The sequence below is a fragment of the Salvelinus alpinus genome, chromosome 13, assembly GCF_045679555.1.
Source record: "Salvelinus alpinus chromosome 13, SLU_Salpinus.1, whole genome shotgun sequence".
In the NCBI taxonomy this organism is placed as follows: domain Eukaryota; kingdom Metazoa; phylum Chordata; class Actinopteri; order Salmoniformes; family Salmonidae; genus Salvelinus; species Salvelinus alpinus.
The window spans coordinates 24,171,495-24,291,816 of record NC_092098.1 but is presented as its reverse complement, the minus strand read 5'-3'; the positions used below and the strand labels follow the sequence as shown (position 1 = coordinate 24,291,816).

Genomic DNA, 120,322 nt, shown 5'->3' with positions numbered 1-120,322 from the left:
TTCCAATAAAGAATGAATAACTAAACAGTCAGGGCATTTTTTTAGGTTGAGAGGCCAGATGCTTTATTCAAAAGCATTCTTTGCCATTCAGCTGTATGGATGTTTTTCATCATCTGTTGCAAAGGTTACCTCTCCAATCATATATTTTTTATTCAGAGGATGACCTAAAGTTCCACATCAGTGCAGACCACAAATTCACTTCCTGATTCACAGCCAAAAAAATATGTAACCTCTGTCCAAGTGGCTAAATTTGTAAGTCGCTCTGGATAAGAGCGTCTGCTAAATGACTTAAATGTAAATGTAAATAGCTTGAAAAACATCTATGTGACCCATGGCAGTGACCATCTGTCCAAGGAATAACATTGCCACCTTTTCTCTTGGTCACATTAGTTAGCGGTTTTCCATCTGTAACAGTTATTTTATCTATAACAGCTCTGAACATTCCTGAATAATGTTGCAACTAGTGCAACCATGTTGAAAAAAATATGTTTTCAACCAGATTGCCGTTTCAATAGTTCCACAATGGAAGCTAAAGCCAAGCTTTTGATACTGTTAACCATGAGATTCTCATCACAAAATTGTCCAAGTTTAACTTTTCCCCTGATGCCTTGAGATGGATGAAATCATACCTTGAAGGCAGAACTCAGTGTGTCAGAGTGAGCAATGAGCTGTCGCCCACTCTTAGCTATGATGTGGGCGTGCCCCAAGGGTCAATACTGGGGCCCCTCCTGTTCAGCCTGTACATTAATGATCTGCCTTCTGTCTGTACTGGGTCTGAAGTTCAAATGTATGCAGATGATACAGTGATATATGTGCATGCAAAGAGCAAACAACAAGCTGCACAAGAACTCACTACTGTAATGGTCCAGGTTACAAAGTGGCTCAGTGACTCGTGTTTGCATCTCAATGTGAAAAAAACTGTTTGCATGTTCTTCACAAAGAGGGCAACAGATGCTACTGAGCCAGATGTCTATGTGTCAGGGGAGAAGCTCCAGGTGGTATCTGATTTTAAGTACCTTGGCATCATACTTGATTCCAACCTCTCTTTTAAAAAGCACGTGAAAAAGGTAATTCAAATAACCAAATTCAACCTAGCTAATTTCCGATATATTCGAAATTGTTTGACTACAGAGGTAGCAAAACTGTACTTCAAATCTATGATACTCCCCCACTTAACATACTGCTTGACTAGTTGGGCCCAAGCTTGCTGTACAACAGTAAGACCTATTCAGTCTGTCTACAAACAGGCTCTCAAAGTGCTTGATAGGAAGCCCAATAGCCATCATCACTGTCACATCCTCAGAAAGCATGAGCTCCTGAGTTGGGAAAATCTTGTGCAATACACTGATGCATGTCTTGTATTCAAGATCCTAAATGGCTTGGCTCCCCCTCCACTCAGTATTTTTGTTAAACAGAAAACCCAAACATATGGCAGCAGATCCACAAGGTCTGCCATGAGAGGTGACTGTGTAGTTCCCCTAAGGAAAAGCACCTTTAGTAAATCCGCTTTTTCTGTGAGAGCTTCCCATGTCTGGAATACACTGCCATCAGACACACATAACTGCACCACATATCAAACTTTCACAAAATGCTTGAAGACATGGCTTAAGGTCAATCAGATTTGTGAACATGGTCCCTAGCTGTGTGTTGCCGCTTTCCATGTCTGTTGTCTAACTTGTGAGGTGTGGAAACACTTTGTTGCTTTTATGAATTTTGTCTTGCTGCTTTTTGTTCTATGTTGCTCTGTCTGTATGCTACGTCTTGCTTGTCCTATGTTGCTATGTCTGTATGCTATGTCTTGTTCTATGTTGCTATTGTCCATATTGTAATTTGTTTTTAATAACCTGCCCAGGGACTGCGGTTGAAAATTAGCCGGCTGGCTAAAACCGGCACTTTTACTGAAACGTTGATTAATGTGCACTGTCCCTGTAAAAATAAAATAAACTTAAACTAAACTTAAGTACAGAGGCACTACTCATTTAAACACATACCAACTTCTCCTGAAAACTTTCACATGATTCAAGGGTGTTAGTTTCTTATTAACGCAATCCAAACAGTATACACACTCAATACCAAGGCAGCTACCGCAATATCACTCTTTATTACAGAAAGAATTCAAGCACAAAAACTGTAGAAAAACACAAAATGGCTGCCTTTTATGTAAAGCAACAATAATGCAACCCATACAAATATGCATTATTGCAGAAATAGAATAATACTAAAGATATCTATTTTCATAAACAAACTAATTATAGATAAAAAATGTAAGGTTATACAAACACCGCCATATACACAAAATTATATTCAATTTCTTTGAACTCAATTTCTTTTTTTAAGATCTTCCACAAAAATTCAGAGCACAAATATAAATACATTGTTTTAACCTAACCACAGAAGTTAAACATCAAAAAGTTACATCTTTCAAATCTGAATATCAATATCTGTGGTTATTGCGGTCTTCTCAATCAGTGTACAAATGATAAAAACATTTATCATCAATAATTAAATCCTCTTTTCCAGATGTACTGTAATTAGCAAGCCATCACAATCACAGCAACCCAAAAACATTGGACTGTTATAAAGGAACTATTTTCCAAATCCCACTTTTTCCCCTAGGGCAAGTCTTGCTTTCACGTTCTTACATTTTTTTAAACCTTTATTGGCTCTTGGCTGTAAATCATTTAAAATATCCAAGTAAAAAAAGTAGTTAATCTGCAACGATTTATTGTGCTTCGTTTTAACAGAACATTTGTCAATTGTCTCAGGATGCATATGCTAAGACCATGCTATCAATTCACACGATTACTTGTGTAATTATCATACAAACTATTTCAGACTTCATCATACTGGTATTGAGCCGTCACAGAGCAGTGATACAATACCCATGTCTTTGGTCATTCAAATTCGTTCTTCTGTATGTATTACTATACAAGTTATTTTGTATTTTTGTACCAAATTAATCATTAAAAAACCTACAACAAAATCTACCATACACCATGCCCAGAAGGTAAACAAAACTTATTTCCAATAAAGTACATATTTTCCTTATTCTTTACACAATAATCCATTCATGATGATCTGTAATTTATTGTGTGATACCTAAAATTAAAATAGAAATAAAGATAATTTATTTTCTCAGAATCTACAAAAAGTGTCAGTTAAAATACTGCACGTTTTTCCAGTTCTTATCCCCTTGCTAATCTATCTCCTCTTTGGTTTTGTTTACTTGTATAATCTACACGAAATATCACTAAGGCAATGACCAAATCTGAATAAAGAAGAATTAATATGAATAGTCAATATGAAAACCATAATTTTATGGTACAAAACAGATTATAGCTGAAATGTTAATGGGATGCAGAGGATCTAAAATAAAGATTAATATAACAATAATTAATCAATGTAATTTGACAAATATGCGCAATGTTAATAGTGAACAGAATTGCAAAGTGCATATCAATAAACATGATGCCCGATGCCACTAATATCATATTCATATTCGTCACGCATCAATCAACACAAATTCACAATTTAAGCAAAAGCACTTAACTGATCTTGAATTGTACAGTACAGCAATTCCTAAATCAAAAGACTTTTAATAGGTAAGGACGAGTCAAAGGGGGTTATCTGAAATATATTTACGCAGTATTAACAATGTCAAAAGCTAAGTAACATTTGTAAGGAGCTGATGACAAGGCAAATAGCAATTAATTGCACACATTCACTTTCACACCTTTACACCAACACACATGGCCACTGGAAAATATAACATGAAGGAAAGCCAACTACCAACAGCAATAGATACATTCAAAATCTTTCTTGTGTAGACAGAGTTGTATTTGATATTTTACGATGCTGTGAGCATAAAGTATCATCTCAGAGGCTCAAAACAGAGCACAGGTGTCGAAGTGAGACACATTCAAATGTGGCTATGGCTCTGCTCATGGCTCCAAAGACTAAAGGCAGTCTTGAATGTCCTGTGGCAGAGCTTACACATGTACTGCCTCTTAAACGTGAGGGCAGAGAGAGTGGGAGCATGGTAAAAAAAGGTTTCTGATTCCTGAGGGGTGAGAGGATTATCCACACTATCCGTCTTGGGTAGGGGGCTACTGTATGATCTGTCCATCTCCGGCCTCTTGGTCCTGGGCATTGACGACGAGCTTACAGGCTTCTCCTCATCCTTAGCTACCACAGATTTAGCTACCACTGGCTCTGCCTCCATTGGTTTAGGTGGAGAAACTTGTGGGGCAGGACGTCCAGTTGCTTGTGTGACCGCCGGTGGTGGTGAGGGGGAGGGAGACGAAGGGTGCCTATCATCGACCTCTCTCACTCCAGGTTCATCGGAGGTGGACATGTGGGACTGGAAGTGGCTCCAAAGACGAAAGTTGGTCCTGAAGGCCTTATTGCAGATGTGACAGATGAAGGGTTTGATGTGGCACAGCAGCTCCTGGTGGCGCTCCAGGTCTTTGTGGCCACCGAAGAGCTTGCCACATTTTTCACATGGCCAAACACCTGGCTCCTCGGGCTCAATGGAGGCCCCAGACGTCATGTCCTCCCTCTCGCTCACAGCCTCCTCAATGGGCTCCTCCTTCACTGTCAGCTCGCCATGATGGTCGTTCTTATGCTGGCTAACACTCAAGTCCTCGGGCACGAATGATAAAGAATCCTCTGAGTCGAACATAGGCGGACCTGAAGAGTCACTGTAGATGATGTCCTCTCTGGAGCTCCCCGCTCCCACAGACTCCTGGGTATGGAGCGGCCTTCCGAGGTGGTCAGATACTTCTCCATTGATCTCCTCCTGATGGCTCAGCTGTTCCTTAACAGTCATAATGTTGTGGTTATGAACCTCCACCTGGTGTCTCCATATGCTAAAGGAGGACTTGAAGGTCCGCATGCACTCCAGGCAGGTCAGTTTCTTGTACTTGCAGTGTGCTTCGTGCTCTTTTTTAACCGCTGGGCTGGAGAATCGGAGGCCACAGTACGGGCACACGGTTGCGTGTCGACAACCCCTCTCGTGGTCTCCCTGCTCAAAGTGAGAGGACAGCTTCTCATTGCAGAGTCTGCAGGAGTAAACCTCTGTTTCTGTGTTCTCTCTCTGACCGGGCTGGTCCTGGTCCTTTTGGCAGAGACTGCTCTCTCTCTCAGTCTCTTGGTTGGCTCTCTCTGCAGGGTGTGTCTTCAAATGCTGCTTGAACTGAGACAGAAACAAAAACGTTTTCCCACAGTAAGGGCATATCAAATTTGACCTGGACCTCAGGCCACCTTTTTTGGCAAACACCTGAGACTGCGAACCCTGCTTATTCCTTCTCAGCTTCATGAGCAAGGCTTTCTTTATTTCTCTCTCTCGCACAATATCAATCAGCTTCCTCTGAAACTTTTCATCCAGCTGGAACGAGCTGGAGGATGAAGCAGGGTTTTGTACCACTCCGTGCTGGGTTTGGCAGTGGGTCCAGACTTTGAAGTTGGTGTGGAAGCGTTTGTGGCAGATGTCACAAGCATATGGCTTATCTGGGTTGTGATACATGTTAACATGGCGGTGCAGTCCAGCTTTGGATCTGAACACTTTTAAACAGTTCCAGCATTTAAACATCTTGCTCTGCCTGGGCTCATCAGTCCAGTCTCCATCATTGTCGTCCATGTTGGAGTTGTGAGGTACAGATTCTGACATGTTATTTTCATCTTCACGTGGTAAATCATGTTTGTTCACACCTTTGGACTTTTTGAATGGGTACCTTCTGTTGTCTCTTCTCACCTTTCTCTTTCCAGGGAGATTATAAAATGGCTTAGTAGGTCCTTGGTCAAAATTAATTTCAATGTCTTTTAGGTTTACTGGTAGAGAATCTCCTACTGTGATTCTAATGATCTCTGAGGGGTCAGACAGTGGGCTGCTAGGTTCTGTCTTCACATGGAACACCTCTCCCTGAGTTTCTTCTTCATCATCATACCTACTGGGGTGCCTTGACCTGAGAAGAAGTGGCGGAACCACTTTCACACTGTGTTTGTGCTCACTCTGAGTCCCTTCCTCTGTCTTTGCCACCATCTTAACAACAGACTGTTCTCGGCCTTGCAGCTTATTGAGCTCCAGCGTTGGGGAGAAGACCGGGACGGGACTGTCCATGGATAATGACCTGCGCAGCAGGCTTTTTATGAGTGGGCCACTCCTGTCAATGGTCTGGATAGGCTCCCCTGCCGAGCCCTGAAAATTTGATTTGGGTCTGTAGAGCCTCTGCTCCACCTCCTCTTCTTTAGTGCTGAGATCAGACTCAGTCTGTAACATGACTGTTGGAGATTCACTGAAGGAGACTGAGGAGGTGAGCTGGGGCCTTACTGATGACCCTGTACGTGATGATGTCTTCCCCTTTAAGATGGAGGCATATGAACTGATGGGCTTGCTATCAGAAGCCTCACTAGTTGCTTCAGATGATTTTCTGGGATTGGATGCAGTGTTCCTGGCTGGTTCGTTTGGATTCCTGTGTCCTGAGGGCTCTCCTTGATAATTTGAACTGTAGCGACTGGGGCCAGGAGAATCACCACCTCGGTTCTGGCGCATAATGACACTCCTCGGCTGGCTGTCGTTGTCATCTTCCTCTGAGAAGGACAACCTTTTTCTGGAGACGCAGTAGGACACATGCGGCCTTGTTGACATGATGTTGGTTAGAAAGGGGATTCCTAGACTGTATCCCATCTCCTGGATGACTGCCAGGCTGCCTCTGTCCACGAAGAGGGAGGATGAGTATATGTAATTCAGCACTACCTCAAAGGCCTCAGGCTCACAGAAGTCCAACTGTATCACTTTGTGGGTGTCAGACAGCCTCCGTGTGAACAGGGATTGGAAATACTCACTGCTGGCAGCAAGCACACTCCTGTGGGCTTGGTACCTCTGATCCCCGACAACCAAGACTGTGTCACAGAGCTGCCCCTTCAGGCGCTGCTCATTGAGCATCCCCAGGACCGAGAGGCCATGGGAGGGATTACTATAGTGCACCAGACTCTCCATTCTGACTGAAAGGCAAGAAAAAAAATGAGGATTTTAATTTCAAGACCCTTAGTTTGACTAACATTTTTCAGTAAAAAAAAATTAAGGAAGGAGTTACCTAAACATTTAGGAAATACATTAAATCAAACAAACTATGTGTCAAATAAATCTACCTAAAGAAATAAATAACAGCAGAAAAGTTGCAAAAAGTATAAGAATCTAATAACATTATGCCAAATTCTTATATGACATACAGGTGTGACAATGTTTCAGAAACTTCCCCAAGTTTCTGGCAAATTTGCTGAAAACTAAATGGTGTGCCACAAAATGTTGCCAGTAGTTTGCAAATGTTTGCACCTAATGGTGAATCTGTGGCAAATCTTTAGCAGCAATAATATTTATTGCCACAAGTGGCAAAGAGTTCGCCAGAGATTTTTTTCTGGCAGACAATTCTCTCAAGATTCAATTTGAATCTGTGGCATAACTTGTTGCAAAACATTCCAAGACCAGTAACCGTTGATTACATAATCAGCGGGATTAGAAACATCTGTTGAAAAATGGAAACCAAGCTATTTTAGCTAGCTACCAAAGTTGTCCTGTGAGTGTCTAACTTATTAATTAAACTTCCTAGTGAATAAACTTCAACATTTTATTTGGTAAATGACACCTAGTTAGCAATGTCATGTTTTATGGGATAGAGTGAAACACATTTTGTTGATACCAGTTTCAATCTCAGTGCCAATGACTGGCTAGTGCTTAGCTAGCTAACGTTAGCTATCCCATTTTTGCACAATTAATGTGATAGGTAGCGAAGCTAGCTAACTAATGATTTTCCTAAACATTTATATTTTTGGGTGAATACGTTGCTGTCTTAATACCAATATGCATGCCAATATGCTAGTGTCACAGTTCAGTATCATGTTAGCTAGCACAACTGCTAAGGTAGCAACAATATGAGTTGATTTGACAATAATGCAACATTTATTTTTTCAGATGGATACCCTTCCCCTACCAGTGGTGTTGGAAGAGGCAGAGAGGAGGATGCATCAACACCCTGGAAATATGTTTGCGGTGCAATCACTCATAACACTTTTTTTGAGTGATAAATTAGTATTGTCTTCAAGATTGATATGGTAAGCAAATGCATGTATTCTCAAATGTAGCCCATACATTCATTCTTTGTAACAATCAGATCTTTCATTGCTTAAAACTAGTAGAAGCTAACTCATCTTGATCATGATGTTCCTTCTCTTGATCTAGAAACAATCAGTTACAAGGCAAAAATACAGATTGAGGCCTTCAATCAAACTGAGGACAGAGAAATATTTGTGCACCAGACAGGCCAAGACTTCTTGCATGCATGGCTTTGAGATGTAAGTTAAACTTTACAAAATGCTGGGTTGTTTGGATGACCCAATTGCTGGGTTGCAGGCATTGGGTCAATAGTTTGGTTGTTTTCTGTAAAAACAGCAAGGTTGGGTAGTTGGTACTGGGTTATTAAGGTTGGGTTATGGCAGTGCTGATTTTAGCATGTAAATCTTGGTGGGGCAAACTCAACCAATTATTTTAGATGCATGTCAGCAAAGCCCCTGCCCAATGCAACACTACAAAATACATTATGGATATCTGACCCAGCCAGTGGGATAAGTTCACCATAATGTGAGCACGTGTCAAGACGTGGCAACTAACAAGTCCTCTAGTGCGACTTAGTGAGTGGAAAATGGCTAATGTTATTTAGACAAACTAAGGGTGTTTTGGCAGACTGAAAACTGTGAAAACGGTAAGTAACAAACGTTACAAATTATGAATTTGATGGTTAAATTTGATTCAGGTTAAATAGGTTGTCCTATCATAATTAGGTAGCTGGCTAACGTTAGCTTGAGCATTAGCGAACGACCATTAGCTAGCCATTTTCTGTGCTAATATTTCTGGCTTGTGGTAAGGTTTACTAGTTAGCTAACGTTAGCCTCGCGACCATGCTCGAGACGCTAGCTTACTGGAGTGTTGTCGCAGAATATAGCTAAATGTGCGTTCATTGAATCAGATTGCTCATTCATCACAAAACCCTCTGAAAATTCCAACAACCTTAATGATGAATGACTATGTTTGTTTGGTGTTTTCTGATTGTTTCAGTACATGCTTGGACGAAGGACTTCCACAAGGCCACCATCTCCAAAGTTCACTCAAAAAGGCAATAGTCCTGAACAGGGTATGATTTAGTTTTGTTTTAATTATTTACATTTTGTTAATGATTTTTTTTAACTTCCATTGGTTGAAATCTATTGCTCAGTTATCACTTGGCTCATGTAAATAATTCTGTAGTTGCCCCTTTAAACATCCTAAGGTCAACATCCCCATCCATAGTGTTCACATTTCTCTCATGTATGTGTTGTAGCTACATAAAAATATTAAATAAACAATTTATTTGAGAAATATCTAGTCTTTGCTCTTTTTACCATGCTGATGATTTCAAGATGTATTGGATTTATTTGTATCTGTTAAGACATTTAATACATGTTTAGTATATTTACTACATTTAATGTTTTAGTTTTTCCCTGGTCTAATTTGCATATTCATACTGAGTTTGCAGCAAATTTGCAGCAATCAGAAAGTTCATCACAAGTTTCCCAGAATTGATCACCAGAAGTTCACAAATTGCCGCAAATTTACCGCAACAGTCTGCCACAAAACCCATATGCATGTGAAAATATGAGTTTGCTGCAAATTTGCAACAAATTGTCCAAAGACTTGACAACTGTTTGCCAGAAGCCTGATTTTTTTCGGTAAGAGGTATTTTGCTATGCAGTCTGTGCCAACAATTTATTAGTGAAAATATGCCTAGTTAGTAAATACTTAATTTTCAATTTTAGAATACCAAAACACGTATTCTGTAAATCATGAAGAGTACTGCATTAGACTATCCAACCTTTTTTAGATCAGCAACTGGTAGGCGGTTACTGTATCTATCTGTGCTATGAGCGCAAATAACATAACGCATGCGCATTTATAGGTTCTATTTCGATTACATCATGTCTTTAATCAGAAGACATGGCGGGGGGCATATTTAGAAGGAACGCAGATAGCGTTCATTCCGTTGCACACAGAACTGTGGACACCGCTATCAATTGCATATGATTACACAAATATGTTTGGTACATTCCATACCAGAAAAGTTTAGAACGCTGCGCCCATAGAATGTTTCTGGGGAGAAGCCAGGGGAGCAAGCATTAGATAATAAGCGAGACGTGGCTAAAATTCCTGATGACACACAAATTCAGCCGAAACTGGTTTTAGAACTCTGGCAAGTATCCTCTCCGTAATGTACTAAATAGGTTAATTACATCTAAAACAATGACGCGGTATATGGGCTGTTTGTTACCGTTGTTGGTGGTGAAATCACGTAATCACTTTGTGTTAATGTTTCCGAAAGAGAAACGTAAAGAAACAGAATAAAACCACAGTGCTCGAGAAACGAGTGTGTGGTCACTGTGTGCGCACACACCCACTACTGTATTTTCTCCCTGGTTAGTTAAAGCGCAGACGCAGCATCTACAGGAGCAGACAGAGCAGTTACTCGTGGGGTTTAGAAAAGACGAAGAAACCACCTCAGAGTTACGTCAGGAAGAAAAAGCTTTTCTCCAAACAAGAGTCCAATGTAGAGCACTAGCGCAAGACAATCTCAACCAAAGTAGTTTCATGGCTTTCTAAACTTACCCCTATGTATTCGTTCTGTTTCCACGCAGCACACTAAAGACTTTATATCAGAATTATGTTGAGTGTGTGGTAGTCGTGATTCCATCCATCTTGAATTTGACGTCATCCCACTCCAGGGATGAGGTCATCGCATAGAACGCTCGTCACGTGCGCTGTGAGCTGATAGGCTGCTTTATACCATGTAGGCGGGAGTGTAGGATATGACAGGCAGATTTAACCATCTTAAAGTGACAGGCCATATTTTTGTTCTTTGACATGTGAACAGGCCCTTGGGAAGCAACACCAATTCACTTATTTTTTAAACTGTCATATTGCTATCAGGTCAACATCGCTGTCTCAGTTGCAAAATATCAATATTCTGTTCTTTAAAACCATAGATGGATACTGTTAAATTATGTGGAATTACATAATTAAATGCAGAATGTATTTTTCTCTTATTGTTGGTTGATGTTATTTTTATGTTGTATCTAAATGACGACAATCAAAGCACGGGGTAATATCTGCATTTGACATTGGTGGATGAATGCGTTTCTCTGTAACCAGATCCACTGTCCCACTGAAACTAATTAAAGACATGTGATTAAAAATGTCATTATGGCACCTCTGCTCTCCCTCATTACAGATACCCAGAGGACGCCTGTTGCTCTGTTTATCCGACCACATCCTGGAAAGTCTTCATGTAGTACCGTACCTCACAAGCGGATAATCCAAGGAAGGTGTGGCACTGCTATTGCCTAATTTTGACATGTATGTACAATCTGTGTGTATATGCGAAGACTTTAAGGTATGCAAATAAACTGGATAGAACAAGCTGCACCTGAGTGGGGGACACCATGATTGTGGTTCTGCAGTTAGGGCCAGTCCCATAATCTGTGGAACTAAGTGATATGATGACACCTGTTAATGGTTGTTGTGTCACTCAGGTTGAGCCACCCCTCTTCTCTGAGAGCACCCTCCCTCACCTCCCTCCAGCACAGCCTGTATGAAAAGCAGAGTTTCTGGGTGAAATTGGATCTGTTATATTCCTGTGAAATTTGAGGTGCACGGTTGTGGGTGGGAATTTCCCAATGCTAGTGTGCAGACTCCTGTAGAGATCCACGCATCCCAGAACACTTGCGTGATACAGGAATTTCTGGGAGAGTAAAATCCCAATTATGCATTAGTACATTTCAGGAAATTTCCGGACGGTGCACATCACGTAAATTCTCAAATGCCACAGGCGCGTGCCTCTCTACCTCATGTGTTGCAAGAGAAGCTCAGTGAAAAGAAGCAATATCTTTGTGTCTACTTATTTATCCTGTTTTCAGGTTTATAACAATTATAAGCATGGTTTTTATAGATAGCATGTTTATCTAAACTGATGCGTTTTTTTCTGGTTATTTTGATATATAATTTAAGTGTTTTGAGCAAGTGAAAAACTAGTGAGATTTTCTCATTCATATGAGTGTAGCCAAGCTAGCTAAATTTGTCTATAAATCAGTGAGAACAAGATGGTCTCAGATTATTTTTATTTCTGTTGGAACGTTTGTACATATGAACAACACTAATGATATGTACAGTTGAAGTCGGAAGTTCACATACACTTAGGTTGGAGTCATTAAAACTCGTTTTTCAACCACTCCACAAATTTCTTGTTAACAAACTATAGTTTTGTTAAGTCGGTTAGGACATCTACTTTGTGCATGACACAAGTCATTTTTCCAACATTTGTTTACAGACAGATTATTTAACTTATCACAATTCCAGTGGGTCAGAAGTTTACATATAATAAGTTGACTGCCTTTAAACAGCTTAGAACATATCAGAAAATTATGTCATGGCATTAGAAGCTTCTGATAGGCTAATTGACACCATTTGAGTCAATTGGAGGTGTACCTGTGAATGTATTTCAAGGCCTACCTTCAAACTCAGTGCCTCTTTGCTTGACATCATGGGAAAATCTAAAGAAAGCCGGCAAAAAATTGTAGACCTCCACAAGTCTAATTCATCCTTGGGAGCAATTTCCAAACGCCTGAAGGTACCACGTTAATCTGTACAAACAATAGTATGCAAGTATAAACACCATGGGACCACGCAGCCGTCATACCGCTCAGGAAGGAGACGCGTTCTGTTTCCTAGAGATTGACGTACTTTGGTGCGAAAAGTGCAAATCAATCCCAGAACAACAGTAAAAGACCCTGTGAAGATGCTGGAGGAAACAGGTACAAAAGTATCTATATCCACAAAATAGATGGCATCATGAGGAACGAAAATTATCTGGATATATTGAAGCAACATTTCAAGACATCAGTCAGGAAGTTAAAGCTTGGTCGCAAATGGGTCTTCCAAATGAACAATGACCCCAAGCATACTTCCAAATTCGTGGAAAAATGGCATAAGGACAACAAAGTCAAGGCATTGGAGTGGCCATCACAAAGCCCTGACCTCAATTCCGACTTCAACTGTATGTTAGATATGCATTTCATAAAAAGTAATCTTCTAATGGTTGCATGCTAACCGCTAATGTTAGCTACCTTAGCGCTAGGCTTGCTACATTTAATACACAGGCCTCTTCTATAATTTGTTTGTATTGTTTTACAAACTGTTGTTTCCCATAAAATGCATGGGTGTATACAGTTGAAGTCGGAAGTTTACATACACCTCGGCGAAATATATTTAAACTCAGTTTTTCACAATTCCTGACATTTAATCCTATCATAAATTCCCTGTCTTAGGTCAGTTAGGATCACCACTTTATTTTAAGAATGTTAAATGTCAGAATAATAGTTGAGAGAATTATTTATTTCAGCTTTTATTTCTTTCATCACATTCCCAGTGGGTCAGAAGTTTACATACACTCAATTAGTATTTGGTAGCATTGCCTTTAAATTGTTTAACTTGGGTCAAACGTTTCAGGTAGTCTTCCACAAGCTTCCCACAATAAGTTGGGTGAATTTTGGCCCATTCCTCCTGACAGAGCTGGTGTAACTGAGTCAGGTTTGTATGCCTCCTTGCTCGCACATGCTTTTTCAGTTCTGCCCACAAATTTTCTATAGGATTGAGGTCATGGCTTTGTGATGGCCACTCCATCACCTTAACTTCGTTGTCCTTAAGCCATTTTGCCACAACTTTGGAAGTATGCTTGGGGTCATTGTCCATTTGGAAGACCCGTTTGCGACCAAGCTTTAACTTCCTGACTGATGTCTTGAGATGTTGCTTCAATATATCCACATAATCTTCTCCCTCATGATGCTATCTATTTTGTAAAGTGCACCAGTCCCTCCTGCAGCAAAGCACCCCCACAACATGATGCTGCCACCCCCATGCTTCACGGTTGGGATGGTGTTCTTCGGCTTGCAAGCCTCCCTCTTTTTCCTCTAAACATAACAATGGTCATTATAAACTGTACATTATCTTCTCAAAGGCATAACATACTTTGCCTACATAAAAAAATAATCATAAAATAAAAATACATACATTTATATGACTAGATTGAGGGTCCTTCTGTTGAACAGCATGAGCACTCCAAAGTTCTTGGATATATTTACCATTAAAAGGGTCAGTAGAAATACAATGAGACCGGAGGACATTTCTCCAAGAAGTACGATCTTTGTCCCCATGTGCAGTTGCAAACCGTAGTCTGGCTTTTTTATGGCGGTTTTGGACCAGTGGCTTCTTCCTTGGTGAACGGCCTTTCAGGTTATTTCGATATAGGACTCGTTTTACTGTGGATATAGATACTTTTGTGCCTGTTTCCTCCAGCATCTTCACAAGGTCCTTTGCTGTTGTTCTGGGATTGATTTGCACTTTTCGCACCAAAGTATGTTCATCTCTAAGAGACAGAATGCGTCTCCTTCCCGAGCGGTGTGACAGCTGCGTGGTCCTATGGTGTTTATACTTGCGTACTATTGTTTATACTTACGTGCTATTGTAGCTAGGTAACTAGCTAGTTAACTAACGTGGTTTAACCCTGGTGTGTCATACATGCACACCTAGTAAGACATACATTTTTGCAAAGGCAATTAGCTAGAGAAGTAGATTATTCTAGAGATTGTTGAATTGAGTTGTAACATTTACACAAATGTAACACGTTTGCATTCTCTCTAACACAGATTTACCTCCCAGTACAATGTGTCTGTGCGATGTCAAAGAGCACGAACACGTCCCCAGATGTTAATGTTGTACTACATTTTCTTTGTTCATTCAAATACTGAAAAAGGTTGATACTTTCAATGGTATGCTTAATGCTCTTTTTTACAAACGATAGCAAGGCTCTACACCGTTGACCTGGCCACCAAAACAACATCAAATTAACCTTGTGCTTATATCCATTGCAGGTTCTTGTGCCACCTATTACGAGACTGTGAGGCAGACGTATCTCTCAGGTTTACCTGAGAACATAGGGGACACAATCTTGGAGAACCATACAAAGAAGTATTTTTGGAAAAGTAGTTTCTGTGTAACACTAGGTTTATTACTCCTGGTCCTTGGAATACAAAGTGCATATATGGCCCTATTACATGTTTCAAGTTATATATTTGAGTCTAGAAAAGTAGAATAAAAACAGACTTTGAATTCCAACCACCTGGTCTAGAGTGGCTGCTATAGCCCTCGTAGTTCTGTTAATCACTGATTTCTGTACTTTGTTGGAACAGTAATTGTTTCTGCGGTGTCAGAGGAAGACCCTAAAAATTGTCAAAGACTCCAGCCACCCTAGTCATAGACTGTTCTCTCTGCTACCGCACGGCAAGCGGTACCGGAGTGCCAGGTCTTGGTCCAAGAGGCATCTAAACAGCTTCTACCCCCAAGCCATAAGACTCCTGAACAGCTAATCAAATGGCTACCCAGACTATTTGCATTGCCCCCCTCCCCTCCTCCTCTTCTAAGCTGCTGCTACTCTCTGTTATTATCCATGCATAGTCACTTTAATAACTCTACCTACATGCACATATTACCTCAATTAACTCAACTAACCGGTGCCCCCGCACATTGACTCTGTACTGGTACCCCCTGTATATAACCGGTGCCCCCGCTATTGTTATTTACTGCTGCTCTTTAATTATTTGTTATTCTTATCTCTTACTTTTTTTTAGGTATTTTCTTAAAACTGCTTTGTTGGTTAAGGGTTAAGGGCTTGTAAGTAAGCATTTCACTGTAAGGTCTACAACTGTTGTATTCGGCACATGTGATAAATACATTTTGATTGGATTTGATCAGAACTGTATTGACTGTTTTACTGAAAATAACAGTAATCATGAGCTTGGTACACATTTTGGCAAACATTCTGTTTCCTACTCTAGTCCTCATGCCTGTAGCTCTGTGCATTGACAGTATCACATGCAAAACTTATATCTCGTTTGATAATAATGACCTTTGGGTCGGTGTTACTGGGTGATACATCGAGTGCATGTAGCCAAAGACATGTGGACCCCCTTTAAACCAAGTGGATGAAATTCAACTATTGTTATCACAATAGTCCAATAATACCAATAATCTCAGTACTTTCACAAGATAACAAAAACTGTTTGGGGGAACTACAATGAAGGTACAGTGGGGAGAACAAGTATTTGATACACTGCCGATTATGCAGGTTTTCCTACTTACAAAGCATGTAGAGGTTTGTAATTTTTATCATAGGTACACTTCAACTGTGAGAGACGGAATCTAAAACAAAAATCCAGAAAATCACATTGTATGATTTTTAAGTAATTAATTTGCATTTTATTGCATGACATAAGTATTTGATACATCAGAAAAGCAGAACTTAATATTTGGTACAGAAACCTTTGTTTGCAATTACAGAGATCATACGTTTCCTGTAGTTCTTGACCAGGTTTGCACACACTGCAGCAGGGATTTTGGCCCACTCCTCCATACAGAACTTCTCCAGATCCTTCAGGTTTCGGGGCTGTCGCTGGGCAATACGGACTTTCAGCTCCCTCCAAAGATTTTCTATTGGGTTCAGGTCTGGAGACTGGCTAGGCCACTCCAGGACCTTGAGATGCTTCTTACGGAGCCACTACTTAGTTGCCCTGGCTGTGTGTTTTGGGTCGTTGTCATGCTGGAAGACCCAGCCACGACCCATCTTCAATGCTCTTACTGAGGGAAGGAGGTTGTTGGCCAAGATCTCGCAATACATGGCCCCATCCATCCTCCCCTCAATACGGTGCAGTCGTCCTGTCCCCATTGCAGAAAGGCATCCCCAAAGAATGATGTTTCCACCTCCATGCTTCACGGTTGGGATGGTGTTCTTGGGGTTGTACTCATCCTTCTTCTTCCTCCAAACACGGCGAGTGGAGTTTAGACCAAAAAGCTCTATTTTTGTCTCATCAGACCACATGACCTTCTCCCATTCCTCCTCTGGATCATCCAGATGGTCATTGGCAAACTTCAGACGGGCCTGGACATGCGCTGGCTTGAGCAGGGGGACCTTGCGTGCGCTGCAGGATTTTAATCCATGATGGCGTAGTGTGTTACTAATGGTTTTCTTTGAGACTGTGGTCCCAGCTCTCTTCAGGTCATTGACCAGGTCCTGCCGTGTAGTTCTGGGCTGATCCCTCACATTCCTCATGATCATTGATGCCCCACGAGGTGAGATCTTGCATGGAGCCCCAGACCGAGGGTGATTGACCGTCATCTTGAACTTCTTCCATTTTCTAATAATTGCGCCAACAGTTGTTGCCTTCTTACCAAGCTGCTTGCCTATTGTCCTGTAGCCCATCCCAGCCTTGTGCAGGTCTACAATTTTATCCCTGATGTCCTTACACAGCTCTCTGGTCTTGGCCATGGAGAGGTTGGAGTATGTTTGATTGAGTGTGTGGACAGGTGTCTTTTATACAGGTAACGAGTTCAAACAGGTGCAGTTAATACAGGTAATGAGTGGAGAGCAGGAGGGCTTCTTAAAGAAAAACTAACAGGTCTGTGAGAGCCGGAATTCTTACTGGTTGGTAGGTGATCAAATACTTATGTCATGCAATAAAATGCTAATTAATTACTTAAAAATCATACAATGTGATTTTCTGGATTTTTGTTTTAGATTCCGTCTCTCACAGTTGAAGTGTACCTATGATAAAAATTACAGACCTCTACATGCTTTGTAAGTAGGAAAACCTGCAAAATCGGCAGTGTATCAAATACTTGTTCTCCCCACTGTAGGTGATATATGTCAAAGGTTGGAATTCCCCTTCACTAACTCTGAATCTGGGGTTAGTGGGGTAAAGTTAAGATTTTATATGAATTATATGAACATGAATGACTTGAGACTTATGCATTTGTTTACTGTGTTCTATTGGTTCTAGATGCATGGTCGAGAGTGCTTGCAGAGAATGAGAGAGACATTTGGAGTCAAGTTAATGTGGACTTGACGAACAATGAGGAGACCTGCAAAACAGAAAACCAGTGTGGTTCGTCAAGCCCCCCTACTTGCGGAGTGAGGTGCTCACTGCCCTTAATGGAAAACTACAGAGCTGCTTGGAGAGGGACCAGAGCTACTTGACGAGCCACAGCACATGGATCATGTCTGGGGAGTTTCCATTAAGGCAACCTACAGTGCATTCGGTAAGTATTCAGACCCCTTCGCCTTTTCCACATTTTGTGACGTAACAGCCTTATTCTAAAATCAAATTAAATGTTTTCCTCATCAGTCTACACACAATACCTAGCACATTTCTTACAAATAAAATAACTTATTTTTATAAGTATTCAGACCCTTTGCTATGAGACTTGAAATTGAGCTCAGGTGCATCCTGCTTCCATTGATCATCCTTGAGATGTTTCTACAACTTGATTGGAGTCCACCTGTGGTAAATTCAATTGATTGGACATGATTTGGAAAGGCACACATCTGTCTATATAAGGTCCCACAGTTGACAGTCCATGTGAGAGCAAAACCCAAGCCATGAGGTTAAAGGAATTGTCCGTAGAGCTCTGAGACATATTTATGTCGAGGCACAGATCTGGGGAAGGGTACCAACAACTTTCTGCAGCATTGAAGGTCCCCAAGAACACAGTGACCTCCAAGACTCTTCCTAGAGCTGGCCGCCTGGCAAAAGTGAGTAATCGGGGGAGAAGAGCCTTGGTCAGGGAGGGGACCAAGACCCGATGGTCACTCTGACAGAGCTCCAGAGTTCATCTGTGGAGATGGGAGAACCTTCCAGAAGGACAACCATCTCTGCAGCACTCCACCAATCAGGCCTTTATGGTAGAGTGGCCAGACGGAAGCTACTCCTCAGTAAAAGGCACATGACAACCCGTTTGGAGTTTCCCAAAAGGCACCTAAAGGACTCTCAGACCATGAGAAACAAGATTCTCTGGTCTGATGAAACCAAGACTGAACTCTTTGGCTTGAATGCCAAGCGTCACGTCTGGTGGAAACCCGGCACCATCCCTACGGTGAAGCATGATGGTGGCAGCATCATGCTGAGGGGATATTTTTCAGCGGCAGGGACTGGGAGATTAGTCAGGATCAAGGGAAAGATGAACGGAGCAAAGTACAGAGAGATCCTTGATGAAAACCTTTTCCAGAGCGCTCAGGACCTCAGACTGGGGCAATGGTTCACCTTCCAACAGGACAACCACCCTAAGCACACAGCCAAGACAACACAGGAGTGGCTTTGGACAAGTCTCTGAATGTCCTTTCGTGACCCAGCCAGAGCCCAGACTTGAATCCGATCTACCGTTTCTGGAGAGACCTGAAAATAGCTGTAAAGCGACTCTCCTCATCCAACCTGACAGAGCTTGAGAGGATCTGCAGAGAAGAATGGGAGAAACTCCCGAAATACTGGTGTACCAAGCTTGTAGTGTCATTCCCAAGAAGACTCAAGGCTTTAATCGCTGCCAAAGGTGCTTCAACAAAGTACTGAGTAAAGGGTCTGAATACTTATGGAAATGTGATATTTCAGTTTTAATGGGGTATTGTGTATAGATTGATTAGGAAATAAAACATTTTTTAAATACATTTTATTATAAGGCTGTAACGTAACAAAATGTGGAAAAATTTAAGGCGTCTGAATACTTCCGAATGCACTGTATATACCACGGACCAATCAACCCTCAACGCTATAGCACCCCCAATGGAGGCTTGCCCTGGGCCAAGCTGGATGACTCCTGTCAGTACTGTGCTTGATCCTTTTGAATACACTTTTGTTGATCTTTGAATTTTGAATAGGCTCGTTCGTATTCCTCCATATGAGGTATACCCTCACCCCTCTTTTTCCCATGTAAGCAAATAAGCACCACATTTGAAATTCAATAATTAATGAAAGTGTTTTCAAAATAAGAGCGCTGAATACTGGCAGGAGTCATCCAGCTTGGCCCAGGGCTAGCCTCCATGGGTTTTACTTTAGTTTCAGGCTCTGCTTAGCCTAAATACAGATGCTATTACCCACTTTCTCCTGCTCTACTGCAATTATTTGTTGTCCTTCAACAAGTGTATTGATGAGTTTTATTCAAGGAACTAAGACTTGTTTTAGTATAGAAATGTCGTGAGGTGCTGGAAAAACCTTGATAGTGATGCTTGAATATTTATTTTGGAAAAGGTTGATTTGTGATATTAATAATTTTACAAATAATTAAGTCATTTATTAATTAATTCATTCCTAATTCACTGTAAGTCATTCATTTAATAATTCATTGTGTTTTTACTATACAATTGACAGCACCTAAGGCAAGCTAACAATGACTAGCATTAGCATTCAGTGGGGCGAATAAATATGTGCAACCTTGAGCAAGTGCACGGCCATTTAATGACATTCATGGGAGAAACGTGGGCGGACGTGGAAGGAGATGTATTGCAACTGACGTCAAAGGCGTGCACTGGAATTTCAAGATGTGTCCTGGTATGTGGGTGGACATGTGTGGTAGTTTCTGGGGATTTTACTGAACTATTTCCGGACATATTGTATACATGTCCGTGCATGTCTGCGCACAAAAGTGGTCCGTTATTTGAGATTTACGGGACGTGTGCAGGGCCAAACACTGCTGGACAAGTGCACACAAACATTTCCAGAAACTATACCCTTTCGGACTTGTGCACTGGAGCGTACGGCCTGTAAATGTGCCTTTCATGCAGTGATATGCCCCAGTGCCTCAGAGTATCATAATTGATTCAGTCATATTCCTGAGGCTAGGTTTATTTGCTTAATATGTTTAATAGTTAATTTTCACACCGCATTAGAATTAGTTGTGATGAGTGAACCTTTAAAATTCCAGAGGTTATAGAGATCTTTTTATGGAAGGATGGAGCATGTATTTTGTTTTACAGTCTTTGAGGGAAAAGTGACACAATTTCTAAAGTAACTACTTTTCCTAGAGAGCTTAGTTATCAAATCAAATCAAATTAGCATTATAACCAGCAGAAGATATTAATATTTCATGAATAGCTGCTACTCTCTGTTTATCATATATGCATAGTCACTTTAACTATACATTCATGTACATACTACCACAATTGGGCCGACCAACCAGTGCTCCCGCACATTGGCTAACCGGGCTATCTGCATTGTGTCCCACCCACCACCCGCCAACCCCTCTTTTACGCTACTGCTACTCTCTGTTCATCATATATGCATAGTCACTTTAACCATATCTACATGTACATACTACCTCAATCAGCCTGACTAACCGGTGTCTGTATGTAGCCTCGCTACTTTTATAGCCTCGCTACTGTATATAGCCTGTCTTTTTACTGTTGTTTTATTTCTTTATCTACCTATTGTTCACCTAATACCTTTTTTACACTTTTGTTTAGAGCGTGTAAGTAAGCACTTCACTGTAAGGTCTACACCTGTTGTATTCGGCGCACGTGACAAATAAACTTTGATTTGATTTGAGTCTGTTGCCCTAGGCAAGACTAGTGAAACACTAGGTAGCACAGTATTTTAGTGACTGCATTTTTACATCACCTCTCCTGATTCACCAACCTGCCTGCCTGCCGGAGGCAGTGGGTAAGGAGATTAGTGAGAGGATGAGAGCAAACACTGCCATGGTTACTTGAGTGGAAACCAATTCACATGGGACAGTCACTGCTGCTCTCTTTTCATAGCCACCATCTCTTCCCCTCTAGCATCACAAACATGTTGTTTGTCATGGCAGGTCATAACATATACTATATATACAAAAGTATGTGGACAACCCTTCAAATTAGTGGATTCGCACAGCCATGCAATCTCCATAGACAAACATTAGCAGTAAAATGGCCTTACTGAAGAGCTCAGCATTGTCTGTCCTCGGTTACAACACTCCCTCCGAGTTCCAAACCTCATAAAATGGGTTTCCGTGGCCGAGCAGCCACACACAAGCCTAAGATCACAATGTGTAATGCCAAGTGTCGGCTGGAGTGGCGTAAAGCTCGCCACCACTGGACTCTGGAGCAGTGGAAACACGTTCTCTGGAGTAATGAATCACGCTTCACCATCTGGCAGTCCGACTGACGAATTTGGGGTTGGCAGATGCCAGGAGAACACTACCTGCCCGAACGCATAGTGCCAACTGTAAAGTTTGGTGGAGGAGGAATAATGGTCTGCGGCTGTTTTTCATGGTTCTGACTCGGCCCCTTAGTTCCAGTAAAGGGAAATCTTGATTATGTGCTTCCAACTTTGTGACAACAGTTTGGGGAAGGCCCTTTCCTGTTTCAGCATGACAATGCCTCTGTGCACAAAGCGAGGTCCATACAGAAATGGTTTGTCGAGATCAGTGTGGAAGAACTTGACTGGCCTGCAAAGAGCCCTGACCTCAACCCCATCGGACACCTTTGGGATGAATTGGAACGCCGACTTTGAGCCAGGCCTAATCGCCCAACATCAGTGCCCGACCTCACTAATGCTCTTGTGCGTGAATGGAAGCATGTCCCCCTAGTGGAAAGCCTTCCCAGAAGAGTGGAGGCTGTTATAGCAGCAAAGGGGGGACCAGCTCCATATTAATGCCCATGATTTTGGAATGAGATATTCGACGAGCAGGTGTCCACATACTTTTGTTCATGTAGTGTATGTGCAAAGCCTTATGTTTGTCCCAGCCACGCATAACTGGTTGGGATGATAAGCACACACTCAACAGTTAGGGATGAACAGTACTTTTAAATACAGGAAACATACAGGATCAAAGGAACAAACAAAGGGATCAATTGGATTCCAGAAATGTCACTTCAACCAAATGTGAATGGATACACTGTCTCCAAATAGCTGTATGCACTCTCCATCTAGATATTGCCATGCAGTATGTTACACTGGGGACTGTGGGAGCAAGGGTGGAGGATATCAGGGGGTGTGGACAACGAGGGAAAAGAAACTCAGAACCGTTACCAAAAGCTCAGCTCTGAAAATGGTAGTGCAGCATGGTCCTTGAATACGTGGCGTATTTCATTTATTCAAGATGAGTTGGATGTTCTCTCTCAGTCTGGCCGTGGCTCTTCTGGACCTCTGTAGGGGACACAGCACTTTGTTTAAAGGTAGGACAATAAGTTATGACACAATCCATAATATGATCATGTGTATGCTTCACTGTTTATTGCCATGTTCCATGATATCTTTGTTAATATGTTTTATTTGTACAGGTTGAGACAGGTGGCTTATATCTGCTAATCAGTTTTGATTCCGTTTCTAAAACCAGGTGCCACCATAAAATGTTGCATACTGTATGTGCGTTTATAGTGTGGGCACTCCTTGGCCCTATATGAATGCTGGCTGTTGTGGAAATTATAACCTTTTGTTATGTGTTTGTGTTCATATATCCTGTTATTTATGCAACATTGATCTGCAAATACTTATTTTCCAATATTATGTATTTGTAGCTGTTGTTTGGAATTCCCTTCCCAATTGTCTTACATTCTGCAATCATAAAGAACAACATTGTCTCCATTAGATACTATATAACATAAGTATTTCTTTATTTCAGGATATGACCTGTCTATGTCCAGCTACCACCTGTGTACTGGACATGAGAGCACGGTGGTGAGTAAAGTGTGGTCCTATAAGACCTCTTACAGGGACCGGAGGTCGTGTGGCGGATGGCTACCCTGGAAGACGTGTGTGGTCACTCTTTACAAAACAGCCTATTGGACTGAGTACATGAATGTTACCGAGGAGGTTATGAGGTGCTGTGACGGCTATGAACAAGTGGGCAGCTACTGTGCTTTACGTGAGTGTTCCAGCTTATATTTTAGGACTTGTTCATCATGAAAACAAAGTATATTTAGGAGCACACAGAAGTATCTATGTGTAAAGAACATATTTAACATTTTTCTAATTTTCACAATTTACATCAGCACCCTGCCCTACAACAATCAGGACCTGTTGTCACGGAGAACCCTTTTTATGAAGTATCTAATAAAGATCAATAGATGGGGCTGTCGACCAAGAATGCAGTTCGTAGTTTGCTATTTACAGTGCTCTTAGTAAACATTTGATATGACACCCTCTCTATTTCTGTTTCTCTCATTGATTAAGCTATGAACAGAAGTGGAGAGTTCACTGCCAAGCCAGGCTCCTGCCCCAAGGGTGTAGTGGACGCACCCAGGAATACAGGGTGTGAATGGGACTCAGACTGTCCAGGGTGGCAAAAGTGCTGCCAGAGAGAGGGCCTCTCTTTTTGCACCAACCCTCAACATACAGGTGAGTACAGATCCCAGATCAACGTTATTGTTGAAGTGATTCAAGATATATGTTTCAATTGTATAATAACTGCAATTGTGTAAACATCACGGCACATAAAATCATATTGCAAACCGTTCATTATCATATTGCAAATTCATTATTATTTCACTCAGGCAATAGAGGCTATTGCTTCAACGTCACTGTGACCGTGAAGACAGATTACCAGCAGCTGATATCCATGGACGGGGGAATCATGAACCACACAAGGCTTTTGCACTCTGTGGTAGGCTACTGTATCTCTCTCTATGTTCTTCTCATGATGGTCTATTATAGACCCTACATTTCTCACTGTGTGTTCCCAGTATAGGCCTTGACCATTCTGTATTGGCTTATAGGTGACCGGAGCCCTGGACTCCTCTGACGTCTCTGTATACTACATCAGCTCCTGGCCTATAGGGCCATTCAGAACCGCTTCATCTATGCTGATTGGTTCCCCTGAAACTCTGTCCTTGTCTAACACGACCACAAAACTGCACCTTCTTCTCAAACACATTGAAGAAGTCACCTCTGTGTCAGTTGAAGGTAAGAGGATACAGTACTGCACTGTGAGGTGTAAATACACAGGCTTTTGTAGTGTGTAACATCCAGGGCCATAAATATCTCTAGATAATGTAAGTGAGCACCATATACAGTATTTCTGGTAACATCTGTCTGTCGACTTTATTGGGTTTTCTGGTGGCTATGATTATGTAGTCTGTGTTGGAGTTATACTCGTGTTACTGAGAACACTGTGCTGACTCAGTAACACCACGGTGTCCCACTCTGCTTCCATTTCCCCTTCACACTCATCTGTGACATGTTTCCTCTGGAAATTAAAAAAATGTATCATTGACACACACTCAGAAAAACACACACCACACCAGTGCAAACACACAATCATACACTCACAAAAACACATACAGATGTGCACACAAGCACACATACTCACACACATGAACACACACATGAACACGCACACGCACAATCATGCACGCACGCACACACATTCATTCAAGGGAATATATTATATATCCTGTAGATATACACAGTGTCTACATAAACTCGGCAAAAAAAGAAACGTCCCTTTTTCAGGACCCTGTCTTTCAAAGATAATTCGTAAAAATCCAAAGAACTTCACAGATCTTAATTGTAAAGGGTTTAAACACTGTTTCCCATGCTTGTTCAATGAACCATAAACAATTAATGAACATGCACCTGTGGAACGGTCGTTAAGACACTAACAGCTTACAGACGGTAGGCAATTAAGGTCACAGTTATGAAAACTTAGAACACTAAAGAGGCCTTTCTACTGACTCTGAAAAACACCAAAAGAAAGATGCCCAATGAACATGCACCTGTGGAACGGTCGTTAAGACACTAACAGCTTACAGACGGTAGGCAATTAAGGTCACAGTTATGAAAACTTAGGACACTAAAGAGGCCTTTCTACTGACTCTGAAAAACACCAAAAGAAAGATGCCCAGGGTCCCTGCTCATCTGCGTGAATGTGCCTTAGGCATGCCGCAAGGAGACATCAGGACTGCAGATGTGGTCAGGGCAATAAATTACAGGGAGACAGGATGGACAGCTGATCGTCCTCACAGTGGCAGACCACGTGTAACAACACCTGCACAGGATCGGTACATCCGAACATCACACCGGCGGGACACGTCAGGATGGCAACAACAACTGCCCGAGTTACACCAGGAACGCACAATCCCTCCATCAGTGCTCAGACTGTCCGCAATATGCTGAGAGAGGCTGGACTGAGGGCTTGTAGGCCTGTTGTAAGGCAGGTCCTCACCAGACATCACCGGCAATAACGTTGCCTATGGGCACAAACCCACCATCGCTGGACCAGCCAGGACTGACAAAAAGTGCTCTTCACTGACGAGTCGCGGTTTTGTCTCACCAGGGGGGATGGTCGGATTCGCGTTTATCGTCGAAGGAATGAGCGTTACACCAATGCCTGTACTCTGGAGCGGGATCGATTGGTCTGGGGCGGTGTGTCACAGCATCATCGGAATGAGCTTGTTGTCATTGCAGGCAATCTCAACACTGTGCGTTACAGGGAAGATATCCTCCTCCCTCATATGTTACCCTTCCTGCAGGCTCATCCTGACATGACCCTCCAGCATGACAATGCCACCAGCCATACTGCTCGTTCTGTGCGTGATTTCCTGCAAGACAGGAATGTCAGTGTTCTGCCATGGCCTGCGAAGAGCCCGGATCTCAATCCCTTTGAGCACGTCTGGGACCTGTTGGATTGGAGGGTATGGGCTAGGGCCATTCCCCCCAAAAATGTCTGGGAACGTGTCTGGGAATATTTACACGTGTTAAGTTTGCTGAAAATAAACGCAGTTGACAGTGAGAGGACGTTTCTTTTTTTGCTGAGTTTATAACACACATTATGCTGCTGTCCTTTCAGATATAGATGAGTGTACCTATGCCGCTCTCAGCAGCTGCTCACGTCAGGCAGACTGTGCCAACACAGAGGGCTCCTACAGCTGCACCTGCCGTCCTGGATTCACTGATCTGAACCCCAACAACACAGGGGTAGACTGCCAAGGTAAGAACAGAGAGTGGTGTATACTAACTCTGGGTTATATTAAATTAATGTAAAAATTAAAATGTTTCACTCAAACTCTCAACCTATTTGTTCTCCTTTCAGCTGCTGACCTTGTGACCTCAGCCCTGCCCAGTAATGCCACTCTTATGTTTTGGTGGGCCAATGCAACAGAGTTGCCACCCAACAGCACCAGCTATCAGTCCTGGAACTCCAGCTTTATTGATAACCCAGCAGCCGTAGCTACAACCACAGACAGGGGCATGATGCTGAGCTCCACCCATATACCTGTTACCACACATGACCTAGCTATAGCCAGCTCCAACGGGTCTGAGACCAGTACAGCTCTCACATCCTGGAGTAGTCCCACCTCACTGCAGCATACCACTAACACCAACACTCCTACCCTGCCCCTCTCCACCTCTATGCCCCAAACCAGCATGGGACCTACTGTGGAGGACATGTACCTGAGTGTATCCTCACTATCACCATCCACATGCCGTATGTAAATCAATAACACTCTCTTTATACAGTGTATAACAGTGACATTTTTTTTCTCCAATATCAGTTTCCCCCAATGACTCCCCTGCTGTTTCTCGAAGCCCTTGAGGCTGTTTGGATAATATTTTCCAAAGTGCTCCACTTTAATCTAATTGTTTTAAGAAATTGAACACTTAACAAAATCACAACTAATTTCAAAGCAGCTCAGATGCTGTAATATTTCATAGAAGGTGAGATTGACTACTGATTCCCTTCTCCCCTCTCCCTCAGACCCAACCCCCACCACCAACTTGCAGGCCTCAAACGTTACTGGCTTCTCTTTCTGCCTGTCCTGGACTGGCCAATCCCAGAGCGGGCTCAGCTTCCTCGTGGTGTTGAAGGAGGGGTCAGAGGTCAAGGGACACTGGGAGACAAAGCTGTCAGTCTGGGAGGTGACAGGGCTGCAACCTGGGGTTCTCTACAACGTCACTGTCACTCCTTGTGCCTGTGGGAGCCATTGGGCTAGCCTGCTGCTGCTGGTTAAGACTGGTTAGTACCATGTGCAGGATGTTCGACAGATCAACTAACTGTAATGTGCGCACACTTTAATTGTTACAAGGGTTGTGTTCTCCTAACTGATGCTGTGCACTTTATTCATTACACACTGGCACAGCAAAACTCTTTCACATTATGCTGACTCCTATAGCAGATATTAAACTTTTCTAAAGTGGTGGAAAAACTACCCAAATGTCATACTTGAGTAAAAGTAAAGATACCTTAATAGAAAATGACTCAAGTAAAAGTGAAAGTCCCCCAGTAAAATACTAATTGAGTAAGAGTCTAAAGTTATTTGGTTTTAAATATACTTAAGTATCAAAAGTACATGTAATTGCTAAAACATACATAAGTATCAAAAGTAAAAGTATACATTTTTTCAAATTCCTTATATTAAGCAAACCAGATGGCACCATTGTCTTGTTTTTTTATTTACGGATAGCCAGCGGCACACTCCAACACTCAGACAGTCCGCCAGATCGTAGGCAGTAGGGATGATCAGGGATGCTCTCTTGATAGGTCTGTGAATTGGACCTTTTTCCTGTCCTGCTAAGCATTCAAAATGTAATGGGTACTTTTGGGTGTCAGGGAAACTATATCGAGTAAAAAGTACATAATTTTCTTTTGGAATGTAGTGAAGCAAAAATAAAAGTAGTAAAAAATATTAATTGTAAAGTACAGATACCCCAAAAAACTACTTAAGTAGTGCTTTAAAGTATTTTTACTTAAGTATTTTACACCATTGCTTTTCTAGTTACCGCAGTGCATTGACTGGATGAGTGTATCCCTTCCACAGCTGCACAGACACTTCGAGCAACAGTTCGCCTGACCAACGTGCAGTTCACTGATGCCTTGCTGTACCCCACTAGCCAGGAGTATCAGAATCTCAGTCGTAGTATTGAGGAAGAGGTACAAGGCTATCGCACAACGGATGCTTTGATAAATGTTTTTTTAATGTTGTCATTGTCCTCGCTAATAGTAGAAACATGGAATACATTAATGATGTAATAAAGACACCTACACATGTTTTGTAGTTCCTACATGTTGTTGTTGTAGTTCATACATGTTGTAATTGTGTAGTTTCTATCAAACAACACTGACACAAACACCCTGTCTCCGCTAACTGTCTCATAGATCCTCCAGTCTCTCCCTCCTGATATCCTGGCCCTGATGAACTCAGGAGATGTGAGGGTTCAGATCAGAGGCCTGACTCCTGGCAGTGTAGTAGTGAACTTCATCCTCATCTTCACACCCAGTCAGTCCCAGGACATCCTGAAGGTGTCCTCTGCTCTGATGCAGGCCCTACAGAACAGCTCCATATACACTGTTGACAGCAACAACACCCGTATAGATGGTAACACTGTCTTAACCTTTTACATTTGTAAGAATACTTTGATTTTGATAAAAGGAATGTGCACAAGATAATGTGCCAGGTGTAGGTAAAATATGAAAGAAGCTAACTCTCTGTGAGTATTAGATGGAGGGCACATTTTGTGATACCAATCTGCATCAACTGTTTTTCAATGCCAGTTCTGTTTTTGTCTCTAACAGATGATGATGAGTGCAGTACAGGGGACATGGACTGCTCCCCATGGGCCCAGTGCACTAACACCTGGGGCTCCTACAGCTGTCTCTGTCTGGATGGATTCACTGACTCCAACCCCTCCAGGCCAGGACGGGGCTGTTCAGGTAGACAATAGAGAATCCTTTCTTTCACTTTCTTTCACTTTAGTTTGATAGTCTTAATTCATTTGGAGATACTAGAGTACTTCAGGCTTCATTGCCTAATCAGTTCACTACAGTACAACCTGTAATTTTCATGTTTTTGCCCTGCAGCACCTTTGACCACAACCATACCTACAATGCCCATCACGACACCTGTCCAGACGACCACAGCTCCAGCTACGATCACAACCACAACCACAACCAACACTCTGGTTACAACCAACAATACAGTTTCAACCACTAAAACCTACAATACAACCTCAATCACATCCAACAATAAAACTACAACTACAATCAACACACCAGTTCCAACCAACAATGCCGTTAGAATCAACAACACTGTTTCAACCGCTACTCCAATCCTAATCACAACCATGACCCCAGTTCCAACCACAACCACCACTGATGTTCCTACAGCAATGACCACCACTGTGACCAGCGGTCTCATCACAATGAGTCTGCAGCCTAAGACTCCTACTTCTCCGGCTATTCTGGTTTCTTATACGAGGGGCATCTCTGTGGAGTGCAGGGCCAGCTATATCATTGTGACAGTTGCGAGGGACTTCCTGGAGGCGAGGCACATTGGGGACTCTTCCCTCTACCTGGGGAGACAGGAGTGTGGAGTGAACGAAGCGAACAGCAGCCATGTCCAGCTGACGGTGGCTTGGGACCAGTGTAACACACAGCTCTTATATGTGAGTCAGTACATTTGTGAGTCAGTGGGTAGAGGATGCTAACTATTGCCCCTTTGTGTCACAACGAGCATAGTCTCTGGTGTGTTTTGGGTAAATAAAAGGCTATTCTACAATGTACAGTACATAACAGACCTGGGTTTTACAGGTTTAAATGTCCTTATTTAGTCAAAACATGCAACAACAACAAAAATATGCAAAACAACATGCAGCCTGTGAACATGGTCTCTTGTAGGTGCAGATGTTTGATGACCAAACTAGATTGAACTGTCCTCATGGTCTGTTAGAAAGTAAAATAACTTTCCCATACCCCTGTTAACTTTTGTATTTCAGAATAGCACTCATTACACTGCTCAGACGACTCTGTTCAATTCCATGGATCTCCAGAGCCTGCCCGACAGCAAAACGAGAGTTCCTACAGTACGGCTGGAGGTCCCCATCATGTGTACCTTTGGGAGGACCATCCTCATCTCTGCGGGTTATGGCCCCACAGGGTACGCTGTGCCAGGCGCCATGGTGACTTTATCTACCGTCACTATGGTCACCACCATTTTACACCCACAAATCACTGCTCAGCTAGACTGAAACGGATTACACATAACTCTACTCAATAAAGGCTTGAAATGTCTCTCTGATTGACATACAGTATATAGTAATGCAGTATCTATGAACTATGACATATTCAGCATGCTGTTACAAAATATCTTATTCATGACATATTTTGTTGACAGGTATGACATGATCAAAGATGTCGTCATGGGCTCAGGGACTTTCCATGTGACGGTTCAGCTCCTGAATGGAATGTCCCCTCTCCCTCAGAACTACAGCCTGTCTCCCGAGGAGGACGTTGTGGTCGAGGTCAGCGTCAACTCCACAGTTGACCAGATCAAAGTGGTCATCAACAAGTGCTGGGCCACCCAGAGCAGCAACCCTTTGGAACCAACAATTTACTTGTTCCTGGAAAACAGGTCTGTTCTACAATTTATTTTTATGTTCCCCTATCATAGTTAGTTTAGATGCTAGGTTTCCATTAAGTGGCATGGAATAGAACAGAATAGAATGGAAATGTTCCTGAAGATTCAGATGTTTAGGTACTTTCTAAGCTTTCTGCCAGTAATCTATCTCTCTCTGTCTCTCTTTTCTCATCAGCTGTCCCCTCCCCAACACATACACCACAGTCTTGGAGAACGGCAACTCCAGCAAGTCTCGCCTGTCCCTTCGCGTCTTCTCCTACGTCAACCTCAATGTCATCTACCTGCACTGCCAGATTCATATCTGTATTGAGACTGGCTCAGCCACCTGCCAGCCTGTGAGTATCTGTCCATCTCTATTCATACTGTACTACTCAAGTATAGATGTCTAGATTTACTGTTCAACTGGGAATTGGGGAAGTCCTGGCGGGTTGAATATAAGGGTTATACCAAAATTAGGGTTAGAGTTAGGCTTACTGCTGTGAGTACAATGTATTACTATTCTAAGGTTAGGGGTTTGGATTAATACTTTATCCTACTCTTTTTTGAACCCGAATGGTGCTGGAGCTCAGCTCTGCATGACTCTCCCTTTAACCCAAGGTGCTGGAGCTCGGCTCTACCTGGCTCTCCCTTTAACCTTTATTTAACTAGGCAAATCAGTTAAGAACAAATTCTTATTTTCAATGATGGCCTGGGAACAGTGGGTTAACTGCCTTCTTCAGGGGCAGAATGACAGATTTTAACTTTGTCAGCTCTGGGGTTCGATCTTGCAACCTTTCGGTTGGGGATTCGAGCTCAGGGATTTGATCTTGCAACCTTTCGGTTACTAGTCCAACGCTCTAACCACTAGGCTACCTGCCACCCCTAATAGGTGCAGGAGTCCGGCTCCAGGTATTTCCAGTTTAATTTCAGCCACTGTGTTCAACCATTTTGGTATGACTACCCTAGAGGCTTTTGAAAACGTATCTACTAGGAGAAGAAGTTAAACTAGTTCAATGCTGTTCTCTTTCCATATATTTAATTTTTGTTAGGATTGTATTGAGCGGACAGAAAGATTCTCTAATCTAATCGGAACGGGAAAAGCAACCTGTGGACCATTCCTTCGATCACACAAAGGTAAATGCTCTTCTAAGTGTGACTGCATCAAAATAAGCTATACTGTGACAGCATGATGACTTGGCTACTGATAATATCCAAAATATCCAGAATGTCCTACTTATAGCCCATGACATACAGTATATGATGATGATCAGATGTACATATTGGGGAGTTAATGTATTCTGACATGTTTTCTGGCAGTGTCCGTCAAAGAGAGCTCTGTTACACTTCGTCTGGTGGACTACATCTTACTGGGAATAGGACTGTTCCTCTTCTTCGTCGGGAGTCTCTCGTCCTTGTTCTTCTGCTACAGAAAGCGAATTGGAACCTACAGCTTCAGCCTCAAACCCAAGCAAGAGAACTTTACCTATCATGTTTTTGATGCTTAGCACTGGAACGCTTTTAGGCTAGTTTTAGGGAACTTAAAGAGATATTAAAGTTGGGATTCAAGCTGCAATGTCTGTTGTGTAGTAGTCAGTGTAATGAAAGTGTCAATATAGATAGTTTAATTGAAATAAAGATATATTATTAGAAAAGTGTATCAAAGTCCACTCTTCAATTATTTCAACATTGATACATTTAAATACATACATACTGTATACAAGGCACCATTTGCCAGATTTGTAAGTCTAGTTAAGATCAGATTTGTATAGGAAATTGTATTTATAAAATATATATACTACAATCACTTTATTTTATTTTTAACAGATGCTTTTCTATAACTGAGAAAATCTACCGTTTTTAATTATGGAAATTGCATTTATTTTATCAGCATATCCTGAAGTCTTCTTTAGTCACTAGCTAACACGTCCTGGAATATCGACCTGATGAAATGTGAAATATGTTAATAAAAACCATAGAAATAAAAAGGAATGATTTGTATATTGAATCATTTGTAGCAGAGGAAGAGAGTATTTCCCCAGTCTATTTATGAGGTGAAATACAATAAGTACTTATGTTGAATTTGTGATCCAATCTTAGAAGTACTGTAATGATCCATACACTAGAGGACACTGTTGGCTCATTGCATAAAACCACTGTAAAACAAAACAACAACAAAAAACATGGCCCCTTTACATATAGGTAGGACACAGATGTGATTTCACAGTGTTATGACAACATTAATTACATATGGTTACATTCCTAAACCACCACTTCACAGTATCAAATCCCTTCAAGTTCAGTTCAAACCGCTGAGCCTTCTGCTAATGAGTGCTGATAATCCTGGTAGGTGAGTCGTTTGTGACACACGTCTTTCTCTCTCTGAGAGGCGAGTCCTGTGGAGGGATACATGGTAACCAAGAGGCTGGTTTCTTTGAGAGGCGTACCCTGGAGACCTGGGGGGTGGGTGGGGGGGTAACATCTGTGTTGAGGTGGGCTCATATAAACCCCACCCCCAATTAACCCATACAGCCGCCCGCCCTTACTGGCAACCCGTTTCCATGGAAACACCTCTGGCGCAGCCTCAGTGTGCACGGGGGTGTTTGTTACAGTTATACCCACATTGTAAGCTGAGTGAACTGTAGATTCAGTACCCACCAGAATAACATCCTCCTTCAATCAAAATCATTGAATGATTTTCAGTGCCAAAGGTTTGATTCCCAATGATCCACCTCTGCAATTCTGTTATATGCATTCTTCCCCTGATCTAATGACCTATTTAGAGATTCCTTTAGCAATTAATCTGGCTTTAAACACATTCGATTACCTTGTTAGGGATTTTTTAATGGTGGGCAGATGTGTTGGTTCATCCATAACATTCACAGAGTGAATAAGAAAACACCGAAAGCTGCACTGAATTTCCAATGAACCCCCATTGTTAAGTACCACTATGAGTGTCTGGGGAGTCCTTTCCAAAAATATGACAGGCGGGCCGTGGAAAAGGAATGTATTTTATTTTCAACATCCAATAAACAGCATTCTAGGTCACATCCATGGAATGGCTCCAATTTGATTCTTCTGTCCTCCTTCCCTTCATTGTAAATAATAATTTGTTCTTAACTGACTTACCTAGTTAAATTAAGGTAAAATGTAAAAAAATATATACCCCCCCTCCTTCTCCTCTCTTCCATCCTCAGTCCATTTATCTGAGTCTGTCCGTCTCTGTGGCAGATAGGACAGGCACAGACAGCATTTATCGCCCTAGCAGTCGGTCTGTCTGTGCCTGTGTTCAGTCATCTCCCTGGGCTTTCAGACCAGTCCCTTCTCAGTGCTCAGAACTCATACAGATCATTAATAATGAATTTTCTCTCTTCCTCTTACTTTTAGCCCATTGTCCATTTATGTACCATAATCAGCCAGGGCTTGCTCTATGCACCTCAACTACATAATTACCGCTGAAGGTGAGGACATTTACTACTTTAAGAGGTCGTATTACTGTATGGTCCTGTATGGCTCAGTTGGTCGAGCAGAGGCTTTCACTGCCAGGGTTGTGGGATTGATTCCCGGGGCCATCCATATTTAAAATGTATGCACACATGACTGTAAGTTGCTTTGGATAAAAGGGTATGCTAAAATGGCCTCAGAACAGCCTCAATTCGTTGGGACATGGACTCTACAAGCTGTCAAAAGTGTTCCACAGGGATGCTGGCCCATGTTGACTCCAATGCTTCCCACAGTTGTGTCAAGTTGACTGGATGTTCTTTGGGTGGTGGACCATTCTTGATACACACAGGAAACTGTTGGGCATGAAAAACGCAGCAGCGTTGGCGTTCTTGACACACTCAAACCGACACACTCAACCTACTATCATACCCTGTTCAAAGATACTTAAAAAAAAATTCTCGCCCATTCACCCTCTGATTGACACACACACAATCCATGTCTCAATTGTCTCAAGGCTTATAAGTCCTTCTTTAACCTTTCTCCTCCCCTTCATCACTGATTGAAGTGACATCAATAAGGGATCATAGCGTTCACCTGGATTCACCTCATCAGTCTGTCATGGAAAGAGCAAGTGTTCGTTATGTTTTGTACAGTCAGTGTATATACAGTGCCTTCAGAAAGTATTCACACCCTTTAACATTTTCCACATTTTGTTGTGTTACAGCCTGATTTTAACATGGATTAAATTTAGATTTTTTTTGTCACTGGCCTACACACAACAACCCATAATGTCAAAGTGGAATTATGCTTTTCAGAATTTCTACAAATTAATAAAAAATGAAAAGCTGAAATGTCTTGAGTCAAGAACTATTCAATCCCTTTGTTATGGCAAGCCTAAATAAGTTCAGGAGTAAATATTGGCTAAACAAGTCAAAATAATTTGCATGGAGTCACTGTGTGCAATAATAGTGTTTAACATGTTTTTTGAATGACTACCTCATCTCTGTACCCCACACATACAATTATCTGTAAGGTCCCTAAGTTGAGCAGTGAATTTCAAACACAGATTCAACCACAAAGACCAGGGAGAGTTTCCAATGCCTCACAAAGAAGAGCACCTACAGTGGGGCAAAAAAGTATTTAGTCAGCCACCAATTGTGCAAGTTCTCCCACTTAAAAAGATGAGAGAGGCCTGTAATTTTCATCATAGGTACACTTCAACTATGACAGACAAAATGAGAGAAAAAATCCAGAAAATCACATTGTAGGATTTTTAATGAATTTATTTGCAAATTATGGTGGAAAATAAGTATTTGGTCACCTACAAACAAGCAAGATTTCTGGCTCTCACAGACCTGTAACTTCTTCTTTAAGAGGCTCCTCTGTCCTCCACTCGTTACCTGTATTAATGGCACCTGTTTGAACTTGTTATCAGTATAAAAGACGCCTGTCCACAACCTAAACAGTCACACTCCAAACTCCACTATGGCCAAGACCAAAGAGCTGTCAAAGGACACCAGAAACAAAATTGTAGACCTGCACCAGGCTGGGAAGACTGAATCTGCAATAGGTAAGCAGCTTGGTTTGAAGAAATCAACTGTGGGAGCAATTATTAGGAAATGGAAGACATACAAGACCACTGATAATCTCCCTCGATCTGGAGCTCCACGCAAGATCTCACCCCGTGGGGTCAAAATGATCACAAGAACGGTGAGCAAAAATCCCAGAACCACACGGGGGGACCTAGTGAATGACCTGCAGAGAGCTGGGACCAAAGTAACAAAGCCTACCATCAGTAACACACTACGCCGCCAGGGACTCACATCCTGCAGTGCCAGACGTGTCCCCCTGCTTAAGCCAGTACATGTCCAGGCCCGTCTGAAGTTTGCTAGAGAGCATTTGGATGATCCAGAAGAAGATTGGGAGAATGTCATATGGTCAGATGAAACCAAAATATAACTTTTTGGTAAAAACTCAACTCGTCGTGTTTGGAGGACAAAGAATGCTGAGTTGCATCCAAAGAACACCATACCTACTGTGAAGCATGGGGGTGGAAACATCATGCTTTGGGGCTGTTTTTCTGCAAAGGGACCAGGACGACTGATCCGTATAAAGGAAAGAATGAATGGGGCCATGTATCGTGAGATTTTGAGTGAAAACCTCCTTCCATCAGCAAGGGCATTGAAGATGAAACGTGGCTGGGTCTTTCAGCATGACTATGATCCAAAACACACCGCCCGGGCAACAAAGGAGTGGCTTCGTAAGAAGCATTTCAAGGTCCTGGAGTGGCCTAGCCAGTCTCCAGATCTCAACCCCATAGAAAATCTTTGGAGGGAGTTGAAAGTCTGTGTTGCCCAGCAACAGCCCCAAAACATCACTGCTCTAGAGGAGATCTGCATGGAGGAATGGGCCAAAATACCAGCAACAGTGTGTGAAAACCTTGTGAAGACTTACAGAAAACGTTTGACCTCTGTCATTGCCAACAAAGGGTATATAACAAAGTATTAAGATAAACTTTTGTTATTGACCAAATACTTATTTTCCACCATAATTTGCAAATAAATTCATAAAAAATCCTACAATGTGATTTTCTGGATTTCTTTTTTTCATTTTGTCTGTCATAGTTGAAGTGTACCTATGATGAAAATTACAGGCCTCTCTCATCTTTTTAAGTGGGAGAACTTGCACAATTGGTGGCTGACCAAATACTTTTTTGCCCCACTGTATGTGTAGATGGGTAACAATAAAAAAGCTAACATTGAATATTATTTTCCGGATGGTGAAGTTATTAATTACACTTTGGATGGTGTATCAGTACATCCAGTCACTAGAAAGAGACAGGCGTCCTTCCTAACTCAGTTGCCGGAGAGGAAGGCATTCGCTCAGTTTTCACCATGAAGCCACTGTTAGAGTTTAATAGCTGTGATAGAAAACTGAGGATGGATCAACAAGATTGTAGGTACTCGACAATACTAACCTAATTGACAGAGTGAAAAGAAGGAAGCCTGTAGAGAATACAAATATTCCAAAACATGCATCCTGTTTGCAACAAGACACTAAAGTAATACTGCAAAGAATGTAGCAAAACAATTACGTTTTTGTTCTGAATACAAAGTGTTCCACTATTTATACAAACGTATGTGGACACCCCTTCAAATTAGTAGATTCGGCAATTTCAGCCACACCTGTTGCTGACAGCTGTAAAAAAAAAAATGGAGCACACGGCAATGCAATCTCCATAGACAAACATTGGCAGTAGAATGGCCTTACTGAAGAGCTGGCACCGTCATAGGATGCCACCTTTCCAACATGTCAGTTTGTCAAATGTATGCAACTGTAAGGGCGGTTATTTTGAAGTGGAAATGTCTAGGAGCAACAACGGGTCAGCCACGAAGTGGTAGGCCACACAAGCTCACAGAACGGGACCGCCGAATGCTGAAGCGCGTAGTGGGTAAAAATTGTCTGTCCCCGGTTGCAACACTCACTACCGATTTCTAAACTGCCTCTGGAAGCAACATCAGCACAAGAACTGTTCGTCGGGAGCTTCATGACATGAGAGTCCGTGGCCGAGCAACCACACACAAGCTTAAGACCACCATGCGCAATGCCAAGTGTCGGCTGGAGTGGTGTGAAGCTCGCCGCCACTGGAGCAGTGGAAACGCGTTCTCTGGATTGATGAATCACACTTCACCATCTGGCAGTCTGACGGACAAATCTGGATTTAGCAGATGGCAGGACAACACTATCAGCCACAATGCCTAGTGCCAACTGTAAAGTTGGGTGGAGGAGGAATAATGGTCTGGGGCTGTTTTTCATGGTTCAGGCTCAGCCCCTTAGTTCCAGTGAAGGGAAATATTAATGCTACCTCATGCAATGACATTCTAGACGATTCTGTGCTTCCAACTTTGTGGTAACAGTTTGGGGAAGGCCCTTTCCTGTTTCAGCATGAAAATGCCGCCGTGCACAAAGCGAGGTCCATACAGAAACGGTTTATCAAGATCGGTGTGGAAGAACTTGACTGGCCTACACAGATCCCTGACCTCAACCCCATTGAACTGCTTTGTGATGAATTGGAACACTAACTTCGAGCCGGGCCTAATCACCCAACATCAGTGCCCGACCTCACTAATGCTCTTGTGGCTGAATGGAAGCAAGTCCCCGCAGCAATGTTTCAGCATCTAGCGGAAAGCCTTTCCAGAAGAGTGGAGGCTGTTTTAGCAGCAAAGGGGGGACCGACTCCATATTAATGCCCATGATTTTGGAGTGAGACGTTCGACGAGAAGGTGTCCACATACTTTTGGTTATGTTGTGTATGTTGGAGCTAAGCACAGCCAAAGTCCTAGAGGAAAACCTGGTTCAGTCTACTTTCCAACAGACACTGGGAGATGAATTCACGTTTCAGCAGGACAATAACCTAAAACACAAGGTCAAATCTACACCTGTGGCTGAGTTACAGTTTTGACTTAACTCTACTTGAAAATATATGGCAAGACCTGAAAAGGATTGTCTAGCAAAAATCAATAAGCAATTTGACAGAGCTTGAAGAATTTTGAAAAGAATAATGGGCAAATGTTGCACAATCCCAGTGTGGAAAGCTCTTAGATACGTACCCAGAAAGACTCACAGCTGTAATCACTGGCAAAGGTGTTTCTACAAATTATTGACTCAGGGGTGTGAATAGTTATGTAAATGAGATATTTCTGTATTTAATTTTCAATACTTTTGCTAACATTTCTAAAAATATGTTTTCACTTTGTCATTAAGGGGTATTGTGTGTAGATGGGTGAGAAAATATATATTTTTATATCTCTCCTCTGTCCATGTCCCTGTCATAGACAACAGCTTTATATGGACGATTACTGAAATATCCTTTAATCGTTATAACCGACAATAACTTTGCAACAAGATTCTAGTTGGACTGTTTGTAGGCTATGATTTCCTATGAACTGTAATAGCTATATTTACTGGTAGTAGGAGGAGACTTGTGTGTGATGAGACACAGTCTATAGGAGAAGAATCATCCTCAGAGATACGAGTCCTCCAATCCTGATGAGCAACTCAAGTCCTTGTAGCATCATGTGAAGATGTGAAGGCTGCACATCAAAGTCTTGTGTGCATGCATGTGTGTTTACTCCTCTGGGTTGGCACATTGAGGAGGAGGCAGCAGAGCACATCTGTACAGTCAGATGTCTCGATGCCTACACTGATTATTCTTATTATTTAATACTAACTCTTTCCTCATCTTTTACTGCATAATCAAAGAAAGGAGAGAGGGGTACTTAATGAAGAGTATTATGAAGAGTGACAGAGAAACAGCTGCTCCAGCCAAGAACTAAAACCCCCTTCACACAAGAGCTTATAAGTATTATCACACAAATATTCACTAGACTAGAATGAAACTCATACAGTAAATGAAAAATTAATGTGTCCTAAAGCATTTCTGCTTCACAAAAGGGTGGCCTGAGAACCTTGATATTAATTTTGAAGTGTGTTTACACACTTCAGACACCAGTAAAAATGCAACACAGATTAGCAAATCCACAAGTTATATATATTTATTTGCATTTGAATTTATCAATATATAGTACAGTACCGTTTCATTTTTTCAATAAGCACTTCATGGTTTGGCATTTCTAATATCATTACCAATGATACACATTATTTTCAAACATGAGCATGTCACGGAAATTCTATTTATAGCACCTTTTGCATTTGCAATTGCTCAAACAGCTATGACCATTACGCTGTTTCAAACACACTACGTGTATGTGGGTTTACCTCACTCAGAGGAGTTCTTAATGGGGTATTTCTCTTCATGAATAGAACTCAGTTGAAAATACTAGACATGTACAGTACAGAACAGATCAGGCCAATAGTCCCTCCCTGTATACCACAGGCCTACAGTGTAGATCTAGTGGATCAACTTCTACTTTACATCTGGGGAAAAGCGCACAACTCCGCCGCTCCTCCGTGGTTCGGGTCTTTCTTCCAGTGGTTCTGGTTCTCCTCCAACGGCACCCTGGGAATGATGATCACCGGGTCGGAGAACCTCGCCATTAGACTCTCTAGGAGGTGAGGCAGCACATAGTTGAAATACAAAATAAAAAGGCACAAACAAAGAGACACAAGATGAGGCATTTCTCAAAGGCCAATCAAAAAGCATTCTGCTGAGTTGAGCACCCTGTGACTACTCATATCAGTGTACAACATCAGACTGATACTGTGGGGGCATGAAGCTCAGTCTCAGGCAAAGCTACTCTCTTGGTTTCTTGTCACTAAATCTAATGTTGCTCAAAAAGACTGTGTTGGTGGACTTAAACAATTAATATTTTTTTCCCTAATCTTCATTCTGGAACAGACTGTTGGCATTTACAAAGAAAACACATACCTTCCCCAAATCCGAACAAAAGTTGGCATTGTTCTTCAATCATGAGGATTTGATCAATTTCTGTTGAGGGATTTTTGTTACTAAGTTCATGTCAATAAATAGCCACTGCTCTCTGAGTTTGAATCCAATCTGTCACCTGAAACCTTTTCAGACTAAAAGCTAGAGCACACTAATGGGAATAATGAGAGTCTAATGAGAGGCTCAGGGTGTTCAAGGATACACAGCCACAGGACATTCAGAAATAATCTAACCTAATATTAGCTGGAAATTTGAGGAGATTAAAACATGCATTTACAATCTTCTCTAATAGCAGAATTGTCTCTCTTTACAGCTAGAGTGTCAGTACACACACCCTATTCAAACCCATCCCAATACACATTCAATATACATTTAAGAAAATAAATCGTTATGTTATATTTAGTATCACATTTGGTACTACGGTATAACATTTGGATTGCCGATCTAACTCAAACAACATAACATCATTACATTAAATGATCAACAATGAAACAACAAAAAAGTTAAGCTGTATCTGTCACGCCCTGGCCATAGAGAGCCCTTGGTTCTCTATGGTGTAGTAGGTCAGGGCGTGACTAGGGGGTGTTCTAGCTCAATATTTCTATGTTGGTGTTTTGTATGGTTCCCAATTAGAGGCAGCTGGTAATCGTTGCCTCTAATTGGGGATCATATTTAGGTAGCCATTTTTCCCACCTGTGTTTGTGGGATATTATTTTGTGTTTGTGCATGTGCACCACTACTTTCACGTTTCGTTATTGGTCTATTGTTTTTGTTTAAAGTTTCACCGTAATAAAGATGTGGAACTTCAATCACGCTGCGCCTTGGTCCGCTCATTACGACGAACGTGACAGTATAACTATGTGTTAATATAAACATCTGTAAGGTGTGTTATCCAACATGTTTATTAATCATTTCTATATAATCAGACTGGTAACATGCGGGTAATTACAATATCAGTTTGATATAATACCAAATAATACAGTGATTGCATGGTATGGCTAATCCAGTTGCTTTAAAGGATTGGCATCTCTAGTCATCTGTGTGAATCACTTGACAGTCACGGTTTACTACACAGCCATGCAATTTGTTTAGCCTTGACCTATTTTTTATCTAACCACAAGCAATGAATGCATCTTCCAGTAGCTCATAGAGGGCTCCAAAGTTGGTCTGGACTATAGACATTGTAATAGAACAATACAGGCCCAAGGCCTCCTTAAGAACCTTAAGGCACCATACCTACAGTATAGGATGTGACAGCCAACTTGGAAGCACTCACTCACTCACACAGCCAGCCAGCCGGCCAGCCGGCCAGACAGACAGACAGACAGACAGACAGACAGACAGACAGACAGACAGACAGACCCACTCACTCCCCTACTCTTGTTTCCATATGGAATAGGAATCTGACCTGGTGGGAACTGTAACCTAGTACAGAGAGATTCATGGTGGGTCACTTTCAAAACAAAACTGTGCCACTATCAAATATCGAAGAAATCATGACTTTGAATGACATTTTATGAGCACATATGCATGATAATGAGAGATTTATGGCTTGTGGCGGCTGTGTGTGTTTTTAGGTTACCTTGGAATGGGTAGTGCACAGCCCCACAGGTGTTGCTTTAGCGTCTGCACCCAGCCTGTATCACGGATTGGCTGACAGAGCTGTATGTAGTGGTACTGTTTTAGCACAACCCTTCAAATGAATCAGAATGTCACTCGTTAGATTTTCTAGACGTAGGATTTCACATTCTCAAAAAGCTATCAGATAAATGATACCAGATAAAGCTGAAAAATATAGTAATTACATGATTAAAATGGTTTCAGAAAATATATCCAAATGTCTCACACATTCTCACAGCCAAAAAAAGGATCTCTCATAAATCATTACATTGTGTAAATTTGTACAGTTTGTTGGCCCAGTGTATTTACATGACATCTAATTCTGTAATAATGTTCTACCCATCCTTAAATTGTACATTGCTGTATAATTTAGGCTTTGAATATATTGGGACACATGATGCAAAATAACATACTGTAGCAGCAATATTCAAGCTCTTGAAAGGATGTCAGAACTCATGCCAGAATGTCTTTGATGAGCTTTGAAAAGCGCTAAAGAAAATCTGAAGATAAATGTTTTTCTCTTCCATGTGGATTCACTCTCTAAAAATCATCTCATGTCTCACAAAGACAAAGACACAAAAACATTTACACAAATACCTGCAACCACGGTTCTTTCACCCTCCTCCTCCTCCATACGTTTCAACACAAAGAACCAAGAGGACACTGCTTTTTCTGCTTTTGCATTTATTCATATTTCAGTAAATAGGAGCAAGCAGAGAGAAACACAAGCACGTCACAGTAAAATATATTGGCCCAACACATAACTTCTTTGTACCATTATTACTTTCAATTTTTAGCTTTTGTTTCTAATGCTTGGATTCAAAATCGATAGCACCGGGTGGGTTGTGTGTCAGCACTGACATGTATGACCCCCCAACCCCCCCTTCATGTGTTACGAGAGAAAGCATCCCCCTTCCCCAACCAAAGGCTGCAAAATGCTAATAAGATGGCCCTCGCCCTCTGCTCCGTGGGCGCATGCTCAGTCTGAGTGGAATACGGTGTGGTGATTCATTGTGACATACTAACCAAGACACCACCATGGCAAATGGAGAGACAACACACTCCAATACTCAAAAATGAGGGGAGGGAGGGAGTCAGGGGACACTGACTAGCACAATAGATGACAACAACACAAGAAAGAGACTGGGGAGTGTGAGGAGGTGGGGGTTGACCCATGACAAGACAAGTCCTGCACAATGCACTGCTCTATTGAGGCCTATCCTATCCCAGGAGTCTGAGACGCTGTTCTGGTCTTTACTACTGTCTGCTAAGGCATAAGCAGACGTCTAGTCTAGCACTATACAGCCAATACAAAGGGGACAAGTCTAACTTGATTCATTTTGACATCATTTGGTTTTCATTTGTAATACAGATCATTTTCCTTGCTCACTCATTTTATCCCATTCAAGAAACTGCAAACATATACAGAAGTATAACACAAATGTACACCAAATATAGAATCGAGTTTCGCTGCTTATGCTAATTCAATTAAATCACAGGGGAGAAATATCAAGTTGCTCTACATTGTTAGCCTATGCCTACAATATTTAGATTGCCATGGAAGGCAGCAGAGAGAGATTGATTTGAAGTTGAATGCATTGAATATAATCTTGACATCTACACGTAATCTTGTCAACCTAATCAAATCCACACACTTAAACACACACCTGGTTCAGGGAAGAGGCCAGTTCTTTGAGGCCTGTGTTAGACAGACACATACAGATAATAATTTGAGAAAAAGAAGCATTCCAAACGGCCAGCATTCAACTTACCATCACATCACAGACTCATTATTATTCAATAAAGAGAGGTATTAGCAGAGGTGGTAATCAGTGTTTCATACCCAAACAAATAGATGAATAAATAAAACATAATAAATGACATTTAGTTCCAAAACCTTAACCATGAATCTGCTCCTACTAGTGTGGACTAATATCACATCCAGCCAGACACCTCTTTAGACCTCTGGGATGTGATGGCGTTGCTGGGGTCCCATCTGCTAGTCCCATGGGGGCCTAGTCACGTTGGTTACAGTCAACCATGGCTCTGTGTGTGTGTCTGAGAGGAGGGGAGGGGCTGTAGGCGGGGGCGTGTGAGGTTATAGGTTAGGCTGCTCTATGTAGGAATAAAAAGCGATCCTGCCACCCCACTGAGCTATATCTACACAGAGTCTGCATGGTCTGGGTGAAAGCATAGCTAACGACCACAGAGCCACAATATCAATTTCCTATCGTGACTCAGTGACATGTAATGTAGTTATTCAAATGGCCAATGTAATTATAATTTCATGATAGTAACATTTAATTTATCTGCTGTGCAAATAACTGGTCTAGTAATGCATCATCATGTTACAGTAACCCAGATGGCTCCTGGTTTGGCAACAAGGTTGATGAAACAAGATATCCTTGTCTGACCTTTAAAATAACTTGATTAACAAATTTTCCTGTGAATAGAGAGAACACTTTGAATGAGACAGTATGAGGTTTTACATGTTTACCTGACAATTATTTGCTCAAAACCATTCCCACACCATCCACAATCAACAGTTATTAGGTTTACAAAATAAGATTTCATTCAGGAATGATGGCAAAGTTTAACAAAGCATCTTAGTAATGGCAATCTGATTACAGACAGACTTGGAGGCCCGTGTGCACAGGAAGACAGCATTGAGGACCTACAGAGCAGGCACACACTCAGCCATGGACCAATACACTCTAGAAAAACCAAGCTGCACATTTATCAAAGATTTTCAGACCATAATTCTAGATGAGTATCTATCTTTGGATAAATTTAGCAAGTTACAGCTATAAAGATCAAGTCCATTCAGTGAGCCAATTTACATGGTTTTCTCTTTCCCAAAAATCCTTGATAAACTCAACAAAGCAATCTGTTCAGTTGGAAGATGGAAGCCAACCACACAGGATTGCTAGTCGGTGAGCTCATGCAACAATAGCATGCGCCGTTCATTGGTAGCCATGGCAACCTTGAGATGGAGACGGAGAGAGGGGGGTGGTCGGTGGCATCAGGAAGCAGAGGAAGCGGATGCACACATCCCCTTGTTAGTACGGTGATCTAATGTAATGTGAGGCAGGGAAGAAATGACATGTCATGTCCCAACTCTGACATTTACTGTCTATAACTACTACTAACTCAGCCAATTCGCAGAGAGAAGAGAGTGAAAGAGAGAGAGAGAGCAGAAAGAGGAGACAGAGAGAGAGAGAGAGCAGAGAGAGAGAGAGAGAGAGAGAGAGAAAAGAGACACAAAACTTAAAAGGGGATGAGAACCTCTAATTTTGCAGCCTTTGCATTCTTTCCCTCAAAGAAGAATAAAAGGTAGAAGTAGTGCTAAATGATTTTTACTCTTTTGCCTCAGCCAGTTTGTTGTTCATCTCTTTACTTTTCTCCTTGTCCATCTCCGCAGGCCTGGACTCAGCGGGCTGGTTCTCCAAGGTCTTCTTCTTGGTGCCCCGCGGTGCTGTGCTGCCCTGCAGCTTCTGCTCTTTAGCCTTCTTCACAGGTTTGCCCGCCTGGCTCGCTAACCTGGTGCCCGCCTTTTTGGGTTTGGATCGGGGAGCACTGTTAGACCTCTCAACCTAGGCACAGGTGATGGGGAAGATTGGGATTCTTTATATAGTCTATCACCCAAGAAATTAGCAATAGGAGTAAATCACTGTGAAAAAGCTGCAGCTGTCCTCGGTTTGATATTGTGTTTGTTTCATTATTACAATTAGATGTGTTTTGCCATCACGACATACACAGTAAACAGAACAGCAAGAGAAATATTCTGTCATTCACAAGGACAGTGGGTTTGAAAATGTACTCTAGGAGGCTGTGGTTCTGAATAGGAGATTAACTCCCTAGTCAAAAAATCCTATAGGATTCGTGATTTTTCCAATAGAATCCTAGAGGATTCTCACCAACCTATGGGATTATGTGTCACCTCTATCAGAATCCTATTGGACTACCTTTTTTCTATTGGAAATGAAAAGTAATCATATTGGATCCAATAGGATTCTCACAGTCCTATAGGATTTTGTGTCACCTGTATCAGAATCCTGTTGGAATTATATTGGACAATTCTTTTCCTATTGGACCCTATATGATTCTCACAATTCTATCAGAATCCCATTGGAATTAGTTTTTTCTTATTGGAAATCAAAAGTAATCTGATTGGATCCTATATGTTTTTGATAAACCTTTTTTTGTCACCCCAATCCGAATCAAAATTAGAACTTTTTTGATCATTACATTTATTGGTGACAGAAGTAAAAATGTAGATAACAATTTGCCAGCTAGCTAGCTGACTATGGTGGCTTGTTAACATATGTGAAAACGGGGGTTGAAAATGCTTCGAGGGAATCCGAAAGTGAAGGTGGAGGTAGGGGACGATTATGGCCAAGGAGGTGCGTGTGCATGGACGTCGGAGGATCTGGCTGAGGAGATCGCCAGGGCATCGGAGCACAGAGGCCACTTGATGGAGACCGCTAGAATGATGGCGGCTGAAGCGGGCGTGAGTGCTTCATCGACCGTGCTTCGCACGGATTCTAATGGGCGGACCGAAGGGGTGACGTCAACGCTGCGAGACGAGGAATCTGAGGCTCAGGATGTAAACGAACATGGCGACGTCCAGTTCACGATTGCGTCCGTATCTGCTAAGACCCCGAGTACTCCGGTAAGGCGGATTGGGAAGCTTGTCATGCTCAGTTAGAACTGTTAGCTCATTTTGGGGGGTGGTCGAATGAAGATGCAGGGAGACAGACCCACTGTCTGAGCTAGTGGGCAGAGCAGCCCAGAGCCGGAAAAGCCTGCATGAGTGGCTGAAATGACTGAACTAATTCGTGCTGTGTCGCTACAGGCAGCACGAAACACACGCCCTGGTCCCAGGGTCTGCTGGGGGTGTGGCCAGCCAGGCCATCTGCGCAAGGCGTGCCCCATGTCTCCCAGAGCTCAGGGAAACGGCTTGGGGTCCGCATAGACGGGGTAGTGCGGACCCCTGGCTCTCTTTCCCAACCCCCACCATCTTCAGGAGGAGCCCACTGATGCGGATGGGGGAGCAAGGCTCCATGTCCCCCAGAAGCAGATGAGGGTGCTCCCCTGAACCACCTGCTGCCGAAGGACAAGGCCTTCACTTGGATAGTGGAGTACGAGGAGGCCTTCAGCACCCTCAAACGTGCACTGATCAAGGCCCCTGTACTTGCCCCCCCCCCCCCCCCCCTGACCTCACATTGGCCTTTATCCTGGACACAGACGCAAGCAATATGGGCATGGGTGGGGTGCTGGCCCAGGTGGAGCCAGAGGGGGAGAGAGTGGTGGCGTACTTGGCGTACGGTGGCGTACTGTTGCTCTGTCTGTATGCTACGTCTTGCTTGTCCTATGTTGCTCTGTCTGTATGCTATGTCTTGCTTGTCCTATGTTACTATGTCTTGCTTGTTCTATGTTGCTATTGTCTATATTGTAATTGTTTTTAATAACCTGCCCAGGGACTGCGGTTGAAAATTAGCCGGCTGGCTAAAACCGGCACTTTTACTGAAACATTGATTAATGTGCACTGTCCCTGTAAAAAAAAAAAATAATAATAATAAAAAAACTTCAGCAAACATTCAACAAACATGAGCGCTGCTACTGTGTCACCCGGCGGGAGCTCCTTGCTGTTGTGGCTTCCATCAAACACTTCAAGTACTACCTGGGTGGCCTGCCCTTTACTGTTAGGACTGACCACTCTGCTCTACAGTGGCTCATGTCTTTCAGAGGGCCAGGTGGGCAAGTGGCATGCTGGTTGGAGGAGCTTTAGCCGTATGACTTCACAGTGGTGCACAGGGCAGGGACACGCCACTCCAACGCCGACGCCATGTCCCGTCAGCCCTGTACTGCAGACGGCTGCCGCCACTGTGAGCAGAGAGAGGGCTGTGAGAGAGAGCTGTGTCTCACTCGCGACCAAAGGGTTGTGGTCAAAGTTTGAGAGACTGCGGCTGGCTGATGGCGTGCTACAGCAGGCATGGAAGCAGTCAGCTACAGGAGAGGAGAGGTGGCAGGTGGTGGTCCCAAAAGCACTGCGGGAGGCTGTGCTCCAGAGCACTCATGGGGTGGTGGAGACTGGACACTTTGGGGTCACAAAAACACTCTGCGGCCTCCGTCAAGGCTTTTATTGGGGGCAGCACAAGAGGGATGTGGAGGCCTTTTGCTGCCACTGTGACAACTGCACAGTGAGAAAGGGCCCTCCAGGCCGCTCTCATGCTCAGCTCCAACAGTTCCCAGTGGGGGCTCCCATGGAGAGGGTGGGAGTGGATGTAGTTGGGCCGTTCCCCACCACAGACAGCGGAAACCGATGGGTGCTCACGGCCATGGACTATTTCACAAAATGGCCTGAGGCCTATGCTCTGCCTGACCAGGAGGCAGAGACCATTGTCGACCATTGTCGACTCCCTGACAGCGGGGATGTTCAGCAGGTTTGGAGCTGCGGAGTCCATCCACAACGACCAAGGCAGAAACTTTGAGTCCCGTGTGTTCGCTATCATGTGTGAGAGGCTGGGTATGCACAAGTCCCGCACTACTCCTCTCCATCCTCAAAGTGATGGCTTTGTGGAGCGCTTCAACAAAATGCTTGGACAGCAGCTGGCCATCGTCTCTGCCAAACACCAGCGTGGCTGGGACAAGCATCTGCCTATGGTCCTCATGGCATGCCGCTCCGCTATCCAAGCCTCCACTTCCTGCATGCCTGCCCTCCTCATGTTGGGGAGAGAGATCCGCACCCCTGTGGAGATGGCGTTTGGTCTGCCCCTGGATAGCCCTCATGTTCCCCCGGGGCTGGAGTATGCCCGGAGACTCCAGGACCACCTGGAGACAGCCCACACCTTCGCCAGAGAGCAGCTGGTGAATGCAGGTGTGAGGCAGACGAGGAACTATGATGTGCACACCCGGGGAAGGCACTTTGTGGCTGGGGAGCTGGTCTGGGTCTATAGCCCCCTGAGAAAGAAAGGCAGATGCCCCAAGTTGGACAGGTACTGGGTGGAGCCCTGCAGAGGGTAGGGGAGGTTGTTTGCCTGGTACAGCAATTTTTTTTGTTATGGGACAAGTTAGCCCCACACAGAGGGGCCTCTTCTCCCCAAACCCCAGGGACCCCCACAATTCTCCTCTCTGGCAATGACATTCACCAGCCTCCCCCCCCGGCTCCGCAGACAAGGCTCCAGACAGCCCACTCCCCCAGTCTCCAACCCTGTGTCACTGCGTGGTTCCCCGGAGCCACGGACTGTATTCCCTCATTCCCTCATCCTTGTCCCCCATGTCCCTGCCTTCATCCCCTGGGCCCCAGAGGGGCAGCCCCCTGCCACGGAATGAGCCCCCTGTTTCACATCTAAACACTCTGCAACCATCACGGCCACGCAGGCAAAGGAGACCTCCGGGTCGCTTCAGAGACTTTGTTTGTTCCGTCGGGGACGAGGGACTTTGTGGTGGGGGGGCTGTGTAGCGACCCGCAAAGACAGCTGTGTGTTATGTGTTATGCTGTTAGTTGGTTGTGTTGTACTTACCAGTACCAGTGTTCGCGGGGTCTGACATGCCAATCACGGGAATGCTTGGAATGTTCTGGTTGGTGGAGTGACGGGGGTTGGCAGGGGGGTGGAGCATTGCATGTTTAAGACCATGTTTAGCCATTGTTCCCTCTCTTACCTCTGGTCTTCACAAGAGAAGGTCACGGTTGTTTTATACAGGTATCTTTCATTTATTTGGCGTGGGCTACGGCCAAACAGTAGCCTGTGCAGAGTTGGGAATAAACCGTGAATTCGTAAACTCATTTCTCTGTCTGGACAATTGTTCCTTTTTGATCTAGCCAGGTCATTACATACTGTATACTATTGAAAATTGATTTTGAAAGTTCCATTTATATTCCTAAAACATACATTGAAAATGATGCTGTTGCTGCTTCCCATTGACAATAACTTTTGATAAATAGCCCAATGTCAAAACACTGTTTTGAAGTGTCCAAATCAATAACTAATAAACAGTTTGTGATATATTGAAAAGCTAAACATAAAATGCACTACCTACACATGCATGTACCATAATAGGGATCGTATTACTTATAAACTTTTGACAAGTGGCAATTGATCACTCATATTGATTAGGAGAGAAATCTGTACGTACAGGAAATTAGCGCAATATAAAATAATTGAGGATATAAAAATAAATCAACATTTCAATTTCTCACTAGCTTAACAATATACAGAGTAAAAAAATGCTCTTCTGCACAATTTAACAGGCCTGCTCTGGAAAGAGCTCCCATAGTGACTGTGCAGTTAATTCGCCCTGCCTACTTATTATAACCTGTCAAGCCATAATATTGATATTATTCTATTTATTGTTATTTCAGATCACATTGTATGGACACTACAATTACATAAATACAGCTTTATTGGAAAATTTGGGCGGCAATAACCGAAAGGTCGCTGGCTTGAATCCCTGAGACGACTAGGTGAGGAGAATTGGTTTTTGTCGATGTGCCTTTGAGCAAGGCACTTAACCCTAATTGATCCTGTAAGTTACTCTGGATAAGAACGTCTGCTAAAATGTAAATCTCACAGCTAAATATGGAACAGAAACCTGAACATTTATGTTTACCTGCAATCAAGATTAAAGACCAGTAAACTGAGGAACATCATCTCTCCCCTGTCTCTGGAGCACAATCTCCATATTTTTGCCTATTCACACCACTGAAAAAATCCTGAGGTTCTCAACCTCTTCATCACACCATCACAATATGGGATAAAATCATATAGGATAGGTTCCAAAGTCTGATTGCAATTTCTATTGGAATTTGTTTTTGGGAATCCTATCAGATTTTTTTTTACTAGGGCTGCATTATGGCTGTACCATTGTTGTAGTCAATAGGACATGGGCTGCATGGTTTAAAGGAGCTTAAACATTCTCACCTTGGTCTCTTGTAGCCCTTTGTAGGGCTCATTGTACAGGCTGCGTATCCTCCTCCTGTCCACAGCCTTGTTGTCATTGGGCTGCTGCTTGGCCTGCTCTCCCCTGTAGGTGGCGCTATAGCTGGTCTCCAGGCTGGTCTTCTCATCAGGGGGAAGGAACTGGGACTTGGCTTGGATCAGTTTCACTGGCTTCACATCCCTGTGGGCCTTGAACTCAGTCCTACGAGAAGAATCAGTATCAAATACAGTCACGGAAGAAACTGGGATACAGTAGTGTGATGAAAAAAGCTCTCTTCACATTTCACCTACAATCTATTTAGGGACAGTAAAGAAGACTAGATCTGTATTGTCCCAAAGGGCAATTTGTGTTGCAGCATGTAGGCATTTAAATACTCATGAACAATGAAGCAGTCACATACCAATAAGTACATTGACATAGAGCAGGCAGTGGTACTCAAAGTAGCTTACTGTTTGGATATAGAAATATATTTAGTGGAATGACTGGGTCTCTCCCATAGTATGGGTGAATAGGTGGGTGTATGGGAGCAGTGACTGCACCAGGCAGCTAGCGGCTCAGGTATTTAGTATAGTCCTGACACAGCAGTTCTTCAGAAGGTCAGCTTGACCTCCAGTCTCATAGAGAGGGTTCTGTACAGGACGAGCCAACCTCCAGATTATCATCAAATTGAGATCTGTTCACTATCAACTCTTTTTTAGCAGGTCTATGAACGAACATGTTGCTAATCATTTGAGTTTTTAATTGAACGACCTTTCATAGATCAAGTTGATTTCAAGAGTTGCAATGGATTTTGAACTCATAAAAGCGGACCTAATTTCCAGAAATGACTACATGATGGCCTTTTCACTGATGAGCAGCTGGAGGCTGGGACATGGCATATTAACACTAATATTGGGAGGTCAGGTGGAAACATATTCATTCATTAATTATCCATAACTTCGATATTCCTTTCCCACTGCTCCTTCGTACTATCTAACCAAATTCCACTGTTCATGCAACTAAGGTGGCAAACACCAAATTAAAACAGAGGACTCCCTCCCTGGTCCCTTGACAAGAAAAAACTACCTGTCAAGGCTCCCCAGTGACCCCACTCTGTGCAGCAGCAGACCCCAACCCCCAACCCCTCCCCCCACAACAGCACAATGCACACGCCTTCCCTTATAGCGACACTGAAAAACACAGCATAGAACCGACACAGAGAAAAATATCACAGTGAAAAACTCAATGTTCCCACTGTGCACTACAGCAGTGAAGGGAAGGAGGGAGGGAGTGTATATTGATTAGGTAACACTATTACTAGCTAACACTATTACTAGCTAACACTATTACTAGATAACACTATTACTAGCTAACACTATTACTAGCTAACACTATTACTAGTCTGGATGTAGAAGGCAGCCCAGACAGGCCAGGCAGCCCAAGCAGGCTCAAGTACTACAGGTCCATTATAACAATTAGGCTGCTGCTGAAGATCACATAAAAAGACATGATATCAATCACACTACAGCTCAACCCATGGAAACCAAGGCAGCTACTGTAGCATGGCCATGGATTGATGACGAGAAGGCTTAACTAACTGCCATGCATTAAGTAATACACTGTCCTATGTGTGGTACAAATGTGGCCTTCATTTGAATAAAATAGAAGAGTTGGTAACACTTTATTTGGATCGTCCCAAGTAGATGGTTTGTAGATGTTCAGTAGATGTTCAATAACTGTCAACAACATTTCAACTAACTATCCACTAACCCCAACCCTAAACTTAACCCTAATCCTAGCCCTTATGCTCACCTTAACCCTTACCCTAACCCATATTCTACACATAACCCTAACCTTAACCTTAGCAAGCAGTTTCTTATCAACATATCATTTGTTGATAGTATGACCATCTGTAGATCATCTACAGGTAACTGCCAAAATAATGGAAACACTTGAGTAAATGAGGGATACAAAGTATATTGAAAGCAGGTGGTTCCACACAGGTGTGATTCCTGAGTTAATTAAGCAATTAACATCCAATCATGCTTAGGGTCATGTACTGTATAAAAATGCTGGACAGGCCATTATTTTGGCTACCATGGCTATGCCCCCATAGGATGACAATGCCCCCATCCACAGGGCATGAGTGGTCACTGAGTGGTTTGATGAGTATGAAAACGGTGCAAACCAAATGCCATTGCTGTCGAAACCTCCATCCAATATGCCAAAGTGCAAAAAACGCGCAAAAAGTCACAATAATAAAGTACAAACAAATAAATATACCTCGTGAATAATATATCACGCAAAAAACGCACACCAGAAATAGCGCGTCAAAAATGACACGTAACACGAAACAATCACACACAAAGACATGAGGGGGAACAGAGGAATAAATACATGTAGTGTGATTGGGGAATGAAAACCAGGTGTGCAGGGAACAAGACAATACAAATGGATAAATGAAAAATGGAGCGGCGCGGCTGGAAAGCCGGTGACGTCGACCGCCGAACGGAAGCCGACTTCGGTAGAAGTCGTGACAGCTATCTCTGTGAGCCCCCAATCTTATTGATGTAGACTAGCGGAACACACTTCAGAAAACATTTTTGATATCCAAATTGTTCATACATTTAATTGAACCTTTATTGCCATTAAATAATAATATCTTATCGGGTGGCATTTAGAAAATATCTAATGTATTATGTATTACCACACTGCAACTATACATCAACACATGGACCCAATCCAATTCGTATACCGCCCCAACAGATCCACAGATGATCCACACTATCTCTATTGTACTCCACACTGCCCTCTCCCAGCTGGATAAGAGAAACACCTACAGTGCATTCGGAAAGTATTCAGACGCCTTGACTTTTTCCACATTTTGATATGTTACAGCCTTATTCTAAAATTTAATAAATATATTTTTCCCTCATCAATCTACACACAATACCCCATAATGATAAAGCATTACCTCGTACCACTGCGTATTAACTCTGTACCGGTACTCCTTGTATAGCCTCGTTATTGATATCTATTGTGTTACCATTTTCTTTTTGCTAATTTTCTTACTTACTCGTAAGTAAGCATTTCACGGTTAAGTCTACACTTGTTGTATTTGGCACGTGACAAATAACATTTGATTTGATTTAAATTGACCCACAACATTTGATTTTCTCATGAAGTAAACTGCCCATGATCTTTATGATGTGACATGGTGAGTAGAGTGGTGGTTAAAATAAGTACAAAGCAGATTACACAATGTCCAAGGCCAAGGGCAGAGTACTATCCGCAACAGGGCACTAGTGACGGAGGGTAGCGGTAGGACTGGCAGAGAGAGAGAGAGAGAGAGAGAGAGAAGAGAGAGAGAGAGAGAGAGAGAGAGAGAGAGAGAGAGAGAGAGAGAGAGAGAGAGAGAGAGAGAGAGAGAGAGAGAGAGAGAGAGAGAGAGAGAGAGAGAGAGAGTCAAACACAAGTCTATACAGAGAGAGAGAGAGAGAGAGAGAGAGAGAGATAGAGAGAGAGAGAGAGAGAGAGAGAGAGAGAGAGAGAGAGAGAGAGAGTCAAACACAAGTCTATACTGTACATAACTAGCTGGACAACGTCATGCTCATATGACTTGTAACAATCAAGCTAGTGTCTTTCAGGTCAGTGTGTGCTTGGTACCTACTCTCCTTCCAGCTGATCAGTGTATATTTCTTTCAAAACAGGTCTTTGACAAAGACAAGTATCAAAATGTTTTACGTATGACAGGATTAGGTACATTTCTTGAAAATTCCTGCACACCTGTTACACACACTTCTAACTCTAACAACTGAAACATCTAATTTCCCTTTACTCCCTCTATTATGTGGTACTGCAAATGAAACTTCCCTCCCCAAAAACAAGCTGTTATTTGATGAGGTCAAGCTAACATATTTATTTCTTACTGTGTGGCCATGTAGAAAAGCAGGTGTTGCCAAGCTAACAGACTGGCTAATGGTTCTTCCTGCTTCTTGGAGCTGACCCTGCGGGAGAGATGGGATGTCTTGTGAAAAGCTCTTTCACTATGACGATATGACACTGGCACTGACAAGGGGTGTATGTGTGTGTGTGTGTGGGGGGGGGGGGGGGGACAACACTGCTGAGATACACACACCCACTCTTTTCTAACATGGCACGGCCAGGCAACAGTCCGGCAGAGAGGGAACATTCTGGCACTCCTCTCTTAGAGACTAAGAAAGGGCAGAGAACAGGAAAAAAAGGCCATCAACACGACACTTATAGCTTTATGGCTAGTCTAACTCTAAACAAATGTATTCCCAAGTAAAATCGTGCACTCTCCTTAAACATGTCATGTCAGTTTGGCTACATCCATTCATGAAAGAAAATGGAAGAAATCCAATTGATTGCAGCATTTACATTGGACTGTGTTTCATACAGTGTTTTATATTAAAAATCATTATCATCAGTTTGACTGGACAGTCAGTCTATTTGACTGTAAGTGTACCTTCCTATATCAAATCAAATTCTATTGGTTGCTTACCCATATTTTGCAGATGTTATCGCAGGTGCAACTAATTGCTTATGTTCCCAGCTCCAACAGTGTAGTAATACCTAACAATACACACAAATCCCCAAAATAAAAAGATACAAACATCCCACTTTGACAGTAAAAGAGCTCAGCACAGAATTTCTAATCTGAAGCCCATCCAACTGTCCCAGAGTTTCAAATAAGAAACCATACACATCTGAAATGATTGCACGATTTACTACCAGGCAGAATCAATGTTAATTTGATAGCATACACAATGCATAACAGAGGACGTTCTCTCACATTTGATTCATAGTAAGGTGAATCAATCAATCCCAGTGTACAGTAAATCAGTCCGCATGCTTCCCATCCGAAACAGTTCGGAACAGTTCATGCATAGGACTATATTATGATTACATTTTGTGACGTTTTTGTTCATTTTGGTCTTCAGCAAGGTTTTTTTCAGCTGCTCGTGCACACAAAAGGGTTTCTTGAGGCAAGCCAAAGTTCAGTAGATTGGTCAAAGGTAGGGATTCTTTAATTAATGTCATTCAATGAGAGACAAATCCTTTGCATGCACATTTTTTCACTTGAGAAATACTGCACCAAACATATTAGTTAGATGTAAAATTGCACTGCGAAAATGTTACCTCAATAAATCTGTCATTAATTTTATCTTAGATGAATTCTGACTATTTTGAGGAAGTGTATACTGGCTATGGCGTCTCAAAATGGACAAACAGCACTATTGCTGCTTATTAAGAGCATATGGGAGCACACTTGTTCGGTTGACATAGCAGAGTTTGGCTAGGCGCCAGCCACACCGAAGCATGCGGAAGGCTTAACAGTACCTTGCTTTTCTTTCTGTGTCAGTCAGCCATGACATGTAGCCAACGCCTATGGGTCCTGATCAATACTCTCTCCTCCCTCAGGGATGAGCTTGCCTCTGGCTGTTATGGTAGCTGTAGATGAATCTGTAGCCTTTCAAGACAGCCCATGCAGTCAGATGGCTATTGGCTACAGTGTGACATAGTGCAACTCAGTGAAATCCCCACAGAGGGTATTGTACCTTCTGATGCATGGCTAAACCTTGGGTATATCCACACCTTTAATAAAGTTTGATGCGTCAAGTATTTCAAACAATATATGTCATTTAGCAGACACTTTTATCAAGCAACTAACAGTCACGCGTGCATACATTTTACGTCTGGGTAGCTCCGTGAATCAGAACACACAATCCTGGCTTTGCAAGCGCCATGCTCGTCATGGTTCACACAAGAATTTGACACAAAATAAATCACTATTGAGTTAACATTTTGTGTGACATGAGAAAGAGCGGCGTAATGACGAAACAAATGTTTTGGCTTTATATAGTACATTATGTTGTGCATAGACACACTAACTGAATACTGAAGAACAATTAAGCACCATAATCCTAAAATGTATGTTTAACACTTCAATTCAACAATCCTCTTTTCAGACTATGCTGTAATGCCACACTGCTGATCCTAACCGGCCTGCATCTGAAGGGAGGCTGAGCAGCATGTCCTGCCCTCCCGCTCTCTCTCCATCCATCCCTCTCTTTATCTCTCCTCAGTCAGAGCCCGTGTGGTTAGATTCAGTGATTCAACACGCACTGCCTGCCTGTCGATAGAAACACCAGGCTTTACACTTTTAAATCCACCAAAATCTGTTGGCCTCTTTACAATATTTCAGCCACAACTTCTGCTCTGCTCGTGTGGATGGCACACCAACAGTCCAGTGCAACATTAATTCTGCATTCAGGGCAGGGGTGAACTTAGGATAAAACGAGGCACTCTCATTTGCAATGATTTGTGAACACCCTGTGCAGAGCAGAGGTCCCTATGGCCAGTGAATGACTAGACAGCTGTCCATTTAACCATGATGAGAGAAATGTGGGTATCAAATGAGTCAATGGCATTAAAGAAAATGAAGTTCCAGTATAAATAAATGACTGAAATACATTAATCAATGTTGGATTTAGCAGCAAAGACCAGATTCCACACGCTGCTGGCATGGAAATGTGCTGTGATGGAACCTGAGACGATCTGAAAAAACAAATAATGCGCTCCCTCTCCCCCTCTGGGCTGAAGTAAACAAAACTCAACTACCTCTCTTTCTTAAAGCAGTGCAACATGCTCCTTATTCATCATCCACATGCTATGAGGTTATTACACATTATGCAATAGAGGAAGAACAAATCATTGTCTCAAACTGAAACTGAAACTGTTTTCTAATTAGATTTCAACAATGGAAAAGAAGCCTATTTAATGAGATGAAAAGAAGAGCTGTGGCTCATTGTGTTCATCACCTTGGTCTGATTTCACCATCAAGAAACGGCTGGTAGTCGGTGGGGATGATAATGTGGAGTAAACAATGCCTAATAACAGCAGGTGAGGCCTGACCCTAGGGGTATTCTCATGTTATTCTCATGTAAAAGTGACATTCAAAGCGTAAACATGGCACAAAGTCGGGAGGCAGCTGAGCTGAGGGATCTTAACCCCTGCTCTGCCTGAAGGGGCAGCAGGTTCCCTAGTCAGAGAATAGAGCTCAGGGATAGAGCTCTGCTACAACATGAACCCGACGATACATCAATAACTAGGGTACGGGTAGGACTCGGGTATCACTAAATTGATCACTAACATTTTGAAGCAGAGCCATTTGCTTGTGCTCTGCTGCACAGTACTGTCATATCTGACTAAGATCATAACATGGTTTCGGAAGTGTTTCAACTTCGTCAAATATAACAAAATAATGCGGCCTCCCGAGTGGAGCAGCGGTCTAAGGCACTGCACCGCAGTGCTTGAGGCGGCACTACAGACACAGGATCCATCCCGGGCTGTGTCGCAGGGGAGGGTTTGGCCGGCCGGTACGTCCTTGTCCCATCGCGCTCTAACGACTCCTGTTTCGGGCCGGGTGCATGCACGCTAACACGATCGCCAGTTGTACTGTGTTTCCTCTGACACATTGGTGCGGCTGGCTTACGGGTTAAGTGAGCAGTGTGTCAAGAAGCCGTGCGGCTTGGCAAGGTCGTGTTTCGGAGGATGCATGGTTCTCGACCTTCGCCTCTCCTGAGTCCGTACGGGAGTTTCAGCGATGGGACAAGACTAACTACCAATTGGATATCACGAAAAAAGGGTAAAACATTTAAATAATCATAATAATGAAAAAATAATAATGTTCCTTCAATTTTGTCGGAGTTAAGAGTGACGAAAAGTAGGTAACAACTCTTATGTCTAGTCATTGAGCAGAGCAGCCCGAGCCAAGCAGAGCTGTTGTTATGGATACTCACCGAGTGCATGCAGAGCGAGCTGTCTGTGTGCAGGGAGCGAGTGACAGACAGATAGGAGCAGCTAGTGGATTTACTAATACAGGAAGTTATTTATGATTTTGGGTTTCGGGCACGGCCAGGCTTTAAATTTGGCAGAAGCAATCGGGTGGGTAGGGTAGGGCCTGCAATGTCGCAGAAATGGCTAGGCCTTGGGCTTAAAATTCATGCCCATGCAGGGCTCCACCTCACACAGCTAATACAAGTCATTGAAGTCTACACAATGGTGGTGGAAGCTAGGCTTTGATGGAGACAAAGAGAGGTCCTTGATCACATCTGTCACAGTCCGCACACGCGTTATTATGAAATCAAAAGAAAAAGGTGAGAAATCAGGAATGACTGATACCGGACATAAAACCAAGGCATTCATCATAAATGCTACTTCATGTTTTCCTATTCGATTGATAAAGAAGCTGTGAATCTAGCCGGAACGGATGGCTGCCGTTTTAAGGGCTATTAACCAACTGTGGTATTTTGTTTGTTTTTTCACCTTCTTTGTAACTCTTTTTGTACATAATGTTGCTGCTACCGTCTCTTATGACCCAAAAGAGCTTCTGGACATCCGAACAGCAATTACTCACCTCAAACTGGACAAAGATTTTTTATTTAATGAGTCCGACGCGAAGGATATACTGCCTTGTCGAGACAAGGCCCAAATCCTTGTCAACAGCGTGAAGAAAAGACTGAGAAAAATGGGGAGGAGGTGCCTTGTTCAAATTTGTGTCTAATGTCTAATATTAAAGAAGTCTTGAGGTATTGCTTGCCTGAGGTAATACCTCATAATAAGCTGTAGACCACACTATCTACCAAGAGAGTTCCCATCTATATTATTCAAAGCCGTCTATTTACCACCACAAACCGATGCTGGCAATAAGACTGCACTCAAAGAGCTGTATAAGGCCATAAGCAAACAAGAAAATGTGCATCAAGAAGCGGCGATCCTAATGGCCGGGGACTTCAATGCAGGCAAACTTAAATCTGTATTACCTCATTTCTACCAGCATGTCACGTGCAACCAGAGGAAAAACACTCTAGACCACCTTTACTCCACACACAGACGCATACAAAGCTCTCCCTCGCCCTCCATTTGGCAAATCTGACCATAATTCTATCCTCCTGTTTCCTGCTTACAAGCAAAAACTAAGCAAGAAGTACCAGTGACTCGCTTAATACGGAAGTGGTCAGATGACGTGGATGCTACAGGACTATTTTGTTAGCACAGACTGGAATATGTTCCCGGGATTCATCCAAAGGCATTAAGGAGTATACCACCTCCGTCACAGGCTTTATCAATAAGTGCATCAACGATGTCGTCCCCACAGTGACCGTACGTACATATCCCAACCAGAAGCGATGGATTCCAGGCAACATCCGCACCGAGCTAATGGCTAGAGCTGCCGCTTTCAAGAAATCCCGATATGCCCTCAGACGAAACATCAAACAGGCAAAGCGTCAATACAGGACTAAGATTGAATCCTACTACACCGGCTCTGATGCTCGTCGGATGTGGCAGGGTTTGAAAACTATTACGGACTACAAAGGGAAACCTAGCTGCGAGCTGCCCAGTGACGTTAGCCTACCAGATGAGCAAAATGCCTTTTATGCTCGCTTTGACGCAAGCAACACTGAAGCATGAATGAGCGACCAGCTGTTCCGGACGACTGTTTGATCACACTCTCCGTAGCCAATGTGAGCAAGTCTTTTAAACAGGTCAACATTTACAAAGCCGCGGGGCTAGACGGATTACCAGGATGTGTACTCAAAGCATGCACGGACCGACTGGCAAGTTTCTGCACTGACATTTTCAGTGTCTCCCTGACTGAGTCTGTAATACCAACATGTTTATAACAGACCACCATAGTCCCTGTGCCCAAGAAAGCAAAAGTAATCTGCCTAAATGATTACCACCCCGTAGCACTCACGCTGATAACTATGAAGTGCTTTGAAATTCTGCTTATGGCTGACATCAACACCATCATGCCGGAAACACTAGACCCACTCCAATTCGCATACCACACAATCTTAATTGCACTCCACACTGCCCTTTCCCACCTGCACAAAAGAAACACCTGTGTGAGAATGCTGTTCATTGACTACAGGTCAGCGTTCAACACCATAGTGCCCACAAAGCTCATCACTAAGCTAAAGACCCTGGGACTAAACACCTCCCTCTGCAACTGGATCCTGGACTTCCTGACGGGCCAACCCCAGGTGGTAAGGGTAGGTAACAACACATCCGCCAAGCTAATCCTCAGGGGTGTGTACTTAGTCCCCTCGTGTACTCCCTATTCACCCTAGACTGCGTGGCCAAGCACGACTCTAACACCATCATTAGGTTTGCTGACGACAGTGGTAGACGTGATCACTGACAATGACGAGACATCCTATAGGGAGGAGGTCAGAGATCTGGCATTGTGGTACCAGGACAACTACCTCTCCCTTAATGTGAGAAAGACAAAGGAGCTGATTGTGGACCACAGGAAAAGGATTGCTGAACAGGCCCCCATTAACATCGACGGGGCTGAAGTCGAGAGCGGGTCGAGAGTTTCAAGTTCCTTGGTGTCCACATCACCAATGAACTATCATGGTCCAAGCACACCAAGACAGTTGTGAAGAGGGCACGACAACATATTTTCCCCCTCAGGAGGCTGAAATGATTTGGCATGGGTCCCAGATCCTCAAAAAATTCTACAGCTGCACCATCGAGAGCATCCTGATCGGTTGCATTACCGCCTGGTAAGGCAACTGCTCGGCATCTGACCGTGAGGCGCTACAGAGGGTAGTGCATACGGTCGAGTACATCACTGGAGCCAAGCTTCCTGCTATCCAGGATCTATATACTAGACAGTATCAAAGGAAGGTCCAAAAAATTGTCAAAGACTCCAGTCACCCAAGTCATAGACTGTTCTCTCTGCTACTGCACGGAACGCTGTACTGGAGCGCCAAGTCCAGGACCAAAAGGCTTAACAGCTTCTACCCCCAAGCCATAAGACTGCTGAACAATTAATCAAATGGCCACCCGGATTATTTACATTGAAATATTCTGCTTTTACAAACTGTTATGCTGTTTTCAAATGAAACACAATACCTTGCTCTTGTTAAAGCTTCTGTTTTTTCACTGCTGCTACTTGCTGTTTATTATCTATGCATAGTCACTTTACAAATGACCTCGACTAACCTATACCCCCGCACATTGACTCGGTACCGGTACCCTCTGTATATACCCTCGCTATTGTTATGTAACTTTCTTGTGTTACTTTTTGATTCAAATTCTTTTACTTTAGATTATTTTGTAAATATTTTCTTAACCTTATTTATTGAACAGCATTGTTGTTAAAGGGCTTGTAAGTAAGCATTTCACGGTAAGGTCTACACCTGTTGTATTCGGCGCATGCGACAAATAACATTTGATTTGATTTTTTAATCTTTGGGGTGCATTGTTGGGACATGCAGGCTGCACAGAATCATTTCAGATTGTCTAGATTTTAAAAGGGCTGCTGCAGTCTAAGCATACCTCTTGTTTCAGCTTCAGTACTTTTGTTTTTGTACCGTGAGGGCAGTTCTATGTACTTTACGGGGCCTTAAAAAATATTTCCTGACAGTCACTGGCTGAACACAAATAATGATGTGGTCCAGCTATCCAGTCAGGTTCCATCTGTAATTTGTAGTCAAGAAGCTTCATATCGTATTTCTAGGAGAGCTTGGATAAAAATACAGTTTTTCTGAATAGGCTTCATTTATATATTGTACATAGGTCCAGGAGGATACTTGCATTAACTGAAGCAAATATTTGTTACTTGGCTGAATTGGGAGAACCAACTACACTGCAAATCTCATTCACATCCTTCATTCTAATGAATAACACTTCCCTCTCCAACCATGCAGGCATTCAGAGACAAGGTTTCGTCATACACAAATTAGAGACAGACCAGAGGCTTTAGCATCACATGAAAGCAGGCTGAATGAAGCCGCTTTGAGCAGTTCACCTTCAGCACAGTCAGAATGGGATGTCTCTCTGTCACTCCTCAGACACCCAGCCTGGTCCCCAACAGTAAGGTCCACAACAGTGTGTGTGTGTGTGTATGTGTGTATGTGTGTGTGGGTGTGTGTGTGTGTGTGTGTGTGTGTGTGTGTGTGTGTGTGTGTGTGTGTGTGTGTGTGTGTGTGTGTGTGTGTGTGTGTGTGTGTGTGTGTGTGTGTGTGTGTGTGTGTGTGTGTGTGTGCACGTACAGTATGTGTGTGTTGGAGATGAACCCACAGCTGACCTGCTTCTTTCTATCTCAGGCCTGCTTGTCACAGTGCAGCCATTTCATACCATGTAAGGAGGACTGAGGAGGTCTCTCTCTGCCCTGGGCTGGTCCCCACTGGCTGCAGAACAATACTAACACAGCACAGCAGCAGTGGACCGCACCATTGTGACCAGCTGCCAGGCGTGTTGCTCTCTTCTCACACCACCTCCTCCTGTCAGGTGATGTTCAGAGAGTCTATTCTCAGCCCTAAGGGTTACTCATGTCTGCTTTGTTAGTAACTTCAGTAAGGAAGTATTGTAATATAATTCACAGCTGTCTGACAAATTTTTTTGTCGTGTCACTGGGTGATTTTTTCTTCTATTTACCAGACCAGAGGTACTGTGTTTTGCAGTAAGGCTTGGACATAACAACAATGGAGTGTGATCTGTTAGTCATGGGACTGTACTTTTTCTGAATTCAGCAGTGTGATGTTGCAGAGAGGACTGAAAACAGACAAGCAATAACAGTGGTACTGATGCATCTGAAACAACAAAGGCAAAACACCCTCAAGGTGTAATTAAAACACTCAAATTATCTGTGGCACTCACTCCGTAAAGAACTCGAATGGGATGTGGCAAATGACTAAACAAACTACCCACCATCTTTGTTCACAGAGCATAACTACTGAATAAACCCCCCAAAAACATTGCACTGCCTCTGCCCCAAGCCGTGTCTGTGTAAACGGCATGTCTCCATTATTACTCATGCACAGGTCATAACACTGGGACAGAGTAACAGATTTATTTTAACAGGGACGTTCATCCTACCTCAGAACACATTTTTACATTGAACATTATGTATAAGTGTAACATTATTTCTGTGCCCAATGCTATTATATCCATGGTACTTTATTGAGGCACATGATTCAAAGTTTTGAATAGAAAACAATGGTTAGAATTCCTTGGTAAGAATATATTTGATGTCTGATGATACTGAATGATAGCCTACATCAAGAATATTTTACTTACTTCTCTCATCAATATACACCTACCTTCTTACTACTACCTCCTCACAGGATTAAGAAAAGAAAAAATGTTGTAAACAATTCCAAGCATAAAGATGCAATTCGGGTGCGTGGTAAATTTACTGTTGAAGAAAAAACATTTTATAACAAAGCCATAATAACATTAATTATGTGGTATAGACTACAGTTGAGCAGTGTCGTTTTTAGGATTTCCACACATGTCATAAATCCACACTGCAGAGCTCTCCCTGTCCTCTGTCTAGCCTTGATTGTATTGCTGTTGATGATATCTGGAAATGTGCATGTACACCCTGGACCATCTACAGTTACTAGCCCCAATTCTGACTTGTGCTCTGATATCTGTTTCTTGTCACGCCCTGACCATAGAGAGCCCTCGGGCTCTGTACTGGACGTTCGTTTATTCTTTGTTGTTTTTGTGAAGTTTCACTTTGTAATAAAGTATGTGGAACTCTACGCACGCTGCGCCTTGATCCGCTCCTTTCGACGAACGTGACAGTTTCACTGATTTCTGCTCTCGTAAAAGCCTGGGTTTTCTGCACATTAACACTAGCAGCTTATTACCTAAAATGGATCAATTGAAAGTGTGGGTTCACAGCTTCAATCCAGTCGTGTTGGTCATTACTGAATATCCCACCACGCAAGGACCAAGCAGCGTGTCTGGGAGATAAAGGAGAGTTGGACATGGGAGGAAATCCTAGGAGGATGCAAGACCCTTCCATGGAGGTAGTCGCCAAGCAATATAGGAGGAAAGCAACGATGCCGGGGTCCGCGGCCACAGAAACCCCAATATTTTATTTGGGGGGGGGGGGGGGGGGGCACATGGGGCTGTCGGTCGAGCCGAGGAGAGAGCCAGAGACTGTCGGGGAGTTGATGGAGCTGTTGGAGGAGAGAGAACGGAGATATATGTTGGCTAGGTGTATTCTGCATGGCATTCGCCCTGAAGAGCCCTGAAAACCTGTGCTGGCTCCACGCACCAGGCCTCCAGTGCGCCTCCCCAGCCCGGTACGTCCTGTGCCGGCTCCACGCACCAGGCCTCCAGTGCGCCTCCTCAGCCTGGTACGTCCTGTGCCGGCTCCACACACCAGGCCTCCAGTGTGCCTCCCCAGCCCGGTACGTCCTGTGCCGGCTCCCCGCACTGGCCCTGAAGAGCGTGTCACCAGTCCGGTGCAACCTGTGCCGGCTCCACGCACCAGGCTTCCAGTGCGCCTCCCCAGCTCGGAGTATCCTGTGCCGGCTCCACGCACTCGCCCTGAGGAGCGTGTCATCAGTCTGGTGCAACCTGCGCCGATGCCCAGTCCAGGCACGGCGTCCATTCCCGCTCCAAGGGTGGAGCCTTCCTCTGCGCCGGTGCCCAGTCCAGGCACGGCGTCCAACCCAGCTCCATGGCCGGAGCCTTCCTCTGCGCCGGTGCCCAGTCCAGGCACGGCGTCCAGTCCTGCTTCATGGCCGGAGCCTTACTCTGCTCCGGTGCCCAGTCCGGGCATGGCATTCAGCCCGGCTCCATGGCCGGAGTCTTCCTCTGCTCCGGTGCCCAGCCCGGGCACGGCGTTCAGCCCAGCTCCATGGCTGGTACCATGGTCTGGGCGGGTGCTAAGACCCGCACCGGAGCCGCCGCCGCCGCTAGTCACCCCCCCCTAACCCTCCCCATCTGGTTTCAGGTTTTGCGGCCGGAGTCCGCACCTTTGGGGGGTGGGGGTACTGTCACGCCCTGACCATAGAGAGCCCTTGGGATTCTCTATGGTGCTTTAGGTCAGGGCGTGACTCGGGGGTGTTCTAGTCGTTATATTTCTATGTTGGTGTTTTAGTATGGTTCCCAATTAGAGGCAGCTGATTATCGTTGTCTCTAATTGGGGATCATACTTAAGTTGTCCATTGTTCCCACCTGCGTTGTGGGATATTGTTTTCAGTTAGTGCCTTAGTGCGCTCTGTACTGGACGTTCGTTTATTCTTTGTTGTTTTTGTGAAGTTTCACTTTGTAATAAAGTATGTGGAACTCTACGCACGCTGCGCCTTGATCCGCTCCTTTCGACGAACGTGACAGTTTCACTGATTTCTGCTCTCGTAAAAGCCTGGGTTTTCTGCACGTTAACACCAGAAGCTTATTACCTAAAATGGATCAATTGAAAGTGTGGGTTCACAGCTTCAATCCAGTCCTGTTGGTCATTACTGAGACAAGCTTAAGAAAAAGTGTTTTGAATACTGATGTTAACCTGTCTGGTTATAACCTTTTTCGGCAAGACAGATCTTCCAAAGGTGGGGGAGTGGCAATCTTTACCAAGGATCACCTTCAGTGCTCAGTTGTCTCCTCCAAGTCTGTCCCCAAACAATTTAATTTGCTGGTTTTAAGCATTAAACTTTCAAATAGCTCTTTGTTGACTGTTGTTGACTGGGTGTTATCGTCCTCCATCACCGGCCTGTACCCTACCTGCCCTAAGCGCTCTCCTGGCCCTTTACACTAAGTCTGAATTTGTCCTACTAGGTGACCTAAACTGGGACATGCTTAAACCACCTGACCAAATCCTAAAGCAATGGGACTCCCTAAATCTTTCTCAGATTATCACCAATCCACAAAGTCTGACTCCAAACACCCAGAAAAGGCTACTCTCCACGATGTTATCGTCAGAAATAATTGTGATAGGTATCAGTCTGGTGTTTTCTGTAATGACCTTAGTATCACTGTTTTACAGCCTGTGTTCCTAATGCCTACTGAGTGAAACAACCTGTCCTGATTTGTCATAGACTATTGCTAAAAAACTTTAATGAGCAAGCCTTCCTTCATGACCTGGCCTCTGTAAAATGGTATAGAATCAGCTTGATCCCCTCTGTCGAAGACGCTTGGACCTTCTTTTTGATATTTTCAGTGGTATTCGAATTAATTAGAATTAAAAACAGGTTCAGCCCCTGGTTCGACCGTGATCTTGCAGAGTTACTCCACCTCAAGAATTGCATTTGGCGAAAGGCTCGGCACACGGCTCTCGTTCAGGCAAATGAGAATAAGTGCACTCAGCCTATCCGAAAGGCCAAAGTTAGTTACTTTAAGGAGCAGTTCTCTCTCTGTGGGTCTAACCCCAAGAAGTTCTGGAAAACGGTTAAAGTCAAAAGTTCGGACACTCCTACTCATTCCATGGTTTTTCTTATTTTTTTCTATTTTCTACATTGTAGAATAATAGTGAAGACATCAAAACTATGAAATAACACATATGGAATCATGTAGCAACCAAAAATGTGTAAAACAAATCAAGTCTTAAAGTAATGATGGACTGTCGATTCTCTTTGCTTATTTGAGCTGTTCTTGCCATAATATGTACTTGTTCTTTTACCAAATAGGGATATCTTCTGTATACCAACCTTGTAACAACACAACTGATTGGCTCAAACGCAAGAAGAAGGGAAGAAATTCCACAAATGAACTTTTAACAAGGCACACCTGTTAATTGAAATGGATTTCATGTGACTACCTCATGAAGCTGGTTGAGAGAATGCCAGGAGTGTGCAATGCTGTGATCAAGGCAAAGAGTGGCTACTTTGAAGACTCTCAAATATAAAATATATTTTGATTTGTTACACACATTTTTGGTTCTTACATGATTCCATGTGTTATTTCACAGTTGTGATGTCTTCACTATTATTCTACAATGTAGACAATTGTAAAAATAAAGAAAAACCCTTGAATGAGTAGATGTGTCCAAACTTTTGACTGGTACTGATATATATATTATAGGCTACAGTAGGCTACTACAATAAATAAACTTTCCAGTGACACACTGACTCACCAAATGATGAAGATGAAGCCATAGGCTACTCACCGGTGATGGCCGATGTGCTCGTCGTTGATAATCTCAAGATAAGCTTTGTAAAACAGTGCTGCTGCAGTTCATTCAAAATTGGGAGTTGTTGAGAATGTATTTCTCTATTCTACAGAGAGATTAGTCTTCTGTTTTCAGCAGTAGGCATTTGCTTTCCAAACTATATGTTTTTATTCACAATTGTATTTAGAAATTTGCAAAAGGCAAACTGACAGCCGCAACCAACTAAAGTAAAATAATCCATAGTTCCCATTCAAGTCAGGACTGGCAGCCATCACTAGTGTACCCATTAACAGTCAAATTGACGGTAAGAGGTTCCAAAACCCTTCTATGGATTATGTCTATGGCCACAACACATTTGGTGCACATAGGAATACCGGTAACTGACAAAATTAAGACAACACTTGAGTAAATGAGGGATACAAATGATATGTTTTGGTGTGGGGTAAATTTTCCTGGCATTGTTTAGGTCCACTTGTAGAATCTATGACAAGGCACATTGAAGCTGTTCTGGCAGCTTGGTGGCCCAACACCCTTTAAGACACTTTATGTTGGTGTTTTCTTTATTTTGGCAGTTAGGCCTACTTGTATGTGCTTGTGATAAAACATACTCTGTGGCTAAATTATGCTCTCTGGTGTACTTTGAACATTGAGAGTGGGCCCTATTGCCTCATCATCTTAAAGCTGATCTCACTAAGTGTGTTCATGATACCAGTGGTGTAAAGTACTTAAGTAAAAATACTCTTAAGTAGTTTTTGGGGGTATCTGTACTTCACTATTTACATTTTTTGACAACTTTTACTTGTACTCCACTACATTCCTAAAGAAAATAATATACTTTTTACACCGTACATTTTCCCTGACACACAAAAGTACACGTTACATTTCGAATGCTTAGCAGGACAGGAAAATTGTCCAATTCACACGCTTATCAAGAGAACATCCCTGGTCATCCATAATGTCTTGGTCATCCCTACTGCCTTGGTCATCCCTACTGCCCCTGATCTGGCGGACTCACTAAACACAAATGCTTTGTTTGTAAATTATGTCTTTGGAGTGTGCCCCTGGCTGGCAGTAAAAAACTAAAAATGTCATTGTGCCATCTGGTTTACTTAAAATAAGGAATGTGAAATGATTTATACTTTTACTTTGATACTAAGTATATTTTAGCAATAACATTTACTTTTAATAATTAAGTATATTTAAAACCAAATACTTTTACACTTTTACTCAAGTAGTATTTTACTGGGTGACTTTCACTTTTACTTGAGTCATTTTATATTAAGGTATCTTTACTTTTACTCAAGTATGACAATTGGGTACTTTTTCCACCACTGCATGATACAATGTGTGGTTCTGTGTTTCATCTGTCAATAGAATTTACAACTTACTTGTATGAGCTGCCAATTGTAACTTCCTGTTTTAACTGCCTGTTTAGCGCATCTAACGCCGCCCTGCCTCTGGCCCCTGCCGCGTCTTCTCGCTCCACTTTGATGCTAACTTTCTTTTCACCATCCTCCTCAGCAGTTTGGTTATTTTTACTCCCTCCCAGAATTTCTTTCTCTTGCACTTTGTCAGCAATTTCGCTTTTCTCCACCCCACTGTCAACTTCCGCGTGTGCATGGTAGTGTTTGGACCTATCCTGGACACAGTCACCGCCGGTGGAGATGGAGGGATTGGGCCTGGCAATCCAAGGATGGTCGTCCCTTTTCTGAATGGGCCATGGCTTGAAATCCTTCTGATATTGTGTCTTGTTGTTAAAAGGGGTCTCGGGAGTATGATATTCATTCTTAGGTTTACAGCTTGGCTCAGGGCGCACTTTCCAGTGCTTAAAGTCTTGGCGCATTACAGAACCACATGCGCGCTCCTCAGACACAGCGGTTCCCGTTGCGAGGTGCTCACAAGCCGCCACCGCCTTGTCCTCGTGAGCGGGTTGAGTTTCTATGGCGACCGCGCTTGCCTGTGCCTGGTGATGCGGCTGTTTTTGTTGGTGCTGCAGTTGAAGATGCTGCATCTCCGAGACGTCGTACCTGGTGAAAACCAATGGCACCGAAATGTCCCCCTTGTCCAGCTGGTTCCAGAAGCGGGCCATGCAGCACGCCCTGGTGATGCAGGGCCACGCCATGATGTCGGCTTTAGCTCAGTTCCTGCGCGCGATACAATGGCACTCTCTGTCTAGGCTCTTGATGGGCACCAATGTTCTGTTAAAGGAACAAAATGAGGAACAAAATGTCCGAGTTGTTGAATGGTGCAAGATACGATGTTTAGCGAAAATAGAGGAATTATACATCCATGATTCAAATATTACGAATACAGAGATTGGATGCTTAATTAGCGTTATTACAACTCCCCTCTCGCTGTTTTCCCTTTGCGCTGCTCTCAGCTCTGCTCGTTCTGTCCTGTCATGCACATTGCTCTATGATAGTGCACTGCAAGGAAAATCGGTCCTGCGCGCTCAGCATCCCTCCCATGAGAGGATGCTTAGAATTGGAGCAGAGAAATATCACCTGGCATCGTCATCATCATGCATCATGCAATGTCTGCAGTGGGAGGAGAGACGTTTTGATGCCTCAACCCATTCCATTATAGTTTTATGTCGCCATACTTCTTTCTATACGATCCTGTGTTTATGTATTGCTAGCATTTAATAAAACATGAGAGGTTGATGGTTTGCTTTATAGCATATCAAATAGGACATCAATTGAACAGTGGCCAATACTGCAATTGGATCTAGAAAGGTTTAGGAGCAGAAATCAGAAATTCAGACATATTTCATGTGTGTATGTGTCATTGTATGGAGGCTTTGGAGTAAGTGATAGCAGAGAAGTTGGCTTTGTGATCTGTTTAACAACAGAGGACAGATGGTGATTTCTGCACTGAAGTAGACAATGCCTACTCATTATACACAATCAAGACTAGCGCCACACTGAGCATCTGAAAACATTTGCACATAATGATGGGAAACACTAATTACTAATTCCGTATTAGTTTTCACTCTGTTATTACTGTAATTATAGATGCATAAAACAAGTTATTTGAAGGTAAAGCTGCAAGATCATTCATTCATTGCCTAGCAAAAATCCTGGAATCATTGATTAATACTCAGTTTAGATCCCCCATTGATCTTATAAATATCTGGGCATCTGGATTGACGAAAAGCTATCTTTTAAAAATAGTATAAAATAAAAAAATAAAATAAAAAGTTGGGCTTCTTCTGTAGGAATAGGGCTTGCCTTTCATGAAATAGTAGAAAACAGATCATTCAGTTTACATTTATTCCTGTTATAGACTATGGAGATATTATATACATGAATGCAGCTACCAGTGTTTTGAAGCCTTTGGACACAATTTATCACAGCGTACTTCGTTTTATAACGTCCGACAGTTTTGACACTCACCACTGCACCCTTTATCATTACGTTGTTTGGACCTCGCTACAAACACACAGGTCACTTCATAATTCTGTTTTTGTTATAAAGCCTTTCATAATAAACTACCAATTTACTTAACATCATTGTTGAAATATAGAAACTCGGAATAAAACACTAGGTCACAGGTTTGGATAATGCTGGAGACTCCACGTGTATCCACAGAGTTTGGTAAATCTGCCTTTTCCCATCAGGCCCCTATCATGTTGAATAATCTCCAAGTAACGTTTCATTTGATATGTTGTTGTCTCTGGGTCAGTTTAGGAGAAAGGGATTTTCATATTTATAAATGTATTTGTTTTGTTTGATTGTTTGTGTATATAATATTTGCTGTTTATTTAATTTTGTGTTTTAAATTGTGTATCATTTTCTTTTCTTTATTGTTCCCAGGGTATATTTGCAAATGAGACCCAGGTCTCAATGTGTTTTTTCCCTGGTTAAATTTTTTGAATTGCTTTGAATTGCTTGTGAGAACACACAACTAAAGAATGGTATTGTCACTGACCTTCTGGTATTTATAAGATAGGTTATTAGTGTCACTTTAAATAGATTTCCTCAAGGTTATGATAGATGCCAGATTTCCATCTGTTTACGGCCTAGTTAGATAGCCCCAAATAATCAATATGATGTGAAATGGAAAAGTCACAATCAGTAATAAACAATCTAAACCAGTTAATTAACACAAAAATATTGATAACACCGGGGGCTTATCAATCAGTATGTGTGTGTGTTCAGCTATACATCACCCCTATTAACCTCTACTTGGTCACAATCCCGGATCCGGTAGCACCCTCATCAGTAAAAAAGCTGACTAGCATAGCCTAGCATAGCGCCACAAGTAAATACTAGCATCTAAATATCATGAAATCACAAGTCCAAGACACCAGATGAAAGATACACATCTTGTGAATCCAGCCATCATTTCTGATTTTTTAAATGTTTTACAGGGAAGACACAATATGTATTTCTATAAGCTAACCACGATAGCAAAAGACACAACTTTTTTTTCCCACCATTTTTTTCCTGCATAGGTAGCTATCACAAATTCGACCAAATAAAGATATAAATAGTCACTAACCAAGAAACAATTTCATCAGATGACAGTCCTATAAAAAGATTTATTGTATAGCATATGTTTTGTTAGAAAAATGTGCATATTTCAGGTATAAATCATAGTTTTACATTGCAGCTGCAATCTGAAATAGCGCCGAAGCAGCCAGAATAATTACAGAGACCAACGTCAAATACCTAAATACTCATCATAAAACATTTCGGAAAAATATATGGTGTACAGCAAATGAAAGACAAACATCTTGTGAATCCAGCCAATATTTCCGATTTTTTAAGTGTTTTACAGCGAAAACACAATATAGCATTATATTAGCTTACCACAATAGCCAGAAACACAAGCCATTTACCAGCAGCAAAGGTTAGCGATCGTAACAAACCAGCAAAAGATATATAATTTTTGACTAACCTTCATAAACTTCATCAGATGACAGTCCTGTAACATCATATTACACAATGCATATAGGGTTTGTTCGAAAATGTGCATATGTAGCGGCACAAATCGTGGTTATACAATGTGAATAGTAGCCAAACTTCAAGCAATCTGTCCGGCGCCATCTTGGAGAGGCACCTAATCTAATCAATAACTAATCATAAACTTGACTAAAAAATACAGGTTGGACAGCAAATGAAAGATACATTAGTTCTTAATGCAACCGCTGTGTTAGATTTTTAAAATTAACGTTACTACGACATACAGCGTGCGCTAAAGCGAGACCGCACCAAAATTAATGGCCGAATAATAGTTTTACATTTTTCAACAGAACAACGAATTAACATCATAAATAGTTCTTACTTTTTGATGAGCTTCCATCAGAATCTTGTGCAAGTGGTCCTTTGTCCAGAATCATCGTTGCTCGGTTGATTGTCGTCTTCAACTTAGGAATTAGCAGCAAACATTAGCTATGTGGCCCAGACGTGCCCAACTCTTCATAACGCAGCACAAAGAAATATCCGAAAATCGCAATACAGTAATCCCTCGTTTATCGCGGGGGTTACGTTCCGAAAATGACCCGCGATAAGTGAAATCCGCGAAATAGAAAACTTTTTTTTTTTTTACAATTAGCAACTATTACATGTATACAAATACAGTGACTCACGTGTAGGCCGTTTCACTGCTCTTCAGACTGGGCCGCTGCATCCTGACTGCGCTCTGCAGTGTTCTCTTCTTCTGAAGCCCGCGGTGCAGGTGTGTTTGTTCGGGAGAAGAACATAGTGATAGGCAGCTGTTGTCGCTCTTTTTTCTTCTTTGCAAAAAGATCCTTGTACACCGACATGCCACCATCGATTAAGTTGGAGAACTGTAATGAACGGCTCATCAAAGGGTCCCATTCCTCAGCTACTCGCTTAAGTTCAGTGGCCATTCGCACCATGGTTGCTAAGCGACCAAGCGTTAGTCCTTCCTTCCTTCCTGGCCAACTTAATGTAAATTTGCCAAGCTGTTTTATGTACGTACACATAACTGCACGAGACGACAAAATGATAGCACAATTCGTAGCATGTTTTGATACAAGAAGCGGGAGTGAGTTTTTAGCGAATCAGAATGCAGAGCACAATGCACCAAAAAAAAAAAAAAAATGCATTATGAAAATCCGCGAAATAGCGAATCCGCGATAAGTGAACCGCGAAGTGGTGAGGGATCACTGTATACTGATATAAACTGATATAACTCGGTTTAAAATAACTACATTATGATGTCTTTAACACCTATATCGAATAAAATCAGAGCCGGATATATCTAAGGCCTATAACGAGAGCTTTTCAGAATGCCATCCTGAGGTCCTCCTTTGCGCCATGACGAACGTTGAAAAGAGTGCACCCCCGGTTCCATGAGCCTTTATATGGCCTCAGATCTGCCTAGCAATACCATTCCAATTCTCACTGCTTACTGACATCTAGGGGAAATCGTATGCAGTGCATGTCGACTCATAGATCACATGCAATTTAATAAACTGACCCTGGAACAGAGCATCGATTTCAGATTTCTCACTTCCTGAAAGGAAGTTAGCTGCAACTTGAGTTCTGTTTTACTCACAGATATAATTCAAACGGTTTTAGAAACTAGAGAGTGTTTTCTATCCAATAGTAATAATAATATGCATATTGTACGAGCAAGAATTGAGTACGAGGCAGTTTAATTTGGGAACGAATTTTTACAAAGTCGAAATGGCGCCCCCCTATTGACAAGAAGTTTTAACTTGTTAGATTTATTTAATATATATTTTTATTTATTTAACAAGGCAAGTCAGTTAAGAACAAATTCTTATTTACAATGGCAGCCTACCCCAGCCAAACCCAGACAACGCTGGGCCAATTGTGCACCACCCTATGGGACTCCTAATCACAGCCAGTTGTGATACAGCCTGGAATCGAACCAGTCTGTAGTGACCCCTCCAATATAGCGTTTTTTTACCCTTGTGACTGACACCGTCTCTGTGTTGCCGGAGTCTCCCTCAACTCCTATGAAAAGGACACGACATCATGAGGCCTCTGATAGTGACCTGAGTTACTGTCCTAAGACAACAACAGGTAATGTTACTGCCCCATCAGCAACGTGCCGTTGGAACACAGGAGTGATGGTTGCTGATAATGGGCCTCTGTGCGCCTGTGTAGATATTCCATTGGAGATCGGCCGTTTCCAGCTACAATAGTCATTTGCAACATTAGCGGTGTCTGCACTGTATCTCTGATCAATTTGATGTTGTTTTGATGGACAGGGGGTGTGCTTTTCTTTCAAAGGCGAGGACATTTCTGAGTGAATCCAAACTTTTGAACGGCAGTGTAGATTTAAAAAATATATTTTCTTGATACTTCAAGGGTCTTGAAATTCTAAATCGAATATCAAAATGATCCTTGGTATGACCATCTTAAAACAATTCCATATAGCTTAGTAGAACCCCCCCCCCCCCCCCCCAACAGGGCTTAGACTGTTTGATGTGAAAAATAATGGGTTAAATATATGTACAAAAAAAATAACAGATCTTATACTATATCTCAGATATAGGAAAGACACTTCAGAACAAACCTAATTTAGATTTTTTGGTGGGGACTATCTGTTTTTCCATGTAGTGAATCTGTTTGTATGGTCTAATGGTCTAATAGTAGTTAAGAAGGCCGAATAAAAATGTTCATCAAATATATTTTTTATTTATTTTTTGATACTTCAAGGGTTCTTAAAATTCAAAAGCAAATAGCAAAATGATACGTGGTATGACCTTCTTAACCCCCCCCCCCCCCCCCCCCCCCCTCGGTTTAGACAGGGTTTAGACTCTTATGGGTTAAAGGTTAAGGTTAGGGGAATGATTAACTAAAAAGGTTAGGGGAAGGGTTAGCTAACATGCTAATTAGTTGAAAAGTCGCTAAAATGCTAAAGTTGTCCATGATGAGATTCGATCTCTCAACCTTTAGGTTATACTCCCACCCATCCTGACCAACAACCCTACTTTTGGTTTTGCCTTAAGCCTTAACGTAACCGTCTGTCTTATGTAACCACACCAAATGTAACATATCATACTAATTTGTGACCCCGGATTTACATTTACTATGTTATGTCTAGTCTATGAGACCAGGCTACGTAGGAATGTCCCCTCACATGCAGTTCTGAGACAAATTGAGTGTTAAAATAATTAACACTCAATTTAAACATGGTATCCATGAGTTGATCTGACTCTGGGGAAATAGATAAAGGGCTTCATTGCCAAAATCCCGAAGTATCCCTTTAATATGGGTTCAAAGTCTTCAGGGGAGAAATTAGCTCCCATTCAATAGGTGTACTGTGCCAGCTGCTTCCTGTGGTGTGCCAATGTTTCCATTTCATTGATTATACTTAATTTCACCCTGAGTTGGAAATTTAAAGTAAGTAAAGTAATATGCTAATAGCTTTAGCGTTATATTTATCAGTCAGCTAATATTAGTTTAATCCTGTTAGTTTTAGTTTCAATATTACCAAAACTGAAAAAAACATTTTTGTAAAACAATATGGAATTGTTTTGATATTGCTTAGCTATTTTAAAACTATAGCTACTAGACAGTATGTCACTGTTGAAAATCAACTCCGATAACAAATGCTTGTATATTTTGAATTTGGTTTTTTTCTTGATTTTTTTATTTTTATTTCCATCCATCTGTTTTGGGATAGTATTCTTATCCATACTATTGTTGTATTGTAAAATCTGATGTGGTGTACTTGCTGAAAAAATGTCAGTGCCACTCGGGCTCCCGAGTGGCACTGGGCTAATTCCCCAGCCAAGAAGACAGAACTAGTAGAATAATTTTGGTTGTGAAGTGCATTAGCAAAAGGCGTTGTACTTTCTTTAGAACAAAATGCAATTTACCACTTGGCTGTCTATTATATGAAATCAAATCAAATACAATTTTATTTGTCGCATGCGCTGAGTACAACAGGAATACAACCTTACTGTGAAGTACTTACTTGCAAGCCCTTAACCAACAATTCAGTTTTAAGAAAATAGAGATATTTACTTTTAATATAAGTTTTGTACTTTATTTTATTTAGTAACACAATAAAATAACAATAATGAGGCTATATACAGGGGGTACCGGTACCGAGTCAATGTGTGAGGGTACAGGTTAGTGGAGGTAATTTGTACATGTAAGTAGGGGTAAGGTGACTATGCATAGATAATAAACAGCAAGTAGCGCAGTGTAAAAACAAATGTCAATGTAAGTAGTTCGGGTGGCCATTTGATTAATTGTTCAGCAGTCTTATGACTTGAGGGTAGAAGCTGTTAAGGTGCCTTTTGGACCTAGACTTGGCACTCGGGTACCGCTGAGCCTGCAGTAGCAGAGAGAACAGTCTATGACTTGGGTGACTGGAGTCTTTGACAATTTTTTTGGGCCTTCCTCTGACACTTTAGATTAAAAAAACAGATAAAAATCCACCATATGTACCAGCGGGACTGTGAGGCAACACAAACATAGGCACAGACACACATGATAACATACGCACTACTTCCGGCGCCGACAGAGATGGCCGCCTCGCTTCGCGTTCCTCGGAAACAATGCAGTATTTTATTTTTTTATGTGTTATTTCTTACATTGGTACCCCAGGTAATCTTAGGTTTCATTACATACAGTCGGGAGGAACTACTGAATATAAGAGCAACGTCAACTCACCATCATTACAACCAGGAATATGACTCTCCCGAAGCGGATCCTGTATTTTGCCTTCCACCCAGTACAATGGATCTGATCCCAGCCGGCGACCCTAAACAACAACGCCGTAAAAGGGGCAAACGAAGCGGTCTTCTGGTCAGGCTTCGGAGACGGGCACATCGCGCTCTACTCCCTAGCATACTACTCGCCAATGTCCAGTCTCTTGACAACAAGGTTGATGAAATCTGAACAAGGGTAACATTCCAGAGAGACATCAGAGGCTGTAACGTTCTTTGCTTCACGTAACCATGGCTCACTCGAGAGACGCTAACGGAGTCGGTGCAGCCAGCTGGTTTTTCTTCATGCATCGCGCCGACAGAAACAAACATCTTTCTGGTAAGAAGAGGGGCGGGGGTGTATGCCTTATGATTAACGAGACGTGGTGTGATCATAACAACATACAGGAACTCAAGTCATTCTGTTCACCTGATTTAGAATTCCTCACAATCAAATGTCGACCGCATTATCTACCAAGGGAATTCTCTTCGATTATAATCACAGCCGTATATATTCCCCCCCAAGCAGACACATCGATGGTCCTGAACGAACATTTTCTGACTTTATGTAAACTGGAAACCACACACCCTGAGGCTGCATTCATCGTAGCTGGGGATTTTAACAAGGCTAATCTGAAAACAAGACTCCCTAAATTCTATCAGCATATCGATTGTGCTACCAGGGCTGGTAAAACCTCGGATCATTGTTATACTAACTTCCGCGACGCATATAAGGCCCTCCCCCGCCCTCCTTTCGGAAAAGCTGACCACGACTCAATTTTGTTGCTTCCAGCCTACAAACAGAAACTAAAACGGCAAGCTCCCGCGCTCAGGTCTGTTCAACACTGGTCCGACCAATCTGATTCCACGCTTCAAGACTGCTTCGATCACGTGGATTGGAATATGTTCGCATTGCGTCCAACAACAACATTGACGAATACGCTGATTCGGTGAGCGAGTTCATTAGAAAGTGCATTGACGATGTCGTACCCACAGCAACGATTAAAACATTCCCAAACCAGAAACCATGGATTGATGGCAGCATTCGCGTGAAACTGAAAGCGCGAACCACTGCTTTTAACCAGGGCAAGGTGACCGGAAACATGACCGAATACAAACAGTGTAGCTATTCCTTCCGCAAGGCAATCAAACAAGCTAAGTGCCAGTATAGAGACAAAGTAGAGTCGCAATTCAACAGCTCAGACACAAGAGGTATGTGGCAGGGTCTACAGTCAATCACGGATTACAAAAAGAAAACCAGCCCCGTCGCGGACCAGGATGTCTTGCTCCCAGACAGACTAAATAACTTTTTTGCTCGCTTTGAGGACAATACAGTGCCACTGACACGGCCCGCTACCAAAACCTGCGGGCTCTCCTTCACTGCAGCCGAGGTGAGTAAAACATTTAAACATGTTAACCCTCGCAAGGCTGCAGGCCCAGATGGCATTCCCAGCCGCGTCCTCAGAGCATGCGCAGACCAGCTGGCTGGTGTGTTTAAGGACATATTCAATCAATCCTTATCCCAGTCTGCTGTTCCCACATGCTTCAAGAGGGCCACCATTGTTCCTGTTCCCAAGAAAGCTAAGGTAACTGAGCTAAACGACTACCGCCCCGTAGCACTCACTTCCGTCATCATGAAGTGCTTTGAGAGACTAGTCAAGGACCATATCACATCCACCCTACCTGACACCCTAGACCCACTCCAATTTGCTTACCGACCCAATAGGTCCACAGACGACGCAATCGCAACCACACTGCACACTGCCCTAACCCATCTGGACAAGAGGAATACCTATGTGAGAATGCTGTTCATCGACTACAGCTCAGCATTTAACACCATATTACCCTCCAAACTCGTCATCAAGCTCGAGACCCTGGGTCTCGACCCCGCCCTGTGCAACTGGGTCCTGGACTTCCTGACGGGCCGCCCCCAGGTGGTGAGGGTAGGTAACAACATCTCCACCCCGCTGATCCTCAACACTGGGGCCCCACAAGGGTGCGTTCTGAGCCCTCTCCTGTACTCCCTGTCGGCCCACGACTGCGTGGCCATGCACGCCTCCAACTCAATCATCAAGTTTGCGGACGACACTACAGTGGTAGGCTTGATTACCAACAACGACGAGACGGCCTACAGGGAGGAGGTGAGGGCCCTCGGAGTGTGGTGTCAGGAAAATAACCTCACACTCAACGTCAACAAAACAAAGGAGATGATCGTGGACTTCAGGAAACAGCAGAGGGAGCACCCCCCTAGCCACATCGACGGGACAGTAGTGGAGAAGGTGGAAAGTTTTAAGTTCCTCGGTGTACACATCACGGACAAACTGAATTGGTCCACCCACACAGACAGCGTTGTGAAGAAGGCGCAGCAGCGCCTCTTCAACCTCAGGAGGCTGAAGAAATTCGGCTTGTCACCAAAAGCACTCACAAACTTCTACAGATGCACAATCGAGAGCATCCTGTCGGGCTGTATCACCGCCTGGTACGGCAACTGCTCCGCCCACAACCGTAAGACTCTCCAGAGGGTAGTGAGGTCTGCACAACGCATCACCGGGGGCAAACTACCTGCCCTCCAGGACACCTACACCACCCGATGTCACAGGAAGGCCATAAAGATCATCAAGGACAACAACCACCCGAGCCACTGCCTGTTCACCCCGCTATCATCCAGAAGGAGAAGTCAGTACAGGTGCATCAAAGCAGGGACCGAGAGACTGAAAAACAGCTTCTATCTCAAGGCCATCAGACTGTTAAACAGCCACCACTAACATTTAGTGGCCGCTGCCAACATACTGACTCAACTCCAGCCACTTTAATAATGGAAATTGATGGAAATTATGTTATTGGATATATCTGATAACAACATCCTGAAGATTGATTCTCTACTAAGTTTGACCAGTTTATTCGACTTGTAATATAACTTTTTTAAGTTTTTGTCCGACGTTTGCCTGCATCTGCACGAGCGTTTGGACACGTGTACTAAACATGCTAGCAAAAGTAGCTAATTGGACATAAGTAATGGACATTATCGAACAAAACAACGATTTATTGTGGAACTAGGATTCCTGGCAGTGCATTCTGATGAAGATAATCAAAGGTAAGGGAATATTTATGATGTAATTTCGTATTTCTGTTGACTCCAACATGTCGGAGAAATGTTGTTAAATCTGAGCGCCGTCTCAGATTATTGCATGGTGTGCTTTTTACGTAAAGTTTTTTTTAAATCTGACACAGCGGTTGCATTAAGAACAAGTGTATCTTTAATTCTGTGTAAAACATGTATCTTTCATCAAAGTTTATGATGAGTATTTCTGTTATTTGACGTGGCTCTCTGCAATTACTCCGGCTATTTTGGAGGCATTTCTGAACATGGCGCCAATGTAAACCGAGATTTGTGGATATAAATATGCACATTATCGAACAAAACATAAATGTATTGTGTAACATGATGTCCTATGAGTGTCATCTCATAGGACATGTGGTCCCGTGTGGCTCAGTTGGTAGAGCATGGCGCTTGCAACGCCAGGGTTGTGGGTTCATTCCCCACGGGGGGACCAGGATGAATATGTATGAACTTTCCAATTTGTAAGTCGCTCTGGATAAGAGTGTCTGCTAAATGACTTAAATGTAAATGTAATGAAGATCATAAAAGGTTAGTGATTAATTTTATCTCTATTTCTGCTTTTTGTGACTACTATCTTTTGCTGGGAAAATGGCTGTGTTTTTCTGTGGCTATGTACTGAGCTAACATAATTGTTTGGTGTGCTTTCCCCGTAAATTATTTTTGAAATCAGACATGTTGGCTGGATTCACAACATGTGTAGCTTTAATTAGGTGTCTTTCATGTGTGATTTCATGAATGATTGATTTTTATAGTAATATATTTGAATTTGGCACGCTACATTTTTTCTGGATTTTGGCCAAGTGGGACGCTACCGTCCCACCTATCCCAGAGAAGTTAAAAACAACCTGAGGATTGATTATAAAAAACATTTGACATGTTTCTACGAACATTACGGATACCTTTTGGAATTTTCGTCGAACGGAACAAGGCTGTAGTTTTCTGAACATAACGCGCAACCCAAATGGCGTTTTTTTGTTATAAAAGTAATATTTATCGAACAAAAATAACATTTGTTGTGTAACTGGGAGTCTCGTGAGTGCAAACATCCGAAGATTATCAAAGGTAAGCGATTCATTTGATTGTTTTTCTGACTTTCGTGACCATGCTAATTTGGGGCTAGCTGTTCTAGCATTGATTGATACACTCACAAAAGCTTGGATTGCTTTCGCTGTAAAGCATATTTTCAAAATCTGACACGATAGGTGGATTAACAACAAGCTAAACTGTGTTTTGGTATATTTCACTTGTGATTGCATGATTATAAATATTTTTTGTAATATTTTTGAATCTGATACGTTTGGGAATGTTCTTCTGCCTTTCAGGACCGGAACGAGGCTGTGGTTTTCTGAACATATCGCACAACCCAAATGGCGTTTTTTTGTTATAAAAGTAATATTTATCGAACAAAAAGAACATTTATTGTGTAACTGGGAGCGATTAATTTTATTGCTTTTCTGACTTTCGTGACCATGCTAATTTGGGGCTAGCTGTTCTAGCATTGATTGATACACTCACAAAAGCTTGGATTGCAGGTGGCGCAGTGGTCTAGGGCACTGCATTGCAGTGCTAGCTGCGCCACCAGAGTCTCTGGGTTCGCGCCCAGGCTCTGTCGCAGCCGGCCGCGACCGGGAGGTCCGTGGGGCGACGCACAATTGGCATAGCGTCGTCCGGTTTAGGGAGGGTTTGGCCGGTAGGGATATCCTTGTCTCATTGCGCTCCAGCGACTCCTGTGGCGGGCCGGGCGCAGTGCGCGCTAACCAAGGGGGCCAGGTACACGGTGTTTCCTCCGACACATTGGTGCGGCTGGCTTCCGGGTTGGAGGCGCGCTGTGTTAAGAAGCAGTGCGGCTTGGTTGGGTTGTGCTTCGGAGGACGCATGGCTTTCGACCTTCGTCTCTCCCGAGCCCGTACGGGAGTTGTAGCGATGAGACAAGATAGTAATTACTAGCGATTGGATATCACGAAAATTGGGGAGAAAATGGGATTAAAAAAAAGAAAAAAAAAAAAAAAAAAAGCTTGGATTGCTTTCACTGTAAAGCATATTTTCAAAATCTGACACGATAGGTGGATTAACAACAAGCTAAACTGTGTTTTGGTATATTTCACTTGTGATTGCATGATTATAAATATTTTTTGTAATATTTTGCGTCCTGCAATTCAGCGGTTGTTTAGGAAAATGATCCCGCTAAAGGGATCCGTAGCGCAGAGAGGTTATGCTCTTTGACATTTGTTGTAGAGATAATGTTATGAAGAAAAGGTTAATGTAATAATTTTTCTCATGGCTACCCATGTATTTCCATGGAAATATAACGTTTATTTGGAAAGTAATACATATATATATTTTTAAAAGCATTCATGATTTGCGTAAATGTATTATACTAACTATTACTCTTGTTAAAAATATGAAATGGTATTACATTTGGTGAAGAGCACATTATGACTTGTTTAGGACTCAAAACTCAAAGTTTAGGACTTGAGACTTGAGACTTGTCGGTCTTGACTTGAGACTTGACTTGGAACTTGAGTGCTTAGACTTAAGACTTACTTGTCTCAAGCCCACCTTTGCTACACACTGCGAACAATTTAGACTAAGGATGCATTAAGATACTGATCTTTCATTACCAGGCCACGCGTGACAGGAAAACAGGGACAAAGGGGGCCTGTAATGGGGAGTTATTCGCAGCAATAAAAGGTTTTGTTTATAAATGTATGTTCTAACAGGGATGATGTGTGATAAATTTAGAAGCTGGAATTCAAGTCCTAGACTCAAAGTAAGCACGAAGGACTGTCATTCTAAATTTGGGTTGGATAATTTATTAAATGTTTTAGTTATGATTTGAATACAGCGAGAGAGAGTTGCTACAGAACAGTGAGGGGTCTGACAGGGAGGTTGTTTGTTAGAGAAGTCACTGGATGATAGCTTGGGTAAACCATTAAGTTTTTTTTTTGTTCTCTTTTGTTTTACCATGTAATCAGAATTATGTTGGTTGCATCAATGGGTGGTGTGAAGTTATTAAACACATACTTTTTTTCTCTTTCCTTTTCAAGTCAATATGTTTTTAGGTTTCGTGGAACATAATTGTTCCAGAGGAGGGACTGATGTGTATTGACTAATTCATTTGAGAATGTTTTAGTATATTTATAACTGAAGAAGTGCATTAGGAGTAATGACTAGTATGTAATGGGTTAGATGGGATGATATATGTGCAAATGTATCTGTAGCAGGAGGCGAGGTGTTTGAGACAGAATGTTTACATAGGGCTGTTAAGTGGGATGGAACGTGACTGCAATGAAGATCTGTGGGGGCTCATAAATTAAGGTTGTGGTGATGGTGGAGTATCATTCCCAGAGACTGTATATTGTTACAGGAGATAGCTGTCCTCCCTATCCTATGACCTAACTGTCCACAATATAGGGATTTAATGAAGTTAAATGGAACATTACACATACCCAGATCATGCTGTCACACCCTGGCCTTAGTTATCTTTGTTTTCATTATTATTTTAGTTAGGTCAGGGTGTGACATGGGGAAGTATGTGTTTTGGGTTGTCTAGGGGTTTGTAGGTTTATGGGGAAATGTCTTGTCTAGGTGTTTGTATGTCGATGGCTGCCTAGATTGGTTCTCAATTAGAGACAGCTGTGGTTTATTGTCTCTAATTGGGAGCCATATTTAAGGCAGCCATGGGCATCATGTGTTTGTGGGTAATTGTCTATGTCTATGTTGAACGTAAGTAGGTTGTGTGTGCACTTGCGTTTGTAGCTTCACGGTCGTTTGTTGTTTTGTTAGTTTGTATAGTGTTTGTTTCGTGTTACGTCTTCGTCTAATAAAAAGAAGATGTATTCATATCACGCTGCGCCTTGGTCCACTCTCTCTTATCAAGACGATCGTGACACATGCTGAGAGTAGAAGAGATAGTGGTGGAATTTCAGACACTATGGTAAACTTTCAAGAAACCTGTGACTCAGAATTTTGTTAGGTTGGATATTCTTCCAACTCATTAATCTCTTTCCCATTTTCTAACAGCCGGCGAACACTTGACAGATTACATGCAGGAGTTATTCTCACGGTAGTCGCTGTAGGGACCGTAATTGAAGAAGGCTATAGGCATGGGCCATGTTAGTAGTAGCAGGGGTTACTTTAGTAGCATTATTGGGATATCAGTTTATAAGGACTCGTGCTACATGGATTGGTAACTGGTAACTGGGAGACAAATGGGAGTACAGGGGAGGCTGTTATTCAAATGTCACAAATTAGTGATCTTGCCATAACAGGAGAGTGTTGTCAGGAAATGACTCATGTGTTGCAGTGTATATATCCTCAGGTGAAACCAGAGATAACCAAGGGTATGGGCTGAATTCTGGAGATTGAGTGTACATCAAGATACACCAGGCGGGGGTGTTGGGACAGTGTTGTTTTGGTCCACACACAGTACTCCTTACAGCACCTGTAGCGGTAAAGATTGTCATGTCTCTCCTAGGTGGGTGCATAGTTCTCATGCGAAGCAAGGTCCAGCTGCATAATGGGTGAGCTTGAAGACTCCATGACAGAGGAAACAGAGCGAAAGAGAGAAACTAAATTCCACTGTAAGACATGCAGATGGGTGGGGTCTGGGAGCTACGTTAAACATCATAGTTGGGTTGGAGTTAGCTGCTTTATTGGTTAATGCATCATATGAAAGAGGATAGATGTTGGGATGATTGTACTCTAAACAAAATGTTGAAGGCATTGATGTGAAAGCATATACAGTGCTGAGTTACCTCAAGAGGATGTAGGGTTGTGGCAACGGAGGAGATGAGGAACAAAGTGAAAATGACATGACTTGGGAACACCTCTCGGAACCTGGGGCCGAAAGGGGAAGACTGGGCGAAAGCATGAGGAGGCTTTTTAGGACTTTCATTTGAGTGGAATCCAGCAGAAAAGTATCCTGGATGCATAGAGTCAGGTGAAGAGAGAGTGGGAATTGTCATGGTCTCAGACTTGAATATATATTTGTGCATATCTTATCACATTATTAATACTGTTATGTTTTGTGTGTCTTTTTGTTGCTTTACAAGTCTTATGATATCACTCACAGGGACTAGAAGGAGAAAGTGGAGAAACTAAAAGCCGCTCCAGCTGACATGAAGCAAGCCAGCAGATGCAGCTGGAATGGCATTTTGTTGTGTGATGAGAGATGGAAATAAAATTGTGTATGGTGTGATCATAGAACAGAGGCCATACATTTCTGAGTTGGTAAACCTCACGGTGAATGTTTTGTCATCATTGTTTGTTCATTTATAATATTTTTTTTGTTTTTTAATTCATGTTTTATTATCATTGTTTGTCTATTTATAAGTAATTTCCAAGTTTATGTAAGTTGAACAGTAGGAAGCTATTGTTCAAGAGGAGGGTTTTGAGAATATGAAATATACTTATTCATGTCACTGATGGAGTGGTAAGGTTTAGAGGGTCTACACCAGAAGTTAAGGGTTATAGGAGGAAGCTATATAGTGGGTGCAACTAAGCTTGGAATGTGTTGAGTGCAGGGAAGTGATTACATGTGGCAGGCACTGATAAGGGGAAAGAGCCATGGATTAGTGATGAAGGGGGGTTGAGGTCAGGTCAGGTCACCTTAAGGGAGAAATAGAAGTTTATGGCCTGTATCACTAGTGTCCTGCCTAGCAGTAAAGAACAATGCTTGTACAGATGGGTAGGAGGAGACTCAGCCTATGAGAAACGGTTAAATATCAGTGCTTGTGTGAAAATGAATTTTGTCTGAATCCAGCTGTATCGACCTTTTTAGAAGAATTAAACTTGGTTAAGCTTCTCTAGTGTCCGTGAGTTATTTATTCTGAAAATTAGAACCTAACAACGTACACATGGATTTTGTGCTGTAGATATGTGGTGGAGTCGGGGCCTGAAGGCACACAGTGTGTTTGGAAATCTGTGAATGTATTGTAATGTTATTAAAATTGTATAAACTTCCTTAATTTGGCTGTACCCCAGGAAGAGCTGCTGCCTTGGCAGCTAACGGGATACATAATAAATACAAATACAAATGACGAGATAATATTTGGATTAACTGGTACCTGACACGGACATGGTGGTTAGCAGGAAGATCGGAGTACCATAAACCAGGAGGTTGGGAGTTCAAATCACATGTGTGGAAATGTTGAATAATAATTTATGTATACATGCACAATGTAATCATGCATGTCAAAATACTGTGTGTGAGTATCCCTAACCTTGCCAACATACGAAGCACATTGCATGGATCAGTGGTTCACCAATCAGGACCTTGTTTGGCTCAGCAACAGTAACAATACAAATGTTCTTGCAACTACAATTGTTAGCTGGCCCAGTACCAGCAAGGTCAAAGGTCTTGAAGATAGAGAAATGGGTTGAATAATTAATTCATGCATTAAAGGATTGCAGAGATAAGACGGTCAAATGTCAGTTGACTGTGGATAGAGAGGGAGAAAGGCAGACTTTGGACCCACTTCACTCACTCTTCTCCTCTCCCGGGTGTCCCAGACATAAGCCTCCTGTCTGCCTGCACTGCCAGCCTCTTCAGTCCCCACCATGAATATCCAGTTTGCCCCTACCGACCTGCCCCTAAGCAGAAGACTGCAGACGGCCTCGGTGCTACAGTGGGTCTTCTCCTTTCTGGGCCTGGGTGAGTCTGCCACTGTTCTGCTCTGTCCTGGGCTGTCTGTGTGTGCTGTGCAGCTGTGTTAGCTAGCCTTTCTTCCTCATTTCTTAACAAGTGGGGAGCCTTGTGTCCAGTTCTGTTTGCTTAACGGGTTGCTCGGTGTGGAGAAGTTGAAATGGAATTCTTTGAGAGTTTCCACTGCTGGCTGACTTCCATGTGCCCATGGAGTTGTGCCTGAAACAGAGCAAGGAACTATGCTTACACAAATACATGCATACAGAAGAAATTCCCTTATCCAACTCTTAAGTAACTCTTACATAACATGTGTTGGACAGTGGAGAGACTCCATGTGTGTTTCAATAGATTTGTCCATTAGGCCTTCCACACTTTTTATTATTTTTGAGATGGATTGGATACTGTGCATCAGTGGTACCTAGTGGACAAGAAGAAACACACGTCCTGGTATTCGTTTTTTATGACCACATGACCTGACAAGGAAAAACTCTGGGTCCTAGTTATTGGTCAATCTGTTCAGGTCACATGGTCAGGAAAAACTCATGGCTTGAGTTGTAGTACACTTCTCGGGTTTGCTTAGATCTCTCTCTCTACCCCTTTCTATCTCTCTATCCCTGTCCCTCTCCTGCTCACTGCTGCTCAGTATGTCAGCAGGTTAAGAGATGCAACCTAATAGTGTAGTGCCCATCACATGTCTGTCTGTGTGTGTGTGTGTGTGTCTGTCTGTGTGTATTGGATGTCTTCCTCCAGCTCCAAGCTGCATCGTGCTGTTCTTTGTGTTGATGTTCACTCGGTTCTGGCTGATCAGCGTGCTGTACGCCTGCTGGTGGTTCATCGACTGGGAAACACCATCCAAGGGGGGCAACAGGGTTCACTTCCTCTCCAATCTACGTGTCTGGGACTACATGAGGGACTACTTCCCTGTAAAGGTGGGATGACTTCACTGTGTTTACTGCACTCTTTTGTGAGTGTTTGTGACTATGTTTTTTTTTGGCTTCAATAAAAGAGCAGTGGCCAGGTATGGATAGGCCCTATCTACAGCTGTTGCTGGTTGATGTCCCCATCTAGTGGTGATATATGGATTGTGTGTAGAGAAATACAAGTTCAGCTAAGAAATGTGAGTTGGTATTTGTTGGAATTTGATCATCATTAGTCTTATCCTAAGAACTTAGTCTCTCAAAGTCATACCAATACAATATGCTGTGTTATTGGATAGTGCAGTAAGAAATCCTGTTTTAAAGGGTATACAAATCTTTGATTCTATTCTATGGAGCTTGGAGGCCTGTGAGCCTGCAATATCCTTCCGCTGAGATTCGTCCATGCTCTTGCCCTTGGTCAGAATGTACACTTTGGTCTGTACTGATAAGCATGTGAACATCAACAACAAAATGGCTCAGATGTGTATTTTCCCTTTCAATTGCTATGCAGAGCTTTGTTATCTATAGTTTGTCTAATTGAAAGTCTCAATAGGGTCACATGAATTAGCATGAATTATCTTAGACATTGTTAAATCCATAATTGTTATTCTAATGGTATAGCTAGACCTATGTATTTATTCATTTGAAGTGAATGGTAGTGTTTCTTTTTTTAAGCTTCTATTGGTCATTGTAATCAATTGTTATTTTCAGATGACCTAGAAATCAGCCATAGACACTCATAAATGTATTGTTTACGTAAATTCAGTGATGCGTTTGGATCTCCAACGACAGCCTTAGTGAGACATACCAATGTAAACCTTCATTGTAAACATAGAATGACTTTTGATGCCATTGATAAAACATTCCTCAGATAGTTCATTTCAGAAAGAAAGCACCATGTAGAAATATGTTTAACCATTTATTAAACATTGAATAATGCAAGTCTTTCCGATATAAGCTCTGCTCGTTCAGGGTAGCTCACTGCCCAAGCAAAGCGTCAATATAAAATATCCAGCCTACAGGCAGTGAGCGCGGTAAACTATACCAATCCCCCGGCAGGAACACAGAACCTAACAGGTGGATGCTGGGGTGGTGATAGGAGCAAACAGCCAGTGCATAGTAGCAGCAAGCGGCAGCAGGATGAGTGAGCAGACCCGGTCAGCTTAAATAGACCGCCAAATAAGGTAGGTGTGATTGATATAAGCCTCTAATTTATGCCATCTCAGCTGATGCGGGGCACTCGGGTTTCTTTTCTGAATTGGCTCCGCTTAATTTCAGATAGAAAAGACATAGAAATACAGTACCAGTCAAAAGTTTGGACACACCTACTCATTCAAGGGGTTTTCTTTATTTTTACTATTTTCTACATTGAAGAATAATAGTGAAGACATCAAAACTATGAAATAACACATATGGAATCATGTAGTAACCAAAAAAGTGTTAAACAAATCAAAATATATTTTATATTTGAGATTCTTCAAAGTAGCCACCCTTTGCCTTGATGACAGCTTTGCACACTCTTGGCATTTTCTCAACCAGCTTCATGAGGAATGCTTTTCCAACTGTTTTGAAAGAGTTTCCAAATATGCTGAGCACTTGTTGGCTGCTTTTCCTTCACTCTGCTGTTCAACTCATCCCAAACCATCTCAATTGGGTTGAGGTCGGGTGATTGTGGAGGCCAGGTCATCTGATGCAGCACTCCATCACTCTCCTTGGTCAAATAGTCCTTACACAGCCTGGAGGTGTGCTTTGGATCATTGTCCTGTTGAAAAACAAATGATAGTCCCACTAAGCACAAACCAGATGGGACGGCATATCGCTGCAGAATGCATGCTGGTCAGGTGTGCCTTGAATTCAAAATAAATCACAGACAGTGTCACCAGCAAAGCACCCCCATACCAACACACCTCCTCCTCAATGCTTCATGCTGGGAACCACACAAGCAGGGATCATCCGTTCACCTACCCTGCATCACATAGACACAGCGGTTGTAACCAAAAATCTCAAATTTGGACTCATCAGACCAAAGGACAGATTTCCACCGGTCTAATGTCCATTGCTCGTATTTAAAGTATCTTCTTATTATTGGTGTCCTTTAGTAATGGTTTCTTTGCAGCAATTCGACCATAAAGACCTGATTTACGCATTCTCCTCTGAACAGTTGATGTTGAGATGTGTCTGTTCCTTTAACTCTGTGAAGCATTTATTTGGGCTGCAATCTGAGGTGCAGTTAACTCTAATGAACTTATCCTCTGCAGCAGAGGTAACTCTGGGTCTTCCTTTCCTGTGGCGGTCTTCATGAGAACCAGTTTCATCATAGCGCTTGATGGTTTTTGCGACTGCACTTGAAGAAACTTGAAAAGTTCTTGAAATGTTCCGTATTGACTGACCTTCATGTCTTAAAGTAATGATGGACTGTCGTTTCTCTTTGCCTATTTGTGCTGTTCTTGCCATAATATGGACTATTTTACCAAATAGACCTATCTTCTGTATACCACCCAACCTTGTCACAACACAACTGATTGGGTCAAACGCATTAAGGAAAGACATTTCACAAATTAACTTTTAACAAGGCACACCTGTTAATTGAAATACATTCCAGGTGACTACCTCATGCAGCTGGTTGAGATAATGCCAAGAATGTGCAAAGCTGTCAAGGCAAAGGGTGGCTACTTTGAAGAATCTCAAATATATTTAGATTTGTTTAACACTTTTTAAGTTACTAAATTATTCCATATGTGTTATTTCATAGTTTTGATTTCTTCACTATTATTCTACAATGTAGAAAATAGTAAAAATAAAGAAAAACCATGGAATAAGTAGGTGTGTCCAAACTTTTGACTGGTACTGTTTGCTTAACCATTTATTAAGCAATGAATAATGCAAGTCTTGGCGCTATGTAAATAAGAATTTGTTCTTAACTGACTTGGCTAGTTAAATAAAGGTTAAATAAAAAACTTTAAAGGCTCTGCTCCTTCAGGATTGCTCCCTGCCCAAGCAAAGAGTCAATATTAAATAGCCTACAGTCAGTGAGCACTGTAAACTACACAATCCCCCAAAACAGCAGAACCTCACACCATCTGACTATGTGTAGCTACGGCAGAGTGCCGTTTAGATATGATCAAATAGACCAGCTAAAGTACATCTACTAGCGCAAGAACGAATACCATGTGAGAATGTTAACCATGTGTGGCATAAACTGAGCAACGTATGACTTTTATCCCTCATGACATAACGCTGGGTACCCTCGCTTGAGGCGAGCTTCATCTGCCTATCTTGCCAATGTAACAGTGTGAACCCAGCTGCCCTAGAGATGCATCGCCAGGTGCACTCACTGATCAATACAAGTAGCCTGATCATCTGTTGGCCTACATAAAATATCTTCCATCTAACAAGCAACCTAAGCAATATGCACCCAGCCAACCATCTGTAGCTATGCACTGAACTTTATTACGATACTGTAAGTGCCAAAGCAATGCTATTGACCGTGGGCTGAACCCAGTCATACCAAACTATAGTATAAAAGGCATGGAACTGGCAGATGAACTCATCACTTTTGGGCATCCAAAATCTCCTTGGCGTTTAATCTAATATAGCGTTCGTAGGAAGCAGAGGACTGACCCCTGTGATCGTCAGTGTGTATGCAGGGACAGATAGAGATTCCAATTAAGCAGCGCCGATGCGAAATGAATGAGCTGTGTACAGTTCAAGAGATTGTCAACGCTGTGGGCTAAGGAGATGGAACCGTGATGAAAACCACTATCTCGTCATTTGTTTGCCAGCGTCGGTGAGGAATAATGGATCGCCCGGCGTGGTCAGTGGTCGCCATTGCAGGTAGCGTAACATGGAAGGGAGGACAGAAAGCAGCATAAGTTTGAGCAATGACAACAGCAGTAACTTTACCCATCCTATCAGTTTAAGAATGCTTTACCAACACTGTAAACATATGAGTGGAGTGACCATAATTAAATCCGAGATCATGCAATGATTAAAGAGAAATTAATACGAAGCTTTAACTTCCTGACTGATGTCTTGATGTTGTTTCAATATATCCACAATTTTCCTACATCATGATGCCATCTATTTTGTGAAGTGCACCAGTCCCTCCTGCAGCAAAGCATCCCCACAACATGATGCTGCCACCCACGTGCTTCACATTTGGGATGGTGTTCTTCAGCTTGCAAACCTCCCCCTTTTTCCGCCAAACATAACGATGGTCATTATGGCCAAACAGTTTTATTTTTGTTTCATCAGACAAGAGGACATTTCTCAAAAAAGTACAATCTTTGTCCCCATGTGCTGTTGCAAACTGTAGTCTGGCTTTTTTATGGCGGTTTTGGAGCAGTGGTTTCTTCCTTGCTGAGCGGCCTTTCAGGTTATGTCGATATAGGACTCGTTTTACTGTGGATATAGATCATTTTGTACCTGTTTCCTCCAGCATCTTCACAAGGTCCTTTGCTGTTGTTCTTTTGCATTTTTCGCACCAAAGTACGTTCATCTCTAGGAGACAGAACACGTCTCCTTCCTGAGCGGTATGACGGCTGCGTGATCCCATGGTGTTTATACTTGCGTACTATTGTTTGTACAGATGAACGTGGTACCTTCAGGCATTTAGAAATTGCTCCCAAGTATGAACCAGACTTGTGGAGGTCTACACTTTTTTTCTGTAAACTTCTGACTTCAACTGTAGCAATACTAGCGGAACTCATGTTGGTTCCACAATCTCAGAATCAATCAAACGTAACACCGTAGCAGCAGAGGATCAGAGTGAAGCCGGAATGTATTGAGAAGCAGTAGCACCGCAGATGCAGAATTCGGTGCCCAGAGCTAGCCCTCAGCACTGACGAAGGAACTAGAGCCGTGATGAGTTCCAGTATCTTGTCATTAGTTGCCAGCGTCAATGTTGAACAAGAGGTTCGCCAGGTGCTGCCCGTGGTCAGCATGCAGGCAACATAACATGAAAGAGGACAAAGCCGTGTTAGATCTGGCGGTGAAGATTTCAGTTCCATGCCAATTCTTTCATCTCGGGGTGTATGACAGTACGTTTAACATGTGAGAGTCCACAATGCAAACAGAACTTAAGAGATAATGCAAAAATAATGCGGAGGAACATTTAGTGCATTTCAGACTGAAGAACCCATAAAGCCAGAGTAATGTAACCTAACACTGTTGCCTTAACGTGAAATCAAACATGTGCTACTGAGAGAGGAGAGATACTCTTTGATATGCATGTTCATTCCTTCTCCATAGGCCATGAAGTGTAGGCAGACATGGATCCTTGAGCAGACTGCATGCTGAAGGGTCCTGACGCCCAAAATGAACTGAATCACTGCTAACAGAGCATGATAAAGCTGCATTTGCCAGACTGAAATTGGAATAGAAAAGGCATACATGGTTATATTACAGAAGACATTGTACAGAGAGAAGAGCATACAGTAGACTGCTGCAGAGTGCACATGCCATCACATAGCATAAAACATACACATTACTAACAAACCCCCAAAACCACAACTAAACGTTGGTACAGGTTATTTCGTAGCTACCTAAATAGCCTAATGTACTAATGAAATTGCTCAGCTGTAGCTGATGCATCTGCAGCGTGCACAGTGTGCACAGTGAGAGTGACCTGATAATCAACCTGGACCAACAATATAGTCTACCTGAGCTAAAGGCTAATGTCTAAAAGTATATACTGGTGAGCCATGAGAGAAGAATGAATGACCTGATGAAGAGAGAATAGACCCCATAGATAACTAGAATAAGGTTACATATAAGAGTGTCTGAAATAAGAACTAACAGACATTCCCCTGAGAGGCAATGAAGGCTTGATCACAGACACTGATCGCCAAGTGGGTGTTTAGCAAGCCCACCGCATGCTAGGTAATGCTAGTATCAACACCCATCCAACACGGCTGAAACTATATCAAGGCTTGATTAGTCATCACACAGCGTCAGATTCCCCACTAAGGTCCAAGGTGATAACTCTTCTTCCTCATATTTCAAGTTATGGTTAGGCACTAGTATCCATTTAAAATGAGGCTGTACTTCTGTGAATATATGCTTAGTGATGGAAAGACCGAGTAATGTTCGATGTAACATGAAGATAACAAAATGCAAGCAGAAGATTCATTAATAACAGTACTAATACATGACCCTAACCAGAAACCGTGGATAGATGGCAGCATTCGCGCAAAACTGAAAGAGCGAACCACCGCATTTAACCATGGCAAGGTGACTGGGAATATGGTAGAATACAAATAGAGTAGTCATTCCCTCCGCAAGGCAATCAAACAGGCAAAACGTCAGTATAGAGACAAAGTGGAGTCGCAACTCAATGGCTCAGACACGAGACGGATGTGGCAGGGTCTACAGACAATCACCGACTACAATGGGAAAACCAGCCACGTCGCAGACACCGACGTCTTGCTTCCGGACAAGCTAAATACGCTCTTCGCCCGCTTTGAGGATAACACAGTACTACCGATGCAGCCAGCTACCAAGGACTGCGGGCTCTCCTCTATGGCCGACGTGAATAAGACTGTAAAAAGTGTTAACCTTCGCAAGGCTGCCGGCCCAGACGGCATCCCTAGCCGCGTCCTCAGAGTCAGACCAGCTGGCTGGTGTGTTTACGGTCATATTCAATCTCTCCCTATCCCAGTCTGCTGTCCCCACATGCTTCAAGATGGCCACCATTGTTCCTGTACCCAAGAATGCAAAAGTAACTGAACTAAATGACTTTCGCCCCGTAGCAGTCACTTCTGTCATCATGAAGTGCTTTGAGAGACTAGTCAAGGATCATATCACCTCCACCTTACCTGTCACTCTAGACCCACTTCAATTTGCATACCACCCCAATAGGTTCACCGACGATGCAATCGCCATCACACTGCACACTGCTCTATCCCATCTGGACAAGAGGAATACCTATGTAAGAATGCTGTTCATTAACTATAGCTCAGCATTCAACACCATAGTGCCCTCCAAGGTCAACATTAAGTTCGAGGCCCTGGGTCTGAATCCCGCCCTGTGCAATTGGGTCCTGGACTTCCTGACGGACTGCCCCTAGGTGGTGAAGGTAGGAAACAACATCTCCACTTCACTGATCCTCAACACAGGGTCCCCACAAGGGTGCGTGCTCAGCCCCCTCCTGTACTCCCTGTTCACCCATTACTGCGTGGCCAAACACGCCTCCAACTCAATCATCAAGTTTGCAGACGACACAACAGTAGTAGGCTTGATTACCAACAACGATGAGAGCCTAGAGGGAGAAGGTGAGGGCTCTGGGAGTATGGTGACAGGAAAACTTCTCACTAAACGTCAACAAACAAAGGACATCAAGGACAACAACCACCTGAGCCACTGCCTGTTCACCTCGCTATCTTCCAGAAGACGAGGTCAGTACAGGTGCATCAAAGCTGGGACCAAGACACTGAAAAACAGCTTCTATCTCAAGGCCATCAGACTGTTAAATAGCCATCACTAGCACAGAGAGGCTGCTGCCTACATACACATACTTAAAATCATTGGCCACTTTAATAAATGGAACACTAGTCACTTTAATAATGTTTACATATCTAGCATTACTCATCTCATATGTATATACTATCTACTATATCTTAGTCTATGCCGCTCTGACATTGCTCATACATATATTTATATATTCTTAATTCCATTACTTAGATTTGTGTGTATTAGGTATTTGTTGTGAAATTGTTTGATATTACTTAGATATTGCTGCACTGTCGGAACTAGAATGACAAGCATTTCGCTACACTCGCATTAACATCTGCTAAACACATATACAGTATGTGACCAATAACATTTTATTTGATTTTACTTGAATGAAGTGATCTCTACAATAGCACACAATACAATTATTTATTCTTTTTTAACTTTATTTAACTAGCCAAGTCAGTTAAGAACAAATTCTTATTTTCAAATATGGCCTAGGAACAGTGGGTTAACTGCCTTGTTGAGGGGCAGAACAAAAGATTTTTACATTGTCAGCTCAGGGATTTGATCTTTCAAACTTTCGGTTACTAGTCCAACGCTCTAACCACTAGGCTACCTGCCGCCACAATAGTCTATTATAGAATAAGAACAGTCACTAGAATAATATTACTAGAACGCAAGATGAACCGACAAGGAGGACCGCCTGGGTAAAATGCATGACACATGATTAGAACATGGTTAATAAATCAGAGCCTAAACCTACTGCTGCAATAAGAATGAATAATGAATGAGTTGACTGAAATGATACCTTAAAATGTATGCTAATAGTGTGACTCATGCAACAGCAGGCTATACACTAATAAGCCAGCAGATTTATGATTTCTCAAGAGTAGAAGACCAGCAAAAGTGTAGCAATACGAGGAGTGCACTATCCAGTCCAGTTAAAATGAATGTGTTCTAGCTTATACTGTGTAAGGGAAACAAAGATACTAACCAATGTACAACATTTGAAGTGTGACTGCTGGCGCAAGTCACATTAACCTATGTGACTGGAAGGACTCATAAAATGTAGGCCATCACTGATGTGTGCTTTGATTGCAGCAGTCTCATGAGATGCGCAACATGCAGTGATAGTTACTATCCATACTGATGCAGCACTAAACTAAGCATAGAGACTTAAATACTATTGAATCACCGTGATAAGCACCATCTCCTGCCAGTGGCGTATATTCATGGATGCCAAGGCAACTAGGCTTCCCCTAAAAATGAAATGTAGAAACATAAAATAATGTATCTTTTGTCTCTCTGTATTTCATAATTTTCCTTCAATTTGCAAGAGGCTGAATGTATCTCACAGGAGAAAGCATCCGAGCGAGCAAAACAGCTTCCCTCTGTCTCTCTACGTGTAGGCCATCTATCTCTACGTGTAGGCCATCTATCTCTCATTGAAGCCAAGGGATGCCAGCCAGCATCTGGCCACCATTGACAAAAAAAACAAAAAAACATTTGCCAATCAGTGTTGAGCTAAACTGAGTGAGCTCAGCTCTGAATGGTCGTGGTGCACCAAAAAAAAAGTGTCCAGGGAAGCCAGCTTGGACTTGGCATCACTCCTATCAAATCCTACTAAGAGCATACGTCATTGACAGAAAAACTTGAATTGTTGCATTTCATGGTGTTGTTGTCCTCTGGTGGCTAGTTAGCCAGCAAGTTAAAATTGGCCCTTTCCTAAATTAGCCATGGATGGAGATAGGGATTTGGACTTGTGGTTTTACTTAATTCGCTGTACTGGCCAATGATAACAGCGATTCTGATCCAACCATTAATTAATTAATTGTTGTTGTTCCCCTGGCCTGAGAGGATGGAAGTTCAATATGTAGCTAGATGTAGAAGGCTACTGTTAACTAGCTAACGTTGCCCATGAATGGAAGTTAGGCTATCGAGCAAGCATTTTAGCCAGGCAGCCTAGGACAACAAAAAATTGAAGCGTGTACTGTATGACAGAGTAATAGACTGTTTCGTCAACATGAAAGAGGAGGATGGCATTGGCGTTTCTCTACAAGTAGGGTGAGTCAACATGTTTTTCTACAAGCACGAACACACACGGACACACGCATTTGGCTTCCCCATTGATTTTACACACCACTACTGTCTCCTGCTCATAATCAGAAAACATTGCTACTCACTCATTACATATCAACGCATAGCCGCGGGAAGTAGGGGTGCTGAGGATGCTGCTGCTAAAAATAAAATAAAAAATTATACAAAAAAATATTAGTTACAAATAAGTAGTGTACTGGGCCTTTACTTGTCCTGTATTATTGGACCAATATAGTCCCTCCCAACCCACGCCCCAATTTTTTTCTGCCCCCACCTTAACGTGGCTATGCCTGTATTCTACCCTAGCATAGGTTACTTCCTCATTGTATGGTGAAGGGATTATGCTCCATGAATGTGTTCACAGAGCGCACCGACTCTCCCCGAAAGCTGGTATTGTGAACAAACAAGTAGACTATATGATAGGCTATTCTTACTTGGCTAACTAGTTTGTAGCCGGCAATTGACTGACAACAGTAGCACAACAACATGCTGATCCTCACTGTCAATGACATCCCTGCAGCAGCCAAACATTGCAACATGAGCATATTGAACGACGTGGGCGAGGTTCCAAAACAGCTAGATCGCAAAGAAAATACACTGCTCAAAAAAATAAAGGGAACACTAAAATAACACATCCTAGATCTGAATGAATGAAATATTCTTATTAAATACTTTTTTCTTTACATAGTTGAATGTGCTGACAACAAAATCACACAAAAATTATCAATGGAAATCAAATTTATCAACCCATGGAGGTCTGGATTTGGAGTTACACTCAAAATAATTAAAGTGGAAAACCACACTACAGGCTGATCCAACTTTGATGTAATGTCCTTAAAACAAGTCAAAATGAGGCTCAGTAGTGTGTGTGGCCTCCATGTGCCTGTATGACCTCCCTACAATGCCTGGGCATTCTCCTGATGAGGTGGCGGATGGTCTCCTGAGGGATCTCCTCCCAGACCTTGACTAAAGCATCCGCCAACTCCTGGACAGTCTGTGGTGCAACGTGGCTTTGGTGGATGGAGCGAGACATGATGTCCCAGATGTGCTCAATTGGATTCAGGTCTGGGGAACGGGCGGGCCAGTCCATAGCATCAATGCCTTCCTCTTGCAGCAACTGCTGACACACTCCAGCCACATGAGGTCTAGCATTGTCTTGCATTAGGTGGAACCCAGGGCCAACCGCACCAGCATATGGTCTCACAAGGGGTCTGAGGATCTCATCTCGGTACCTGATGGCAGTCAGGCTACCTCTGGCGAGCACATGGAGGGCTGTGCGGCCCCCCAAGGAAATGACCCCAAACCATGACTGACCCACCGCCAAACCGGTCATGCTGGAGCATGTTGCAGGCAGCAGAACGTTCTCCACGGCGTCTCCAGACTCTGTCACGTCTGTCACATGCTCAGTGTGAACCTGCTTTCATCTGTGAAGAGCACAGGGCGCCAGTGGCGAATTTGCCAATCTTGGTGTTCTCTGGCAAATGCCAAACGTCCTGCACGGTGTTGGGCTGTAAGCACAACCCCCACCTGTGGATGTCGGGCCCTCATACCACCCTCATGGAGTCTGTTTCTGACCGTTTGAGCAGACACATGCACATTTGTGGCCTGCTGGAGGTCATTTTGCAGGGCTCTGGCAGTGCTCCTCCTGATCCTCCTTGCACAAAGGCGGAGGTAGCGGTCCTGCTGCTGGGTTGTTGCCCTCCTACGGCCTCCTCCACGTCTCCTGATGTACTGGCCTGTCTCCTGGTAGCGCCTCCATGCTCTGGACACTACGCTGACAGACACAGCAAACCTTCTTGCCACAGCTCGCATTGATGTGCCATCCTGGATGAGCTGCACTACCTGAGCCACTTGTGTGGGTTGTAGACTCCGTCTCATGCTACCACTAGAGTGAAAGCACCGCCAGCATTCAAAACTGACCAAAACATCAGCCAGGAAGCATAGGAACTGAGAAGTGGTCTGTGGTCACCACCTGCAGAACCACTCCTTTATTGGGGGTGTCTTGCTAATGGCCTATAATTTCCACCTGTTGTCTATTCCATTTGCACAACAGCATGTGAAATGTATTGTCAATCAGTGTTGCTTCCTAAGTGGACAGTTTGATTTCACAGAAGTGTGATTGACTTGGAGTTACATTGTGTTGTTTAAGTGTTCCCTTTATTTTTTTGAGCAGTGTATATCAGAAAGCAGCAGCATAGCGTGAAATGGCTAGTTAAGGCAGCAGCGTCAATGTAGAAAAAGCCAGTGCATGGTAGCAGCAAGCAGCAGCAGGATGAGTGAGCAGACCCGGTCAGCTTAAATAGACCGCCAAATAAGGTAGGCGTGATTGTTACCAGCCTCTAATTGATGCCATCTCAGCTGAGGCTTGGCACTCGGGTTTCCTTTCTGAACTGGCTCTGCTTAATTTTGATGTCAACATCTTATCATCACTTCTATTAATTATAGTTCTCTGCTTTTACCATTACATGAACTAGTACAGTAAATGTAGTTAAGAAAAGTTATTATAGAAACAAACAGTGATAAACAGGTAAAAAGAGACTTTCTATGAATGATACTGTATTTGGTTTTATCAATCAGTCGTAATGAACACGATGGGAGACAGAGAGCTGGTTTCAAGCGCAGGGCGGAGCAGGTGTTTATTTGTAAAGGACCACAGGAGGAGGCAGGTAGCTGGGTCCAGGGGCAGGCAGAAGGTCATACACAGGGGGTCCAGAAAGGCAACAGTACAGGCAGGGAAAAGGCTAGTAACATAATCCGGGAGATCAGGCAATAGGTTGATAACAGGAAATCCGATAGGCTAAAGTACAGGCAGGGAATAGGCAAAAACTATCATACACAGGAGGATTAAATTACAGCAAAAACAGAGCTTTGACTAGAAGTGTGTAACAAAACAAACAATACCTCACAATGATGGGGTGCAACGAACTGAATTAAATAGTGTGTGATAATGACATACAGGTGTGTGAACAGGTGATCAGAATTCAGGTGATTGGGATTTGGAGAGGGAGCTGCGTTCAGGGGATCTATGTGTTTGAGAGTGTGAGTTGGAAACAGACGCTACATCAGTCTGATATCTTCTTTGATAGCATGCTTATCTGTTGTACTTAGCACAGAGTGTGTCCTTAATGCCACTTCTCCAGTGTGTCCAAAGTTTTCCCAAGGTAGAGGCCCCACCTCAAGACTCTGATCCTTTGAATTGGGGTAAATGTCCCTGATTGTTCCATACAGTATACTGATAAGATAAAATATCAAAACCAACTGATTAGGGAACACAGTCAACACGTTCTACTGTATGTAAAGTGTTCTGTGTGTATTGAGTATACAGACAGAGCTGTATTGAGGCAGATGCGTTTTATTAGAGAGAGTAATGTCTCATTCAAGCAAAACATAAATTGGTTCTGAATGCCACACGCACAAATGGGGAATTTACATAATTAGGTAATATGGACTTTCCTTCATTTCTCAAGGAAAGATACAGTACATTGAACACGTCTAGATACCAAGTTCCCAACAAAGAGGACTTCCTCAAACAAACACATTTGTAATTTCCCCTGGAATGTGCCGATCGAACATTTGACTTCATGCATTATTAAGGCTGGAATAAAGAGTCAATGTTAGTCTGAACAGAGCAGTGTCCTTCAGAGGGTGTCATCGGTTACGCTGAGGTCTTGTTCTCCACCACCGTCCCTAATAACAGCGTCACTGCCTCCGACTGAGCCAACCACCTGATTTGAAAACCTGTTCTGCTCTCTGCAGAAATCAACACTAACTAGACACTGACTCCTCTCATGACTTTACATTTGTAGAATGAATACATGTTAGTCGCGTTTGAACCCAACTCTAAGCCAAAATGCAACAACATGCACATGCCAAGCCTCTGCATGTCAAGCCTGATGGGAAAATGTGAAAAATGGGTTCAGTGTATAAACAGGCATAAGAAGGCAACTCTTTTGTTTGTAAACATGGAGAAACAGGAGCCAATAATTAATCCTGAAAAGAAAGGCTGCTGTGAGCAGGGACCAAAATAATGACAGGCCACTAAACAATTGGCCAGTGTTCTCTCACTATGTCAATCCACGACTAGAGCTCCATTCTCAATCATACAGGCATCTGTGTTGACCACTAGTACAACATCTGACAAAGCTCCATTCCCTAAAAACAAACAGTACAGTTGTCTTAGAGCTTGACTTATTCTGTCATCTGTTTTTGGAAAGAGCAAAATCTCATGATCAGATAGAGGACTACAGGAAACGAGAGCAGGACAAACGGGTTGTTTACAATCACAAAACCCAAAATTATTTTTGATGTTGTTATGTTCCCCTAATGTTTGAGTGTCCAGTTTTCTGTTAATTATGGGAACATTCTAACTACGTTAGCTAGCAAAAACCATCTGAGAACCTTTGAAATTGGTGTTAAAGCTAGAACATTCCCGTAATGTCAAACAGAAGTCATCTAGAATGTGGTTACAATGTTCTCAGAATATACAACATTAATGTTCTAGACACGTTTTATGGGATGTTGCAAGAACATCCGTGTTTAGTTTTCTGAGGGTTAATTAGGAGAATATTCTATCAACGTTCCACCAAATATACACAGGACATGGTTGCCATGTTCTCAGAATATACAGTACATTTTTGACATTTTGTGACGTTATAGCCTTATTCTAAAATGTATTAAATATTTTTTTACCTTATCAATCTATACACAGTACCCATAATGACAAGTGAAAACATGTTTTTAGAAACAGAAATAGCTTATTTACATAAGTATTCAGACCCTTTGTTATGAGACTCGAAATTGAGCTCAGGTGCATCCTGTTTCCATTAATCATCCTTGAGATGTTTCTACAACATGAATGGAGTCCACCTGTGGTAAATTAAATTGTTTGATGATGTGGAAAGGTACACACCGGTCTATATAAGGTCCCACAGTTGAAAGTGCAAGTCAGAGCAAAAACCAAGCCATGATGTCGAAGGAATTGTGCGTAGAGCGCCGAGACAGGATTGTGTTGAGGCACAGATCTGGGGAAGGGTACCAAAACATTTCTGCATTGAAGGTCTCCAAGAACACAGTGGACTCCATTATTCTTCAGGGAGGTAAGCAAGAACCCGATGGTCACTCTGACAGAGCTTCAGAGTTCCTCTGTTGAGATGGGAGAACCTTCCAGAAGGACAACCATCTCTGCAGCACTCCACCAATCAGGCCTGTATGGTCTGATGAAACCAAGATTGAACTCTTTGGCCTGAATGCCAAGTGTCACGTCTGGAGGAAACCTGGCACCATCCCTACGGTGAAGCATGGTGGTGGCAGTATCATTCTGTGGGGATGTTTTTCAGCGGCAGGGACTGGGAGACTAGTCAGGATCGAGGGAAAGATGAACAGAGCAAAGTACAGAGAGCACCTTGATGAAAACCTGCTCCAGAGCGCTCAGGACCTCAGACTGGGGTGAAGGTTCCCCTTCCAACAGGACAATGACCCTCAGCACACAGCCAAGACAACGCAGGATAGGCTTCGGGACAAGTCTCTGAATGTCCTTTCGTGGCCCAGTCAGAGCCCGGACTTGAACTTGATCGAATTGCTATTTGACTTTTAGGACCCCTATTTTTTTGTGTAATTTGGCCTTTACTACTACAGCCCATAGAAAAGCATTGAATAACACATTCATAAATTTAAGTCAAAAGGTAAATCATAAGGAATAAGGTTTTGAAGTGTATGTACTCTATGAGATATAAGAAAGCTCAGGAAATATAAGAAAATGTTTGGACACATATTTCATAACCCCTTATTTTTGTTGGAACAAAACTACCTCCTTACTTCTATTAATTTGTATGGGTTACCTTCAGACGAGTCCCGTGACACTTGTGGGGGTCGAAGAAAAAAACGGAGAACACCGTGAGTCTTCCTTTTCCCCTGTGGGCCAAACCGTTCGAACGCTACAGACTTTTTCATGAGAAGACCGATTTTCAATGGTCTGACAAACACCAATGTAGCTTGGCCACCTTTCACCGCAGATGCGGAAGGCCGACATACTGTGACCCGCCTTATCTCAGCTCACTGGTCACCATAGCAGCACCCACCCGTAGCACGCGCTCCAGCAGTTATATTTCACTGGTCATCCCCAAAGCCAATTCCTCCTTTGGCCGCCTTTCCTTCCAGTTCTCTGCTGCCAAGGACTGGAACGAATTGCAAAAATCACTGAAGCTGGAGACTCATATCTGTCAGACTGCACCTCTACATAGCCCATCTGTAAATAGCCCATCCAACTACCTCATCGCCATACTGTTCTTTTTTGTTGTTGTTGCTCCTTTGCACCCCAGTATCTCTACTTGCACATTTATCTTCTGCACATCTATCACTCCAGTGTTTAATTGCTAAATTGTCATTATTTTGCCACTATGGCCTATTTATTGCCTTACCTCCCTTATCTTACCTCATTTGCACACAATGTATATAGACTTTTTTTATTGTGTTATTGACTGTATGTTTGTTTATTTCATGTGTAACTCTGTGTTGTTGTTTGTGTCGCACTGCTTTGCTTTATCTTGGCCAGGTCACAGTTGTAAATGAGAACTTGTTCTCAACTAGCTTACCTGGTTAAATAAAGGTGAAATATATATATATTTTTAATTTAAAAAAAGAGAGATATCCCTTATTGGGACAGTGGTAAGGGTGTTCATCATTGGTGCTGGTGGCCTGGGTTTGAGACCCGCTAGGGGATTCACCCTACTCTCACATTCTTAGCAATATACACTACATGACCAAAAGTATGTGGACACCTTCTCGTCGAACATCTCATTCCAAAATCATGGGCATTAATATGGAGTTGGTCCACCCTTTGCTGCTATAACAGCCTCCACTCTTCTGGGAAGGCTTTCCACTTGATATTGGGATGTTGCTCCGGGGACTTGCTTCCTTTCAGCCACAAGAGCATTAGTGAGGTTGGGCACTGATGTTGGGTGATTAGGCCTGGCTCGCAGTCGGTGTTCCAATTCACCACAAAGGTTTCGACGGGGTTGAGGTCAGGGCTCTGCGCAGGCCAGTCAAGTTCTTCCACAACGATCTCGACAAACCATTTCTGTATTGACCTCACTTTGTGCACGCGGGAATTGTGTGGCCTCACGTTCGGTGAGCTTGTGTGGCCTACCACTTCGCGGCTGAGCCGTTGTTCTTAGACGTTTCCACTGAACAATAACAGCACTTACAGTTGACCAGGGCAGCTCTAGTAGGGCAGAAATCTGACAAACTGACTTGTTGGAAAGGTGGCATCCTATGACAGTGCCACGTTGAAAGTCACTGAGCTCTTCGGTAAGGCCATTCTACTACTAATGTTTACCTATGGAGATTGCATGGCGGTGTACTCAATTTTATACACCTGTCAGCAACGGGTGTGCCTGAAATAGCCGAATCCACTAATTTGAAGTGGTGTCCACATACTTCTGTCTATATATAGTCTATGTTAATGTCATTATTTGGCAAAAGTTACAACACACCTATCTGATCTACTTAAAATGTGTTTGTCATTAAAAGACAGACATCTCTAGGATTCATCCTTGAATGAATCATCTCAATCCATAAAGTCAATAAATCCCACCATGCCTAGTGCTTAGTGTTTACTTAGCACTAAGCACTGCCCTTGTTTTGCTAGTGAGAGGTTAGTGTAGCCCAAGCTAGTAGGCGGGGACTTGATTGTTGGAGCTGATTGACCTTGAACTGCTAATCTCAAACACTGAGGTCGATACAAACTGTTTGTTGGCAGCTTTGTTTTGACATGACTGAGCGATGCTGATCATGAGCATAACATGCCCAGCACGATTACCCTGCTGAAAAAACGCGACTAATGTGTTTTTTTCCTGGTGACCATCGCATGTTGTTTTGGACACTGATGCTAGTATGTTGGTGACCATCTGATATTAGTGGCGTGGCTTTCAGATAGTTTTTTTGGGCGAGTAAATATGATTCTTGTTAAGTTCGTACACCACAAATTTAAATGTTCCTTAAATATTTTTGCACATAACATATTCTAATATAATATTCATAACAGTATTTACATATTGTAACAAAGCAGTAACTATCCCAATGTTGGGATTTTCATAGTCTCTTAATTAAGGAACTCATACACTTGTGTAAAACTCATTAATGCAACAAAACTGTCAGTGTCTTCAACCTTAATAAAACAGAACAGATGAACCGGAATAACATTTACTCACAGGTGGCCATAAATAACGTAAAGCCACGCCTGCAGTCTTCTGATCTGACCCGCTGTGTGTAATATCTCTATAAACTAGCATCAACAACCCAACTATATGACCCAATAACTGCAACCCAGTAGTAGGGTCAGGATACAAACCCAGCATTTAGTGAGTGTAGGGGCAGCCTATTAATGCAGACTTTGTAATTAATTGTGCATGTCTATCTTACATGCGATTAGAACAAATGTTCTAGATGTGAATGTTGTTACGAACCGGGTCGTAACAAAGAGGAAGACAACGCGGAGATAAAGAAATAACAAAAATATATTTATTAAATCAAGTAACCTACACAAGTAACAATGGTGTGTGTAGTCAGTGTAAGGGAGTGGATGTGTGCATAGATGGTGATAATGAGGGGTGTTGAGGTGCCAAAACAAATAAACACAAAGAAGCTCCAAAATGCCACAAAAAACAGTGTCTACGTGGAGAGTGTCTCCTCAACGTATGGGGGAAAGGTGTCGTTATCGCTGGGACACACCCGAGCCCAGGTGTGTCCCATTTCGCTGACGACCCTTCCAGCACCGCCCACCGACATCGTATTAATGAAAACAAGAGCAGAGGGAAAGAATTCAGCACACAGAGTGGGGGGGTCGTCACAATGTGCACTTTTAAATTGGGTGGACTGAGACTAAAAAATATTGCCATAGACTGAAGTAAAATCAAATGTATTTATACCATCAGAGATGCTCTGAAAGCATCTGATTTTCTCAAGTCCAAGTCAATGCAGAGTCCCGCGGGTCTCAAACAGAATAGACCTGAGTCCACCTTGTTCACTGGGCAGCTAGACCAGCTAGACCATGCTGGTCGGACAAGCTTGACCAGCATCAGACCAGCACTGACCAGCGATTGACCAGCATAGACCAGCATGGACTAGCTTGAAATTTATGCTGGTCTATGCTTTTGTTTCAGCAGGGTAGCTAACAAGAACTTTTGACCCCATCCTGTGACCTCTGGCATGATCATCCATCCTGTTAATCTCCTATCTGCCTGTGCACAGAGACAGACGACACTGGCCAATACTGGTTAGAGAAAGGATAGTCTCTTCTGACAGTCGCTGTGGAGGCAGACAAACAACAGCGAGAACTCACACAGGCGATGTGATGAAGATATAGGCCAAATACCTGGAAGTCAATTCATAGACTTCCGTGAGAGTATGGTTTTCAATTAAACTTTCAAATGTTTTGAAAGTCTCTGATAAAGATTGAGATTTAGAAATACATTTGATGCATCCTGTATACTGTGTTGTGCAGTTGCGCATAACTATTTTGAGTATTGAAGTCCTTAGAAGTGACTCCGCTCTGTTGTATTGCAGCTGGTGAAGACAGCGGACTTGGACCCCAGGCAGAACTACATCCTTGGTTTTCATCCCCATGGGATCCTGGTGGCTGGAGCCTTCACTAACTTCTGCACGTACGCTACAGGCTTCAGGAAATTGTTCCCTGGACTGGACAGCTTTCTGCTGATGCTACCTCTCTGGTTCAGAGCCCCCTTCTTCAGAGACTACATCATGATGGCAGGTTAGTGGGGTTGGGGTTAGAGGTCAAGGTCAAGGCAGGGTTACTGTGAAACACTTTGTGACAGATGTTGCTGTAAAGACAAGATAGCAATATAAATACATCTGATTAATTGATTTACTAATAGATTGATTAGGGACAACCATCATGATACAAATTAACATGTTTGATCATTGTTCGACAGTGAAGAATAGTGTACCAAACTTCCCCCCCACTGTTAACTACACCTGATCTCAGTGTCTACTGTGTGTCCCAGGTTTGATTCCCTCGGACAAGGAGAGTGCCAGCTATCTGTTACGTCGACAGGGAGGTGGGAATGCCGTTGTTATAGCAGTAGGAGGAGCCCCCGAGGCCCTTGACGCACACCCTGGCGCCTTCACCATTCTCTTAGCCAATAAGAAGGGCTTCATCAAACTGGCAATGGAACATGGGTAAGACCAGGGCCAGAGGTGGCGGAGGACATTTTACTGCCTGTGTCTCCGATTTAAATCTTATAACTACTCTCATGGTTACACAAGTGACTTCAACTGTGTCAATCACTTCATCATAGTTTGATATTAATGTTCACAGTGTGTACTTGTGGATGGCTTACTGAAATAGTGACATGTGTAAGCCCTTTGGGAATTTCAATTGGGAGCATGCATGCACCGTATGACATACAGAGGGACAAGTGAAGTGACACCTTGATTGATTGAATTTATTAGACCATTTTTAAAATACATATATGAGGGCGCTCCAGCCGGTGACGCCTCAACATAAAATATCACCATTTCCATTGTGGTCCTTTTGTAAGGGGGGGGGGTACAAAAACGTTTATTTCACCGTACCACTATTAAATCCTTCTAGTGGAATAGTTATGGTTATCCCAGAACAAGTTAAAGTAGTTACATAGGTACCTGGGGACCATACTGTGGACTGTCTTATGTACATGACACAATTTCATCTGAGAAACTCTCTCCTCCACTTTGAGCCATCTGAGGCTTTCAAAGTGGGAATGGTCAAGATGAGTACGTGCTGGAAGGTTAAGAATAATCCTGACTAATTTGTTCTGAGATGTCTGCAGTTTATTTGTAATTATCTTGGGGGCACTATTGTACCAGGAAGAGCACGCATAGTTGAAGTGGCACTGAACAAGAGCCCCTGCCAATGCCACCATTGCATTCTTATCCAGATATTTGGCGGTTCTTGCCTTGAACCTAATTTTATGGTTCACTTTGGATAACTTTTTGTGCCATGCTCTCCCTGTCAGATGGTTATCTAGCACACATCCACGATAATTAACTTTTGCGTCTTTTGCTGTGACCACTATGTCACCTACTACCACCTTAAAGTTAGGGGAATTCCTCAGTTTCACATTGGACCAGTACAAGAGGGACTCTGTTTTTCCAAGGTGTAGTGACAAATCAAATCAAATCAAATCAATCAAATCTTATTTGTCACATCCACCAAATACAACAGGTGTAGACCTTACTGTGAGATGCTTACTTACAAGCCCTTAAACAACAATGCGGTTCAAGAAATAGAGTAAAGAAAATATTTACTAAATAATAAATAATCATAAAAAATGTGTCACATCATTCACTGGCTTCCAGTTGAAGCTCGCATCCGTTACAAGACCATGGTGCTTGCCTACGGAGCTGTGAGGGGAACGGCACCTCCGTACCTTCAGGCTCTGATCAGGCCCTACACCCAAACAAGGGCACTGCGTTCATCCACCTCTGGCCTGCTCGCCTCCCTACCTCTGAGGAAGTACAGTTCCCGCTCAGCCCAGTCAAAACTGTTCGCTGCTCTGGCACCCCAATGGTGGAACAAACTCCCTCACGACGCCAGGTCAGCGGAGTCAATCACCACCTTCCGGAGACACCTGAAACCCCACCTCTTTAAGGAATACCTAGGATAGGATAAAGTAATCCTTCTAACCCCCCCCCCCCCCCTTAAAAGAGTTAGATGCACTATTGTAAAGTGGTTGTTCCACTGGATATCATAAGGTGAATGCACCAATTTGTAAGTCGCTCTGGATAAGAGCGTCTGCTAAATGACTTAAATGTAAATGTAAAAAGTAACACAACAAAATTACATGACAATAACGAGGCTATATACAGGGAGTACTGAGTCAATGTGTGGTGGTACAGGTTAATAGAGGTAATTTGTAAAATGACTATGCAAAGATAGATAATAAACAGCGAGTAGCAGCGGGTGGGGGGGTGTTCAATGTAAATAGTCTGGGTGGCCATTTGATTAATTGTTTAGCAGTTTTATGGCTTAGGGGTAGCAGAGAGAACAGTCTATGACTTGGGTGACTGGAGCCTTTGACAATTTTTTGGGCCTTCCTCTGACACCACCTATATAGGCGTATATAGGTCCTGGATGTCAGGAAGCTGGGCCCCAGTGATGTACTGGGCCTTACACACTACCCTCTGTAGTGCCTTATGGTCAGATGCCAAGCAGTTGCTATACCAGGCGGTGATGCAATGCTCTCAGTGGTGCAGCTGTAGAACTTTTTGAGGATCTGGGGACCCATGCCAAATCTTTTCAGTCTCCTGAGGGGGAAAAGGTTTTGTCATGCCCTCTTCACAACTGTCTTGGTGTGTTTGGACCATTATAGTTCATTGGTGATGTGGACACCAAGGAACTTGAAACTTTCTGTCACGCCCTGATCTGTTTCACCTGTCCTTGTGCTTGTCTCCACCCCCGCCAGGTGTCGCTTATTATCCCCAGTGTATTTATCCCTGTGTTTCCTGTCTCTCTGTGCCAGTTCGTCTTGTTTTGCCAAGTCAACCAGCGGTTTTCTCCTTGCTCCTATTTTTTCCAGTCTCTGTTTTTCCTAGCCCTCTTGGTTTTGACCCTTGCCTGTCCTGACACCAAACCATCCTGCCTGACCTTTCTTCCTGCCTTGACCTCAAGCCTGCCTATCGTCTTGTACCGTCTGGACTCGGACCTGGTTACTGAAACCCTGCCTGTCCTGACCTCGAGGCTGCCTATCACCTGGTACTGTTTGGACTCTGTCCTGGTTTATGAACTCTCGCCTGTACCCAACCTACCCTTTGCCAACCCCATTTGTTATAATAAATATCGGAGCTCAATCATCTGCCTGTGTCTGCATTTGGGTCTCGCCTCATGTCCTTATACTCTCGACCCGCTCCATTCAGCCCCGTCGATGTTAACGGGGGCCTGTTTGGCCCTCCTTTTCCAATAGTCCATGATCAGCTCCCTTGTCTTGCTCACATTGAGGGAGAGGTTGTGGTCCTGGCACCACACTGCCATGGCTCTGACCTCCTCCCTATAGTCTGTCTCATCATTGTCCTTGGTCAGGCCTACCACTGACGTGTCATCAGCAAACTTAATTATGGTGTTGGAGTCGTGCTTGGCCACGCAGTAGTGGGTGAACAGGGAGTACAGGAGGGGACTAAGCACACACCCCTGAGGGGCCCCAGTGTTGAGGATCAGCATGGCAGATGTGTTGTTGCCTACCCTTACCACCTGGGGGCGGCCTGTCAGGAAGTCCAGGATCCAGTTGCAGAAGGGGTCCTTAGCTTAGTGATGAGCTTTGTGGGTACTATGATGTTGAACGCTTAGCTGTAGTCAATGAACAGCATTCTCACATAGGTGTTCCTTTTGTCCAGGTGGGAAAGGGCAGTGTGGAGTGCGATTGAGATTGCGTCATCTGTGGATCAGTTGGTGTGGTATGTGAATTGGAGTTGGTTTCACGCCTGCTCCCGCTCCCCCTCCCTGTGTAATGCCCAACGCAGGAGATGAGAAGCAGGTACAGGGAGTGAACCATTTAATATAGACGGACATGCAACGGAATAAGAACAGCGTCTGGTCATAAACACGACACAACAAACAATGCTACTACAGGGAACAACACAGAGGAGCAGACATATATGCAGGGCCCACAACAAAGTGATGGAGTTCAGGTGAGTCCAATGAGCGCAGATACGTGCAATGATGGTAACAAGTGCCTATAATGACAGGTAGCCCGGCGCCCTGGAGCGCCAGGGAGGGGGAGCGGGCATGACAGTACCCCCACCCCCCTCTAGGGGTGCCACCCGGTGTCCCACATGGGCGAGCCTGACGGGCCGGCGTAGAAGCATGACGTGGGATGGGAACCTGCCGAGCCAACCGGGGCAAGGAAACCTCTCGAACCAGCTAGGGCATGAAAGCCCGACAAGCCAGCTAATGCACCCCTGGTTTCATCGGCGGCGGAATCCAAGCCCGACGTCACCAACAAAACAAAACCCTGATGCTTCTTGTATTAGTAGTAGCATTCTGTAACGCCCAACACAGGAGATGAGAAACAGGTACAGGGAGTGAACCATTTAATATAGATGGACATGCAACGGAACAGGATATAAACACGACACAACAAACAATGCTACTACAGGGAACAACACAGAGGAGCAGACATATATGCAGGGGCGATCAACAAAGTGAGGGAGTCCAGGTGAGTCCAATGAGCGCAACTGCGCGTAATGATGGTAACAGGTGCGTATAATGACAGGTAGCCTGGAGCCCTTGAGCGCCAGGGAGGGGGAGCGGGAGCGGGCGTGACACCCTGGCGCTCGAGGGTTACCCTTCTTTACACACACCTGTCACTATCAAAACGCGCAGCAGGCTCAGTGGACTCACCTGGACTCCTTCACGTTGTTGATTACCCCATGTATATCTGTCTGTTCCGCGGCGGTGTTCCCTGTGTCCGTATTAATTGTTGTTATGTGTTCCTGTCCAGATGCTGTTCCATTTCATGTCCGTCAGCTATTAAACCTTCACTCCCTGTACCTGCTTCTCATCTCCTGCATCGATCCTTACAGTGGGTCTAGGGTTTTCGGCATAATGGTGTTGACGCGAGTCATGACCAGCCTTTCAAAGCACTTCATGGCTACCGACGTGAGTGCTACGGGGCGGTAATCATTTATGCAGGTTACCTTCGTTTTCTTGGGCACAGGGACAATGGTGGTTTGTTTGACACATGTAGGTTACTGTCATATAGTAATTTACTGACATTCAGAAGTGCAACACTGAGGGGTTTCTCAACTACATTTTTGTCTTTGTGGGAAACCAACAGTGCAGAATTATCTGCATAGAGGAAAAGGTCACATGTACAGGCAGATTTCAGATCCTTTATATACAACAGAAAGAAAAGTGGACACAGCACACTTGTAACGGTTGTCGTTGGTGGAAGGAGAAGAGGACCAAAGTGCAGCGTGGTACATATTCATAATAATTTAATAAAGAATGAATACTGAACAAAAACAACAAACCGACAAACGAACAGTTCTGTAAGGCGCAAACAAAAACACTAAACAGAAATAACTACCCACAACCCATAGTGGGAAAACAGGCTACCTAAGTATGATTCTCAATCAGAGACAACGATCGACACCTGCCTCTGATTGAGAACCATACTAGGCCAAACACATAGAAATATAACGACTAGAACAAAACATAGAAAAACAACATAGAATGCCCACCCCAACTCACGCCCTGACCAAATAAAATAAAGACATAAAAAGGAACTAAGGTCAGAACGTGACAACACTCCCTTAGTGTACCCAAAGTTCAAGATTTTGGTTTTAAACCGGGTCCCAACCAAAAACATCATCTGTTTTTTTCCTTGCAGATAAGAGATAACCCATTTGTGGCTAAGTTGTTAAAGCCCATGGCTCTTCGTTTGATTAACAGAATCTCATGATCCACTGTATCAAATGCATTTTGGAGATCTAACATAACCAGCACAAAATAGCCCACCATCTACTTCCTTCCTGATGGGGTCAGTTAGATATAGTAGGCAAGTGTCGGTGGAATGGGATTTCCTAGAGCCAGACTGGAGCTCATATACAGTAGTAGGTTATGTAAGGAAATATAACTGTCAATCTGCTCGAATATAATCTTTTCCATGACTTTCGCTAAAATACACAGGATAGAGACATTCCGATAGTTTCCATGATCTAGCCTATTCTCTTCATTACATAGAGGAATGTCCCTTGCAAGTTTTAGTTCACTGGAAAAAATCCCTAGTTCAAAATACAGATTTACAATGTGAGTTACGCAGTTGACTCAGACACTTTTTCAAATGAAAAATGAAAACGCATCGACTTGAATCCCTTGCTGCGAGTAAAACTGCTGGACTTGACTCTCCCCATAACAACCTGATTGACCAGGTAACTTGCTCGCTAATGTATTAGCTATAGGTGTAAAGTAGCTATTCAGACTGTCTGCAACCATGGTCTTGTCTGATGTAACCTTTCCTCCAATGTCCTAGGTAAAATTTCGAGTTTTGTTCTTCAGTCTGCTACTGTAACCCAATAGCTTCAGACAATTCCACAATTTACTCGGATTGTTCCTGTTCTCAACAATTTTGTCATTAAAATAATCTTTCTTGGCCTTTTCTATCATCCTGTTAAAAAGTAGCAATGTCCTTTTTGAGCATGTGTGTATTAAATCACCAGCAAGTCTCCTTCAACAATTCATTAAACTTCTGGTGGTCTGTAACAGGTTCCGACTATAATGGGTTTGCATTTTGGTAATAGAATGTCCAACCACACAGCTTCAATCTCGTCATGGCTTAAATCTAAACTATAGTTAAACCCAATATCTGATTTTACATACTACAAACTCCCCTGGATTTGCGATTGTGGTCTTTTCTAATTACTACATCATTTTCAACTTCAATCTCAACGTTTTTTATCAAACCATCTAGTCATGTTTCGGTAAAGAAAAGCACTCCCACCTTAAAGTTACTGGAGAGTAGGTGAATTTCCTCGATCTGGGGAAGAAGGATTCTAACATTGAGATAAATGATGTGTAGTCATCTTGTAGAAAACCCCTTTTCAAGAGTCAAGTTCTCCTCATCTGCTGGAACTGTCAGCCAAAATTGTTCACTTGAGATGAGTGTTGACTCCCTGCCATTCAATCGCAGCAGTGAAGCTCCATCCAGGGTTCGCGCTGGCATCTGATCCCATTGTTACAAGATAACATTTATTTATATAGCCCTTCTTACATCAGCTGATATATCAAAGTGCTGTACAGAAACCCAGCCTAAAACCCCAAACAGCAAGCAATGCAGGTGTAGAAGCACGGTGGCTAGGAAAAACTCCCTAGAAAGGCCAAAACCTAGGAAGAAACCTAGAGAGGAACCAGGCTATGAGGAGTGGCCAGTCCTCTTCTGGCTGTGCCGGGTGGAGATTATAACAGAACATGGCCAAGATGTAAAAAATGTTCATAAATGACCAGCATGGTCAAATAATAGTAATCACAGTGAACAGGTCAGGGTTCCATAGCCGCAGGCATAACAGTTGAAACTGGAGCAGCAGCACGGCCAGGTGGACTGGGGACAACAAGGAGTCATCATGCCAGGTAGTCCTGACGCATGGTCCTAGGGCTCAGGTCCTCCGAGAGAGAGAAAGAAAGAAAGAGAGAATTAGAGAGAGCATACTTAAATTCACACAGGACACCGGATAAGACAGGAGAAATACTCCAGATATAACAGACTGACCCTAGCCCCCTGACACATAAACTACTGCAGCATAAATATTGGAGGCTGAGACAGGAGGGGTCAGGAGACACTGTGGCCCCATCCGATGATACCCCCGGACAGGGCCAAACAGGCAGGATATAACCCCACCCACTTTGCCAAAGCACGGCCACCACACCACTAGAGGGATATCTTCAACCACCAACTTACCATCCTGAGACAAGGCCGAGTATAGCCCACAAAGATCTCCGCCACGGCACAACCCAAGGGGGGCGCCAACCCATACAAGAAGACCACGTCAGTGACTCAACCCAGTCAAGTGACGCACCCCTCCTATGGGCAGCATGGAAGAGCACCAGTAAGCCAGTGATTCAGCCCCTGTAATAGGGTTAGAGGCAGAGAATCCCAGTGGAGAGAGGGGAACCGGCCAGGCAGAGACAGCAAGGGCGGTTCGTTGCTCCAGTGCCTTTCCGTTCACCTTCACACTCCTGGGCCAGACTACACTCAATCATAGGACCTACTGAAGAGATGAGTCTTCAGTAAAGACTTAAAAGTTGAGACCGAGTCTGCGTCTCTCACATGGGTAGGCAGACCATTCCATAAAAATGGAGCTCTATAGGAGAAATCCCTGCCTCCAGCTGTTTGCTTAGAAATTCTAGCGACAATTAGGAGGCCTGCGTCTTGTGACCGCAGCGTACGTGTAGGTATGTACGGCAGGACCAAATCGGAAAGATAGGTAGGAGCAAGCCCATGTAACGCTTTGTAGGTTAGCAGTAAAACTTTGAAATCAGCCCTTGCCTTAACAGGAAGCCAGAGTAGAGAGGCTAGCACTGGAGTAATATGATGAAAGTTTTTGGTTCTAGTCAGGATTCTAGCAGCCATGTTTAGCACTAACTGAAGTTTATTTAGTGCTTTATCCGGGTAGCCGGAATGTAGAGCATTGCAGTAGTCTAACCTAGAAGTGACAAAAGCATGGATGAATTTTTCTGCATCATTTTTGGACAGAAAATATCTGATTTTTGCAATGTTACATAAATGGAAAAAGGCTGTCCTTGAAACAGTCTTGATATGTTCGTCAAAAGAGAGATCAGGGTCCAGAGTAACGCCGAGGTCCTTCACAGTTTTTTATTTGAGACGACTGTACAACCATCAAGATTAATTGTCAGATTCAACAGAAGATCTCTTTGTTTCTTGGGACCTAGAACAAGCATCTCTGTTTTGTCCGAGTTTAAAAGTAGAACGTTTGCAGCCATCCACTTCCTTATGTCTGAAACACAGGCTTCCAGTGAGAGAAATTTTGGGGCTTCACCATGTTTCATTGAAATGTACAGCTGTGTGTCATCCGCATAGCAGTGAAAGTTAACATTATGTTTTCGAATGACATTACCCAACTCAGTTTTCCCCTGATTTTGCTGGTAATACTGCGAGTTCATCTTCAGCACCTCAAGTCTTATTTCGTGGGATACACAAAGCTTGCTAAAATCAAGCGTTTACATGTCATTACATCAATAGTGGAATCATTTAGGACAAACTTCAACACACCCATGAGTAAAATGGAAACTGGGTCTGTTCTCTACGAATATACTGTACCTTACAAACTCATAGAGATGATCGTAACAAAACTGAAGGCCAAACTTCTGTCTCAACTCACCTCACCTCACCTCTCCTCTACCCCTCCGTCACCCCACTCCTCTCCTCTACCCATTCCCTCCCTAGTGCCCATCTGGTGCCGGTCTTCTCCTTCGGGGAGAATGAGTTGTTCGACCAGGTGGAGAACCCTCGAGGCACCTGGATCCGCTTGATTCAGGACAAGCTGCAGAGCATCATGGGTATCTCTCTGCCCCTCTTCCACGCGCGGGGCATTTTCCAGTACAGCTATGGTATCATGCCCTACAGGAAGCCCATCAACACTGTGGGTGAGTAACATTCCATGTCACTGTATCTGCCAAATCTTTTTATCCTATTTCTCTAGCTTTCTCCTATTTCTATGTTGCAAGGCAATTGTTGTTTTTGGCAGAAGTTTCATATCAGTAAACTAACTGGAAAGATGGTTCTCTGTCATTAAACATGAGGAATATTGATATAAGAGGGACAGAGAGGAGCAGCTTGGGAAATATTTGACTTACTAGAATGTTACTAGATAGTAACATTGTCAGTTTGCCTCAACTTCTCAGCAACAGTGGCTGGCACACAGTTAGTCATCTGTCTGTGTACATCTATTGGCAAGGCCCAATGATGGCATATTTCATTTTCAATCCCCACTTGAAAAGTAAAGTCATGAGTAAAATCATATCCAAAAAGCAAATACGTTTTTGCCCATTATGCACTACTACCAGTGGCATACCGCAGTTTCACAAGGCCTGTTTTTGGTTTGGGCCCTCCAGAGCTCATGCCCCCCCCCCCCCCCCCCCCCGCACTGTGGGGCTGTGTGGTACACCAGTGACTACTACAGTAACCTATATTTGAATGTAATGTTATCATGCATACCCTTGGACCTTTCCACAGTGGGACGGCCAATCAGAGTGGAGAAGAATGAGAAGCCCACAGTGGAGGAGCTTGACGCCCTCCATCAGCTTTACACAGAAGAACTCAGCCAGCTGTTTGAGGAGCACAAGGGCAAGTATGGAGTGCCAGAGGACCAACACCTCAGCTTTGTCTGAGCAGGACTCATAACCAGGAGAGATAGAGAGAGAGAGAGAGAGAGAGAGAGAGGGGAGAGGGAGAGAAAGGGACGAGAGAGAGGGGGTAGAGGTATGTTGGGAGAGAGAGATAAAGAAAGAGAGAGAGCGAGAGAGAGAGAGAGAGAGACTGAAAGAGAGAGGGGAAGGGGGAGGGGGAGAGAAGGGAGGAGGGCATCAAAACCGTAATTGGAGTTGCACCACCAAGTCCTTTCACTTTCCTCAACCAGAAAAACATTTACAGCTATAACCACCTGAAGGATCCAGACCAAACTACAGGAGACAAGTAACACGAGGAATTGATATGGACATTCTTAGCCAAGATATGGACAAATATTTCCCGTCATAAAAAGCACTGTGTTATGTATGTTAACTACATTCAGCTGCGGGCCTATTTTTTCTTGAGTCGGAGGGCCGGAACATAATTGCAAATAATTTGGAGACTGCAAATTGACCGCAAGAAGCCCAAACAGATATCGTGTTTGACGAAAACTTGCTTACATTTGTATATGACCAAATGTCTCTCTATTATGCATGAGAATACTTGGGAACAGATTTCTCAAATTAAAATCACTTGGAGCTAATCTCCTGGTGTTTTTACAATCTATTATGTCCATCAATGAAAAAATAAAAACATTGTATTTTTTTGGCTCAGAAAACTTGGGGGGCCAAATAAAACCACCTATGAGCCAAATTCGGCCCTCGGGCAGCCAGTTGGGGAACCCTGTCCTAGAGCCACATTTTTGCCTTAATCCACAGATGAAGTGACGTCTGTCTGGGCGATTCGAGACTTGTATAAGTCCGTAGATCCTATCAAATAAAAGTCAGAGGTTGAATGGAGATTTCATGTAATGGGGTGATGCACTGTATCCTCACTTACAGTATATAAGGCCTCTAGGTCTCCTATATTTATTTTTTTATTTTTTTATTTAACTAGGCAAGTCAGTTAAGAACAAATTCTTATTTTCAATGACGGCCTAGGAACAGTGGGTTAACTGCCTGTTCAGGGGCAGAATGACAGATTTGTACCTTGTCAGCTCGGGGATTTGAACTTGCAACCTTTCGGTTACTAGTCCAACGCTCTAACCACTAGGCTACCCTGCCACCCCATATCATACCCCAAACATATCAAAAACACACTAGGAAAAAATGAGAATAATTCTCATTTTACTCACTGTTTTTACATAATAATACTATATCTGGTTAATAAGTTTCCATTTACAGTATATATTTTACTTCCCAACTTATTAATTTTAAATGTCTTTGTCTTAATGTCTCTGTCATGTATACATTTTTCACAATATTGTAATATAAAATCTGTTAAAATAACTGATACTATTTTTCTCAATTGCATAGTTTTTATTATAATACCAGTTCATTTATTTTAATAAAGGTGATTTCAGGTCTCATTCACTGTATCAAACTTTGCACATTGCTGTCCATCCAGTTCTGATGAATGAATCAAGGGTCGGGGACAGTTTGAAGTTGGACCTGGTCCTTCAGCGATAAAACTAACTGTGCACTTTCGCAACACTTTTTTCATGACTGCGATGGCCAGAGTGACATATTTCCAAACGGGCAGCAGACTGGCACATGGTCACATATTAGTGTACAGTGTCCAGGCACTTTCAACAAAGACCGATGACCCTCAGGCCATAAAAAAGAAAAGCACAGGGAGAGATAACCTATTCATAGATGCTAGCTAACTTTAGAATCTATTCACAAAGGTATCTTCCGTCTGGTGGGGGAGGTTTTATTTAGAGCCCGACTCTCAGTCTGAATGGTAACACGCATTGCTTTCGGTATGGTGTTGGAAACATAAGGACCTTATCTTTCATATCAGCGTGAAATAATTGTATTAGTTCTAAGTATATATTTTGCATTTGTGAAATTATTTTGATGTATTATGAA

At 42.9% G+C, this 120,322-nt stretch overlaps 4 protein-coding genes across 8 annotated transcripts; 2 read left to right on the top strand and 2 right to left on the bottom strand.

Annotated features, from left to right (window-relative positions):
- Window positions 1–2,082: 2,082 nt before the first annotated feature.
- LOC139537432 (zinc finger and BTB domain-containing protein 21-like) lies at window positions 2,083–10,822 on the bottom strand. Its single transcript, XM_071338704.1, has 2 exons — window positions 10,691–10,822; window positions 2,083–7,002 (listed from the first exon to the last, which is right to left on the bottom strand). The coding sequence occupies exons 1-2, from the start codon at window positions 10,794–10,796 to the stop codon at window positions 3,920–3,922; spliced, it is 3,189 nt and encodes a 1,062-aa protein (XP_071194805.1). The 5' UTR covers window positions 10,797–10,822; the 3' UTR covers window positions 2,083–3,919.
- Window positions 10,823–22,966: 12,144 nt separating this feature from the next.
- LOC139537993 (uromodulin-like 1) lies at window positions 22,967–33,254 on the top strand. Its single transcript, XM_071339922.1, has 17 exons — window positions 22,967–23,111; window positions 23,558–23,800; window positions 24,109–24,273; window positions 24,429–24,538; window positions 24,651–24,837; window positions 26,723–26,863; window positions 26,966–27,361; window positions 27,632–27,889; window positions 28,692–28,804; window positions 29,030–29,249; window positions 29,447–29,584; window positions 29,732–30,315; window positions 30,646–30,806; window positions 31,044–31,280; window positions 31,462–31,621; window positions 32,315–32,399; window positions 32,583–33,254. The coding sequence occupies exons 1-17, from the start codon at window positions 23,036–23,038 to the stop codon at window positions 32,768–32,770; spliced, it is 3,462 nt and encodes a 1,153-aa protein (XP_071196023.1). The 5' UTR covers window positions 22,967–23,035; the 3' UTR covers window positions 32,771–33,254.
- A 6,991-nt stretch (window positions 33,255–40,245) lies between these two features.
- LOC139537431 (microtubule-associated protein 6 homolog) lies at window positions 40,246–71,071 on the bottom strand. 5 transcript variants are annotated; one of them, XM_071338699.1, is made up of 5 exons: window positions 69,988–71,071; window positions 51,657–51,876; window positions 46,093–46,325; window positions 42,695–42,805; window positions 40,246–40,771 (listed from the first exon to the last, which is right to left on the bottom strand). In XM_071338699.1, exons 1-5 carry the CDS (start codon window positions 70,719–70,721, stop codon window positions 40,633–40,635), a joined length of 1,437 nt encoding a protein of 478 aa, XP_071194800.1. In that variant the 5' UTR covers window positions 70,722–71,071; the 3' UTR covers window positions 40,246–40,632. The 5 variants fall into 5 exon arrangements, with proteins under 5 accessions (XP_071194800.1, XP_071194801.1, XP_071194804.1 ...); XM_071338700.1 differs by lacking the exon at window positions 42,695–42,805; XM_071338703.1 differs by lacking the exon at window positions 40,246–40,771 and having other exon boundaries at window positions 46,130–46,325; window positions 69,988–71,070.
- A 16,835-nt stretch (window positions 71,072–87,906) lies between these two features.
- LOC139537442 (2-acylglycerol O-acyltransferase 2-A-like) lies at window positions 87,907–119,809 on the top strand. Its single transcript, XM_071338727.1, has 6 exons — window positions 87,907–88,039; window positions 88,781–88,959; window positions 108,058–108,262; window positions 108,516–108,690; window positions 117,450–117,649; window positions 118,239–119,809. Exons 1-6 carry the CDS (start codon window positions 87,946–87,948, stop codon window positions 118,391–118,393), a joined length of 1,008 nt encoding a protein of 335 aa, XP_071194828.1. The 5' UTR covers window positions 87,907–87,945; the 3' UTR covers window positions 118,394–119,809.
- Window positions 119,810–120,322: the final 513 nt, after the last annotated feature.

What these genes read in the sequence shown, in the direction of transcription:
- LOC139537432 (XM_071338704.1), bottom strand. Translation starts at nt 10,796, where the DNA reads ATGACGTCAAATTCAAGATGGATGGAATCACGACTACCACACACTCAA. An exon ending in AACAGAACGAATACATAGGG is followed by an intron (nt 7,003 to 10,690) that starts GTAAGTTTAGAA and finishes CTTGCCTTTCAG; the next exon opens with TCAGAATGGAGAGTCTGGTG.
- LOC139537993 (XM_071339922.1), top strand. Translation starts at nt 23,036, where the DNA reads ATGAGTTGGATGTTCTCTCTCAGTCTGGCCGTGGCTCTTCTGGACCTC. An exon ending in CACCAACCCTCAACATACAG is followed by an intron (nt 24,274 to 24,428) that starts GTGAGTACAGAT and finishes TATTTCACTCAG; the next exon opens with GCAATAGAGGCTATTGCTTC. An exon ending in ATTCCTTCGATCACACAAAG is followed by an intron (nt 32,400 to 32,582) that starts GTAAATGCTCTT and finishes GTTTTCTGGCAG; the next exon opens with TGTCCGTCAAAGAGAGCTCT.
- LOC139537431 (XM_071338699.1), bottom strand. Translation starts at nt 70,721, where the DNA reads ATGGCGTGGCCCTGCATCACCAGGGCGTGCTGCATGGCCCGCTTCTGG. An exon ending in ACAATTGGCAGCTCATACAA is followed by an intron (nt 51,877 to 69,987) that starts GTAAGTTGTAAA and finishes TTCTTCTCGTAG; the next exon opens with GACTGAGTTCAAGGCCCACA. An exon ending in AAACTGGCTGAGGCAAAAGA is followed by an intron (nt 42,806 to 46,092) that starts GTAAAAATCATT and finishes ATTCATTTGAAG; the next exon opens with GGTTGTGCTAAAACAGTACC.
- LOC139537442 (XM_071338727.1), top strand. Translation starts at nt 87,946, where the DNA reads ATGAATATCCAGTTTGCCCCTACCGACCTGCCCCTAAGCAGAAGACTG. An exon ending in CTTCTCCTTTCTGGGCCTGG is followed by an intron (nt 88,040 to 88,780) that starts GTGAGTCTGCCA and finishes GTCTTCCTCCAG; the next exon opens with CTCCAAGCTGCATCGTGCTG. An exon ending in GGGACTACTTCCCTGTAAAG is followed by an intron (nt 88,960 to 108,057) that starts GTGGGATGACTT and finishes GTTGTATTGCAG; the next exon opens with CTGGTGAAGACAGCGGACTT.